The sequence below is a fragment of the Oncorhynchus gorbuscha genome, linkage group LG02 (genome assembly GCF_021184085.1).
Source record: "Oncorhynchus gorbuscha isolate QuinsamMale2020 ecotype Even-year linkage group LG02, OgorEven_v1.0, whole genome shotgun sequence".
Lineage (NCBI taxonomy): Eukaryota > Metazoa > Chordata > Actinopteri > Salmoniformes > Salmonidae > Oncorhynchus > Oncorhynchus gorbuscha.
In genome coordinates this window covers 49,170,227-49,273,976 of record NC_060174.1, presented here as the reverse complement: position 1 = coordinate 49,273,976, position 103,750 = coordinate 49,170,227, and the positions used below count along the sequence as shown (strand labels likewise).

The 103,750-nt window shown below is 43.7% G+C and overlaps 3 protein-coding genes across 4 annotated transcripts; all 3 read right to left on the bottom strand.

Annotated features, from left to right (window-relative positions):
* Nucleotides 1-209: 209 nt before the first annotated feature.
* On the bottom strand, nt 210-14,913 carry LOC123993049 (S-adenosylmethionine sensor upstream of mTORC1-like). Its single transcript, XM_046294806.1, has 5 exons — nt 14,646-14,913; nt 4,518-4,659; nt 4,188-4,319; nt 3,873-3,987; nt 210-3,498 (listed from the first exon to the last, which is right to left on the bottom strand). The coding sequence occupies exons 1-5, from the start codon at nt 14,803-14,805 to the stop codon at nt 2,866-2,868; spliced, it is 1,182 nt and encodes a 393-aa protein (XP_046150762.1). The 5' UTR covers nt 14,806-14,913; the 3' UTR covers nt 210-2,865.
* Nucleotides 14,914-17,667: 2,754 nt separating this feature from the next.
* On the bottom strand, nt 17,668-55,857 carry LOC124003690 (laminin subunit beta-1-like). The gene is made up of 33 exons (XM_046312213.1): nt 55,661-55,857; nt 54,992-55,170; nt 50,242-50,383; nt 47,952-48,025; nt 47,066-47,254; nt 46,214-46,277; nt 45,821-46,029; nt 44,625-44,745; nt 44,246-44,434; nt 43,141-43,317; nt 42,907-43,019; nt 42,461-42,540; nt 41,623-41,758; nt 41,355-41,513; nt 41,127-41,254; nt 40,698-40,818; nt 40,319-40,520; nt 34,022-34,165; nt 33,680-33,911; nt 33,277-33,443; nt 30,885-31,109; nt 30,549-30,766; nt 30,368-30,464; nt 22,127-22,496; nt 21,824-22,008; nt 21,472-21,713; nt 21,016-21,219; nt 20,772-20,916; nt 20,354-20,561; nt 20,068-20,209; nt 19,705-19,881; nt 19,428-19,587; nt 17,668-18,832 (listed from the first exon to the last, which is right to left on the bottom strand). Exons 1-33 carry the CDS (start codon nt 55,692-55,694, stop codon nt 18,693-18,695), a joined length of 5,373 nt encoding a protein of 1,790 aa, XP_046168169.1. The 5' UTR covers nt 55,695-55,857; the 3' UTR covers nt 17,668-18,692.
* A 3,302-nt stretch (nt 55,858-59,159) lies between these two features.
* On the bottom strand, nt 59,160-81,374 carry lamb4 (laminin, beta 4). Of its 2 annotated transcripts, none has more exons than XM_046312192.1 (35): nt 81,272-81,374; nt 79,113-79,164; nt 78,028-78,185; nt 76,361-76,496; nt 75,937-76,010; nt 75,621-75,809; nt 75,296-75,359; nt 74,952-75,166; nt 74,683-74,803; nt 74,341-74,529; nt 73,954-74,109; nt 73,739-73,851; nt 73,497-73,576; nt 70,848-71,004; nt 70,576-70,707; nt 70,307-70,492; nt 70,038-70,150; nt 69,792-69,912; nt 69,516-69,687; nt 69,178-69,321; nt 68,248-68,479; nt 67,905-68,062; nt 67,574-67,801; nt 67,240-67,457; nt 63,539-63,635; nt 63,023-63,392; nt 62,760-62,920; nt 62,414-62,616; nt 62,066-62,269; nt 61,826-61,970; nt 61,512-61,719; nt 61,279-61,414; nt 60,958-61,128; nt 60,686-60,839; nt 59,160-60,538 (listed from the first exon to the last, which is right to left on the bottom strand). In XM_046312192.1, exons 2-35 carry the CDS (start codon nt 79,135-79,137, stop codon nt 60,399-60,401), a joined length of 5,370 nt encoding a protein of 1,789 aa, XP_046168148.1. In that variant the 5' UTR covers nt 79,138-79,164; nt 81,272-81,374; the 3' UTR covers nt 59,160-60,398. The 2 variants fall into 2 exon arrangements, with proteins under 2 accessions (XP_046168148.1, XP_046168156.1); XM_046312200.1 differs by having other exon boundaries at nt 79,113-79,161; nt 81,272-81,354.
* Nucleotides 81,375-103,750: the final 22,376 nt, after the last annotated feature.

Here is a 103,750-nt window from a genome sequence, read left to right as displayed (position 1 = left end):
GCAACAACTTGACATGTAGCACATCTAGACCTACTGTAAAATTCTCATCAACTGAAAATTCAAACTACAATAGAAGTGAAACCTACTACACTTTGCTACATTTATGCTCTAATAAATATGACCAATACAACAACTCAAGTTCACCTCAGTCCTATTAAAAAAATATAAAAAAACAGAATGGAGTACACAATAAAATCAGACATGGAAGCTGCATTAACATTCATTTATAAAATAGAATAACAACCATGCACACATTGTCCTGCAATTGTCAAAATCCTTAATACTGAAAATGAAGCTGTTTAAGTAATGGAATCAAACTCTTGGAAGACAGATACAAGGATGAGTGTGTCACTAATTGCTTACTGGTACAATTCACAACCCTCAAGCAAATGACTTGTAATGAGAAATGTCTGTATTTTCTGTTAAAGATAAATAGTTTAAAGTACATCAAACATGAACTGACCAGAAAGTTATCTAGTTACAACGGATGTATAGCAAGTTGAAAGCAATATGTAATATTATCAATGACAAATTACATCCTTTAAACAAAAACACATTGTTCTTAGGGTAAAACATTGAGCCAATTATACTTTTAAGTGGTAGCTGGTAGCTCATTTGTACAGTTGCACATAACACAATTATTTGGCAAAGAAAACCCATTGTATACAGCCAAGTGAAAAGTATGAGTTCTCTAACATATGGGCATGAGAACCAGGACTGCAAAAACATTACCGGGGATAAGTAAGGCACCTTTAGGATTTCAGGTAAACTGATGTGAGAACATTAGGGTACAGGGACATCATACTGGTTATATTCATAGGGGTACGTCCCAAATGGCACCCTATTCCCTACATAGTGGACTCATTTTGACCAAGGGAATAGGGTGCCATTTTTGGGAAGCAGCCTATACCCCCCATGACAGGAATCACATGACTTATGGCAGCTGAGAGACTAGTCTACTATTTATGAAGTACAGTGCCACACACAAGTATATTACAACAAACACTCATGCACACTCAACCTACATATTTCCACACACACATACACAAAAAAATGAAAATATCATTACAAATATATAACAAAATGAGTATTTGTGTGCTAGTGTCATTGAGAACAACACAGAAACCTTCCCCATAAGGATACAGTACAGGATACACCTGGCTATTGCTAAAATGCACTTTGATGAGATCAGAGATTGCATGACTAAAGATGAGACCGTGTGGTATTAGTGCAAAACCTCATTGAGGCAAATCTTTTGGAGTTCATAAGACCATTTTGACAACTGTTTGGAGTTAATACATTTCTTTAAGCAGAGTACACACTAAGTACTTTCATGTTGTGGATGAAAATACATATAAAAGGGATAGTCAAATTAACTTACTGATGCAATGAATGACTCAGTATTTGTTGATACTATGCTTATTCTGCCAACCTATGAATGAAAAAGTAAAGACAAAAAAAAAAAAAAACATTTTCAATTCAACAATTCTTCCTACGGCCAACGTTGCTCTCCTCAGATATGAAGTACTTTAAAGGAAATTAGGTAAAACTGATAGCTAAAGCTGGTGTCTTAGTCAATATATGTGTTTCACTTCAGTGGACATAGTGTGGTCAGTATAATTTCTCTAGTTACCAGTACCTATAGAGAAGCCAACAGTTACCTATAAAGAAGCCAAGGCATCACTAGAGACCTATTATTAATCAGATAATGAAGCCTAAATATTGTTCCAAAAGTTTTTTTTTTTTTTTTTTTTTTTTACAAATAAGGTTGTATTGAACATTGAAGATAAGCTAACATCTGTGCATATGTACATAGCAGTTTCTTCACACCAGCAGAGAAAATAGAGCAACACTCGTACCATGGTATACTATGAAAAACCCCCAACAGTTTCACATTAGGAAAAGTTGTATTTTGTAGTATATATTTTTTTTTTTACCTTTAAATAGACAACGTAACTACATACGCCTACCTTAAGGTACTGAAAATGCTACAAATATCACTTTAATTGTTATGAATCAGTGAAAAAGATGCTGAAATAAAATGGCGTTGCCACACATCGTGTTGGACAAAACCAGTGTTCAAAAGTGAACAAAATCACATAGTTTGAGTACAACACTTTGTTTTTTGGAAAACTAAATGCACGCCAAGAATTAGAGAAAGCCGTGCCTGATTTACAGAAACAAGCTTATCCCTCTTTCCATCTCAATCTTTCCACTAACCAAACCTGACAAACCTTTGTGGTATCGGTCTCTTTAAGAGGGATTTAAAGTCAGCGGCTTGCTGGCACTGAAGCACATTCACCGTTTAACTACTAAAACAAAGCCTTTGAAAGGTTGATTGTCTTCTGTTAGTAGAGCGTGACAGATCACAAAGATGGGATGAAATGCAAGGGGTAGGTTAACTACATCTATCCTCAGGGCATTCAGCTACCATGTCTTCATAAAAAAAAAAAACTCATTTATTGTGTGTGTGTGCAGTTGTGTTGAGAGACTAACCATGTAAGATATCGAATAATAAACAACTCACTTCTGTAAACTTATTTTTCTTCCAATCTGTGCAAACTGCATTGTTTAGTTAAGGGAAAGAAGAGTGTGAGAAGAATGCAGCAGGTTCATTTGGCAGCGCAGCAGTTGGGGACAGAGACAGCCGGTCTCAAATTGCTCCCCATCCCTCCCACTTGCCCCTCCCATGTTGCATGTCTGAAGGCTCAGGTTAGGTATAAGCAGTGCAGTGTCAAAGCTACAACAATATTGCTTTCCTCCTTACAGATCTGCAAACATTGAAAGGTTAGGGCCAATGGGAGCCTTAGGGATTGAATAAGGACTTTGAGAGAGAGTAGCTAGTAGGGGTTTAGCTAGTCTAGCTCAGCTCTGCAGCAATATGGGGTCCTCCAGCTCGTGTAGGAAGGGCAAGGAACTGCTCTGACTCTCTCCTGAATCCGAGTCGTAGGGCGTGTCCGGCAGCTCCGTGAAGCCCCACGCCAGCTGGTCGTCCTCGAAGACGGAGTGCGCCTGAACCAGCACGTCGGTGTAGTCCTCCTCCTCGTGGGATTGGAAGTCCTGAGGGATGTAGAGCATCTCGGGGTAGTTACGGCTAACCAGGTCGCTGGTGGTGGTCAGGGACACCTTGCGGAAGGCGATGAGGTGCATGTGGGAGAACTTAATGTACTTGCAGCGCCTGAAGCCCAGTGACTCCACCGCCACGCGCCAGCTGCGCATCATGAGGGCGTGGCGGTTCTGGTGGGAGGAGTCGGGGGTGATGATGAGCAGCAGGCCGTGCAGTTCCAGCAGCTCGTGGGCCTTCTTGCAGCAGATCCAGCGCTGGTAAGGCGAGGGGAAGTAGGAGAGGAGCAGGGAGAAGACCACCACGTTGAAGAGCTGGGCGGGCAGTGCGTCGATGGGGCTACATAGCTGTCTCAGGAAGGCTTCCACTGCGTCACCAGCCAGCTGCAGGGGCTGCTGAAGCTGGAGGTTAAGGAAGTCACACTTGTATACACTCTGGGGTAGGGGGGGAGAGAGCAGAAACAGATACTTTAGAGTAGCTCCCAAAAGATTATCATCAAGTTGCAGTATTTTAGACCCACATTTAAAACCCACCGTTCTTATTCCATTTGGTTACCCAAATCACTCTATGCTAATATTCTGCCAGTTCCTTCACAGCAGGTCAGGTTTCATTGCAGTCAAGCATCGAAACACTCACTGCCAAGGCGGCATTGTTTTGTGGTCTGATATTCACTCAATGAACTAACTACCCGTCGAGAAAACCCCTGACATTCTGTCGTGGCCGTAGAGGAGTGAGTAAGACAGTAAGAGTCAGGATTTTTATAAAGCCGGGACCGAGGGAGTGACCACTGCCTGTAAATCGTTCATACCTCGACCGCAGGCACTATGTCAATACCGACTGTGAGGAACTCGTCAAACTTCAGGAAGGGGTTAAAACAGCTGCCAACGTCCAGCAGCCGCATTTTACCAAGCTGGGAGATGGACCTGAAAGTAGAGAAATCAGAGGCATTAAAGAGTTAGACTCAACACTGACACACAGGGCGTGTGCTTAATGAGAGCAGTGGCTAATAGAAGTCAATATGAATATTGAATGTCAATTATGAACATACAACAGAGCATGCTGAAGTTGGGGGAAAATAATCCTGAAAATCATCAGGGTCAGCAGGGTTGTAACAGTGCAGTACCTGGGGATGAAGGAGCTATAAGGCTGGGTGCTCAGAGTTGCAGCTGAGGTGGCTGTGGCAAGCCTGGCACTCTTCTCATCCTTCTCCAACATTCTTTTCATTCCACCATCCAGGAAATACTCCTGACAAACACTGGAAAAACAGTCCCAAAACATCATACATCATGGTATTGATGGCTCACCGCTAAAACGACACAGATGCTCAGAAATTCAACGAGCAGAAGTTAGGATTCACCCCACAGCGTTGACATCGAAAAGCCTTGATCGCACCTAACATAGTGCATTGGAGTTCTGAGCTAGTACAGCGCTGACAGAGGGTTATTTGTTTTACCTGCGACACCACTCGATGCGGCCCTCTCCCTCACAGGTCTTGGCCCAGTGGTTGTCGGCCAGGTTCTTCATGGCCAGGGCATATTCACTCAGAGTCTGCTCATCCTCACAGTGCTCTCGCCAGATCTTCTCAAAATCCCCCACTGTGGAAAGAATGAGATACATTTTTTTTTAAAGGCAGGAAGAAGGTACAAACAGAGGAAATAAACCAAACACACCTACCTCACAATATACAGTATGACATAGCAAAACAAATAAGCACAAGAGATTTGTTTCCCCATTTCATCACATTCAAATTCATAAGAATTGAAATTGAAAGTCCTGTCAGTTTTGTTTCTAAAAATGGCATGCAAGCATAGTACATACAGTACCAGTCAAAAGTTTGGATACACCTAGTCATTCAAGGTTATCTTTACTATGTTTTACATTGCAGAATCATAGTGAAGACATCAAAACTATGAAATAACACATATGGAATCATGTAGTAACCAAAAAAGGGTTAAACAAATCAAAATATATACGTTAGATTCTTCAAAGTAGCCACCCGTTGCCAGCTTTGCACACTTCACATTATCTCAACAGTCATGAAGGAGTTCCCACATATTCTGAGCACTTGTTGGCTGCTTTTCCTTCACTCTGTGGTCCAACTCATCCCAAACCATCTCAACTTGGATTGAGATCGAGTGATTATGGATGCAAGATCATCTGATGCAGCACTCCACTCTCCTTGGTCAAATAGCCCTTAAAGAACCTGGAGGTGTGTTGGGTCATTGTCCCACAAAGCGCAAACCAGATGGGATGGTGTATCGCTGCAGAATGCTGTGGCTGGTTAAGTGTGCCTTGAATTCTAAATCAATCACAAACAGTGTTACCAGCAAAGCACCCCAACACACCACCTCCTCAATAGTTCACGGTGGGAACCACACGTTAAGATCATCCGTTCACCTACTCTGAGTCTCATAAAAACATGGCAGTTGGAACAAAAAATCTCACATTTGGACTCAGATGAAAGGACATATTTACACCAGTCTAATGTCCATTGCTCATGTTTCTTGGCTCAAGCAAGTCTCAACTTCTCATTGGTGTCCTTTAGTAGTGGTTTCTTTGCAAAAATTCAACCATAAAGGCCTGATTAACGCAGTTTCCTCTGAACAGTTGATGTGTTTGTTAGTTGAACTCTGAAGGATTTATTTGGGCTGTAATTAGAGGCTGGTAACTCCTGATTCGCTTGGCGTCCTCTGAACAGTTGTTGATGTATCTGTTACTTGAACTTATTTGGGCTCTAATTTCTGAGGCCCGTAACTCAAATGAACTTATCCTCTGCAGCAGAGGTATCTCTGGGTCTTCCTTACCTGTGGAGGTCCTCATGAGAGCCAGTTTCATCATAGCGCTTGGTGGTTCTTGCGATTGACTGACCTTAATGATGGATTGTCATTTCCCTTTGCTTATTTGTGCTGTTCTTGCCATAATATGGACTTGGTATTTTACAAAATAGGGCTATCTTCTGTATACCAACTGTAACTTCTCACAACACAGCTGATTGGCTCAAACGCATTAAGGAAAGAAATTCTCAAATTAACTTTTAACAAGACACACCTGTTAATTTAAACGCATTCCAGGTGACTACCTCATGAAGCTGGTTGAGAGAATGCCAAGTGTGCAAAGCTGTCATCAACGCAAAGGGTGGCTACTTTGAAAAATCTTAAATATAAAATAGATTGATTTGTTAAACTCATTTTTAGCTACTACATGTGTTATTTCATAGTTTTAATGTATTCAATATTATCCTACAATGTAGAAAATTGAAAAAAATAAAGAAAAACCCTGGAATGAGTAGGTGTCCAAACTTTTGACTGGTATTGTACATTGTGTAGACAATAAGAAAACATTAAGATGTACCTACTTGTAAAGTTTATATATTTTTTTACATGAATTCAAGAGGAATCACTATCATTCAGCCCCACACAGGCTAACACAACATTGCTTCAACATTTTCTAAAAACAGTTTCTCTTGTCATCCTTCCGGCATTATAGAGGTATAGCTGAAAACCAGACTTTCAACAGAAGTCTTCACATCTGTTCCTAATATATATATATATATCTTCACAAATTCCCTTCACCAGGTCTTCACAGGCATACAGCAGAATGTGTTTAGCTTGTGTGAGCAAACATCCTGATAAAGAAATCCCATGACTACAAGAGGAAAGAAAGCGATATCAGATTGGCAGAAATAAAAACCACAAGACGACCGGTTGGAATAAACAGCAGTGCCCTAGTACAAAGCATGACTACTGTGTTACCAATGCCAAGCAGACCAGATCATGCTTTACTTATTAACTAATCATGGCGTCAGCTGACAGGACAACTGCCCAGTGTCTTGTCTTTCAAGACCAGTTGCTAGGCCAGTCAGTCCTTCTGCTGGTAGAGTGGAAAATACCGGTTGTATGCCGTTTTTAAACTTGTGTGATGAGTGCAACACAGTGAGAAATAGACCTAGGCTATTCATAGATGTCACTATTTTTCACCAGGCCGGTATCTAGCCAAACCGATGCTAAATAAACCAAATGAAAACATCGAGTGGCTATTAGACCTATATTCTGTCCAGGTTGACAACCACATCCCACTATTTGCAGCCGAGCTACACACATAACGCAGAGCTCCATTACGGTTAGACTAAAACTGAAAATGTGGCCCTGGACATTCTTCCAGTAAGATTAGCCAATGTTACGATCCAAAATAGCTGAAGTTGACACGAGAGACTTGCCTCATGATAAACAATCTGTTAAGAATAGGATTACTGGCAGATTCCTCAATTGGTTATCTCAACAACCCTACATCTGAATGCAAGACTAATTCCTGCAAAGGCCAATAAACTGAATTGAACCAGAAATGCATATCATGTTTTTACACAATTTTAAGGCCTATAGGCTACACTTATCTTTCCTCCCCAATTATATAGGCCTATGTGTAAAACAGCCGAAGTAATAGAACAACTACTCTGGTGTAGAAAAAAAATTAACAGAAAAGGGAAATCCAAGAAAATATATTTTTAATGATCTGCTGTCGGGATGAAATGGAAGAGGTATGCATGTACAGTACCAGTCAGAAGTTCGGACATACTTACTCATTATTTTTACTATTTTCTACATTGTAGAAAAGTGAAGACGTCAAAACTATGAAATAACACATATGGAATCATGAAGTAACCAAAAATGTGTGGAACAAATCAAAATATATTTTCTATTCGAAATTCTTCAAAGTAGCCACCCTGAGCCTTGATGACATCTTTCCACACTCTTGGCGCTCTCTCAACCAGCTTCATGAGGTAGCCACCTGGCATGCATTTCAGTTCATTTGTAGAATTTCTTTCCTTAATGCATTTGTGCCAATCAGTTGGGTTGTGACATGGTTGGGGTAGTATACAGAAGATTATTTGGTAAAATTCCAAGTCCATATTATGGCAAGAGCAGCTAAAATAAGCAAAGAGAAATGACAGTCCATCATTACTTTAAGACATGAAGGTCAGTCAATCCGGAATAGTTCAAGAACTTTGAAGGTTTCTTCAAGTGCAGTCGCAAAAACCATCAAGCGCTATGATGAAACTGGCTCTCATGCGGACCACCACAGGAAAGGAAGACCCAGAGATACCTCTGCTGCAGAGGATAAGTTCAGTTGAGTTACGGGCCTCTGAAATTAGAGCCCAAATAAGTTCAAGTAACAGATACATCAACAACTGTTCAGAGGACACCAAGTGAATCAGGCCTTCGTGGTAAAATTGCTGCAAAGAAACCACTACTAAAGGACACCAATAAGAAGAGACTTTCTTGGGCCAAGAAACACGAGGAATGGACAATAGACTGGGGGAAATCTGTCCTTTCATCTGATGAGTCCAAATGTGAGATTTTTGGTTCCAACCGCTGTGTCTTTGTGAGACGCCAAGTAGGTGTGTGGTTCTCACCGTGAAGCATGGAGGGGGAGGTGTAATGGTGCTTTGCTGGTGACACTGTGATTGGTTTAGAATTCAAGGCACACTTAACCAGCATGACTACCACAGCATTCTGCAGCAATACACCCTCCCATCTTGTTTGCACTTAGTGGGACTATCATTTGCTTTTCAACAGGACAATGACTCAACACACCTCCAGGTTCTGGAAGGGCTATTTGACTAAGAAGGAGAGTGATGGAGTGCCTGCAATGGATTACCTGGCCTCCACAATCACCCGACCTCAACCCAATTGAGATGGTTTGGGATGAGTTGGACCGCAGAGTGAAGGAGAAGCAGCCAACAAGTGCTCAGCATGTGGGAACTCCTTCAAGACTTTGGAAAAACATTCCAGGTGAAGCTGGCTGAGAGAATGTGAAGAGTGTGCAAAGCTGTCAAAAGCAAAGGGTGGCTACTTTGAAGAATCTAAAATATATTTGGATTTGTTTAACCCTTTTTTGGTTACTACATGATTGCATACGTGTTATTTCATAGTTTTGATGTCGTCAATATTATTCTACAATGTAGAAAAGAAAAACTCTTGAATGAGTAGGTGTCCAAACTTTTGGACTGGTACTATATATATGCATGTATGTATGGCCTATAAATATATGTGTGTGTGTGTGGAGAGAAAACAGGTGCACATGTTTACTGGCTGAAAATTGTCAGAACTGCATGTGCTTTATTTCGGTCTTGCTCTGACTGTGTCAGGGTCGATCATAAGTGAAATGTATGTATCCCTTCATGGGTAGTGTGATGTGTATGGCAGATATTCATTTGCAGTCATTTGCAGCTGTCAAAATGTATCTTCCTTTTTGCGAGAACATAACAAGGACTACATGAAATACGGAGCGCACAAAACATTAAGAATACATTTCTAATATTGAGTTGCACCCGCCACACAGAGCATTAATGTCTTTTTTTTTCTTCATTAATTTTTTTTATTTTTTAAAGGTCACATTGGTCAAATTGTCAAGAAAGACTACTAAAGTGTGACTTTGTCCTTGTGTTTCTTGGCTAGTTATATTATTTTGTTCACATGCTAGGTTGTTTTTCAATGTTAGTTTAAAGCTACAATATGATCAGACCAAATTCACAGAAATGTGTGTTAGAGATCTGTCACTCATGGAAAGTAAGTCTAAGAAGCAGTAGATTTGTTCTACGTGCTATTTCTATGCTTCCCATTAAGTTCCGTTTTTGCTTCTTTTACCTTCAGTTTTGTACAACAGCTTCAAAAAGCTGAATAGACAAAATGTTTGATTATGGAAAATATATTTTATGACACTGTAGATGGTACAATGATGTTCTATACTATAATTGCTTGTTTTGTCACAAAGTGAAATTAGGCTATTATAATTTTTGCAACCAGGAAATTAGAGTGATTTCTGCATTGTGCATCTAAGTTTGCTGCAACGGTCTGCTGCTTGGAAGACATTGCAGTGTGAGATTTTTTTCACAGACAAGCGAGTGCCCAAGTTACCATGGTAACGGCCAGTCCCTTAAAACGGCAGCTGAACATTTGTCTCACCTAATGATTGCAATTGAATCATAAATAAAATAAATGCATGAACTTTGTCAATTCTAATCATTAAAACATTCAAATACTTTAAATGTTCTCCTAGATTCATTTGTGTGCTTCTACATTTCTATTTAGGAGCACATTATGTACTCCTTGTAAAAAATGTCAGCGTAGAGCACTGAACTAAAAAAATAAATGTCCTCCCACTGTCAGCTGTGTTCATTTTCAGCAAACTTAACGTGTGTAAATATTTGTATGAACATAACAAGATTCAACAGCTGAGAAATGAACTGAACAAGTTCCACAGGCATGTGACTAACAGAAATTTAATAATGTGCCCCTGAACAAAGGGGGGGGGGGTCAAAATCATAAGTAACAGTATCTGGTGTGGCCCCTAGCTGCATTAAGTACTGCAGGGCATCTCCTCCTCGTTGACTGCACCAGATTTGCCAGTTCTTGCTGTGAGATGTTACCCCTCCCTTCCAACAAGGCACCTGCAAGTTCCTGGACATTTCTGGGGGGGGAAATTGGCCCTAGCCCTCACTCTCCGATCCAACAGGTCCCAGACGAGCTCAATGGGATTGAGATCCGGGCTCTTTGCTGGCCATGGCAGAACACTGACATTCCCTTCTTGCAGGAAATCGCACACAGAACGAGCTGTATGGCTGGTGGCATTGTCATGCTGAAAGGTCATGTCAGGATGAGCCTGCAGGAAGGTTAACACGAGGGAAGAGGATGTTTTCCCTGTAACGCACACCGTTGAGATGGCGCTTGTTGTCATTGCAGGCAGTCCGATGATGCTGTGACACACCGCCCCAGGCCTTGACGGACCCTACACCTTCAAAATCGAATCCCGCTCCAGTGTACAGGCCTCGGTGTAAAGCTCATCCCTCCGACGACAAACGTGAATCCGACAATCACCCCCGGGGAGACAAAACCGTAACTCGTCAGTTCAGTGACGGTGGGTCTGGTCCAGTGACGGTGGGTTTGTGCCCATAGGCAATGTTGTCGGTGATGTCAGGTGAGGACCTGCCTTACAACAAGCATACAAGCCCTCAGTCCAGCCTCTCTCAGCCTATTGCGGACTGTCTAAGCACTGATGGAGGGATTGTGCGTTCCTGGTGTAACTCGGGCAGTTGTTGTTGCCATCCTGTACCTGTCCCGCAGGTGTGATGTTCGGATGTACCGATCCTGTGCAAGTGTTGTTACACGTGGTCTGCCACTGCGAGGACGATCAGCTGTCCGTCCCGTCTTAGGCGTCCACAGTGGCATGTTGGCGTCCACAGTGGCATGTTGGCGTCCACAGTGGCATGTTGGCGTCCACAGTGGCATGTTGATTAATTGTTTATGGTTCATTGAACAAGCATGGGAAAGTGTTTAACCCCTTTTACAATGAAGATCTGTGAAGTTATTTGGATTTTTTCGAATTATCTTTGAAAGACAGGGTCCTGAAAAAGGGAGGTTTCTTTTAATGCTGAGTTTATAATTATAAATAAGCAATATGACTCAGCCTTTTGTGGCAGGGTAGCCACTTTGTTGATTCTTGATGTTCAGTAGTAAAACTGTTCTTATTCTATCTATTTGAACATAAATTGGTTAAAGATTAAGGTTACAGAAATTAAATTTAAGCAATACACCCCATTACTTGTTACTAGTAATACATTTCTTGTTTTAGAAAAACAGAAAGCATGCTCATTCAGCGCGTGCATGATGTAATTACACCAAATATTTTCACTGGTAAAAAAAAAAATCTGAGTGGTGGGTAGATTTATAAAATATAAAAAGTGACCTCCCCACAGTGGCTTGTGGACCAAAAAGGAAAAATCTCCCACCCTGGTCATGGAAAGAGCAGGTGTCCTTAATGTTTTGTATACTCAGTGTTTTATTTATATCACCTTTATTTAACCAGGTAGGTAAGTTGAGAACAAGTTCTCATTTACAATTGCGACCTGGCCAAAGCAGTTCGACACATACAACAACACAGAGTTACGCATGGGGTAAAAACAAACATACAGTCAATAATAGAGTAGAAAACTAAGTCTATATACAATGTGAGCAAGTGAGGTGAGATAAGGCAGGTATAGTTAAAAAAAAGGCCATGATGGCAAAGTAAATACAATATAGCAAGTAAAACACTGGAATGGTTGATTTGCAGTGGAAGAATGTGCAAAGTGGAGATAGAAATAATGGGGTGCAAAGGAGCAAAATAAACAAATAAATACAGTAGGGAACGAGGTAGTTTGTTTGGGCTAAATTATAGATGGGCTATGTACAGGTGCAGTAATCTGTGAGCTGCTCTGACAGCTGGTGCTTAAAGCTAGAGAGGGAGATGCGTTTCCAGTTTCAGAGATTTTTGTAGTTCGTTCCAGTCATTGGCAGCAGAGAACTGGAAGGAGAGGCGTATATAGTCTAGTAGCAGAGTGAACAGTCTATGACTTGTATGGCTGGAGTCTTTGGCAATTTTTCGGGTCTTCCTCTGATACAGAGATCCTGAATGGCAGGGAGCTCAGCCCCAGTGACGTACCGGGCTGTCTGCACCACCTTCTGTAGCACGTTGTGGTCAAGGACGGTGCATTTGCCATACCAAGCGGTGATGCAGGCAGTCAAGATGCTCTCAATGGTGCAGCTGTACAACTTTTTGAGGATCTGAGAGCCCATGCCAAATCCTTTCGGCCTCCTGAGGGGGAAGAATTGCTGCCGTGCCCTCTTCACGACTTGGTGTGTGTGGACCATGTTAAGTTCTTAGGGATGTGGATGCCAAGGAACTTGAAGCTCTCAACCCGCTCCACAATAGCCCCGGTGATGTGGATGGGAGCATGCGCTCCCCTCTTTTTCCCTATAGGCCACAATCAGCTCCTTGATCTTTCTGACGTTGAGGGAGACGTTGTTGTACAGGCACCACACTGTCAAATCTCTGACCTCCTCCCTGTTGGCTGACTCATTGCAGCAGTCGGTGATCAGGCCTACCACCGTCATGTCGTCAGCAAATTTAGTGATTGTGTTGGAGTAGTGCATGGCAACGTCGTCGTGGGTCAACAGGGAGTACAGGAGGGGACTACGCATACACTCTTTAGGGGGCCCAGTGTTAAGCGTCAGTGTGGCAGGTGTTGTTGCATACCCTTAGATTCAAGCACAAAGACCAGGGAGGTTTTCAATGACTCACAAAGGTCACCTATTGGTAGATGGGTTAAAAATTACATAGATATTGAATATCATGGAGCATGGTGAAGATATCTCCTGCATCAAAGTTAAGAAGAATACCTGTATCCTTGTTGTGACTAGATGTACTGATACACCTTCTTTGCGAGACATTGGAAAACCTCCCTAGTCTTTGTGGTTGAATCTGTTTGGAACTCATTGCTCGACTGAGGGACCTTACAATTATCTGTATGTGTTGGGTACAGAGATTAGGTAGTCATACCATGAGGCCAATTACCAAGAGGAAAACCTGTTTCAATATGCCTTCCACCAGAGACTGGGAGATAAATTCACCTTTCAGCAGGACAATAACAAAACACATGGACAAATCTACACTGGAGTTGCTTACGAAGAAGACAGTGAATGTACCTGATTGACCACGTTTCAGTTGACTTAAATCTACTTGAAAATCTATAGTAAGACCTGAAAATGGTTGTCTAGCAATGATCAACAACCAATTTGACAGAGCTTGAAGAATTTAGAAAATAATAATGTACAAATGTTGCACAATCCAGGTGTGGAAAGCTCTTAGAGCCTTACCCAGAGAAACTCACAGCTGTAATCACAGCCAAAGGTGTTTCTACAAAGTATTGACTCAGGGGTATGAATACTTACGTCAAATAGATATTTCAGTATTTCATGTTCAATATATGTGCTAAAATTTCTAAAAACATGTTTTCATTTTGTCATTATGGGGTAATGTGTGTAGATGGATGAGAACAAAATATATTAATACATTTAAATTCAGGCTGTAACACAAACAAGAAACAAACTGTGGAATAAGTCAAGGGGTATGAATACTTTCTGATGGCACAGTTTCCGGTGTGTGACAATAAAACATATTTTCATATTTTTCTGTTCTGAAACTGAAAAAAACGAGGTGACACAAAAGCCATACAATCCAGGCTCACCTGTCTGACAGTGCCCATGAGCCAGTATGTTACGATCGAACAACCTTCCCAAATGACTATGACTGTAGGTAAGAGGAGGCTATTATGAATGTTGTTGCCAAATCATACAATAATATCCAAACAAGCCTAGTTGACGTTAGTAAATGCACACTGCAGCTTGAAATATTCCCAGGCGGCCCTGATCTAACGTTACATTAGTCTAGTTTGGTCATAAATAAAGTGAAATGTAGCCACACCAAGCTAGCCACCTAGCTACTATTGTATGACAATGTTTTTCTATACAGTACAGTCGAGCCTGACATGTTGCCCGTCACTTGCAGTATATGCGAGGCACCCCAATTAATAAATAATGCTAGCAAGCTAGCTAATGTTACTTAGCTACGTTAGCGTTCTACTTGGGGCCTTATTTTCGCCAAATTTAATGGCCCGTTTGCTGAGACAGACCGGACCCCTGATTTTTTTTTTTAGCGGGTTAAATTAAATGACGTTAGTTAGATAGAGCTAGCGACGCGTAACTACCTTCTCTGTATTTTCTTCGCAGTTTTCTATGGACATTCTTGACGACTCCGGACAGCTTTTCCTGCTCCTTCTTGCACCTCGTTTCTTTCGGAATAAGAACACAGACCGGCTCCAGTTCGGTTTCTGTATCTCCTGTCTCAGCAATGTTCACCGGGTCCATATTACTGCGCCGCTTCTCCTTCCTCACCAGAGCAAGGTTTTTATTTTTACAGACTAGCTACAACTCTTCACATTCTAGGTTAACTACCGGTGCCAGCCAGGACCACAAGCGAACAACGTGCGTGCTGATTGGTTCCCCTGGACACACATGCTGCAGTGCTGACAGCTATATGACCAATCACAGAGCTGAAAACAGAAACACCTTCTGCGTTCAGTTGCATGCGTTATTTGCTGTTTAAATCGAAATAATAGCTCCACTGAGAGGTGGCAGCTTTATAATGTAGCCTATTTCTATCTAAAATGTGTGTGCAAATGAGGATGTATGGGTACAGGTTGCTCTGGTTTTAAAATATGTCCACATTAGCTACTGTATGGAGGCCTTTCTCCTGTATGATGTTCCTGGCACAATAATTAGTCAAATAAATTCCATCCTTTCTGCTTTAGGTTTGACGTTCCTAAATGAAGTCCCTTGGAGCCTCTCTGGCAGCCCCTGTAGAGGCCATGCCTTTAGATTACAAGCCTTGTAACACACGGGGTTTGTAGCGTAGTTTGTGGCTACATACTGCCACCTTATGGTAGGTAATATTGAGACAGATTCCTCAGACCTTTCAGAGTCCAACATTGGACGACATGTTAGAAAACTTTTTAGAAAAATAAATAAAACAACTTTTTTTATGTTAAAAGTTTGCTCAAACACGGATCTCAATTCAGCAGCTCTGGATGTACCATGTGCGCATAGTATTAGCATAGGCCTGTGGCTCATAAAATCCCATGATGGATTAGAGTGAATTTGACATTCGATTTATAAGATCTTGCTCTAGTCAGTTTCAGAAAAGATAGTAATGACCTCACACAAAAGGCATACAACCCATACCTGTCTGCCTCAGCCCAGTCAAAACTGTTCGCTGCTCTGGCTCCCCAATGGTGGAACAAACTCCCTCACGACGCCAGGACAGCGGAGTCAATCACCACCTTCCGGAGACACCTGAAACCCCACCTCTTTAAGGAATACCTAGGATAGGATAAAGTAATCCTTCTCACCCCCCCCCCCTTAAAATATTTAGATGCACTATTGTAAAGTGGCTGTGCCACTGGATGTCATAAGGTGAATGCACCATTTTGTAAGTCGCTCTGGATAAGAGCGTCTGCTAAATGACTTAAATGTAAATGTTAAATGTATAATATAGGCTTAGGAGAAAGTGGGGTAAGTTGAGCAATTTCTTACATTCAGCATCACTCCGTCAAGGGAAATAGAGTATTCTTTCTAACAAAGATATCTACATACTGTATATTTCAGGATGTTGTGTATCCCTGGAATTTATCAGAATTCATGTAAACATTACCGTTTTGAAAACCTAGCTTGTCCTAAAAAACTTCTCTTGGTACAATTTACGGGGTAAATTGAGCTGCGGGACAGGGTAAGGTGACGCTGGTCTACAAAATTCTGTACTGAATCAAATATTACCACTATTCACTGGACGTTGACTCAACCAGTTTTTGCCCAGTGGGTAACATTTTAAAACAGTGTCTATCTTTATTTCCCAAACATATTTGAACACAAACATAATCGCTTTTTTGTCTTTTAAAAGTTGTAAGCATATTTTGACAAAGGCTTAACACCTAACAAACACGTTGTACTTTTTGAAACACTTTTAATTCATTTGACTTGGAGGAAAATCAGTTATTCTGCCCTAACTTGCTTACCACTTTTTCCATGTTGGCTTCTACCTTCACACACTCCATGACATGATGACCTCTTCCTAAATATTTGGTCAAATTATAAATGTTGTGTATGGTTTCCTAGAAACAAGGGTGGCGCTCAACTTACCCCTTCTGCTCAACTTACCCCACTCTCCACCCCACTCATGTGTGATTGAATAATCCATTAATGATTTAAGTAAAATGCTATCACCAATTCATGTATTCAGCAATTCAAACCTCAGACCTGATTTCTCCCAGGAATGACAGGATGGATGCATTTCCTTGAAAATATAGGCCTTCCATAGATTTAGGGCAGTCTAATAATAATAATGCATTATATTTAAAGTACCTTTCAAAAAGAAGCAAGATCACTATACAACAAAAGACAAGAGATAAAAACAAAACTGTGAGTACTGTGAAAGCTAAATGTCTCTTGTGTTCCAGATCTAGGCATTGGATCTAATGCTTAGTGTACACAGGATGTCCACTCTGCATGTGGCTGCCTCCCAGGGTCACTCTGAGGGCCTCAGAGGGCCTCTAGTGGAGAACACAGGCGCCAGCTGCTCCCTCTCACACACACACAGCTCCGTCTTAGCCGAACAGGTACTCTACAGTTAAGTAGAGAGGCACATAAATAGCACATATGTCAAAAATAACTCAGTACTTGTCGAGACACCCCAAAATATATCGCTTTTCAGTAGATTGAAGAGATATAACAAATATTTGATGGGATTTCTATGGGTAGTTTTTTAATTAAAAATCCATTTAGTTGTGGTCTAGATTTTAGTCTAGATAAAACTTTGAAAGTAACCAATTGGCTCATACAATGTTGCAATCAAATGTACGAGATAATCCAATACAAAAGTTTGTAGGAATAAAATCATTGCAGTCTCATGGTAAAAAGTTAGGTCAAACCTTTACAGTCACGCTTTTAGCCCTCTAAACTTTGGTTTAAGGAATACCTAGGATAGGATAAAGTAATCCTTCTCACCCCCCCCCCCCTTAAAATATTTAGATGCACTATTGTAAAGTGGTTGTTCCACTGGATGTCATAAGGTGAATGCACCAATTTGTAAGTCGCTCTGGATAAGAGCGTCTGCTAAATGACTTAAATGTAAATGTAAATGTGGTTTACATGCTTAAGAACAATTATTAAGTTCAATTATGTTTAAACTGGAGGGGCATTTATTTGGAAACATTTCAGAACAATGCACATGTTCCTTTTTATTTGAAATTGTTAGGATGTTTTTCGTATTCAGTAAGCACTGAGAAATTTGCCTAAAAGCTGTGATTCTAAACAATAACAATCTCACATATGCTAGTACTACTACCACACAAGGCAGTTGTAACGTCTGTGGGTGGTTCATGTCTCTTTGTATAGGCAATGATGGCTGCTGTAACTTGGCTGGCAAACTCATTGGCAGGATTCAAATTTTAACTTATCCTTTCTCCTTGTTTCCTACAATTAGAAACATGTTTCTACTTTTTCATCCCCTGCTTTTTCCACACAAATGCCAGTTGTTTTACTTTCACACAGTACAAAAGTAAACCAACATTTTCCATTTTAAATGATGAAACCAGGGAGTGTGACTGAGTGTCCAGTCTAAAGGGGCAAGTGTCAGTAATATATAGATTCTCCAGTACTTTTGTATACTTTATCCTGTAGTTCTGAAAGTAGTGCCCATGAGCCAAAGGTGGACACTGAAGATTGTGTACTACCTCACATATGTGCAGATATGTGCACCACGTCATTGCTTGCTCTCTCTGCTCTGTTGTGGGTGCAACATGTGCATCTTGCTAGCTGTCAATCATACCCCCTAAAATAAAAAACAAAATAAAACAAAAGAGCTGTCAATCATATGGCGAGGTGCTGAAGCTCATTGGTTGAACTCAAATGACTAGGGGGCTGGCCCAAGTGGGAGAACATTTTGGGAAAATGGTGCTGCACAGCTTTCAAACTAGGGATTTCATGGCTAGTTGAGGTAAGACAGTAATTCTGCTCAGAGATTATGCACGTATGAACTACACATTGACACATTCAGCCCAAAGCGGGAGGTTTAAAAAATACTAAGTAGTCGCTAAAGTTCAGGAGCATGTCTTTAAATGGCTTCTGGTTTCAAATTCCCATATCCTTGATTGCCATTAATTTTGACTTGGGGGACCAAAACCCCGGACTGGGGGTTGTGTTTAAAACAGACAGGTGCTGTAGACAGTGACTTTGTGACTGATCTCCTGCAGAAGCTCTTTGATGGACTTCTCCAGATCCACCAACTGGTTGGCCTTGTCTTCCAAAGTCTTCTGGTTGTCCTCATACGACTTCTCTAAATCTAAGTGGGAACCAAAAAAGGAGAGTCATGCTACCGTCAATCAAGAAACAAGATGTGTAGTATCCCTCCACACACCGGTTTTATAATCAGAACAAGTGGAATTTCACACAGGGAATAGGCACACCTGAGAAGAGAATGTTAGAGGGGACTGCATAATTTTATGTTCAACTCTGCATTGGAAAAAGTGAGTCAACAGGATATGGAGAGCTCATAGGTATTATAAAGTGGTCATGTTTATATTGTATATCCACTAAGCAGGCACCATTGGCTCCCGAGTGGCGCAGTGGTCTAAAGCACTGCATCTCAGTGCTGGTTCGTTTCCAGGCTGTATCACAACCAGCCGCGATTGGGAGTCCCATAGGGCTAATTAAGAATAAATAAGAATGTAAATAAGAATTTGTTCTTAACCGACTAGCCTTGTTAAATAAAGGTTTAAAAGTGTAGTGTTTGTGATAATGCCTCAACGTGTTGTGAGGACATGTCATGATTGGACCCCAAGGGTGTGTGTTTTAGGTTGTGATTGTACATACATTACATGCAAGGCCCTCTCCAAGCTGTTCTTGATGTGTGTGTGTATAGGAGTATGCATATGTACCTTTCAGCAGCTGCAGCTTGTCGCTGGCCTGTAGCAGGAGGTCTTTGGCTTCCTGCTGTAGAAGCTCCGCCCTCTTCTTGGCGTTGGCCACGCCCCCGGCCTTCTGTGTGATCAGGTCCTCCACGGTGCTGTACTTATCCTTCAGCTCCGAGTCCAGATCCTGTACACACACACACACACACAAGGTCGGCAATTTATTTTAAGAAGGACGAGGCCTGAAAATGAACCACAAACTCTCACATTTGTCCCAATATAACACGGAGTGGATCACACACACCTTTTTGACCTGCTCAGCCACTTTGTTGATGCTCTCTGCGTCTTTTTCAGTTTGTTCAGAGCTGAGTGAGGTGTTCAGTGTCTTCTCTCTGAGCAGCGTGACGTCCCGCTCTAACCGCAGCAGCCTCTGGGTGGCGTTGTTCAGCTTGTACTCCGAGTCCACTGTCTCCGACTCCACCTGTTCCAAGATGTACAGACAGGAACAGGGTTAATTTCTGCGTCTTTACCGTATTAGCTGTCAAGCAAGGTACTTTCAAATATTTGAACTGCGCTTTATTTAGTTTCCCCAGTAGAATGGAACCAATGGATTAGTCCCAAAAGTTCAAACTCACTGTGTGCAGTAAAATAGAAGATGTTGACTCACTGAGGTCAGGAGGTCATTGGTGCCTTTGATGTCCGTGGTGGCCTGTTTGATGGCCTTGGCCGCTGCGCTCTGGGCACGCTCAGCCTCCTCTAGAACCTGCTTCACCATCTCTGCTGTGTCCCTCACGTTTGTCGCCTCTTTACTGTGGGATACACACACAGAGGGGGAAAATAAGAAGCACACCAAGCATAACAGTGTGTGTATGTGTGGAGTACCTGGCTTTGCACACTTGCCTCATCTTCTGCGCTCTGTTCAAGGATGATCTAGAGGTGTATGTGTGTGTTACCTGACTCTGCGTGCCTGCTCCAGTAGGCTCTCGGCTCTCTGGATGTCGTCGGAGCTCTGGTTAAGGATGGTCTCCACGTGGGCTAGGTCTCCTACTCTCTCCCTGATCTCGTCTGTCAGGGTTTGGAGCTGGGCTGGTGTGGTGGGCATCTGCATGGCCAGCACCTCGTTGGCCACTGCCTCAATGCTCTCCAGGTCCGCTGCATCCTCTAGGGGGCACCACAGGAGAGACAAGGTTTACGATGGGGGGACTAAGCTCATGAGACATTTATAAGTTACATTCTTCTAGAATCAATGGGTGAAATTAAAGTAAAACATTGAATTGAAGCTGCAGATTGTATCGTTAAACAACGGGGTAGTAAACATATGTAGGAGTTAAAGTACTCCTAAGTGGAAGTTGATTGGAGGAGTACACATACCCGTGAGGAAGTCTCTGATTTGTCGGATGAGGCTGCGCAGCTCCTCGTTGCTCTGGTCCACACGCTGCTTGGTACCGTTGGTCTTCAGCAACACGTTCTGGGCACTCATCTTAGCCTCATCCGCCTTCACCTTGGCCTCCGACACCTGATCACACACATGCAGGTTAGGAACCAGAGGAGACGTAGTGGGGGGTATTTCTCGTCTAAAGAGAGTTGGTTCATTTGAATTTAAAGACAGTCTCACCATTTTGGCGAGCTTGTCCACTTCCTCCATGGCCGTGAGGATCTCCTGGTCAAAGTCCTTGGCCTTCTGCCAGGCGTTATTGGCCAGGGTGACCAGACCGCCGCACCCTTCGCCACCGCACCTCCTGTTCCCCTCGAAGTCCACACAGCTCAACCCTCCGCACGGAGAGTCCACACACGACGCATCAGCTGGGCTGCCACACGTCTGCAGAGAGAGGACCAGTAGAGTGAGAAGAGTTCAACTTGGATGCAAGATCGTGGTTATCTTTTAAGCAAACGTAACATTCTTCCTGACCCACATAAAGAAAGCTTTGATTTAATGTCTTCTTTTTGGTGGTTTTATCTCGCAAACTTGGATTAGATTGAGTCCCATCTGTGTCAAACTCAGTCACACCTCTGTTATGTCAACATCCGCAAGCCAGTGTCAGGCCTCAGATATGGCCTTGCTTGGACTTACCTTCACATTGAGTTCTGAGAGGTCCAGTGTCTCCAGTTGTCCTGCCAGGTCATCCAGTCTCTTGGCGTGTTCTTCCTGCCTCCTGTGGAACTCCTCCCTGGTGTCGTTCATCTTGTCCTCTGTTGCTTGCCGTAAAATGGCAGAGCTCTCCACAGGGTTACCTGGGCCACTAGTGGAGGCGTTGGCGCGAGCATCTGCAGCCAGAGACTGCTGGTAGTACTTGGTGACACTGTCTGTCGCTCCTGTCATTACAAAAACAATGTTGAATGTCACAAAGTTGACAAATAGAAGTATAATGGAGATTGACATTGTATATCTCTTCTATATCACAATCCTCAACATGTACCCTTACCCCGAATGTCAGTGTTCTTGATGAACTCCACTTGGTCCAGCAGATCCTTGACGGTGCGATCCAGTTTCTGGGTGTCCTCTTTGAGTGAGTCCAGTTTGGTGTTGGTGCTGTTGTCATCAGATGATACCTGGGCCAGCGCCTCCTCAGTGAGGTTCAGCTTGTTGCTCATCTTTTCCATTAGATCTCTTAAGAACATAAATATATCACAAAGAAAGAATACAGTACATAATTGGTTTTGATGCGGCTACAACATTTTCTGCCATTCATGAATATTGTCATTGTACCCATTTTGACCCCACTTACGTGGCCTGCTCCAGTAGCTGCTGTATCTCTGACAGTGGCTGTGTAGCCGGGTTCTGGGCCAGGATAGTTCTTATGGCCCCGGCGCTCTGCTCCATGTTATCTATGGTGTGTTTATAGGGTCCGGTGATGCCGCTGGCCTTGATGGTGTTCACCTTGTTGACCAGCCTGTGGGTCTGATTGGTCAGCTGACCCACGACCAGGTCCCAGTCGGCGAAGCACTGGTGGCAGCGTTCGCAGTAGGGGAAGGTGCCAGAGTAGCCACGGGTGCAGACGTCACAGCGGGGACCAGACACGCCCTCCACGCACACGCAGCGACCGTTGGCCTTGTGGCACTGCTGCTCGGCGATGCCTCGCGGGTCGCAGTCACATGCTGCAAGGCAACAGGAAACCAGTTACTACAATTTTTAATGCATGACTCAACTCACAAAACATCACTTTTTCTACATTAGCATTTTGTTCCATCCTGATCCTGATCAGTCAGTCACCCTCCAAAGGTCCTGAATGGGAGGGAGACATTTCAAACAGCTTGGTGACATCCCATAACAAGGAGACAGCAGCCTACACAGTGGTCTTACAAAGCCAGGGAAGTGCTTCTTAGCAGCCCTCCTCTCTCTCGCTACCTCTTCGAAGGACGCATCTGCCTCGTCAGGTCAACTCATGAACATATTTAGTCTATTGGGATCCTCTTAATCTAATTTTAAAGTGTGCCACTCGGGAAAGGAAGGGAGCTCCTGTCGCTTTATGGGATTGAACCTTTATGGGTTTATATTCACATGTTACTGCTATGTTTGGTGGTGTTCAGCATGGTTAGCACCCTGTTGTAAGCACCTCTGAAATGTGGACTAGCTCTCCTAACTTTTACCATTAGAATTCAAATTGTAATATCCCTGTTATTTAATGGTAGAAACTAATACGCCTTGCCATATCTTCCATTTTGAAATCTACTGGTAAGCCTATGTCTTTCTGGGTGAGTTAAGAGTAGCCAGGTGATGTTTTGACTTTTCCATTTTTGGAATTTCACCTAGTTTAGATGTAGTCTACTTAAGTTCTGGGGTGCCAAAAATCAATGAACCAACTACATTACCCTGGTGACTTTAAGCTTACTACAAGCTTTACGCAGATGCAAGATTTGGAGTGTTTGCAATGTCGTTTTTCGTCACAAAAAGGGGCGGCTCCTTGTAATTCGCTCCAGCTGTCGACGTGATTTTTTACTACCTGAAAATTGAGACACGCAGTTTCATTCCTTCCGCAGCCGTCGAGGCATTGTTGTCGCTTGGTTCCTTGATCTGGGCCAAGTTTCCCGATAGCGATGGAACTTACATGCTTACATGTCCTGTCCCCAAATTAATATAGTTGGTTCAGAGTTCATTTTGATATTTCAGCCTGCATTTCCTGATCGTGTATGGTGTGGGTGAACAAAATCAACATGCAACACGTGTGCGAGCGGTCTGGTTAGGCTTACAAGTGTTTTAACGATGCATCTTTCCTATAACGGCAGAAGATGAAACATTAATTTCCCAAAACAACACGGAACGTTCGCTAAGTGCGTCGTTGAGGCATGTGTTGATACTGATAGGACTGCTCTCAAATCAGCGTTCTCCTTTCCTACCTTACCTTAACATTAGGAATTGCTGGCCTTTTAGGCAGAGTTGCAAAGAAAAAGCCATATCTCAGACTGGCCAATAAAAAGAAAAGATTAAGATGGGCAAAAGAACACAGACACTGCACATAGGAAGATTGGAAAAATGTGTTATGGACAGACAAATGTAAGTTTGTGTTCGGATCACAAAGAAGAACATTTGTGAGACGCAGAAACAAATGAAGATGCTGGAAGAGATATGGCTTTATCTTTGCAACTCTGCCTAGAAGGCCAGCATCCTGGAGTCACCTCTTCACTGTTGACGTTGAGACTGGTGTTTTGCGGGTACTATTTAATGAACCTGCCAGTTGAGGACTTGTGAGGTGAGGTGTCTGTTTCTCAAACTAGACACTCTAATGTACTTGTCCTCTTCCTCAGTTGTGCACCGGGGCCTCCCACTCCTCTTTCTATTCTGGTTAGAGACAGTTTGAGCTGTTCTGTGAAGGGAGTAGTACAAAGGGTTGTATGAGATCTTCAGTTACTTGGCAATTTCTTGCATGGAATAGCCTTCATTTCTCAGAACAATAATAGGCCGATGAGTTTCAGAAGAAAATAATTTGTTTCTGGCCATTTTGAGCCTGTAATCAAACCCACAAATGCTGATGCTCCAGGTACTCAACTAGTCTAAAGAAGGCCAGTTTTATTGCTTCTTTAATCAGGAGAACAGTTTTCAGCTGTGCTAACATAATTGCAAAAGCGTTTTCAATGATCAATTAGCCTTATAAATTGATACATTTCGATTAGCTAGCAACATGCCATTGGAACACAGGAGTGATGGTTGCTGATAATGGGCCTCTGTATGCCTATCTAGATATTCCATTAAAAAAAATCAGCCGTTTCCAGCTGCAATAGTCATTTACAATATTAACAATGTCTAAACTGTATTTCTGATCAATTTGATGTGATTTTAATGAACAAAAAAGTAGATTTTCTTTCAAAAACAAAGAGATTTCTAAGTAACCCCAAACTTTTGAACTGTAGTGTATATTCACTGTATATTCACTGTCTTTGTCATTGGGTCAGTGCCACTTTTGTTAGTTTTTGGACAATAATTTCCTCCTCCAGGATGCCACCTTTCCAACAAGTCAGTTCGTCAAATTTACATTTACATTTACATTTAAGTCATTTAGCAGACGCTCTTATCCAGAGCGACTTACAAATTGGTGCATTCACCTTATGACATCCAGTGGAACAACCACTTTACAATAGTGCATCTAAATATTTTAAGGGGGGTGAGAAGGATTACTTTATCCTATCCTAGGTATTCCTTAAAGAGGTGGGGTTTCAGGTGTCTCCGGAAGGTGGTGATTGACTCCGCTGTCCTGGCGTCGTGAGGGAGTTTGTTCCACCATTGGGGAGCCAGAGCAGCGAACAGTTTTGACTGAGCTGAGCGGGAACTGTACTTCCTCAGTGGTAGGGAGGCGAGCAGGCCAGAGGTGGATGAACGCAGTGCCCTTATTTGGGTGTAGGGCCTGATCAGAGCCTGGAGGTACTGAGGTGCCGTTCCCCTCACAGCTCCGTAGGCAAGCACCATGGTCTTGTAGCGGATGCGAGCTGCAACTGGAAGCCAGTGGAGAGAGCGGAGGAGCGGGGTGACGTGAGAGAACTTGGGAAGGTTGAACAATTTCTGCCCTGCTAAAGCTGCCCCGGTCAACTGTAAGTGCTATTATTAAGAAGTGGAAACGTCTAGAAGCAACAGCGGCCCAGCCGCGAAGTGGTGGGCCACAGAACGGAACCGCCGAGTACTGAAGCGTGTAGGTTTGTAGAAACCATCAGTCCTCGTTTGCAAAACTGCCTCTGGAACCAACGTCAGCACAATAACTTTTTTTTGTTGGGAGCTTCATAAAATGGGTTTCCATGGCAGCCACATACAAGCCTAAGATCGCAATGCCAAGTGTTGGCTGTAGTGGTGTAAAGCTTGCCGCCATTGGACTCTGGAGCAGTGGAAACTCGTTCTCTGGAGTGATAAATCACGCTTCACCATCAGGCAGTCGGACGGACAAATCTGGGTTTGGCAGATGCCAGTAGAACGCTACCTGCCCAAATGCATCGTGCCAACTCTAAAGGAGGGAGAATAATGGTCTGGGCATGTTTTTCATGGTTCGGACTAGGCCCCTTAGTTCCAGTGAAGGGAAATCTTAACGCTATAGCATCCAATGACATTCTAGACGATTCTGTGCTTCCAACTTTGTGGCAACAGTTTGGGGAAGGTCCTTTCCTGTTTCAGCATGACAATGCCCCCATGCACAAAGCGAGGTCCGTACAGAAATGGTTGTGTCGAAATCGGTGTGGAAGAACTTGATTGCCCCGCACAGAGCCCTGACCTCAACCCCATCAAACACCTTTAGGATGAATTGGAACGCAGACTGCGAGCTAGGCCTAAATGCCCAACATCAGTGCTCAACCTCACTAATGCTCTTGTGGCTGAATGGAAGCAATGTTTCAAAATCTAGTGGAAAGCCTTCCTAGAAGAGCGTAGGCTGTTAAAACAGCAAAGGGGTGACCAACTCCATATGAATGCCAATAATTTTGGAATGAGATGTTCGACGAGCAAGTGTCCTCATACTTTGTCATGAAGTGTATGTATTTAGCTAGGCTAAAGCCTGCTGCCTGCTAGCTTCTACTAGCAAGGGAAGGCTACTCTTCCTTATTTTCACAAAATTAAAACACAAAAATGTAAGAAATAATCCCATCCCCTCTCTTGTGAATGGGATCTCACCAAAAGGTGTCCGCTACTCCAAAAATCCCATTCCGCCCATGTGCACACACGTAGACCAACAGAGTGACGCTTGTCGTAACCTTTAGGCGGGGATGGCTGAGTGAATAGGGAGGATAGAGAGAGGGTGGAGGAGGAATGGAGAAAGAGGGAGATGTTTGCCCACTTCAAAGCCTCAGTGTGGAGCATGTGGAGAACAAAAGGGCCACCCTACAGACTCTGCAAACAACACTAAATGGACAACGTGACATTCGGGGGTCTCTATTTACATTTTTTTTATGGGTCTAATAACAAAGACGTAATTTAACGGTAAAAATGAATGACCTTTGAATGTGGCATGAACATGAACACAACCAGTCACGATGCTTTCCCCTGACTCTCAAACAAATCACATAAAGTAGGCTACCTGTGCATGTTTGTCCACTCCAACATAATCCAAACACTGCAATCCATGAACACTCATTTGATGAACGGAAATAAACCTTTGTTTACAAAACACCCCAAAAAAGTGCCTAATGACATTCGGCGATTGCCATTGATTAGGCCTACGTTAATTGATGCGTCTTGCTGACAAAAAATGTACCTTTTTTGTAGCCTGAAAAGCCAGGACACCTGAAATGGGTCTGAAACTGTCCGGGGTAAAATGAGATTGTCATCCTAACACATACAGTCAATTTACTAGACTAGACTACAATGTGTAGGCCTATTAGTATGAACTTCAAATAGGCCTCCCGGTAGAAAAATAGGTGGGTAAACTCTGATTGCCGTTCGTTGAATGCTTTGAGTCTTCACAGATTGTGACATAAAACACAACATTTATTTTGTGACATTAATTACATATATGACAGTTATTTGTAATTATTAAGCATTTAACAATTGAATTATGCAGCAGGTAGCCTAGTGGTTAGAGCATTTGGGCTAGTAACCAAAGGTTGCTGGATCAAATCCCCGAGCTGACAAGGTAAAAATCTGTCGTTCTGCTCCTGAACAAGGCAGTTAAACTACTGTTTCCCGGTAGGCCGTCATTGTAAATAAGAATTCGTTCTTAACTGACTTGCCTAGTTAAATAAAGTGTAAATGTAAAAATAAAATACATAAAAAATGTTTTACTTCTTCGCGATCTTGAAAAATGCACTGTAAGTATAACTATACCTACGTAAAATGTCATTATGTTTTGCCAGTTGTCATGGGTACATAAATCCAAAGTCATGTAGGCCTATGCCACTGCAAAATCAAATGCTTATAAGTGAGAGTCAACTATAGGCCTACTGTCATTCATGTTGGATAGATTGGATGCACACTGGTGTCTAGCTTTAGGCTACTTGTCTAGTGACATTGGCGACCATCATCAGCTGATCCATGAAAGAAAACAAATATTGCTAGAATAAAATACAGCTGAATAAATGGTCTACTTCTTTTTAGCCAGGGACGGCACAGAGAACACCAACACCCGAGCGAGCGCACATGAAAAACAAAGCAATGAGCGCTCGAAACAGCTGACTGACAACAGCAAGCAATGGAAAATCAGCAGATAAATCGAATGCATTGGAATAAAGGCATTAGTTGTTGTTTTTTTTTATCAAGGACGTGTCTCAAATAAATGACGAAAATGAGCAAGTGCAAAATTAAAATCTAAGCGTTTAAAGGAGCTCAGCTGAGGCTGAAATTTAGCACTACTGAGTGGACAGCAACATGAGCAGGGAGACGGTTTGTGCAGACACATAGAACTAAATGGTTTAAACCGCGAGAGAGTGGTCAGGTTGTTAGTTTGATTTGGAAGCTTTTATTTTCATATTTACCACTGTAAAACATATTTACCACTGCATTTTAAACAAATGGTTAATTTAGCAGTACTTAGAGACCCCCCCCTCAAAAAAAAAGTTATGTTGCATTTAGCGTAACTAATGACTCATTCAGGGGAGACAAATGCTACTAATGCTAATGCCAAGTAGCTAATCGGCTGTACCTGCTCCAAAACGCCTGTAGCTTGTTCTCCATCTTTTTAACCAGTGAGCCAACATGTTTTCAGCACTTTTGTTTCCATGACGGATCAAAACCGGTTTACTCGTGCTCTCTCGTCTCTGCAGCAGACACATAGTGAGCCATACGCAGTATCGAATCGCAATACATAGAATCGTGAGAATCGCAATATATATCGTATCGGCACCTAAGTATCGTGATAATATGGCGAGGTCCATGGCAATTCCCAACTAAGTTTTCTGAGAAAATCCTTCACCTCACTTTTCAATGAACAATTTCAAGAATATAGCCGGATCTATGTTGAAATACCTAAACGTGCCTCTTTTCTTTAGTTTCTACACAGCATGTTGTACGTTACAGCACAGATAAGATGATTGTGTGCAGGCAAGGGAGGGCATTTCCAGCATTTTTTGCGACATGGATCCCCCATATGGCTTCTATTCCTCTGCCTAGGCCTAGGGGTGGAGGGGGGCAGAGATGGTTGTAAACTACACCTTCAATGGTCTACAGTTGGAGCAGTCTTTCATCATGGGCCAACACACACACACACACACACACTGTTTGGGACAAGGCTTTGATGTACAAGGCGCAGTGGACATGGCTCCTACGGAAGTGTATGTAGATTTTGCAGGAAGCAAACTGCTTTCAAATCAGTGCAAAAGCCACACAAATGGCGGGATGGACAACTGTGCAATGTCACACTCAACATTTATAACATACTAACGAACTGCACTATTTGAAGCTAGTTTTATGTCATGTTTAGCTGTTGGGCTCCAGATTGGAGGGGAGGATCAATATGAGGTGGTCTGACATTGATGTTGTTTACCAGAATCACTCAGTTGCACTCTGCCCAGCTGCTGGGGATTGCTGCGGAGAGTAGGTCAAAGGGGGGTGAGTGTAACTGGTGTGAAATGATTAGCTAGTTAGCGGTGTGCGCTAGTAGCATTTCAATCGTTGACGTCACACGCTCTGAGACCTTGAAGTATTTGTTTCCCTTTCTCTGTAAGGACCGCAGCTTTTGTGGAGAGATGGGTAACGGTGCTTCGTGGGGGGCAGTTGTTGATGTGTTAATAGGGTCCCTGTTTGATCCCAGGTTGGGGCAATGAGAGGGACTGAACCGACACTGTTACACAGCCTGCCGAGAAGTTCATTGTTTAAGTCCTATGTTAAAGCCATCAAAGTCATCTCTACACATTTTAGTTCGATCACTTTTGGTTTGATTGTCACTTTCTAATTTCATTGTCGACAATGTATACAAAAGTTTGAAGTAGATTCAACTACCACAGTAGACACTTCATACAGTGACTGCACATTTCGACTCAAGGGACTAACCTACATCAGAAGCCAATTCATGTGTCCTTCAGTAGATAATTCAGCAGGCTGCTCTGCTCCATTGATTTCTACTCTGTGACAGAGTCCTTTGTTTTCAGCAGCAGTCACTGTGTTGGACAGCCGTCCCTCCAACAGGACACCCCATCAGAACAAAGGTGCATTGTGGGGCACCGGCGGGATATTGGGAGGCTTAGACAGACCCCCCCCCCCCCCCTGCCTGTTTGTCATAGAAACACAGCCGTCAGGTGAGAGAGCACATCTGGCCTTAATATTGGCTCCCACAGTAAGGTGAGGAAGCAATGAGTTTCTCCACCATAGCTGAAACTCCTACACATTCCCATGATACGAAGCTAGTGGAATGTGGCTGCTTGTGATACCGTAGTCATTAACACTAAAGGCCTCCTTTGCGTGTGTTGCAATTTAAAATTGTCGGGTTGGAGCTTTCTCACACACAAATGCACATAGACATGCACACACGCACACACATAGACCTCAGTGTGTGTCAAGATGTAAATTTAGTGTGGTGTCAGCACGAATAACTGCAATGCTTCTGATTGAGATGTGCCTCACTCACCGTTGCATTTCACTTCAGGTTCTCCCCAGAACAGCTCTCTGCACTCCCGACACGTTTTACCCCCAAAGCCAGGCTTACAGGAGCATTGGCCACTCAGCTGTGGACAAAATACATGCATAAATACTAGAAATGTGACCTTTAGGACATAACAAAAGATGGGTGTGGTCGTGTGAGAACCCACCTCATTGCAGGAAGTCCCAAATGAGTGGTTGGGGTCACAGTCGCAGGCGTCGCAGCCCGTCTCGCTGGCCATGTTCCAGGTGTCGGGGGCACACTGGTCACAGTGCTGACCCACCACATTCGGTAGACACTGGCACTGCCCACTGCCCAGATCACAGTGGCAGTCACCCATCGCCGGGCACGTGGCTGGATTGGTGCCCAGGTGGTTACAAACACACTCTGAGGGAGAGAAGAGATGTTGCTAGCAGGTTAGCAATTGGACAATGACAACGACTTCACCTCACATTGATACGACAAACACATAACAAAGAAATGCAAGTGAACTTTTTTTACTCACTTCTGCAGTTTTGCGTGAGGGCATCTCCATAGTAACCCAGCTTGCAGCCGTGGCAGCCCTGACCCTCGGTGTGATAGAGACATTTGAGACATTCACCCGTTCTGACATTACAGGACTCCTGATCCAGCATGTCAATGTTGTTGTTGCACTGGCAGGGTTGGCACTGCCCACCGTTCTCATGGGGGTTTCCATAGTAACCTGGGGCACACTCCTCACATCTGGCACCTGTAGGGGAGAGGGAACAAGAGGAAAAGGGCGAAGGGGGAAAAAAGTGCTTAATAACCCCTTCACCGAAATGATTGTGTCATCACTCACCTCTAAAACAACAATCTATCCACACTATCAGAAATAATGACTGCATATATGTTTACTTCCACAATTATATACTGTATGCCAGGGTTGTGTTCAATTCAGAATTTTGGAATTGACTCCCATTCAACTCATGAGCTGCTTCTACACCTGCATTGCTTGCTGTTTGGGGTTTTAGGCTGGGTTTCTGTACAGCACTTTGAGATATCAGCTGATGTACGAAGGGCTTTATAGATAAATTTGATTTGATTTTGATTTGATGAGCTGAAATTCTAATTGAATTGGTCACACCCCACAGGATGTAGAATTTGAGTTAGCGTGACAGGAAGTATAATTGAATTCAGTGCAATTCAAAGAAATTACAGTCAGTCATAGAACGTGTTTCATTTAATTTGACATGTCACACTTCCAGATACCAAAAAATATATAACTTTTCTCTGGAAATAATGTTCAAATACTCTTTTAACCTTTGTGCTTAGAATAGCCAATTTTACTTCCATCGACCATTTAATTTGTTTTGCTTTATTTTGAAGGCTTTACAGTCAACTTGAGGGTTAAACTAATGCACTCTTGAAAATGTAGTATTTTCCCTACAATGAAGCAGCAGGGTAGCCTAGTGGTTAGAGCATTGGACTAATAACCGAAAGGTTGCAAGTTCAAATCCCCGAGCTGACAAGGTACAAAATCTGTCGTTCTGCCCTTGAACAGGCAGTTAACCCACTGTTCCTAGGCCGTCTTTGAAAATAAGAATTTGTTCTTAACTGACTTGCGTAGTAAAATAAAGGTCAAATAAAATAAATAAATAAATATGTGATTCATGAAATATAATAACTTAGAATATTCACATATAGGTTTTGTTTTCCTTGATCATTAATTTTAAGTTTGTCCGGAAAATCAAATGTATATGCAATTGTATATGTATGTACAGTACCTGTCAAAAGTTTGGATACACCTACTCATTCCAGGGTTTTTCTACATTGTAGAATAATAGTGAAGACATCAAAACTATTAAATAACACATGGAATCATGTAGTAACCAAAAAAAGCGTTAAACAAATCAACATATATTTATATTTGAGATTCTTCAAAGTGGCCACCCTTTCTTTGCCTTGACGACAGCTTTGCACACTCTTGGCACAACACATCAGCAATGCACAACAGTCAGTAAGCAGTTACACCGGCGGCCCCGGTGGAAATAAATGAGTAATACCAAAAGATTACCTTGACTTGGAAGAGTTCCAGTGTTGTGTTGGAAAGTCATAGCCAGCTAGCTAACATAGCATCCCTCTGTTTGAGCAGGGTGTTTCAGTAGGCTAAACTAGCTAGCTGCATTTGCTAGCTAAGTAAGTGAAACTGGAAAAAAAAGTATCTTTCTCTCTCTATTTCTCTCTTGCTGCTCCTTCATTTTGAAGGAAATGTATTTGTTAAAAATTGTTCAACTATTGTCTTTCTCTCTCAACTACTTACCACATTGTATACACTGCAGTCCTAGCTAACTGTAGCTTGTGCTTTCAGTACTAGATTCACTCTCTGATCCTTTGATTGGGTGGGACAACAAGCCACAGTTCATGTTGCAAGAGCTCTGATAGGCTGGAGGACGTTACTGTGTAAGTCTATGGAAGGGGAGAGAACCATGAGCCTCCTAGGTTTGTACTGAATTCAATGTACCCAGAGGAGGACGGAAACTAGCCATCCTCCAGCTACACCATGGTGCTACCCTAAAGGGTGCTATTGAGGCTACTGTAGACCTTCTTTGCATAATAGTGTGTTTTAATCAAGTTATTTGGTGATATGATTTATCTATCTAAAAAGGATAACTTTTTACATGTTTTACAATTTAAATTATTAGGAAATTCATTGAGGAGGATGGTCCTCCCTTCCTCCTCTGAGGAGCCTCCACTGACATCATGGAAAGTTACCCCAAGCTTCAACATGAATGCATACTAATCTTCTGCTTCCTAGGGAACAAGTCTGAACATAGGAAGCAGGGAACAAGTATAATAAGTAATCCTGCCATGCTTCGCTAGTTTCCTACTGTAGGTGCGCTATAAATCTTGGCAGGTGGTTGTTATTGGCTGCCTACCTCTGTACCCGGGGCTGCAGACACAGAACACCTGGTAAGGGGAGTCCAGACCGAGGTAACATTCACCGGCAAACTGTCGCCCGCTTCCGGGCCCATCCGGACACATACAGAGCCGACAATGGTCCCCTGAACCCAGGACGGGGTCGCCGTAGTAACCATCCAGACACCTGTAGGGAAAAGGCAAAAGGTGGTATCTATCACTCTATCATTCACATACATGTCTTTATTATAGACAACAACAAAACAAATCAAAGTTGTCAAGTGGCTTTATGCTACGGGGAGATTTAGGCAACCGGCTGCCTTCTAAGGACCAATTCTAATGCCTACCCATCCAGCCATACACCAATGAGCCACCTTAACCATTGACGCCTGACTCCTCAACCCACATTGACCCCTGGCTGACCTCTCGCAGTTGTGTCCAGTGGTCTGTTCTCGGCAGCCCAGGCATTTTCCGGAGTAGGGGTCGCACTGCTCTGTGTGACCGTTGCAGGTGCAGAGGCGACAGTTGGGGAAGCCCCAGTGACCCGGCAGACAGCGGTCACACTGACGGCTGTATGCCCCGGGGATACACACACACTGGCCTGTAGCCTCGTGGCAGAACGCATCCTCCGAGCCCTGGGGATTGCAATCACAGGCTGGGGGGGGGGGGGGGGGGAGGAGGGCAAAGGAAGTGATAAGTACCAGATTCAGTGCCTGTAATGATGCATTACTGACAGGGAAGCCTTTTCACTTCAGTCAAACGTACGTCTGCAGCCACTGGGTCCAAAAAGGAAGGTGGCAGGGGCACACTTGTCACAGTTCCTGCCTACCACGTTGGGGCGACACTGGCACTGCCCACCGCTGGCGGCACACACCGTGCTGAGGGCGCCCTGCGGGTCACACTGGCATGCTGGAAAAACAGAGGCCGGAGGAAACGTTAAAGACAAAGTGAGGGAATGAGCTTAAAAGTGAGTTGAACACACGATCTGGAATTATCTGTTCAAATGGGTGCAATAGTTGCTGCTGGATACACAAGTAAGGTATTTCAAACAGTTTTGAATATGGTATAGGTACTGACTGTACATAAAACCCTGGTTAACCATTTGTCTCAATATATATTTGCCTCAGTATATATTGCCTTTGACATACTGACAAAGGTTTGTTTCATTAAGGGCAACTGAGGAATTTCCTCAACAACACCTTCTTTATCTATCAGACTGACAGGCTCACAAAGGGACCATATCCTTCTCAACAGACGTGTGGAAAGACAGAAAGGGGTACCAGACATTCCATAGAGGACAGTGAGTCCATGAGTGGATTAGAGAGACGAATGAACTGGTATTCACTAGGTCGTGTCAGGGGAGGGGGATTTTAGGCAGGCATGGGAATATGTGTGTGTGTGTGTGTGTGTGTGTGTGTGTGTGTGTGTGTGTGTGTGTGTGTGTGTGTGTGTGTGTGCACGCGCGCAAGCTTAAGTACATGAAACCGTAGAGTGTGAGTTTTGTGTCCCTATATGAACTAAACATCCCCGAAGGTTCTTCCTGGATAGCGGGTAATGATATGCTCTGAGCCAGACTCTGCCAAAGCCTGGACTCCTTCAACATTATCCTCTGAAGTCTCTATGCTGTCCTCATAAATCAAAACACGCCTGGGACTTCTGAAACACATCTAAACCACTGTGGCTTTAAAGCTCAAATTTAAACAATAACAAAGTAGTCACCCTGTCTATGTTTGGTAAAACGCAGAGAGATGGGCCTGGTGAAATGTAACCACTTTAAAAATATATATTAACAGTGCTATGGATGCAAAGACTGACCGTCCATGATGTAAAACGTATAGTCGTAACCATGTTTTGAGGCTATAACCTACTGGGCACAGATGTCATTTCAATGTCTAGCTTTGATTTACCTTTGGTTGAGTTTGTCAACTAATGTGAATTCAGTGTGAAATCAACAAACATCATTGGATTAAAGTTAAAAGTTTGTTGAGAAAAAGACTAAATGTCCTTGCATTGATGACTTTTCGCAAATCCAATCAGTTTTTCATATTGATACAACATCATCACATTGTATTCTTTTGTTGAAATGATGTGGAAACAATGTTGATTCAACCATTTTTTTCCCCCAGTGGGACATTGCTTATTTTACATGCACATGACAAACATTGGAGTAAAACAAGCTTCTATTTTGGCTTCTGATGGGGTACGACAGTTGAACTAAGCTCATGAGGCATTTAGAAGTTCTATCCTTCCAGAATCAATGGGTATATATATCATTAATGTACGTCCAAACGTGGCTGTAGCAACTAAGGATTCCAACTTTAGTAAGGGGACACCACAGCAACGTGAGGACCTTCAGATCTAAGGGAGGTGAACTGATCTGTGGGCTAGATTATTGCACACAGACCTTGAAGACTGGTTTAGACGTTCTGAACTTTATCATCTACTAAGACTGGGGTAAGACTTAAACGGGACCTACGAAACCACATTGGCTTTGTGAAGACTTGCAGCAATGTGCAGAAACTACATCTGTGCAGGAGACCTCAAACAACCTCCAAATGGGACCTCAAACAACCTCCACGTGGGACCTCAAACAACCTCCACGTGGGACCTCAAACAACCTCCTCATGGGACCTCAAACAACCTCCTCATGGGACCTCAAACAACCTCCTCATGGGACCTCAAACAACCTCCACGTAGGATCTCAAACAACCTCCACGTGGGACCTCAAACAACATCCACGTGGGACCTCAAACAACCTCCACGTGGGATCTCAAACAACCTCCACGTGGGACCTCAAACAACATCCACGTGGGATCTCAAACAACCTCTATGTGGGACCTCAAACAACCTCCACGTGGGACCTCAAACAAAATCCACGTGGGACCTCAAACAACCTCCACGTGGGACCTCAAACAACCTCCACGTGGGACCTCAAACAAAATCCACGTGGGACCTCAAACAAAATCCACGTGGGACCTCAAACAACCTCCACGTGGGACCTCAAACAACCTCCACGTGGGACCTCAAACAAAATCCACGTGGGACCTCAAACAACCTCCACGTGGGACCTCAAACAAAATCCACGTGGGACCTCAAACAACCTCCACGTGGGACCTCAAACAACCTCCACGTGGGACATATATATATATATATATGCCATTTAGCAGACGCTTTTATCCAAAGCGACTTACAGTCATGTGTGCATACATTCTACGTATGGGTGGTCCCGGGAATCGAACCCACTACCCTGGCGTTACAAGCGCCATGCTCAACTGAGCTACAGAAGGACCTCAAACAACTTCCACGTGGGACCTCAAACAACATCCACATGGCAATTGAGACAAGATAATGTTACTTCCACAGCTGGGAGAATTTTAAATAATATTGGCAGCATTCCTAGAGACAACGAATACAAAGCCAATCAAAGAATATCACACTTATTTCAATCCTAACAATTACTTTTCTTCACCTAGACATCTAACTACAGTATTATGTTGCAAAGTAGGTACCGCCATATACAGTATAGCTTTGTTATAAACGTCTTTACTTTTTGCCGACCATGAGTGAGAAGAGTTCACCTCGAAGATAGAGTATTTGGTTCTATTATATATTTGATATTATGCTATACACTTCTACTCTAAATCAGACCACCTGTGTGAAAACGTTGATACGATAGCAGGAAACCTGCATATGCTATAGCCTGTCAGTTCTCACTCTGTCTGACAGGGAAGGAGATTCACTGCTGCGGCGGGCTGAGAATGTTCCTCTACGGGCATTTCAGGATCCGAGAGGGTCTATAATCAAGCTACAGGTCCATACATGAGGAGATTATAGAGAGATAGAGACGCAGTGTAACTGTTGATGAGTGGCATGGGCCGGAAACCGGAGATGACTGCACTCTGCCAGAGACACCGGAGGGGATAGAGTACAGAAGGACAGAGGATTGACAGGAAATGAAATAAAGGGATAGGAAAAGAAAGGAATGGAAACTGCTGCTGTATTAGCGAAGAGACCGAGGCTTTTAGTGTAGACAGTCAGTCTATGAGGAGATTGACTGATGATGATTGCCAGACAGAGGTGGCAGGTCAACGTTGGAATTCAATTCAGGCGTTCCAAAACAATGTCCACCACATGCAAACTTTAGGACAAAAAACTAGAGTTGAATATTTTCCAGGTATTTTACAAATGTTCCATCATGAGAATAAATCACTTTTCTACCGGTTCAACTGCTATTTCCCGCCAAAACCGGAAGTGTCTTTTTTTAAGGCATATTAAGAATATACAGTGCCTTCGGAGAGTATTCAGACCCCTTGACCTTTTCCACAAAAAACAGAAATATCACATTTACATAAGTATTCAGACCCTTTACTCAGTAATTTGTTGAGGCACCATTGGCAGCGATTACAGCATCGAGTCTTCTTGGGTATGACGCTACAAGCTTGTATTTGGGGAGTTTCTCGCAGCTATTTTCAGGTCTCTCCAGAGATGTTCAATTGGGTTCAAGTCCGGGCTCTGGCTGGGCCACTCAAGGACATTCAGAGACTCCAATCAAGTTGTAGAAACATCTCAAGGATAATCAATGGAAACAGGACGAACCTGAGCTCAATTTCGAGTCTCAGAGCAAATCAGTTTTTTTATATTTTTAATACATTTGCAAAAATGTCTAAAAACTTGGTTTTGCTTTGACATTATTGGGTATTGTGTGTAGATTGATGAGGAAAATATTTGTATTTAATCCATTTTAGATTAAGACTAATGTAAGAAAATGTGGAAAAAGTCAAGGGGTCTGAATACTTTCTGAATGCACCACATACAGTGCCTTGCGAAAGTATTCGGCCCCCTTGAACTTTGCAACCTTTTGCCACATTTCAGGCTTCAAACGTAAAGATATAAAACTGTATTTTTTTGTGAAGAATCAACAACAAGTGGGACACAATCATGAAGTGGAACGACATTTATTGGATATTTCAAACCTTTTGAACAAATCAAAAACTGAAAAATTGGGTGTGCAAAATTATTCAGCCCCCTTAAGTTAATACTTTGTAGCGCCACCTATTGCTGCGATTACAGCTGTAAGTCGCTTGGGGTATGTCTCTATCAGTTTTGCACATCGAGAGACTGAAATTTTTTCCCATTCCTACTTGCAAAACAGCTCGAGCTCAGTGAGGTTGGATGGAGAGCATTTGTGAACAGCAGTTTTCAGTTCTTTCCACAGATTCTCGATTGGATTCAGGTCTGGACTTTGACTTGGCCATTCTAACACCTGGATATGTTTATTTTTGAACCATTCCATTGTAGATTTTGCTTTATGTCTTGGATCATTGTCTTGTTGGAAGACAAATCTCCGTCCCAGTCTCAGGTCTTTTGCAGACTCCATCAGGTTTTCTTCCAGAATGGTCCTGTATTTGGCTCCATACATCTTCCCATCAATTTTAACCATCTTCCCTGTCCCAGCTGAAGAAAAGCAGGCCCAAACCATGATGCTGCCACCACCATGTTTGATAGTGGGGATGGTGTGTTCAGGGTGATGAGCTGTGTTGCTTTTACGCCAAACATAACGTTTTGCATTGTTTCCAAAAAGTTCAATTTTGGTTTCATCTGACCAGAGCACCTTCTTCCACATGTTTGGTGTGTCTCCCAGGTGGCTTGTGGCAAACTTTAAACAACACTTTTTATGGATATCTTTAAGAAATGGCTTTCTTCTTGCCACTCTTCCATAAAGGCCATATTTGTGCAATATACGACTGATTGTTGTCCTATGGACAGAGTCTCCCACCTCAGCTGTAGATCTCTGCAGTTCATCCAGAGTGATCATGGGCCTCTTGGCTGCATCTCTGATCAGTCTTCTCCTTGTATGAGCTGAAAGTTTAGAGGGACGGCCAGGTCTTGGTAGATTTGCAGTGGTCTGATACTCCTTCCATTTCAATATTATCGCTTGCACAGTGCTCCTTTGGATGTTTAAAGCTTGGGAAATATTTTTGTATCCAAATCCGGCTTTAAACTTCTTCACAACAGTATCTCGGACCTGCCTGGTGTGTTCCTTGTTCTTCATGATGCTCTCTGCGCTTTTAACGGACCTCTGAGACTATCACAGTGCAGGTGCATTTATACGGAGACTTGATTACACACAGGTGCATTGTATTTATCATCATTAGTCATTTAGGTCAACATTGGATCATTCAGAGATCCTCACTGAACTTCTGGAGAGAGTTTGCTGCACTGAAAGTAAAGGGGCTGAATAATTTTTCAGTTTTTGATTTGTTAAAAAAGTTTGAAATATCCAATAAATGTCATTCCACTTCATGATTGTGTCCCACTTGCTGTTGATTCTTCACAAAAAAATACAGTTTTATATCTTTATGTTTGAAGCCTGAAATGTGGCAAAAGGTCGCAAAGTTCAAGGGGGCCGAATACTTTCGCAAGGCACTGTATACCTATATCAATCTTGAACAGGATTATATATTTTGGTTGCAATTTAAATGAAATTGAGAGACTGTGAGAGAGTGCTCGCGCATGCACTGATTTAAAGCAACCATTTTTGAGTGGTCGGCTGTTTTAAAACTCTGCAGCAGCAATTAAAAACATTTTTTTACAAATAACATTACAATTACATTTTTTTTTAAAAATAAGGTGACCCCCAAAATCCAGATGGAGATGTGTAAACTGGCAAGCATTCAGTCTTTCTATTACTGTAGCGTAGGTTACGCTGCAGCAAGTGTAGGGCCTACCTGTCACAAGAAACAAAGTTACCATGATGAGATGAATAGGTCTACGAGCCTAGTGAACCGCGCTCCATACTGAGATGGGCTGTGTTTCCCCACACCGAGTGTTGACGACTGATCATGCAGAGAGCGGAGAGAGGGCCGTAGACACATTCATTATAATTGACCGGTTTCTCGCAGTTATTTATCCCGTTGAAAAAGGGAGTGGTTTTGGGTGGTGAATCTCGGTAACCGGGTTCCCGTCATTCAACCCTAACAAAGACCTTTAGTTAAGAAACAAATACATGAGCATACCAGTATGTTGAAGAATACTTCAGTGTTGGGAGTGCGGTCCCCATACCTTTAGCTCCCCGGTGCAGCAGAGCAGATACGCTGAAGATGAAGTTGCGGCAGATGTCTGTGGACGGGGTCTTCACTACGCTCTGGCTGTTCTCCAGACAGCGGTAACGCTGGAACGTGTCCCAGGCACTGTTGGTGGCCACGTCACCTCCCACAGAACCAGTGAAGATCTCCAGGTTCTTACAGTGGGGCATCAGCACAATCTACAAACGAGGAAGAGAGATACAGAAGATGGAATGAGATTTAGCATGGAGTCAGTAAAGGCTCAATCCTAATATGAAATCCGAGTAGCTGACATTTCAGCGTAAATCTACAATTGACATTGATGGGTATTTTAAGGAAAAGTCAGAGTTGTGTGTGTGTGGGGGGGGGGGACTAACCGAGTCGATAAGTGTATATGGGGACTGGACGTCACTGAGTGCAGAGTAGAGGGGCAGGCTCAGACGAACAGTGTAGTTCATCCCTGCCTCGAAACACACTGGTCTGGGGAGCACCATGTATCTGAGGAGACAAGAAAAAGACGGATTTCAGAAAATAAAACACACTTTTTCAAACACTCCTATGACACACAGTGTGCTCCAGGGGAACCTCCAAGGTGCATACACAGAGTATACCTAGTACACACACAGAGGCCATCACTCACTCCCACATGCACAGTCACTCTCACAAGCATTTTCGCTACACTCGCAATACCATCTGCTAACCATGTGTATGTGACCAATACCATTTGATTTGATTTGACCAGTCACCCACCAGTCCCACCTCCCACCAACACATACACACAGACAGAGGAGGACGTGTGTGTTTACCGTGATCCGGGATGAAGGGATATCATCTGGTTGTCGTCATCGGGCATGGTGTTGGCACAGCGACTGTCTGCTGAAATCAAACTGGGCCGCATCACTGTCATCAACACCTCCTCCCACTGGTCTGGTAACTACGCCAACACAACAGGTACATAGACATAAACAGGTAAACAAGGGTAGGGACATGACCCCATGAAGGTGGAGGGAAATGTGATATGTGCTGAGGCTGACCTGAGGCTCGTAGCGGATGAGGATGTCATACTCCATGGAGTGGGGGATGTTGTCAATGGAGAACTCCAGGTAGGCCCCCTCGGGAACGTTGACAAAACCTATCCCTGTCCAGGTGGGGCTACGGTCCTGCGGGCGAGGTCTCTGCACTACTGTCAAACCCTGGAGGAAGAAGAGAGGAGGGAAAAATAGAGGGTGGAGAAAGACAAAAGGTGAGTAGGCGTAGTGAACATGAATCAACCATGATCACGTGATGAGGTAGGTAACTCACAGGTCCAAACTTGGCGTCCTCGGCCTCGTAGGTGTAGTGGTCCAGGGCAATGAAATAGAAGCCTGACTCCACCTGGTCACAGCGCCGGCCAAACATGTGTTCTCTACACGCACACTGGCCAGTCTCCTGAGAACAGCTGGAGTCAGAGAGAGAGAGGACCGAGTTTAAAAGTTGCAACATCAAGGTATTTTAAGACTTTTGTGGCTGTATCAAAAGCAGTGGTGGAAAAAGTATACAATTGTCATACTTGAGTAAAAGTAAAGATACCTTAATAGAAAATGACTCAAGTAAAAGTGAAAGTCACCCAGTAAAATACTACTTGAGTAAAAGTCTAAAAGTATTTGGTTTTCAATACACTTAAGTATCAAAAGTACATTTAATTGTTAAAATATACTTAAGTATCAAAAGTAAGCAAATCAGACGGCACCATTTTCTATAGTTTTTTTTAACGGATAGTCAGGGGCACATTCCAACACTCAGTCCACCAAGCAGTAGGGATGACAAGGGATGTTCTCTTGATAAGTGTGTGTAGTGGACCATTTTCTGTCCTGCTAAGCATTCAAAATGTAAATAGTACTTTTGTGTGTCAGGGAAAATGTATGGAGTAAAAAGTACACTATTTTCATTAGAAATGTAGTGAAGTAAAAGTTTTCCAAAATATAAGTAGTAAAGTAAAGCACAGATAACCCAAAAAACGACTTAAGTAGTACTCTAAAGTATTTTTACATAAGTACTTTACACCACTGATCAAAAGAAGAAAGTATGAAGAATTTGTAAAGTAAATTGGGTAACACAGGCATTTAGATAAGAGAATTTGAGATGTGAACTTTGAACTCACTCGTTATTGAGGGCTCCACCCAGGTCACAGTCACATGGTCTGCAGCCATCCATATCATTGCTGAGCCCCCAGTGCTGAGGCTGTAGGATACACACACACACACACACACACTGTTAAAAACACTCCTTTAATGACACGTTGTTAACGACCTCCCACTATGTTTCACTGCAAAAGCTGTTTCCAAGCTGTGGATGGATGTACCAGTCTCTTTACAAGATTTACAGCCCTGGTGACGACTAAACCAAGCCACCAAAAAACACTTACAGAACGTATGTAGCAGATGTGTAACTAGCTGGCTAGTGAAGCGCTAGTGGCCATTGGTAATCGTAAGTCAACTGACTCTCACATAGTGTCATGGCTAACTTTCTGGTCTCTCAGTTTGCACAGTTGACTTTGAGTACAAAGTGTCGTGTACAAAGTAAGTAAATCATAATAGGGTTCCTCACCATACATTGGTCACAGTCTCTCCCTGTGACCAGGCTTTTGCAGAAACAATCTCCTGAGTCTGTATGACACGGACTCCCTCCAGGAACTGTCCCCAGGGTATTACAGGTGCAGGCTGGGAAAAACCACAAAGAGTAGTTATTCCAATAAAATGCTGAAATACACAGCTTGAAAAAGCCTATGCAAGGACTTGGAAAAACCCCAAGACGTGTGCGTGAATGTGTGTGTGCCTTTACCCAGGCAGCCCAGAGGGTGGTCACCCAGGCCATAGTGGGCCTGCTGGCACTGGTCACAGCGCTCTCCCTCCACATTGGGTTTGCAGCGACACTGGCCAGTGATCAGTCCAGATGACACATCAGTCATCCTGTCACAGACCCCGCCGTTCAGGGAGCCCACCGGATCACAGTTACATGCTACGGAGAGATGGGAATCATCAGGAACATTTGAGTTAGGAATTATTATGTAAAATGGGGTATTGTGCATGGAACTAGTGGAGTAGAAATGCTGCAATGGTGACTAATGGGCCGAAAAAAAAAAATGGTCAAGGTCAATATGAATGTGAGGTATTTGATATTTTCCTCTTGATGAAGGGAATATACTGTAACTTCTGAAGGTTATTTGAACATCTGCATCAATGATTTGTGTGCTTAACTGTAGCTATCTACGGGGCTAACAAAATGACCAAACTTAAAACAAAAGGGTAGGAAAAAAGTCTTACAAAGGAATAATGGAAGTTCTCTCACACACCACACTTACACCAGGACTCCAAACACTGGAGACAAATGTGAAAACCCTAACAAGCCCATTATTCACACATCAACGCAGACTGCGATGAGGTTCTCCCTAGATGCTAGGCTGAGGCCAGTTATGCATCTCCAGTGGCCTACCCAGAGAGCCATGAAAGGGTGGGAGGTGACACATGAGAGGGGTCTCTTCTACACCATACAGTGGTTTGGAATTAAAAGACCACACTGCTTTGGCTGACATAGCCTCAAAGCCCAGTTGTTCTCGCTCAGATCCAGGTCACAGAGGCAGGATCAAAGATCCAGATCGCAGATCCAGGCGGGAGGAAGGGAAAATGTGAAACATCTATATTTTCTAAAGAGAGACAGACAGAGTCACGGACGAGATGAGGGGGAGTGGGGCGGGGGTGGAGCAAAGTGGCGGAGAAGCGTACAAGGATGGAGGCAGAGGTGAAGAAACAGAGGTTCAAGAGGTGGAGGAGTAACGGGGGAGAATGTAACAAGGATGGCTGGAGGTATAAGAGGTAAAGGCTGGGTTTGGATGGTGGGGTGTGGAGGGGAGCCGTAGAGGGGGGTTGGAGTTGGAGGATCGACCTACGTTCACAGATGCTGGGGTCGCGGATGTCCCTCTCTGGGTGCTGGTAGTAGAAAGGCTTGCACTGTTCACAGTTGTGACCCACGGTGTTGTGCTGGCACTCGTCACACACACCGCCGCTCACATTACCCGTAGAGACGTAAACTGCCATGTCGAAGTGACACGAGCCTGAGTGCTGGTTACAGTTACACTCTGCAGAGAGAGACGAAGGCAAGCAGACAACGTTGATTCACAGTGTTCATAGAAAAGCTAGTTGGACGGTTGTTAACTGACTGAGCAGACACTGCAGCCTGTCGTCACAAGCGATCAATTATAAGGGGACCACAAGCTATAATATTTCCCTCTAGTAAAAAAATATATATGTTAGGGTAAAGTGGCATACTTTTACAGGCATTGGTGTTGCGTCCCTTGGCTGGTCTCCAGGGCAGCTCGTGGTAGAAGTCCTGACACTTCTCACAGTTTAGCCCCATGGTGTTGTGGTTGCACATACAGTGGCCATGCACCTTAGGAATATCATTCAGAAATGGAGGCGAACAACTGAATTAGACATTTACTAAGCACTTAAAAGCAGTGAATATGCCATTACTTCATATCCTATCCATGTGCATAAACTACGAACACAAACGATCTATTGACATCGACCGTAAAATGATTTCACAGGCCATATTCAGGGTTTAATAGTATAGTTCAGGGACCTATCAACTACTGTGCAGAGACCCAGGCCTCTGGTGGAATAGTGGTATTTGAAACAGCTTCCCTTGGCCATTATGGTCCATTGCAGCTGAGATATCAGTGCAAAAGCAAGGGGAAACTACAGACAAAAGGAACAGTTGCTCAAGATATAGTTTTTCCTCCAGCTCTATCCGCGTATTCCCCTTCCAGATGGCAGCAGGACATGTTTACAGTGTTGGCTAGCTCTCATCTGGTCTGCAGACAAAGGACAATACTTTGACAGACAGACTGACTCGGATTCGGTTAAAATGAGCAAACTAACAATTAAATAATAAAACCTTCAAGATAATAGCAGATACGTGCCAAGTTTGGTGTCGCTATAACAGCCACTATCCCACTCTTATGGCAGGGTTACGTAGCTTTTATGTTAGGCCTCCTCAGGCAAGGTGTTACTGTATCTAGTTTTGTTTTTAAGACATTTTAATGTGAGGGAATCCATTTGAAAAACACTGCAAAATGACTGAGAGGAAGAGGAGAGTGAATAGGGATCATTTCCTCTTTCCTGGTGAATAGACTGTATAATAAAAGTGACCAAAAGGCAGAGTAGCCTTTCTGCAGACAGACAGACAGACAGGCCGTAGCAGAGACTAAACAGGAACTGCATTGTTTGCCTTTTTCTCTCCAGAGCATACACACACAGACAAACACGTACACACACAAGACACATGCTGTCCGCAAACACACAAACAGTCTCCCAAGCGCACGCAGATGTCGATCCACACGCTCTCACCAACACAAACACAATTGTTCTTAAACGGTAACACACACACACAAAGTGCACAAACGTCCACACATAAGGAGACCTGATGAAAACTAACTACAACAACCTTATCAGGGAGAACTCACCATGCCCTCCACTCCATCCCCAGCCCCAGCCCCGTCGACGGGGGCGCACTCGGAGGCGTGTCCGTAGCAGAAGCAGTTACCCCGGACCACCATGTCGTAGACGGCGTAGTAGTACTTCTCCTTGATCTCCATGCGGGAGTCCAGCAGGTTGTCTCCCAGGGTGTGCAGCTTGGTGAACTTCACCCTCAGGTTGGTGATCTTCAACATGTCTGAATCGTTCGAGAGACATGTGTTAGCCGTTAGCTTGTAGATTGTTAGCCCTGAGGTCATTATGCGTAATAATTGTGTTTTGCAGTTCTAGTTGGCTAACAGGCAACACATAGCTCTTATTTTCCCAAGGATCAAAAGAACAGATATAAACCATTAAGTACACGTGTCGTCACTGGAACTTACTTTGGATTCTGGGGCTGTAGGGGTCTTCAATACGGAAAGCTGGATCCAAAACTCGGAAGATGACCTACAGAGACAGTCACTGCGATTACACTCGACTTTCATTGTGTTGTGTATGTGATTGGTTATTACTTAGCTACAACAAATGACTTGACATACACTGAGTGTGCAAAACATTAGGGACTCCTTCCTATTATTGAGTTGCGCCCCACCCTCCTCAGAACAGCCTCAATGCGCCGGGGCATGGGCCTCACAAGGTGTCGAAAGTGTTCCACAGGGATGCTGGCCCATGTTGACTCCAATGCTTCCCGCCGCTGTGTCAAGTCGGTTGGATGTCCTTTGGTTGGTGGACCATTCTTGATACACGCGGGAAAATGTTGAGCGTGAAAAATCCAGAAGCGTTGCAGTTCTTGACACAAACCGGTGCGCCTGGCACCTACTACCATACCCCCTTTCAAAGGCACTTTTATAATCCTTCTTTAACCTGTCTCTTCAACCGTCATCCACACTGATTGAAGTGGATCTAACATGTAACGTCAATAACATTTACATTTGAGTGATTCAGCAGATGCTCTTATCCAGGGCAACTTACAGGAGCAATTAGGGTTAAGTGCCTTGCTCAAGGACACAGACAGATTTCTCACCTAGTCGGCTCAGGGACTCGAACTAGCGACGTTTCAGTTACTGGCCCAAAGCTCTTAACCGCTAGGCTACCTGCCACTTTCACCTGGAGTCACCGGGTCAGTCTATGTCAATGAAAGAGCAGGTGTTCTTAATGTTTTGTAAACTCAGTGTATAAACCTATCATTGATAGAATTTAGACTCTCTCAAAACTCAGTAATGCTGAACACACACCTCTCCCTCTGTCGACGGCTCTATGTCGGAGTAATGCGAATCGCAGATGATGTCATCCACTTTCTGCATGGGCCCCGGGGATATGGCAGGGTATGCCGCCGCGCAGTCGTATGCAAAGTAGCGGTACACCTGCCAGTTCTTCCCAAAGTCAGCCGAGCGCTCGATCACCATAGCAGCAGGCCGGAAGGTCTGTCGTGGAGAAGAAACCATACTTATGCACTTTGATGATATACCTTCACACTGAGGTTACGACCAGCAATTTGACCAGGAGTACATCTGGAAAATGGCAAACTTTTTCTAAACTAACATAATTCGCTGTAATCAAAGATGACGCGCCATGAGAGAATACAGGTGTGAACTATCTAATAAAACGATATACGACAATACCATAATTACAATGAAAGTTGAGTCATACTATGTGGACATGTTGATGTTGAAAGATCTGTGAACAACAGGGGACATATTCTGGCATTTTACTTTATTTTTTTTCTTATGAGAAGCTGCTAGCCATTGGGAATGTCTGTTACAGTACATTCATCCATAACTGGAACTTTTGTATTTGTCACACAGGATTGATGACACAGTTGAGTTCAATATTGGCTGTATTTCAAAAGTGCTTTCACACAGCATAAATAGGCTGCGATTGTGAGTAATGTTATACAGGCTAGATCTGTGTGGAGCGAACAATCCCGGACGGGAGGGAGGTCTGTTCCACATTCCTCGGGCTCACACACAGCTGGGGGATATGTGTGTGTGTGTGGGGGGGAGACCTCCCAGACCAAGGCTTGTGCTAATCTCCTGAGTAGACAGGCCGGCCAGCATCCCCTTACATATTACCCATGCTCCCCCACAGCGAGCCCTCTGACCCAGCATCTCCATTGGTTACCTTGAAGGTCATGATGAGGTGGGTGAAATGAAACTCCGCCTCCAAGTTCAGCTGGATGGTCACTTTCTCAAGGCCTGCGGAGAAAAAGAGGAAGAGGTGGGAAAAGAGACAGAGAGGAAAAGGAGAGAGGGACATTTAAAAAAAAAAGAGGTGGCCAAAAATGGAAAAGGGGAGGGAGAGAAAGAGGGGCCAGGAAAGAGAAAGGGTCAAAAGGCAAGTGAAGGATAGAATTACAAAAAGTTATGAAGTCAGAGAGGGTGAAACGGATGGAGAGAGGAAGGAGAAAGAAAAACCAAAAAATGAGTTTACAGGGTTCCACTTGAGCCAAGCATAACACAATCTGGAATGCTTAACACTACACGGCACTTATCCACTCTTCCCAGTGCTTCCTCTGGACCGGAACACTTGCATTAACTCTTCGACTCTCTCCCTCCATAGTCTAATCATGGTTGGTTCCATTCTATGATATCAATCTCACGGCTGCCCTTCTGATTCCTGACATCCATCTTCTTTGCCACAAAATGACGCGGTGGGTTTTCAGCATAAACCACTGGGCAGTTAAACAGCAAATAACAACACAGCCGTTCCAAATGTCCCCATTTCTTTGGTAAAACTAATGTCAAGCGGCTACGTTTAATGAGTAGCAACAAGAGCAACAACAAGCCACCACGTATTCCAACAGACTATAAGTCATGTTTGCATTACAACAACATAAGGCAACTAAGAAGTAATAATACGCTTTCTAGCAACGATTGTTGAGTGTCAGTTTTACAGAGGGTTTGGGGGAAACCTTTTCTGTGCTTATGTACGTAAGAGGTTGTGTTTTGGTCTGGGTCATACATTGCCAGTGTCGGAGCGGATCTAGTACGGTAATGTCTGGATTATGAATGAAAATTCCCTGCCTCTTTTCCAACCCCCATCGGTGGAGTTGGCCGCTATTCCTCCACCAAAACCTCCCCAAACTCCTATCAGATTTCTGGATCCAATATCCTTGCAGCACTACTTTGGGAGTTAACTCTTTCAAGGCAAGGTGTACTTGGGATATCAAAAAAAAATTTTTTTTTTTAAAAGGTCCAATGCAGCTGTTTTTATTTCAATATCAAATCATTTCTGGGTCACAATTACCTTCCTGTGATTGTTTTCAATTCAATTTTTCAAAAAGTAACAAAAAAGCTTCTTTTTTTAGCAAAAAGCAATTTCTCAAGCAAGAATTTTGTAAGAACTGTAGTCATCTGAGTGATTATTATTGGTCTATTAACTGATATCGCCTGGTATTATCATAATTCTCTAAATGTCACTCTATTATTTCAACCTCATAGCCGTGGAAATATCTGTCAAATATAGGGAAATGACCTTTTTGAACGCACTGACCATTTAAAGTTGTGGATGATTTCAATGCTGGTGGCCTCTGAGTAATCATTAAAGGCCAAGTGCTCAGAGAAGAGGCAGGCGAGCCGAGAACGGAGAGGAGAAATAACGCAAGGAAATCAAGACAGCAGCGGCAGCAGTACACATACCTCATCCGAAGGGCTTTGACTTCTCAAACACGGCAGAAAGCTAACATTATATGATGCATTGCATCATAGCATTGCAGTTCTGTTTAAGCTATTTTATGCCTAATGTGTTGCACTAATGTATTTTCTGTGAAGGAAAACCATACTTGCATGCCCCGGATCACTCTATTGAAGCAAATAAAAACACGGTTGACCTTCAATATAAAACACGACCCCTGTCAGCTGGACTCACCTGCTCCTGCCTTCTCCCATTGTGCAATTTACAAACAAACACGTGACTCGTTCAACTGTTCTGGGGAAATACGGTGAGCTTCATAATGTCAAATAATGTGACAGGTGAACTGATCAACGCGATCTGCATGATCTCCTAACGTACTGCACAAGTTGACAGCAGGTACTTATTCAAATAGGTAGCCACAAATATTGAAATGTATTGACAAACTGCAACAACAAAAAAATAGTTGAAGCTGTAATGTATATACGGTATACCGCCCAAGCCTAGTAAGAAGTGAGAACTTCCTTACGAGCATCCATTACACGGTGTACACAGTGTGTCATCCCAACGGCCACCTAGCTAATCATTCCCAAAGGGTTCATCCTGTTATTCCAAAGTTTATGACAGGTCAGCCATTACTGCTTTCTCTTTGAAGTCTTCCCTCACATTGATTAAAGCTAAGGGATTGGAGGGTGAAAATATGCCAAGAGGCGGGAGTGAGAGAGTCACCATTAATTTAACCCCTCTGCCTGCTAGCACCCCCACCCCCACGAGAACTCACCATTCTCTGACTGCCACCAGGTTTTCAAGCGGTTGGGGGCGAATGTGGTCACGACGTTCTCCACCCGGTGGCCGGTGGTGGTGTTCACCACGCTTTTGACGTAGACGTTGGTGGAGTCACACAAAAAGCATTTCTTCTCATCCTGAAGAGACCGTGGGGGTTGGGAGAAAGAGAGAGAGATGAGACTGCCAGTGATGCCAAGTGGATTTCTCCCACTCGGGGACAGATAACAAACAAAGCCCATTCATACAGAAGTGAATGAAAATGAGTTATTTTATCAAGAGTAGATACGGATGCTGAAATGAGTGATTGCGCCAAATAGGCCCTTAACAACTTTAAAAATAGGAGCCTATCTTGCCCTGGCCTCATCAGCGAATGCTTATCTGAGGCTGCTGACAATGTACGCTTCATTTGGCCACCAGATGTTCAGAAGACACACAGTGTGTGTGGTGGTTGTGTGTGTGAGTGTGTGTGTGCTTGCGAATGTATACACACACTTTTAAGGGTACAAATTCAGCACCATCTAGACATCCTTCTAACGTCTTTTTACCACTTCACTTGAGAAGAAACAACTTTACAATAATCCAAAGCATCTATACATCAGGACCATGAAACATTGAGCCCACAGGCACACGCTAGAATTTAAATTCCACTACATATAGATAGATGTGTTTGATAAGACATGGCACCTCCACCTTCACTAGGATCCTGTTGGATCACAATCTGGTTTCTCTCACACACATTATAAAAAATTGTATTGGATTAGATTTCAATCTTAAAATGTTAGCATGCTCAGGACATAGCATACTTTAAACAGATGCACATCATGAAAGTATTCTCAAGAAGTACATTGGATATAGGAGGATATAATACAGACCGATGCGGGTTTCAATCTACACAGCTGATAAAATAGGATGATTTCTCAAACAAGGTATGGTCTGTCTTTTTTATGTAAGGGAGAACAAAAGCACAGCCACTTTCAAGTTGTTGAAGACATTCCAAAACTCTTTTGTTGGTCGGAACCTCAATAATGCTGCTGGAGTGATTGTGTGACTGAGGCAGGAAGTGGTCTAGACAACTCAGAGGGTTGTGCGACTCCCTAACATCTCTCCCACTCCTACGCTCACATTGAGAAAGCAGGAGTTTAAAGAAAACATATCTGGAAGGAAGTATTGAAAATAAAAGCACAAGGATTATTTTGAATATACACCATTGATATATTCCACCCCCAACAGACAAGGGATTGACTGTAAACCTTAAGGTGATTATTATAACATCTGAATGCCAAATTGACCACGGCAAGAGCGTTTCCATTTTTAAAATGAATTTATTATCCATATCTCTTAATAAGTAAATAGATTTACTGTATTGAAGTCATTCCAAAGGGTAGGTTTAAAAACTTCTTCGGGATTGGTGTCCCTTCCGAGGGACGGTTAAGATAACGTAGGGTAATGCGATTAGCATGAGGTTGTAGGTAACAAGAACATTTCCCAGGACATAGACATATCTGATATATATATAGCTTAAATTATTGTTAATACAACTGCACTGTCCAATTTACAGTAGCTAGTACAGTGAAATAATACCATGATATTGTTTGAGGAGAGTGCACAGTTTGAACATGAAAAGTTATTAATAAACAAATTATGCACATTTGGGCAGTCTTGATACAACATTTTGAACAGAAATGCAATGGTTCATTGGATCAGTCTAAACATTGCACATACACTAAATTGCACCTGAACTGTAATAATAGACTATGGCCTTTCTCTTGTATTTCAAAGAAGATGGTACAAAAAAAATACAAACGAACGGCTAACGAACGGTTTGTTTTTTCTTTGTATTATCTTTTACCAGATCTAATGTGTTATATTCTCCTACATTCCTTTCACATTTCCACAAACCTCAAAGTATTTCATTTCAAATGGTACCAAGAATATGCAAATCCTTGCTTCAGGGACTGAGTTACAGGCAGTTAGACTTTGGTATGTAATTTTAAGTGAAAATTAAAAAAAGTGGCGGATCCTTTAAGAGAGTAAATGAAATGTAACCATGCTTTATAATACTTTATAAGTGACATATCATCTGTTTAGGCCTATATAGCATTTGCAAAGTGTTCAACAGCTATTGTTTCAATTCAAAAATAGACAATACATATAGGCCTATTTCAATTGAACCTTTATTTAAGCAGGCAAGTCCGTTAAGAACAAATTCTTATTTACAATGATGGCCTACCGGGGAACGGAGAGTTAACTGCCTTGTTCAGGGGCAGAAGGACAGATTTTTACCTCGTCAGCTCAGGGATTAGATCCAGCAACCTTTCAGTTACTAGCCCAACGCTCTAACCACTAGGCTGCCTCCCCTGGTTTTCAAGCTTTGGTTGATTTAAAATGTAATCTTCAAGTTAATAATTAATATGTTGGATTCATGTCTCCATCGCAACCAAAAATGTAAGTTAAATAATATGACTAAATCAAATCCAACGTTATTTAAAAGTGCATTTAAGGTTTGATTTGGTCCTATTCATTTAACATATCAATAATACATTTGTAAACAAACTGGAAATTGAATTGTGTTTGGTTGTCAACGCAACCAAATATAAACATTTGAAGAACATGTAGGATTTATTCTGCTTGAGTAGTTCTATCTGAGCCACTGTGCCAGTTTGGCTTTAATACCAGTATGTCTACAAATGAATAACTGATATGTTGGATTCATGTATTCATCTCAACCAAAAATATAAGTTATTAAATATAAGGCAGAGGCTCAGATTTAACTATTCAAGCATTAGATTCCTCTCCTTTAAATGTTGATATTTGGTTGCATTTTCAACCACATGCAATTCAATATTACTTTTGTAATACAGTAAATAGCCTAAAGTTAAGGCTCTCTTACAAACTAATGTAACAGTATTTATTCAACCTAAAAAATAAGTAACACATCCATGGCCACATTTTTCACGTTTTATGCACAGCAATGTGTACACGGCGGTAGGCCTGTTCTAAAAATGCATACAACACATGGGAGCGGTTCCCTGCACCGAGATGGAAATATCTGTTCGAAATGTAGAAAGAAGAACGATCTAAAGATGCCTTTGGCTGCTAGACAATGAAAGACAGTTCATTTTAAAACCAATAGGTATATAGTGGCATATAGTGTTTCTATGGTGGGATCTAGGCTACTTTCAAGCAAGGTAAGAAATGCCTCATAATATGAACTAAAATGTCCAGGTTTCGAACAATCAAAGAGCAGGAAAAACATAGAGACGCTAATGATAGGCCTAACCGCCTTCTGGTAGATGGAAAGGCTTTGCCAAAAATCTTCTCAATTAAATGTTAACTAGCTACAAAGTAGCCTACAAAGTAACCTGGCAGAATTATATAATGATTATTTGCATCAATCCAGTGGCCATTTGTTTAGCAAACTCCATCTCTTGCACTACAGAAACGCTAACCAAACAACAGTACTAGGTGCCTGCACACTTGAATTAAAGGTTATCTACACCGTTCCCCCTAGACCTCAAAAGTGGTCCCCTGATGTGGATTAGGAATGGTAGTGGACTTAGAACATCCTATTTGTTGTTTTTCTGTTAAAAAGTGCGACTGAGAGCGAAGAGCTAATACAATAAAATTACATCTGAAACCGGTGAATTTGACTCAGTTGACAGCAACATTTGTTATTTTAAATAGTAGGCCACTGTTTCTCATTAAAAACATTCCACATGGCCTTCCCGGGAAATGTTGGCAAGATTACCCACTTCTCCAGGCACCACTGCTTATGAGTATACCCACTTCTCCAGGCACCACTGCTTATGAGTATACCCACTTCTCCAGGCACCACTGCTTATACCCACTTCTCCAGGCACCACTGTATACCCACTTCTCCAGGCACCACTGCTTATGAGTAGGCACCACTGCTTATACCCACTTCTCCAGGCACCACTGCTTATGAGTATACCCACTTCTCCAGGCACCACTGCTTATGAGTATACCCACTTCTCCAGGCACCACTGCTTATGAGTATACCCACTTCTCCACCCACTTCTCCAGGCACCACTGCTTATGATACCCACTTCTCCAGGCACCACTGCTTACCCACTTCTCCAGGCACCACTGCTTATGAGTATACCCACTTATCCAGGCACCACTGCTTATGAGTATACCCACTTATCCAGGCACCACTGCTTATGAGTATACCCACTTCTCCAGGCACCACTGCTTATGAGTATACCCACTTCTCCAGGCACCACTGCTTATGAGTATACCCACTTCTCCAGGCACCACTACACCACTGCTTATCTCCCTCCCTACTACAGGCTTGAATGAGAGACTCCAACTGCTGCCTGAGTGGACACCACAAATCAGAGAGTTTACTTATGGTGAATATGGTAGCTACTAGCCAGGCTAACTTTACATAACGCGCTGGTGCTACTGTAACAATAACGGAGCCTTTTGATAACAGCACCACCGTGAGTCTTACTGTATTAGGTTTTAACTGTTGCCAACTTGTCATAACAATATAAGTATGATTAAAAGCCCAGAGTTAATTACTTTTATAGGCACCACTGGAGTATACCCACTTGCTTATGAGCCCCACTTCTCCAGGCACCACTGCTTATGTATACCCACTTCTCCAGGCACCACTGCTTATGAGTATACCCACTTCTCCAGGCACCACTGCTTATGAGTATACTATAATAACATATTGGACCTAGTTCAAATGCGTTCTTTATTGTGTCAGACACATTTACCTGTAAATGACTGACGATACAAAACCGCTCCGGCTGGTGGAGGCCACATGTGGAGTTGGTGGAGAGTTGGTGTGCTCTGCCAATGAGAAGGTCTCCGGTAGCCGGGTAGCAGCTCCCCTCCGTGCATACATCGCTGAACTCGGGTATGCCTACCTGGGCAAGGACGCACGACCCTGCGGCTATGCAAAGAGGAGGCAGATTTGAACAATGGAATTTATTCAGGCAGGGTTGTTTGAGTGTTATTTTATTATCAAATATCTATAATGAAAGTATAGGAATAGGCTACATTAGCCCACTCTCTTAAAGTGCTCAGAATGGTGTCCCTATGCTAGGTCTACATAATAAAACAGTTTTTGTCGTTGAAAACACAAGCCTATGAGCCTTTTCTTTAGCCTATATTAATGTCACATGCGCTAAGTTCTTTAAATGTCTCGTGCGGAGTTGAAAACAAGAACAAGATGGTTCACAGTAAAATAAAAAAGCCAAACCACTCCACAATAACATTTATTCAAATTATGACGCGTTTACTATTCAAACCTTATAAGAACTACAGTCCTTATAGGAACATACAGTATTTTATGAATTACTTGCAACGTTATTATGCTCTTTCAGTTGACTCAATGTTGGCCATGCGTTCTTAAGAAAACATTTTAAAATAATTTAACTTACATAGCATCATGGTCGCAATTTGAAATATAAACATTTTTGTTGATATTTCCACCTCTTCTGTTGCGGGTCCTCTCAGTGGGACTGTGTGTGGTTCCTTATAGTATAGTTTTGCGCCTCACCTTTTTCTTGTCGCCACTGAACAAACCGAGTTTTTTTCTTCCCCTCTCCTCAAGCATGCGCACAGCAACTAGCCCTCCCCCAATTCAATCATTCCAGTTCAGTCAATAAAGTAAAAAACACCAAGCTCCAAGTGCTCATCATCTTGTAAGATATGTTTATCTCAAATGTGGCGGATTATTTGGAGCAGAAAGGATCATGCTGACAGCATCTCACTCTGCACACATTGAGAGAGCTTTCAAAACACACACACACACACACACACACACACACACACACACACACACACACACACACACACACACACACACACACACACACACACACACACACACACACACACACACACACACACACACACACACACACACACACACACACACACACACACACACACACACGAACCCCCATCTATACCTACTCATCTAGAACAAAGGACATTTCTCCACCAAGGCAGGAAGCTACCCTATAATATAATAATAATATATACATTTACATTTAAGTCATTTAGCAGACGCTCTTATCCAGAGCAACTTACAAATTGGTGCATTCACCTTATGACATCCAGTGGAACAGCCACTTTACAATAGTGCATCTATATATTTTAAGGGGGGGGGGGGGTGAGAAGGATTACTTTATCCTATCCTAGGTATTCCTTAAAGAGGTGGGGTTTCAGGTGTCTCCGGAAGGTGGTGATTGACTCCGCTGTCCTGGCGTCGTGAGGGAGTTTGTTCCACCATTGGGGAGCCAGAGCAGCGAACAGTTTTGACTGGGCTGAGCGGGAACTGTACTTCCTCAGTGGTAGGGAGGCGAGCAGGCCAGAGGTGGATGAACGCAGTGCCCTTATTTGGGTGTAGGGCCTGATCAGAGCCTGGAGGTACTGAGGTGCCGTTCCCCTCACAGCTCCGTAGGCAAGCACCATGGTCTTGTAGCGGATGCGAGCTTCAACTGGAAGCCAGTGGAGAGAGCGGAGGAGCGGGGTGACGTGAGAGAACTTGGGAAGGTTGAACACTAGACGGGCTGCGGCGTTCTGGATGAGTTGTAGGGTTTAATGGCACAGGCAGGGAGCCCAGCCAACAGCGAGTTGCAGTAATCCAGACGGGAGATGACAAGTGCCTGGATTAGGACCTGCGCCGCTTCCTGTGTGAGGCAGGGTCGTACTCTGCGGATGTTGTAGAGCATGAACCTACAGGAACGGGCCACCGCCTTGATGTTAGTTGAGAACGACAGGGTGTTGTCCAGGATCACGCCAAGGTTATTAACGCTCTGGGAGGAGGACACAATGGAGTTGTCAACCGTGATGGCGAGATCATGGAACGGGCAGTCCTTCCCCGGGAGGAAGAGCAGCTCCGTCTTGCCGAAGTTCAGCTTGAGGTGGTGATCCGTCATCCACACTGATATGTCTGCCAGACATGCAGAGATGCGATTCGCCACCTGGTCATCAGAAGGGGAAAGGAGAAGATTAATTGTGTGTCGTCTGCATAGCAATGATAGGAGAGACCATGTGAGGTTATGACAGAGCCAAGTGACTTGGTGTATAGCGAGAATAGGAGAGGGCCTAGAACAGAGCCCTGGGGGACACCAGTGGTGAGAGCGCGTGGTGAGGAGACAGATTCTCGCCACGCCACCTGGTAGGAGCGACCTGTCAGGTAGGACGCAATCCAAGCGTGGGCCGCGCCGGAGATGCCCAACTCGGAGAGGGTGGAGAGGAGGATCTGATGGTTCACAGTATCGAAGGCAGCCGATAGGTCTAGAAGGATGAGAGCAGAGGAGAGAGAGTTAGCTTTAGCGGTGCGGAGCGCCTCCGTGATACAGAGAAGAGCAGTCTCAGTTGAATGACTAGTCTTGAAACCTGACTGATTTGGATCAAGAAGGTCATTCTGAGAGAGATAGCGGGAGAGCTGACCAAGGACGGCACGTTCAAGAGTTTTGGAGAGAAAAGAAAGAAGGGATACTGGTCTGTAGTTGTTGACATCGGAGGGATCGATGATGTATACTATATATATGCCATTTAGCAGACGCTTTTATCCAAAGCGACTTCAGGGGGTACATCTAGGTACTGAAGCCATGCTACTAATTTACTATACTGGAGGGAAATAAGGCAAAGAGTGCCTTGAACAGTGAGTTTCCCCTCCACCAAGCGGAACTCAAAAGTATGTGCCACCACCACAACCACATGTACCACCACCACATGTACCACCACCACAACTACATGTACCACCACCACCACATGTGCCACCACCACAACCACATGTACCACCACCACCACATGTACCATCACCACAACCACATGTACCACCACCACATGTACCACCACCACATGTGCCACCACCACATGTACCACCACAACATGTCCCACCCTGTTATTGGAGCTGTCCATTGAATCTCAAATTGTAACTTTTTCCCTTGTAACTTTCCTGTATGGTTGTTGGTAATGACAGGCTAGCACCAAAGACTGAACTATCACCTACGGTGAATAACCTACCACCATAATTATAGAACACGGTATGTTGCTGCAAAAGCTCAGAGGGCTGGAGAAGAAACAGGCCAGATGTCCTAATTCAATTACCTGCGAGAAGACAGAGGGGGACTGTGGGAACAGATTCAATAAGATTTTTGAGTCAAAGAAACTAGACCATGTTCACATCCACTAGGCACATTAAAGAAAGAAAGAACTGATTGACCGCATCACATGGCTTTGAAAACATACTTGTGGTATTCATGAACCATTCCTTGTTTTACTGCTGAAAATAACAAAGATGTATGATACCTGAAGGGACATGCGACTAGTCTTGCAACACAGAAAAGGGGTCTCATGTGCAAAAAATAAATGTAGGCCTTCGTTAAATGACACTAATACAGTGAACGCAATCTCTCATTCTGAAATAATTCCTAATAATCCATGGTAAGAAATACCACTGACGGGCTAAACTTAGCACAATCTGTCCATTCAAGAACAGACAAACGCAACTAAAAAGCCTCAAAAGGTTTAGAAGGTTTTCAAATAACCACCGCCCTCCTCTGTAATTAGTTGCATCACACAAACCAGTGGCAACCTTCAATCAGGCAGCGCAATCAGTGGTCTGTGAATTCCTCCCGTCTAAAAACACAACCAGGGGGCAGGGAGGGGATTCGGACCCCAGTCTGTGACACATTCCCAGGGGTGAGTGGACTGACTGTGTCCTGGGAGGAATGGGATGGAACTCACCACTCACTAGGATTTGAGCAAAGAAGAGCCCTAGCGATTGTTCGTACACATTCCGTCCATGTCCACGCGTTTACTTTGATGAAAAGCCATATCATTTCTACCTGTGAGGTACCCGGTTTTTATTTCATACCAACATTCTGCAACTTCATTTGACTTTTGGGAGAAACGTATAATTCCATGATACTATGTAAATACTGTAGCCTGGCTCGAGATCTGTTTATGCTTTCTTAGCCAACTCCTCTCTGTCGTGTTGTTTGTCTGACAGTCTAAAGCATATACAGATCTAGAACCTGGCAATAAAGGCTGCTAACTCAGGTCAATTGTATAGAGCACAGAGTCTTACTGAAGCAAAACAAGCATGGCAGTCAGCCATTAACAGCTGGATGGAAATGACATTAGTAGTAAGTGGTGTGTTCTCCTCACCACAAAGCATGGTCAATGAGCTGGAAAGAGGTAGAGAGAGAAAGAGAGGTAGAGAGAGAAATAGGTAGAGGGAGTAAAAGAGAGGTAGAGAGAGTAAAACCGAGAGGGGGGGGGTCTTAAAGTGGATGTGGGGGCTTAATGCAACTGACATCTGGGATTTTACACGTCAATTACAAAATTGACAATGTTCATTTAATGCCCCGCTATGCAAAAGGCAAAGAGAGAGTGAACATTCCGGGTCAGAGTAGTGACAAATGGACGCATTCCAAACCCAGCTGGGACCCATTCCAAACCTGAGAGTGTGTTAAATCTCATCACATCCTAAGCCAGGCTGGGGGCAACATTGTTTCAGGCCAATAACAAGCTCAAAAAAGACCTGTCAAATCTTACAAAGAGGTCTACTTCCACCAAAGACCAGGGTACAAACTGGAAAATGATTGGAAAGAATGTAGATGCAGAGTAGAGGTAGAATGTAGAGGTAGAATAACCTGAAAAAGGTCAGCAAGAAAGCTTTCCTCCTTTTTTCACATTAGACCATGTAAGCAGAAGGGTAGGTCAGGTTGGCTAAAATAATAATGCATATTACAAGATAAAGTCAAGAACGAGCACACAAGAGCCTTCTCTCTCAACTGTCAGTTTCATGATCACCAAACGCCTCCCTGTGGAGCATTAGGAGAACTACACTCTCAAATTCAGCCGCAAAACTCAAGAGCTTTTTATTTTATTTTATTTAACCTTTATTTAAACTAGGCAAGTCAGTTAAGAACAAGTTCTTATTTACAATGACGGCCTATCCCGGGAAAACCCGGACGACGCTGGGCCAATTGTGTGCCGCCCTATGGGACTCCCAATCATGGCCGGATGTGATGCAGCCTGGATTTGAACCAGGTACTGTAGTGACACCTCTTGCACTGAGATGCAGGGCCTTTTGTGGCGCAGCGGTACAGATGTCTGTGACCCTGAATCATCTCTTGATCCACCTTGGGGGTGTTAGGAGGTACAGTTAATGTAACCATCCACACGCGCAGCAATCTCCTTTTGGAGGGCTTCTACCATCTCCAGCAACATGGCAACCTCCTTGGCCTTGTCCCCTTTGTTTCTGATGAAGTCTTGGATCTTTTTCTCCAAGTCTGAAGCAACAAAGAGAAAATGAAGGCCATGATTAGTCAATTCTTTGAAACAGGTGTGTTACTGCTGGTGTGGAACAAAAGCCGGCACACCTCGTGGCTCTCCGGGATAGGAGTTGGATGGCTCTGTTTTAAAGTCCTGAGACTTACCGTCAATTTGTTGAATTTTTTCTTGGACGTCTTTTGCAACTTTCTCTGCCTCCACAGTAATGTTCTTCAGGCGTTCGTTGGCCGCTTCATTATTGGTCTGGTTTGTGTTTCCCGTCTTTAGCCTATCAAACAGCGCAGTCACCTTGTCAAGCCCCTGGCAAATAAGTCAGAGGAAAACAAAAACCCATACCTATTTAACATTATACTCACACTATCACAACATCGCACCAAAGTGGTAAGTGAGTAATGGTTATCAAGTGGAGACAACGTACCTTCTCTGCGTCAGCAGTGGCACCTATGGCTGCATCTGCATCAGCTTTGGCCTGCTCCACCTGCTCTCTGTTCATCTCGGTCTTGCTCTTCAGAACCTCAATCTCCTCCAGCATCTCTGGAGTTCTAGTAGAGTTCAAGTTAGTCTCTATGTTGTTCAGTGTCTTCTCAATCTGGGGGCCATGACAAATAGATCATGTTATGAGAAAGAGTCTGATGGATGTTTAGACTAATACTCACCAGCGGGAATGGGTAGAGGGACAGAGACAGAGAGAGAGAGAGCGAGAGCGAGAGAGAGTCGGAAGGTGTTAAGAGAGAATGACCTCTTTCATCATCTTGTCCGCCACGCCATTGCTTTCCTTAGCCTTCTCCAGGTCTTGCTCGACCTTGTCCTGTGTATTCTCAGTGTCCGTCATGGTTTTCTTGATATCCGTAACATCAATACCCCTGGTTCTGTCCCTAATGAATTGACAACCGTGGTACAAATATGGTCATTTAGCCTGCAGGTTTGTACAATGTGACAGTTACGCATATAAAAAACATGGTACTGGCTAACCTGATAGCCTGAGCTTTCTCCAGCAGGTCCTGGGCTGTCTTGGCTTGGTCCTTCAGTTTTTTTAGATCCTCCTTGAAATCAATGAAGTTGGTCAGCACGCCCCGGATGTTCTGGATCATGGAGCGGATGTCGTCCGGAGAGCCCGGCAGCTGGATGGCCAGAACAACCTTGACCAAATTCTCTATGTCTTCTGGCGCCACCATCTCATCTGTTAGCAGAGAAGTTGGCCACACAAGTCAAGTCAACAAATCACATTTTTAAGGGATCTTTACATGGAAAGTTCAAGCTTATATCCAGCCAACAATCACACTGACCTGTGAGGTAGTCTTTGACCCTATTGATGAGGTCCTTGGTGTCATTCTTCTCCCTCTTAAACTTCTCCTTGCTGTCAGTGATCTTCTTCTGTAGCTCCTTTGCCTGCTCATGAGTGCCTTGGGTCATCTGTTTGGCCTCATTGATCTGAACAGGAGAGATTGAGACTTGTGTCATATACTATTGTGTATTAAATATATATTTTTCCATTTTAAAGCAGAAATAAGTATTTGGGAACATGCCTTGATCTTGGAGTCCTTTAGTTTTTGGAGCAGGTCGATAAGGTCATTCTCTACTTGCTCAGCTGTTTTTGTGGCATTGTGGCTCACAGGGAAGCTGCCCTTGCACGTAGGACCCCCACATTCTCTCTGTCCCAGGAAGTCTCGACACAGCGCACCCCCACACTCTGATTTGGAGCATTCCTCATCGCCTGGGCCTCCACAGATCTAGGAGGAGCCAAAGAGTGTAACATGGTTGATATCCTGACTACCAAAATGGTGCTGGCAACAAGTGAAACAGACTGCCATTCACGCTAACGCATCACTCGATTGATGCCATGCAGTGCAAGCACTACAATAAGGGACACTCACGTTTTTGTTGAGTTTGGCCACACTCAGAGCCTTGACCTTCTTCTCCAGCCCCTCCATGTCTCCCAAGATGCTGCAGCTGGACAGATGGTCTTTGATTTCCTGCCGTGTGTCCATGGAGTTCTCCAGGGCCCTCTCGGCCTCCTTCACCTTCTTCTCATCAGCCATGAAGTCTGCATGCTGCTTCCGGATCTTCTCCAGGGCCTCTGGATCAGCATCAAAATAAAAGTCCACACGAATCAGAAACCCTTTACATTTGATCACATTACATTATATAGAGTTGCTCTCTACACACAGTGAAGTTACAGTGAATTCCATTTGATTTTGTAAACAATATGGCCCTATGTACCCTGCATTTCTTTTAGATCTAGTGTTGGAGCCTCGCCGATTTTGTTCCTTAAGTTATCCAACAGCATCTTGAACTCGTGGTGGATGTTGTCGATCTCAGTGTTCAGAAGAGATGATGAGTCCACGATGATGGCGTTGGGGTCTATGGAGTCTTTGAGCTTCCTGTGAGGAAGAGAAATGTGTATAGCTCCAAGATTACTGCTAAACGTACCGTGTAAATCAGTTCACCTCATGGCTCAATATTCAGAAATGCTGTTTACATACGAGATTATGACACACAGCTTCTCCACGTCTTTCACCCGAGGTAGCGATCTCCCTGTCAGGTTCCCCAGATAGTCCAGCTTGGAGTGCATCTCTAGCATTCGTTCCAACTGACGACTGTGTCCAGGCTCCAGCTGTTCGCCGTGGGGAGGGATGAAGGTGCGCATCCTCTGGGCGGCACGTTGGACGTCGGTGACGTTGTCCGCCCACAGGACGGCACAGGGGTGGCACGGGAGGCAGGCGGGGAAGACTTGGTCATACCCAGGGGCACACTCATCACAGAAGATGCCCATCACACCAATGCGGCACAGACACTCACCCGTCAATGGGTTGCAGGCGGGGCGGTCGGTACCCTCCATGTTACAATCGCAGGCTACGCAGACGTGATAAGGAGGGAAGGGACAGGTGGCAATCATTATTCTTTTACTGTGAAACACTATTGTCTCTCTTTGTGGTGCTAGAATCTAAAAGATCCAATACTTAGCCATTTGTCAATAATCACTTTCGGCCACAACTTACAAACACACTGCAGGTCAGGGTTCCCAAAGTGATTTTCCCCACACTCATCACACTGTCTTCCTCCAAACTCAGTACGACACTGGCAATGACCAGTCACCTAAAGAGTCAAATATGAAGACTTATATAGTTCGGACAAACACATATCTCATTGTACCATGCTTTGACATAGAATAGTATAGAACACTGTCAGGTCCATAATTATTGGCAACCCTGATAAAGATGAGCAAAGAAGACTGTATAAAATCAATAACACAAATTCTGAGCTATATTGTATGCTACATTTTATTATTGTTATTTTATTGTACACTAATACAATTGCTCAGAGAAAGGGATTTTGTTTAAAGGGGAGGTGCAGTCAAAAACGTGATTCCTCTGTGTTTTATAGACTCTGAGCATACAAAATAATAGTAACACTCGTAGTATCAAGTTGCACCCCCCTGCCTTTTGTCCTCAGAACAGCCTTAATTTGTTGGGGTATGGACTCTTCAAGGTGTCAAAATATTCCAAAGGGATGCTGGCCCATGTTGACTCCCATGCTTCCCACAGTTGTGTCAAGTTGCCTGGATGATCTTTGGGTGCTGGACCATTCTTGTTACACGTGGGAAACTTGAACATGAAAAACCCAGTGGCGTTGCAGTTCTTGACACAAACCGGTGCGCCTGGCATCTACTACCATACCCCGTTCAAAGGCACTTAAATATTTTGTCTTGCCCATTCACCCACTGAATGGCCCACATAAACAATCCATGTCTCAATCGTCTCAAGGCTTAAAAAACCTTCTTTATCCTGTCTACTCCTTTTCATCTAAAATGATTTAAGTGGATTTAACAAGTGGCATCAATAAGGGATCATAGCTTTCACCTGGATGTTCCTAATGTTTTGTACACTCAGTGTATATTTAAGCAATAAGGCACGAGGTGGTGTGGTATATGGCCAATATACCACGGCTAAGGGATGTTCTTTGGCACGACGCAAAGCTGAGTGCCTGGATACAGCCCTTAGAAGTGGTATATTGGCCATATACCACAAACCCTAGAGGAGGAGCCTAACGGGAAGGATGTGTTACCTGAAAACTAGCTGTTTTTGGCAGAGAGGAGGGGGAAATCTCTGTTGTTGGTCTATTAACTTATAACACCTGGTGAAGAAAATGAAACCCAGCCAAACAAACTGAAATTGCAGGCGGTCTTTTCAAACAGCACATACACTAAAAGTGCATTATCATCATTTTTACAATGTTATTCCAACCTCAGCGTGGAAATATACACTGAGTGTAAACAACAGGAACAATGAATGTTCAACAGGAACTGACCAGTTGAATCCAGGTATGATCCCATTATTAATGCCACTTCAAATCAGTGCAGATGAATGGAGGGAGACAGGTTAAAGAAGGATTTTTAAGCCTTGAGACAATTGAGAAATGGATTGTGTGTGTGTGTGCCATTTAGGCCAGACAAAATATTTAAATGTCTTTGAACGGGTTTATGGTAGTAGGTATCAACAGTCACTCAACAGTTTCCCATGTGTTTCAAGAATGGTCCACCATCCAAAGGACATCCAGCCAACTTGACACAACCTTGTAGAGTCCTTGACCCAATGAACTGAGGCTGTTCTGAGGGCAAAAGGTGGTGCAACTCAATATTAGGAAGGTGTTCGTAATGTTTTGTACACTGTATATAAAACACAGGAAAATCGTATTTTTGACCTCCCCTTTAAACAAAATCTTTCTTCGGGCAATTGTATTAGTAAACTATAAAATATAATTTTCCCAAACAATGTGGAGCATACAATATAGCTCAGTATCTGCACTATTATTTTATGCAGTCTTTTTTGCTCATCTTTAACTTCTTATGGCTGCAGGGGCACTATTGAGAAGCTTGGATGAGAGGTGCCCAGAGTAAACGGCCTGCTCCTCAGTCTCAGTCGCTAATATATGCATATTATTATTAGTATTGGATAGAGAATACTCTGAAGTTTCTAAAACTGTTTGAATGATGTCTGTGAATATAACAGAACTCATATGACAGGCAAAAACCTGAGAAGAAATCCAAACAGGAAGTGAGAAATTTGAGGTTGGTATATTTTCAACCCATTGCCTATTGAAATCACATTGGGATATGAATGAAGATTCACTTCCTAGGGCTTCCACTAGATGTAAGCTGTCTATAGAAACAAGGCTTCTACTGTGTTGTGGGACTGAATAAGTGGGGAATGAGTCAGCTTACTCGCAGAGAGCCATTTCCTGGTCACACGCATAGCACATGATATCTTCCTGCGCTCCGTTCCTCCTCAAGACACAAAGCAATTCTCCGGTTGGAACTTTATTAAAGATTTATGATAAAAACATCCTAATGATTGATTCTGTACTTAGTTTGAAATGTTTCTTCGACCTGTAATATAACTTTTTGAAGTTTTTGTCCGAAGAAATGGTTGACCAGAATCAGCGATTGGATAGATGTACCAAACGAACTAACAAAAGCAGCTAATTGGACATGAATAACTGACATTATCGAACAAATCAAGCATTTATTGTGGACTTGGGATTCCTGGGAGTGCATTCTGATGAAGATCATCAAAGGTAAGGGAATATTTATCATGTAATTTCTGGTTTATGTTGACTCCAAAATGGCGGCTAATTGTATTATATTTCTGAGCGTCGTCTCAGATTATTGCATGGTTTGCTTTTTCCGTAAAGTTTTTAAAAAATCTGACACCGCGGTTGCATTAAGGAGAGGTATATCTATAATTCCATGTGTATAACTTGTATTATCATCTACATTTATGATGAGTATTTCTGTTGAATCGATGTGGCTATGCAAAATCACTGGACGTTTTTGGTACTAGTGAATGTAACGCGCCAATGTAAACTCAGATTTTTGGATATAAATATGAACTTTATCAAACAAAACATACATGTATTGTGTAACATGAAGTCCTATGAGTGTCATCTGATGAAGATCATCAAAGGTTAGTGATTAAATTCATCTCTATTTGTGCTTTTTTTGAGTCCTCTCTTTGGCTGGAAAAATGGCTGTTTTATTCTGTGGCTTGGTGGTGACCTAACATAATCGTTTATGGTGCTTTCGCTGAAAGCATATTTGAAATCGGACTCTGGTGGGATTAACAACAAGATTACCATTAAAATGGTATAAGATACATGTCTGTTTGAGGAATTTTAATTATGAGATTTCTGCTGTTTTGAATTTGGCGCCCTGCACTTTCATTGTTGTCATATCATCCCGTTAACGGGATTGCAGCCCAAAGAGGTTTTTAACAAGGTTGCCAATCATTTTTGACCTGACTTTATACAGTTGAAGTCGGAAGTTTACATACACTTTAGCCAAATACATTTAAACTCAGTTTTTCACAATTGCTGACATTTAATCAGAGTAAAAATTCCCTGTCTTAGATCAGTTAGGATCACCACTTTATTTTAAGAATGTGAAATGTCAGAAGTTTACATACACTCAATTAGTATTTGGTAGCATTGAATTTTCCAAGCTGTTTAAAGGCACAGTCAATTTAGTGTATGTAAACTTCTGACCCACTGGAATTGTGAAATTATAAGTGAAATAATCTGTCTGTAAACAATTGTTGGAAAAATGACTTGTGTCATGCACTAAACTTCCCGACTTGAACCGCATCTTTATTTATCCATTATCCAAGTATGTAAAATGAAGTGCTAGGGAGTATAGAGGCCATGCCTTGTCACAGTGGTTATTGAAGGAGTTAGCAGGGTCACATTTGCACGGTTGGCACCCGGACTCTCCCTGAATGTTCCAGAAGCCGGTGGCACACTCGTCACACAGCGTGCCCACCGCGCCCGTCCGACACGGGCACTGACCCGTCAGCGGGTCACAGAAACACGGGCTGCCCAGAGGGCACTGGGTCACATCCGTTCCCTGCCGGTCACAGGAGCACTCTGGGGAACACGCAAACAAAAATAAAGACTGTAAAACACACATAAATAGCCACATATCCTATCCAAACAGCCATGAGATTTGATGACGATTTTGATACTGTGTGTCCCTGCTATACCTTTGCAGTCCTGGGCCAGTGCGTCTCCATAGTAGCCAGGCTTACAGCTCTGACAGCGGGGTCCCTGGGTGTTGTGGAGGCAACGCAAACACTCGCCCGTCACACTGTCACACGCGTCACTGTCAGCAGGGTCGATGTTGTTGTTACAGAGACACTCTTCGCAGCCGCCGCCGCCCGGCGCGGTCAGGTCGCCGTAGAAACCAGCGGAGCAGGCATCGCAGCGGAGACCTGAATGGAATGTGGGCGGGAGGTCAGTATTGAGCAGTCAAACTAGCCAGTAGCTTTCATCAAATGTTGAAAAGAGTGCACATGCAGAAACACACAAACACACCTGTGTGTCCAGCCAGGCAGTCACAAGTTAGGCTACCAGACTCTGGGTCCTTGTTGCAGGTGCTGGCAAAGAACCGTCCACTGGACTGAGTGTCAGGACACAGACAAGGCTTACAGGGCTCCCTGGAGACTGGGTCACCAAAGTAACCCTCCACACATCTGGAGCAACCAAACACACAACATTCATTGTTCAGTCTGATTGACACTGTGTGCACTGCACACTGGCAGATATGTGACTGTAGAAAGAATGATAATCAGAGAAGTCGGCACACGTAGATATGGAACTAGGCTATAGATATGGGTTGATTCTAGGGAAATTAATAAACGAATGAAAGAGACTTCACCTCTCACAATTGTATCCGGTGGAGTGCTCCCTGCAGTCCAGGCAGGCTCCAGTGTCCTGGTCACACAGTTCAGCCAGGCCGTTGCACTTACAGGGCCGACACAGTGGGAAGCCGTAGTACCCAGACAGGCAACGATCACAGCGTCGCCCGCCCACCTCCATACGACACGGACACTGACCTCTGACCTGGTCACATAGCTCCGCCACTGCACCGCGACTGTCACACTCACAGGCTGGAGGAGGGGAGGTGGGAAGGAGAGAGAGAGAATATCTTCTCTTATTCAGGAAAAGGTTTGGTCACAATCAAAACACAACAAAGACCTTACGGCATCTTTCAAACACACACACACACACACACACACACACACACACACACACACACACACACACACACACACACACACACACACACACACACACACACACACACACACACACACACACACACACACACACACACACACACACACACACATGGCCTCTATACTCGATAGCACTCCATTTTACATAGGGGAAAAAAATTAAGATGCGGTTGAAGTCGGGAAGACTGAAATAATGTCAGTCTCTCGATGTGCAAAACTGATAGAGACATACCCCAAGCGACTTACAGCTGTAATCGCAGCAAAAGGTGGCACTACAAAGTATTAACTTAAGGGGGCTGAATAATTTTGCACGCCCAATTTTTCAGTTTTTGATTTGTTAAAAAAGTTTGAAATATCCAATAAATGTCGTTCCACTTTATGATTGTGTCCCACTTGTTGTTGATTCTTCACAAAAAAATACAGTTTTATATCTTTATGTTTGAAGCCTGAAATGTGGCAAAAGGTCGCAAAGTTCAAGGGGGCCGAATACTTTCGCAAGGCACTGTATATATATTATGGTATGTAACCATAGAATGTAACCATAGGAAGCCGTTGTCATGGTGACATACGTGCACAGCCGTTGGGTCCGAAGCCGAAGTTCAGGGGGGCGCAGGAGTCACAGCAGCGGCCAACCACGTTGGCCTTGCACTCACAGAGCCCTCCGAATTTACTGCAGTAGGGGCCATGAGAACCCTGGATGTTACACCTGCAAACTGGAGACACAGGTAATGGCATTACCCATACACACTTTGGCTTTTTTTCAAAGTCTCTTACTTTCGCTCAGGGCTCAGAGCTCAGAGCTAGCTGAAAACAAGTGCTGATTTCTGTTGCCAGAATGAGTATATACCCACAGTGTACACTGTGATAGCGTGGAGATGTTGCTTAGTGTAGGCCAGGCTTTACTCACGCATGGCACCGTTGTGTATGCGAGCCGACAGGCTTCCAATGAGGCCATAACACACATCAGGCAGGGTCTCCTGCTCAGCAGCCAACTCAAAACAGCGGAATCTTCTGAACGAGTCCAGCTCACTCTGTGAACAGAAGTCCTGCACAGACTCCATCTTAGGGATCAGACCCATCTAGAAACAGGAAGTTGATGGGTTTAACCAGGGTACCTCAGAAGACTACATCTCCCATGACAAATGATATTCTGATAGAAATGATAAGGCGATGGTATTCTCACTGAGTCGACGAGGGTATGTGAGCTGGACTGAGGGTTAGAGTTGGGCTGCTTCCTAAAAGTGATGTCCACATAATATCTTCTTCCCGCGTTCAGACACACAGGCGTATCCAAAATGGCAACCCTGGGGACAAACACACAATCATAATGTTGTCAGACTTAGGGGTAAATACTGCACAATTCACCTCGGGTGTGACCTCAGGTTGATATTGGTGATATACTATGTTAATGAGTGCAGTTGTCTTTTACCTGGCAGCCCCAGATATGGTGAGGGTTTTCTCCCCTTTCGGGCTAGTGGGACAACCTCCGTCACCAGCCAATAATGGAACAATGCTCACAGAGGCCATCCAGTCATCTGGCGACTTCAGAGACCAAAGTAAGCACAGTGTCCAACTTTGAGGGCACAATAAATACAAGCTCAAACTCACACAGAAATGATTTCACACGAACACACATCAACACTTACAGCGTGTTTCCATGGTTTCAGATTAGTTTTTAGTTGCTATCGTTGCCCTCACCTCTGGTTCATAGCGGATGACTAGATGGTAGTCGATGGACGCTGGGAGGTTGTCCACAGTGAACCTAAGCCCAGCACCATCCAGGACCCGCACGAATCCTGGGCCGGTCCAAGTGATTGGTACATCTGGTGTCCTCTCCCGGGGCACAATCTGGAGGGCTGAGCCTGGGTCCAGGGGAATGGACCTCTGATGGAAAGAAACCCAGTGTTAGTTACTAATTAGTACTACGCCAGTACTGTGTAAGTAAGGTATTGAGCCATTGCTAGTACCTGTCCCTGTCTTCTCCTCCTGGCTTGTCTTTTGCTTCTCCTGGTCAGGACCAAGCGGCCATTTTGATATTTGATGTCATAGCCCTGCTGTCTGTAGTATTCCTCACACACAGGCATGTCGGTGGGTTTCAACTGGGGGAGGAACACACAGACATAAACTTAGTGTTTTTGAATTGCTGCCAAAATCCAATATCAAAAGTTTGACACTGAAGCTTTCCATCCACAGCCATTTTCCACAATGCTGGAGGTCAAATGTCATACTCAGGCCTCACCAGAGGGGAGGAGCTTTTTCCCTCCAGTGGGGCAGCGTTCTCTGCCTCGTACAGGTAGTAGTCTAGAGCAGCCAGGAAATGTCCCGGGGCAGGATCACCACAGCTCCGGCCCACCATGTTTGGCAGGCACTGACACTGGCCGTCCAATGAAGAGCACCTGTGGACATAACAGACAGGGAGATACAGCCAATCAGGTTGGACAAGGGAGCAAGACAGAACATGCTTAGCCTTGGGTGTATTCTGTTTCAGAGGTGAAACGTTCAGAATGTTTACATAGAAATGTATTGAGTAGGACAGATGGGATTGATGAGGAGTCTTTTACCTCACTGAAAAGAAAACCAGGTGCTACGTCAGTTATGTGAAGTAAAGGTCTAGTGTGGCCTAGGTATTCTAGTGGTCTAGGCAGCTGCTTCCAGTGCACATGTACTGCTGCTGGGTTCAAATCTGTCCCACTGCTATTTCGGCACACTCTTCTCCATCTTTCAGCTCTGTCCAAGACTTAAAAATATATACACTACCATTCAAAAGTTTGGGGTCACTTATAAATGTCCTTGTCTTTGAAGGCCAGCATCCCGGAGTTGCCTCTTCACCGTTGACATTGAGACTGGTGTTTTGCGGGTACTATTTAATGAAACTGCCAGTTGAGGACTTGTGAAGGATCTGTTTCTCAAACTAGACACTAATGTACTTGTCCTCTTGCTCAGTTGTGCACCAGGGCCTCCCACTCCTCTTTCTATTCTGGTTAGAGACAGTTTGCGCTGTTCTGTGAAGGCAGTAGTACACAGTTGTACGAGATCTTCAGTTTCTCAGAACAAGAATAGACTGAATAGTTTCAGAAGAAAGTTATTTGTTTCTGGCCATTTTGAGCCTGTAATCGAACCCACAAATGCTGACACTCCAGATACTCAACTAGTCTTAAGAAAGCCAGTTTTATTGCTTCTATAATCAGAACAACAGTTTTCAGCTCTGCTAACATAATTGCAAAAGGGTTTTCTAATGATCAATTAGCCTTTTAAAATGATATACTTGGATTAGCTAACAATGTGCCATTGGAACACAGGAGTGATGGTTGCTGATAATGGGTCTCTGTACACCTACAGTGGGGCAAAAAAGTATTTAGTCAGCCACCGATTGTGCATGTTCTCCCACTTAAAAAGATGAGAGAGGCCTGTAATTTTCATCATAGGTACACTTCAACTATGACAGACGAAATGAGAATCCAGAAAATCACATTGTAGGATTTTTAATGAATTTATTTGCAAATTATGGTAGAAAATAAGTATTTGGTCACCTACAAACAAGCAAGATTTCTGGCTCTCACAGACCTGTAACTTCTTCTTTAAGAGGCTCCTCTGTCCTCCACTCGTTACCTGTATTACACACAGGGGGTGAATGACCTGCAGAGAGCTGGGACCAAAGTAACAAAGCCTACCATCAGTAACACACTACGCCGCCAGGGACTCAAATCCTGCAGTGCCAGACGTGTCCCCCTGCTAAAGCCAGTACATGTCCAGGCCCGTCTGAAGTTTGCTAGAGAGCATTTGGATGATCCAGAAGAAGATTGGGAGAATGTCATATGGTCAGATGAAACCAAAAAAGAACTTTTTGGTAAAAACTCAACTCGTCGTGTTTGGAGGACAAAGAATGCTGAGTTGCATCCAAAGAACACCATACCTACGGTGAAGCATGGGGGTGGAAACATCGTGCTTTGGGGCTGTTTTTCTGCAAAAGGACCAGGATGACTGATCCGTGTAAAGGAAAGAATGAATGGGGCCATGTATCGTGAGATTTTGAGTGAAAACCTCCTTCCATCAGCAAGGGCATTGAAGATGAAACGTGGCTGGGTCTTTCAGCATGACAATGATCCCAAACACACCGCCCGGGCAACGAAGGCATTTCAAGGTCCTGGAGTGGCCTAGCCAGTCTCCAGATCTCAACCCCATATAAAATCTTTGGAGGGAGTTGAAAGTCTGTGTTGCCCAGCAACAGCCCCAAAACATCACTGCTCTAGAGGAGATCTGCATGGAGGAATGGGCCAAAATACCAGCAACAGTGTGTGAAAACCTTGTGAAGACTTACAGAAAACGTTTGACCTCAGTCATTGCCAACAAAGGGTATATAGCAAAGTATTGAGATAAACTTTTGTTATTGACCAAATACTTATTTTCCACCATAATTTGCAAATAAATTCATTAAAATTAATTTAAAATCCTACATTGTGATTTTCTGGATTTTTTCCCCTCATTTTGTCTGTCATAGTTGAAGTGTACCTATGATGAAAATTACAGGCCTCTGTCATCTCTTTAAGTGGGAGAACTTGCACAATTGGTGGCTGACTAAATACTCTTTTGCCCCAATGTATGTAGATATTCCATTAAAAATCAGCCGTTTTCCATCTACAATAGTCATTTACAACATTAACAATGTCTACGCTGTATTTCTGATACATTTTATTTTATTTTAATGGACAAAAAATGTGCTTTTCTTTCAAGACCCCAAACTTTTGAACCGTAGTGTATATATATATACTGTCTAGATTTCTATGAAATATGACCTATAATGAATTAAAATATGAGTGAAATTGTGAGATTTTCACTGGACAGCCACTTTAAGAAGTCATTATGTACTGTACAATGATGTTTTACATACGTGCTGCTGTAGGCTCCTCCATGGTCACAGTCACAAGGTGAGCAGGTGTGTACAGTGTTCCCCAGACCCCAGTAACCTGGCTAGAGAGAGAGAGCGAGACAGCAAGAGCGAGATAGAGTGAGAGAGATCAATCAGGTCGTTGGTGGCAGTAAGTTTATGGTGAGAGCTAAATCAAAATAAATGTGGCAGAAAGAAGCAACTCCATCGCTACAACACTGGTTGTCATGGACACATGATCCTACCAGACATTGGTCACACAAGGGTCCCATGGCGAGGCGTTGACATACACACTGGCCTGTCACCTGGTCACATGGGTAGGGGGTCAGGACACTACCCAGGGAGTTACACCTGCATCCTAAACACAGAGGACCAATCAGAGAGAGGGGATGAACCACAGGGAGGCCAGCATAGATATAGAATGAGTCAAGCAGATCTGGCTCTTGGTAAAGATTCTTACTCTGGCAGCCAGTGGGGTCCTCCTGGCTGAACCCGTAGAAGCCAAATTTACAGCGATCACACCTGTCCCCCGCCACGTTCTCCTTACACACGCAGCGGCCCGACACGGGGTCACACAGGCCGTTATCCAGGGACCCCGTCAGGTCACAGTCACATGCTGGAGCAGAGGGAGCCAATGAGATCCACCGTTAGAACAGGATGGAGAGAGATTGAATGACGTCATCATTGCACAGCTTCATGTAGGATGACATCAATGCAGGCGTCTATTGACTGCACTTCATGGGAGTAGTACAAGACTTACAGGGACAACTTCATATAAATCATTGGCAGATTATTTGCCAAGACCAAAAGCCCAATCTAGATCTAAACCTGCTAGAAGCTGACTTACAGATACAGCCCCGAGGGTCTTCCATGGAGAGCTGGGGGTCCTGATAGAGATAGGGTCGGCAGCGTTCACACTGGGGACCCATGCGGTCGTGTCGGCAGCCGTCACACACCCCCCCGCTGACCCCCCCACTGGCCTGGTACTGGTCTATGTCGAAGTGACACGTCTCCGAATGACCGTGACAGTTACACCCTAAGTGAAGAAACAAACACCAATGTAATACTTATACGATGTAATACACTCCCAATTATACTATTTTCCACATAAGCATTTCGGGTTTGAATTCCAGTCAATTCATGCATAAACACCAGTCAAATAGCAAATAGCCCATTAAAAGTGCATTACTTCTGCAGACATGTGGGTCAGATTGGCCGGCCGGCCTCCAGGGGACATCGTTGTAAAAGTCCTGGCATCTCTCACAGTTCGTGCCCACAGTGTTGTGTTGGCATACACAGCGCCCGTGAATCTAAGAGAGCAAGATCAGAGATATACGGCGGTAAACAATACTCGAAGAAACCAAAAGAAAAAGGAGAAGAAGAAAACCTGTTCGGGATTCAATGTGGCCATTATGGATACAGTACAACTGCTACATTCCCTTTCTGCGCCATTCTCACCACGCCAGGCTCATTTAAGACGTCACCCCGGGTGCCATCCACGGGCATACACATGCTGGCATGGCCATTACAGAAGCAGCTGCCGCGCACCACCATTTCGTACAGGGCATAGTAGTACTTCTCCTGAGGGTTCCTCTTCTTCCGCCCCAGTAGGGTGTCACCCAGGGTGAACAGATGGGTGAAGTTGACCCGCAGGTTGGTCAAGGTGATCTGCTCTGAAGGGGAGAACATTTCAAATGGGTGAAAGTGTGTGGGTTTTTTTTTATTTTTAAAATATATGTATAATTCTACATTGTTCCACTGATGGTAATAATGCAATGAAAAGTATGGGAGCTGTGTCTAACCTTGAATATGGGGAGCATATGGGTTCTCTATGTCAAAGCTTGGATCTAGAGCCTTCAACACCACCTGCAATGGAATCACAGATATGTGCCATAAGTTTGGTTATTGCGTTTTACGTGTGTGTGTGTGTGTGTGTGTGTGTGTGTGTGTGTGTGTGTGTGTGTGTGTGTGTGTGTGTGTGTGTGTGTGTGTGTGTGTGTGTGTGTGTGTGTGTGTGTGTGTGTGTGTGTGTGTGTGTGTGTGTGTGTGTGTGTGTGTGTAAGCCACTCTAGATAATTGTCTGCTAAAGGACCAAAATGTGAACGCGTGTGTGTTTGTGTATCTCACCTCTCCGTCAGTAGATGGCTCTGAGGCGGAGTATCTGCTGTCGCAGACGACGTCATCGGTGCTGTCAGCCGGCCCCTGTGAGACCCCAGGGAAGTGGGAGGCACAGTCCTCAGCAAAGTAACGGAACACCTTCCAACTGTACCCGTAGTCTTTGGACCTCTCCACCAGCATGGCGGCAGGACGGAAACTCTTCAAGGTCAACAAAAGGAAATATTAGCACAACGCAGGAAGTGGCAGTGCAGACAGAGCAAAAATGGTTAAGAACACTGTGTTATGGTTTGGCTGTGAGAGGTCTTAGACAAGGGGTGTTAGATACCTTGAAAGTGAGGACAAGATGGCTGAACTGGAACAGAGTCTCCAGATCCAGCCGGATACTGACTTGATGAACCCCTATGGATGGACAGTGGTATCAGTGAATGTTGTAAGAATACATTTACTGGTGTCAAGGACAAGGTCTTTTGTATCAGTTGTAGTCCAAAAGTCCCTAAAAAGGGATTTCCCATAGCTGTCATCATATAGTAAGCTCTAGCCGAGCCATTCTTAAGGTGTTGGAGCATTCTTGCTCACCTCTTGATATGATCCGACTTGGTTTAAATACATGCGTCAAATACGTTCGAGTGATGCAGTTCGCCCTGTCGGTACTCAGGCTAAAGCTCACCTCAAATACTTTCACTTAAGTAACATTATGTTTTTGACCCAGGCCTGGCTATCATACAAACAACATCTGGAGCGAGACCCACCGTTCTCAGACTGCCACCACTTCATCTTGCGCTCAGGGCCAAAGGTGGTGATGACGTTCTCAATCTGGTGGCTGTTTTGGTTGTTGTAGAGGTTGTAGGGCTGCCTGGAGTCACATTTGAAACACTTCTGCTCATCCTGAGAGAGACAAAAAGGGACATTTTCCATTTTGTTACTCAAAATAAAAGAGTGGTTTTACACATCTAATTGGTTTGTCATGGCAACAACTCCAATAACTGAGTGAGCGATTAAGTTGCAGTTTTTGTTCTACAATTAGTTCTTAACTGCCCCCCCCCCCAAAAAAAAGGAGGCAGTATTTTACAAACAAACGTAACTTATAAAGCCATAAGACCACAAATCATACAAAAGTGTATGGAACTTCCTTGCGATGGTAGGCGTGTGAGGACAAGGATTCACAAACACTGGAATAATCCCATTAAATCAACTCAGTCAGACAAGGTATGAACCAGAGGGCACCTTAAGAATCTACTGTTGTTCACAACTGTCAATCGGTAGTTAGAGAACAACATTTGTCATGCATCTGTTCTGACTAACTAATAAGAAATTGAATCAAATAAAAGAACCAAAATGAACTAGAAAATGACATGCAAAAGAGGAACACACCCCACAAACCTATCACCCTGTCAAGGGAGAACAGGGGGAAGAGCTGCGAGAGAGAAAAGGATAAGTAGAAGGAGAGACAGAAAGTGAGAGAGAAAGGCAGAGTGAAAAAGACAGAAAATTGAAGGGGAAGCAAGAGGACTATACACGCAATCATCATAGCGAGAGCAGAAAAATTAGTCCCAGAGCATGTTCAGGGAAAAGACATGTAATGACCTATAAATGTAGCAGATCAAGACACGTCTGCAGTATGAGGCATTTTAAGGGCGAGCCACAGAGCTGTCAATCAAACGGAGAGAGTTGTTCTAAAACAACACTTTATATACTATTCTAACCTTCAACGTCTGGCTTAAAGCCTGTTGAAATTCTGTAGATAATACTGACCAGGTTTGGGTATGTTACTTTCGAAATGTAATCAGTTACAGTTACTAGTTACCACGTTTTTTCAAAATCTGATAGTTACTTTTGGATTATTTTTTCCCTTAAGAGGCAATAGAAGACAAAAAGGATCCATCAAACGCATTTGGTTTGTCATCATAGCGGTCGCTGACTTGTGGTCAGACACACTCAGGTGAAATAAACTTACACTTGCAAACGTTTTCAATGCTGAGCTACATTTCATAGAGAAAACTAAGGCGTCAATGTATTTATTTTTTCTCGCAAACATCCTTTTTGAATTTAAAAGTAATCAAATAAGTAATCATCTAGTTTTGTAAAGTATCTGTAATCTGATTACCGTATTTTCTGCTGGTAAATTCACTGATGAACGTTACAGTTTTTTGTAATCAGGTTACATGTAATCAGTTACTCCTCAACCCTGGTACTGGCAAGCCCGATGTCTTTTTGAGTGGGATCACAGCTATAGTACCTGCACGCGTTTGTCAATCTGTCTGTCTGCGTTTGTGGGACATCTCTGTTAGGACATTACTACTGTGTACAGAAAGACAGGTAAACATACGCAGACAACACTGCCTTCAACACCACGTCTCTAATTTGTATTTAGGAACGGCGCACCACAGAGCCCCCCTATCAAGGTTTAAGTCCTGACCTCCAGGTATCCGAGGATGCAGTAGTTCTGGGGCCCGTTCCGTCCACAGGTGGAGGAGGCGGAGAGCTGGGCAGCGCGGCCCACCATCAGGTCCCCCAGCTGGGGGTGGCAAGAGTTGACATCACAGTCTTCCTGGAGGAGGGCCCCAGGTACCAGCACTGGAACAGAGAAACTGAACTGTCAGAGGCATCAAGAAAGTAAAAATGTTTGAATCCTTTTCTTTTGCTTTAATCTGTTTCGTGTTTGTTTATAGATGATAGATTAACACTAAATGTAAGACAGGATCCCAAATAAAAAAGTATGATGTCAAGGCTGCACTATAATAGCTAGATTATGGAAGATAATATTATGAGCATTGTGCTATTTGTTTTGGAAGGGTTTAAGCCCTATGCTCACAAATGAACAGCATAGTGAACGAGACAAAAGGATAGACGATTTGACTATAATTACAGTATGTGTAAGCTGTCCATATGTAAACATTACAGGTCATTATTAAAGACTTGTGTGCTGTTGATTATATCCAGACACTGTGATCATACACAAGCCAGATGTTGTTCTTCTTTTCATTTTCTAAGTAAACATTTTAAGTCAATTACAAATTGTTTTAAAGACATGCAGTCTTCGATGGGGCCTTTACAAAAATACATATTTTATTCAACAGAAATAAAAACTACTTTAAAAAAAACTAAAATAATACAACTTCATAAGACGACCAAAGTCACTTTTTATAACACTCAACATTTCTACTTGACAATAGTAAAGTTGTCCATACATGACTGAAATGATATCCACCATTTTGAATATTAGGGAAAATATGCAAATAAAAATGTCTCCCGCTAGACAAAGCAAGTGCCAGCAAGTGGAAATATTCTCCATCGGTGTGCAGCAAGTGATCACACGCTTGTGGAAAAGAGGACTCATGGACTATAATGGCAAAGAGATTCTTCCTGCCAAAAAACAAGACAATTGAATCCTGCCCCTGTTGAAACAAATAGCTCTGAGGATCTGTTTTTTCCCTTTTCTGCTACATGTGATTTGCCTGTCATCAATTCAAATAGTGCCAAAGGAAGGTGCATTCGACTTACACACGAGCAGGAACAGAGAAACCATCCTGCAGGTCGTTGGCTGCCAGACCTACTGAGTGGTAGAAAACAACCCAGAGTGTGAAAACACAATATATTTCCTAGATATTACTGCACTGTTGGAGCTAGAAACATAAGCATTTCCAATAAACGTTGATTTGACTTTGAAGACAGAGTCACCATGTTCAGTTCACTTGGACCCAGATTAAGCCTTTTCCCTGACAAAGAAGCAACACTCAATAGAGATGCTCTAATGGAGGTGCTATTTAGTCCAAGAATGAACAAGGGTCCAGTGAACCAGGACAAAGTGGTTATCAATGTCAAGGAGAAGGGAGGGAGAGGGTCTGTCAAAATGTAATTAGTCAGGTCTTGGTCATAGGTCAGACATTGAACAACACATGAACTGCTGAAATGAACAGAGACTTAGAGTCTTAGAGTCTTAGAGACTTAGAGTGGAGAGTTCATGTTCTGGACCTTTCTACCAGTACAAGTAGGTGAGGGTATTCACGTTATCACAGATAAATCAAGGTTTCACCAATATGCTGATAAATAGGTCCAGACATGCTGGGCAGGCCATTATTTTGGCTATCATGGCTATGCCCATATAGGATGACAACACCCCCATCCACAGGACACGAGTGGTCACTGAATGGTTTGATGAGCACGAACATTATGTAAATCACATGCCATGGCCATTTCTGTCTCCAGATCTCAACTCAATTGAACACCTACAGTATGAGAGACACTAAATGATGGAATTACTCGTGGAAGAATGGTGTCACATCCCTCCAATAGAGTCCCAGACACTTGTATCTACGCCAAGGTGCATTGAAGCTGTTCTGGCTCGTGGTGGTCCAACGCCCTATTAAGACACTATGTCGGTGTTTCCTTTATTTTGGCAGTTACCTGTATATTGTAACAGCAAGATAATCCTGCAGCAACAGGATTTGAACGTTTAGTCCAAAGGGTTACTTGATCGGTGGTTAGGCTATTAGCTGGACAAAAGTAGGCTACATGAAAAGTGCAATGCTGTTTAACACATGAAACTGTGTGTTAGTGTGGGTTTTCAGTGAATTTATGTAAATCATCTGCATTTGCTGCAGCGCAGGAAAATTCTCAACACCAGAAGAGTGATCCTAAACCACCACATGTTTAGGCAATGTATTGTAAACACAACGTGGCTGCAACAGTCAAGTTTACACATACCACAGAAGCCATTTGCTTCATCAGGAAATATTCCGATCATTCTGGTGATGTGATATTAGCTGGGCTGCAAATGCCTGTTGGTGGTGTGACTGATTTGACCGTCTCCCTAATTGTATGGGCTACTTTTCTCACATCGTGGGTCGTATAGCCAATTCACAATGGGAGACTTTCAATGCATGGCAGCAAAATAATACGCCCCAGGGGACTACATTGGAATGTACAATGCCGTATATCACTGTTCCCTGCAAAAGTGAACCCTCAAGGGAGGAATGAACCTCAATGGGAATGTATGGGCCTCAAGAGATAGCCTAAGAGTAAATCCGTATACTATGCTTCGACTTGCATCGTGGAACCAATCCATACAGTAACTCAAATCTCAGGTGAAAAACAGTCGCTAGAATTTAACGTAAAGCCAGCTAACCAACATAATGGAGCTGACATTGCCTGAATGCACATCAAAACAGTCATTTAACATCACATATAAAGATTGTTGGCAATAACGTAGGTTTTAATGGACAGTATACTGTAGAACAAAGTATGTACAAATTTCCTCGGGCATTTTGTTATCGCTAATTGCATGAAAACAGAATATGGTTTTCCATATGATCTTCTCCAACAGCGTGAATCGAATGAATGTCCCACAAAAGCCCTCACAGAGGCAGTGAAACGTGACGTCTTATCTCAAATACATCACACCAAATGACTGCCAACAACTCAGGAGAAAATAGTATGAAACCTAGATTTGAGATCTATGGGATACCTATATTTGATAAGTGATCTACTGCACCAGATTTGCCTCAAGCCAATTTCCCAATAGAGTATCTGATAAAAAAGAGGGACGATTCAAGAACAAAACGCATGTCCCATTCAAAGCTTATTGCAGATCAGTATCATAAGATCGGTGCAACGTTACAGTAGCTTTCTCATATCATAACGCAGACAGTAGTAGTACTTACAGTATGAGCAGTCTTCCCTGTACGCTTCCAGAATCAGCGCTTACCTGCTCCAGACCCTGACTGTGATTAGAGCGGTAATGACATGGAGTCTCAGCATGTAAGAGCACACCTGAGCACCATACAGAGAGAAAGAGAGAGAGAGAGAGGGGAAGAGAGAGAGAGAGAGAGAGAGAGAGAGAGAGAGAGAGAGAGAGAGAGAGAGAGAGAGAGAGAGAGCAGGCCAAACGAAGCCCCAGGGGGTGCAAGTGAAGGAGAAGAAGGATTAGGTTTCATTCAAAGCTGACACATCCCTCTCTGAGTTATAGCTGAGGTACAGTACATCAAGGGGGAGGGATTTACCTGGACAAAGACATGGAACACAGAGTGCACACAGAGTTACTGAGGTATGCTCACCTTCCCTGGATGTAGTACAGTATGAGTTACTGAGGTATGCTCACCTTCCCTGGATGTAGTACAGCATGAGTTACTGAGGTATGCTCACCTTCCCTGGATGTAGTACAGTATGAGTTACTGAGGTATGCTCACCTTCCCTGGATGTAGTACAGCATGAGTTACTGAGGTATGCTCACCTTCCCTGGATGTAGTACAGCATGAGTTACTGAGGTATGCTCACCTTTCCTGGTTGTAGTACAGCATGAGTTACTGAGGTATGCTCACCTTCCCTGGCTGTAGTACTAGTACATTCTAGTTTCTTTACTTTTATGTTGGTGTGGTTCCCAATCAGAGGCAGCTGTCTATCGTTGTCTCTGATTGGGGATCATATATAAGTTGTCCTTTTTCGTTTGGGTTTTGTGGGTAGTTATTTTCTGTTTAGTGTCTACACTTGACAGGACTGTTTCGGTTTTCACTCTTTGTTATTTTGTTCGAGTGTTTTGAGTAATACATTTATCATGAACACTTACCACGCTGCGCTTTCTGGCGAGAGACGTGACAGAACTACCCACCACAAAAAGACCAAGCAGCGTGGTCAGGAGGAATGGACGTGGGAGGACATTTTGAATGGGAAAGGATCCTGGACGTGGGAGGAGATCCTGGCTGGGAGGGATCGCCTCCCATGGGAGCAGACGGAGGCAGCAATTTTACAAGGGGTGGGGCAGCACACGGGGAGATTGGCGGAGACAGGGTTTAGACCTGAGCCAACTCCCCGTGCTTACCGTGGGGAGCGTGTGACTGGTCGGGCACCGTGTTATGCGGTGATGTGCACCATGTCTCCAGTGCGGAGTCACAGCCCGGTGCGCTATATTCCAGCTCCTCGCATTGGCCAGGCTAGAGTAACCATCCAGCCAGGACGGGTTGTGCCAGCTCTATGCTTGAGACCTCCAGTGCGCCTCCATGGCCCAGTGTATCCGGTGCCTGCTCCACGCACCAGGCTTCCAGTGAATCTCTCCAGTCCGGTGAGACCTGTTCCGGTTCCACGTACCAAACCTCCAGTATGTCTCCCCAGCCTGGTAAGCCCTGTGGCAGCTCCACGCACCAGGCTTCCATCTCATCTCCTCAGTGATGATCCATGGTCAGAAGCCTCCAGTGATGATCCATGGCACGGAGCCTCCAGTGATGATCCATGGTCCGAAGCCTCCAGTGATGATCCATGGCACAAAGCCTGTAGTGATGATCCATGGCATGAAGCCTCAGTGAAAATCCATGGCATGAAGCCTCCAATGATAATCTATAGCCCGGAGCCTCCAGTGAAGATCCATGGCACGAAGCCTCCAAAAAAATCATATTTGGAAGCTTTCGAAATAACATGCCTGGTACAATATTAAAATCATAAAAGGAAAAGGGAATACTGCCACCTGCTGGACAACATCAAAAAGTTTTTGTTCTTGGTCCATGGCCCGGAGCCTCCAGTGATGATCCATGGCACGAAGCCTCCAGTGATAATCCATGGCTCCAGTGATGATCCATGGCCCGGAGCCTGTAGTGATGATCCATGGCACGAAGCCTCCAGTGAAAATCCATGGCATGAAGCCTCCAGTGATGATCCATGGCACGAAGCCTCCAGTGAAAATCCATGGCCCGGAGCCTCCAGTGATGATCCATGGCACGAAGCCTGTAATGATGATCCATGGCACGAAGCCTCCAGTGAAAATCCATGGCACGAAGCCTCCAATGATAATCCATGGCCCGGAGCCTCCAATGATAATCCATGGCACAAAGCCTCCAAAAAATCTTATTTGGAAGCTTTCGAAATACCATGCCTGGTACAATATTCAAATCATAAAAGAAAAAATTAATACTGCCACCTGCTGGACAACGTCAAAATGTTTTTTTCTTGATCCATGGCCCGAAGCTTCCAGTGATGATCCATGGCCCGGAGCCTCCAGTGATGATCCCTGGCCCGGAGCCTCCAGTGATGATCCATGGCACGAAGCCTGTAGTGATGATCCATGGCACGAAGCCTGTAGTGATGATCCATGGCACGAAGCCTCCAGTGAAAATCCATGACACGAAGCCTCCAGTGATGATCCATGGCACAAAGCCTCCAGTGAATCCAAGCCTCCAGTGATGATCCATGGCACGAAGCCTGTAGTGATGATCCATGGCACGAAGCCTCCAGTGAAAATCCATGACACGAAGCCTCCAGTGATGATCCATGGCACAAAGCCTCCAGTGATGATCCATGGCCCGGGGCCTCCAGTGATGATCCATGGCACGAAGCCTGTAGTGATGATCCATGGCATGAAGCCTCCAGTGAAAATCCATGGCATGAAGCCTCCAATGATAATCTATGGCCCGGAGCCTCCAGTGAAGATCCATGGCACGAAGCCTCCAAAAAAATCATATTTGGAAGCTTTCGAAATAACATGCCTGGTACAATATTCAAATCATAAAAGGAAAAAGGAATACTGCCACCTGCTGGACAACATCAAAAAGTGTTTGTTCTTGGTCCATGGCACGAAGCCTGCAGTGATAATCCATGGCACAAAGCCTCCAGTGATGATCCATGGCCCGGAGCCTCCAGTGATGATCCATGGCCCGGAGCCTCCAGTGATGATCCATGGCCCGGAGCCTCTAGTGATGATCCATGGCACGAAGCCTGTAATGATGATCCATGGCACGAAGCCTCCAGTGAAAATCCATGGCACGAAGCCTCCAATGATAATCCATGGCCCGGAGCCTCCAATGATAATCCATGGCACGAAGCCTCCAGAAAATCTTATTTGGAAGCTTTCGAAATACCATGCCTGGTACAATATTCAAATCATAAAAGAAAAAATTAATACTGCCACCTGCTGGACAACGTCAAAATGTTTTTGTCTTGATCCATGGCCCGAAGCTTCCAGTGATGATCCATGGCCCGAAGCTTCCAGTGATGATCCATGGCACGAAGCCTCCAGTGATGATCCATGGTCCGAAGCCTCCAGTGATGATCCATGGCACGAAGCCTCCAGTGAAAATCCATGGCACGAAGCCTCCAGTGAAAATCCATGGCACGAAGCCTCCAATGATAATCCATGGCCCAGAGCCTTCCAATGATAATCCATGGCACGAAGCCTCCAAAAAATCATATTTGGAAGCTTTCGAAATAACATGCCTGGTACAATATTCAAATCATAAAAGGAAAAGGGAATACTGCCACCTGCTGGACAACATCAAAATGTTTTTTTCTTGATCCATGGCCCGAAGCTTCCAGTGATGATCCATGGCACTAAGCCTCCAGTGATGATCCATGTCAAGAAGCCTCTAGTGATGATCCATGGCCCAGAGCCTGTAGTGATGATCCATGGCACAAATCCTCCAGTGATAATCCATGGCCGGGAGCCTCCAGTGATGATCCATGGCACTAAGCCTCCAGTGATGATCCATGGCAAGAGCCTGCAGTGATGATCCATGGCAAGAGCCTTCAGCGACGGTCCCCAGTCCGGAGCCTCTGGCAATGATCGGTGGTCTGGTTTCTCCGGCGATGATCTGCGGCCCGGTTCCTCCAGTGAAGGTCCAAGGACCTAGTTTCTTTATTTCTATGTTGGTGTGGTTCCCAATCAGAGGCAGCTGTCTATCGTTGTCTCTGATTGGGGATCATATATAAATTGTCCTTTTTCATTTGGGTTTTGTGGGTAGTTATTTTCTGTTTAGTGTCTGCACCTGACAGGACTGTTTCGGGTTTCACTCTTTGTTATTTTGTTCGAAAGGTTAGAGTAATACATTTATAATGAACTCTTACCACGCTGCGCTTTGGTCCATGCCTTCTGACTAGAGACGTGACAATACCATTTTTTTCACGGATCAACTGCAGTACCGCAGACCACAGGTTGGAAACAATTGCAGTAAAGCATATATTTTAATTGTAAAAATGTGCCTGTATAGTTTTCTAAAAAGTTTTCTTGAATGTACGTATCAAGGTATAGAATAAAGGTGGTTAATTTTGAGCACATCACTTTACATTTCAAATCACTCATTCTTCACTGAAAGTTTGACCTACAGTACAGGACACAATACAGTGCACAGTACAGTACTACAGGTATCCCCATTAACAAGTTTCAAACGGACAAAAACTGTAATGCCGTATTGTAATTGTAATGCAAGTTCAATGACAAATATGTTACCATTGCACCATGTCTTTTCCCCCCTACTTTAAAACGCTTTCAGATTCTTTATGCAATGAAAAGCGCTATAAAAGCCTCATAAATTAAATGACCACTTTTATCTTATGTATCATTAGACTAGTTTGGCACAGAGCACAATGTATAACAGTATATTACAAAAAAAGGCGACCTACAATAACATTCTGTGGAAAGTTCAGTTTGTGGTGAAACACAGTATATCACTGAGAGGTAAGGTTTCTCTGCGGTGTGCAGTCGGATGTGTGTTCTTAAATGTCTCGGCTGAAAGAAACTCGTCACAGTAAGTGCATGTGTGCCGTCTCTCCCCCTTGTGAAATAGCAGGAGCATTCTGAGACCCTGAGGGTGACGGTATCCCTTCCTCACATTCAGGGTATTTACGTGGTTTCTCTGCTGTGTGAATGAGCAGTCTTTGCGATGTTGAACGCTTCAGCACACTCCTTACAAGAGAATGACCTCTCTCCTGTGCCTTTTAACATATTAACCTTCAAGGAGCCACTGTGTCAATGTTCGACCGCACTCTTTGCAAGAAAAGGATGTCTCCCCTGTGTGAGCGTGGCGGTGTACAGTCAAATCTCCGACCTGTTTGAAGTTTTTTTTTTTACCACACTGAAGTGTTCGACTTAACATGAACTTGTTTATGACTGGCCAGCTAAGTGAGGCTAAGAATTTTTTTCCACCCTCCTCACAGAGGCGTGACTTTTCTGGTTTGGGCTTGTGTGTGTGTGTGTGTACCGGTGCCTCTGAAGACCCTGCAGAAAAAGTTCTTCCCACACTCTTCACAAGAACGGGGTTTGATACCAGCACGGTTTGACTGACGCTCTTGCAATATGGACAGTCATGTGCCTTTTTAAGAAAGAGGTCTACACAATGCATCACCGGGGGAAAACTACCTGCCCTCCAGGACAACAACACCACCCGATGTCACAGGAAGGCCAAAAAGATCATCAAGGACAATAACCACCCGAGCCACTGCCTGTTCACACCGCTGTCATCCAGAAGGCGAGGACAGTACAGGTGCATCAAAGCTGGGACCGAGAGATTGAGAAACAGCTTCTATCTCAAGGCCATCAGACTGTTAAACAGCCATCACTAACTCAGAGAGGCTGTTGCCTACATTAAAACCCAATCAGTGGACACTTTAATAAATGGATCACTCGTCACTTTAAACAATGCCATTTTAAATAATGCCACTTTAATATTGTTTACATATCTTACATTACTCATATCACATGTATATACTGTATTTTATACCATCTACTGCACATTGCTGCTGTGGTGTTCTTTCATCAAGCTCTCTTGATAGATGGAGGGAGGTGCAGTCTAATTTCCTGTCTGGTGAAAAAAGACAAAACTATTTGTGAATAGAAGAAAATAGAATAGAATAAGGTATGGCCACCCACTGGGCACACCACGTCATTTCAATGTGGATAATTGGGTCATATTTGGTTGAGACGTTGATCAGTGAGATTACAACCTATATTCACCCACTCAAAAAGACATCCAAAGGATGGTAGAATTTCCAATGTGTTATCACATAGGGACTGCTATTTGTATGTGGGTTACATGGAGAAACAGTCTATTTTCAATCCTCTCAAAAATGTTTTCTTGCCTCACATCATTATTTGGAAACGGTATATTGATGATATGTTTGTTCTATGGAGGGGTGATGCAAAACAGCTCCAGGCGTTCCATGCTTTTCTTAACTCCTGTTCTGAGCATCTGAGATTTACTATGCAATCTGATACACGTCTAATCAGTTTTCTTGATCTTCTGATCTTGTGTGAAGATAATGTTCTATCCACTGATCTTTATAGGAAACCTACTGATCGTAACAGTTTGTTGAGGGCTGATAGTTGTCACCCACTTCCTTTAAAAAAATAGTTTGCCCTACAGCCAATTCTGTCGAATCAAAAGAATTTGCAAAAAACAGTCCGATTTCGACAGAAATATGGCTGAGACGCAAAGAAAGTTCAAGGAGAGTGGCTACAAGAATGATCAGATTAATATTGCCATTGAGAAAATTCAAAACAAAACGAGACATTACCTTTTTCAAGGTCAGTCTCGCAAAAAGAAGCATTCTTGTGTTCTAACTACCCGCTTTTCAAAGTGCTCGGAACAAATTAAGGGAATTGTTCACAAACATTGGCACATCCTAAAATCCTGTGTTTTCGGACCTTCCCTTGGTCGTATTCTCGCGGGGCAGAAATCTCAAGAGACCAATTGGTAAACTCTGATTTACCACCCCAAGATATTCCTGAACGTCTATTTGCGCCCCTACTTTATGGAAATTACAAATGTAATGGCTGTGCTCAATGCAATGGCACTTATAAATGTAGCTCCTTCAAACACCCACAAACAGGGAAATCGATCCCAATAAAAGGTGTTATAACGTGCTCCACTAAGGCAGTTATTTATCTTATAACTTGTCCTTGTGGTAAAAATGATGTAGGCAAAACAAAGCGCGAATTAAAAGTATGTATCTCAGAGCATCGTAGCACCATTAGGTGTAAAAACTTTACTTATCCAGTTGCGGGCCACTTCTTGGAGGCAGGCCACTCGATTTAGTCTCTGCGTTATATTGGCATCGAACATCGAACATGTCACCCTCCCTAGGAGAGTGGGTGACCTTGATAATTTATTGTTAAAACGAGAGGCTGCCTGGACCTTTAATTTAAAGACCCTTGCGCCCTTCGGTCTCAAAGTAGACTTTGATCTGAAGCCATTCTTGTGATTATTGTGACTTTGCCATTGTAATTGTTTGTAAGCTTGTATAGTCAAATTAATCTATGATCGTATGCTATCTATTTGTTTGTATGCTGTTCTTTGTATGACATTTTAATGTTTGATTATTAACCAATGACATTAGGCCACTCCTGGCCATGATTACAGACACCTGTGTCTTTTGACACTATATAAACGAGTCATCCCGCAGTGTTTGTGATTATACCCTGATGAAGACAGTTTGGCTGTCGAAACGTTGGTATTACATTTTTGCATCTGAGCTCCAAGAGTGTACGGCTTTCTTTTATTTTCAAGTTTCTACGCCGCTAGCCAGCACCTCCTCTTAATAGGTGTGCGTTTCTTTTTCTTCTAGATCACTATGCTTTCAACCATCTAAAAGCACAACCAAATTCCAATGGAAAAACAATGTCTGGTTTTTGGTTCAGTTGTCACCCAAATGTCTATCACTGTGCTTTCAACCATTTAAAAACACAGCACAGCTCAAATGGGAATTCAATGTCAGGTATTTATATATATATATATATACAGTACATCAAAAGTGAGTACACCCCTCACATTTTTGGAGATATTTGAGTATATCTTTTCACGTGACAACACTGAAGAAATTACACTTTGCTACAATGTAAAGTAGTGAGTGTACAGCTTGTATAACAGTGTAAATTTGCTGTCCCCTCAAAATAACTCAACACACAGCCATTAATGTCTAAACCGCTGGCAACAAAAGTGAGTACACACCTAAGTGGTGGTGGGAGTACTAAATTTACATTTACATTTAAGTCATTTAGCAGACGCTCTTATCCAGAGCGACTTACAAATTGGTGCATTCACCTTATGACATCCAGTGGAACAACCACTTTACAATAGTGCATCTAAATATTTTAAGGGGGAGGGGGTGAGAAGGATTACTTTATCCTATCCTAGGTATTCCTTAAAGAGGTGGGGTTTCAGGTGTCTCCGGAAGGTGGTGATTGACTCCGCTGTCCTGGCGTCGTGAGGGAGTTTGTTCCACCATTGGGGAGCCAGAGCAGCGAACAGTTTTGACTGAGCTGAGCGGGAACTGTACTTCCTCAGTGGTAGGGAGGCGAGCAGGCCAGAGGTGGATGAACGCAGTGCCCTTATTTGGGTGTAGGGCCTGATCAGAGCCTGGAGGTACTGAGGTGCCGTTCCCCTCACAGCTCCGTAGGCAAGCACCATGGTCTTGTAGCGGATGCGAGCTTCAACTGGAAGCCAGTGGAGAGAGCGGAGGAGCGGGGTGACGTGAGAGAACTTGGGAAGGTTGAACACTAGACGGGCTGCGGCGTTCTGGATGAGTTGTAGGGGTTTAATGGCACAGGCAGGGAGCCCAGCCAACAGCGAGTTGCAGTAATCCAGACGGGAGATGACAAGTGCCTGGATTAGGACCTGCGCCGCTTCCTGTGTGAGGCAGGGTCGTACTCTGCGGATGTTGTAGAGCATGAACCTACAGGAACGGGCCACCGCCTTGATGTTAGTTGAGAACGACAGTTTGTTGTCCAGGATCACGCCAAGGTTCTTAGCGCTCTGGGAGGAGGACACAATGGAGTTGTCAACCGTGATGGCGAGATCATGGAACGGGCAGTCCTTCCCCGGGAGGAAGAGCAGCTCCGTCTTGCCGAAGTTCAGCTTGAGGTGGTGATCCGTCATCCACACTGATATGTCTGCCAGACATGCAGAGATGCGATTCGCCACCTGGTCATCAGAAGGGGGAAAGGAGAAGATTAATTGTGTGTCGTCTGCATAGCAATGATAGGAGAGACCATGTGAGGTTATGACAGAGCCAAGTGACTTGGTGTATAGCGAGAATAGGAGAGGGCCTAGAACAGAGCCCTGGGGGACACCAGTGGTGAGAGCGCGTGGTGAGGAGACAGATTCTCGCCACGCCACCTGGTAGGAGCGACCTGTCAGGTAGGACGCAATCCAAGCGTGGGCCGCGCCGGAGATGCCCAACTCGGAGAGGGTGGAGAGGAGGATCTGATGGTTCACAGTATCGAAGGCAGCCGATAGGTCTAGAAGGATGAGAGCAGAGGAGAGAGAGTTAGCTTTAGCGGTGCGGAGCGCCTCCGTGATACAGAGAAGAGCAGTCTCAGTTGAATGACTAGTCTTGAAACCTGACTGATTTGGATCAAGAAGGTCATTCTGAGAGAGATAGCGGGAGAGCTGACCAAGGACGGCACGTTCAAGAGTTTTGGAGAGAAAAGAAAGAAGGGATACTGGTCTGTAGTTGTTGACATCGGAGGGATCGAGTGTAGGTTTTTTCAGAAGGGGTGCAACTCTCGCTCTCTTGAAGACGGAAGGGACGTAGCCAGCGGTCAGGGATAAGTTGATGAGCGAGGTGAGGTAAGGGAGAAGGTCTCCGGAAATGGTCTGGAGAAGAGAGGAGGGGATAGGGTCGAGCGGGCAGGTTGTTGGGCGGCCGGCCGTCACAAGACGCGAGATTTCATCTGGAGAGAGAGGGGAGAAAGAGGTCAGAGCACAGGGTAGGGCAGTGTGAGCAGAACCAGCGGTGTTGTTTGACTTAGCAAACGAGGATCGGATGTCGTCGATCTTCTTTTCAAAATGGTTGACGAAGTCATCTGCAGAGAGGGAGGAGGGGGGAGGGGGGGAGGATTCAGGAGGGAGGAGAATGTGGCAAAGAGCTTCCTAGGGTTAGAGGCAGATGCTTGGAATTTAGAGTGGTAGAAAGTGGCTTTAGCAGCAGAGACAGAGGAGGAAAATGTAGAGAGGAGGGAGTGAAAGGATGCCAGGTCCGCAGGGGAGGCGAGTTTTCCTCCATTTCCGCTCGGCCTTCCGGAGCCCTGTTCTGTGAGCTCGCATTGAGTCGTCAAGCCACGGAGCGGGAGGGGAGGACCGAGCCGGCCTGGAAGATAGGGGACATAGAGAGTCAAAGGATGCAGAAAGGGAGGAGAGGAGGGTTGAGGAGGCAGAATCAGGAGATAGGTTGGAGAAGGTTTGAGCAGAGGGAAGAGATGATAGGATGGAAGAGGAGAGAGTAGCGGGGGAGAGAGAGCGAAGGTTGGGACGGCGCGATACCATCCGAGTAGGGGCAGTGTGGGAAGTGTTGGATGAGAGCGAGAGGGAAAAGGATACAAGGTAGTGGTCGGAGACTTGGAGGGGAGTTGCAATGAGGTTAGTGGAAGAACAGCATCTAGTAAAGATGAGGTCGAGCGTATTGCCTGCCTTGTGAGTAGGGGGGAAGGTGAGAGGGTGAGGTCAAAAGAGGAGAGGAGTGGAAAGGAGGCAGAGAGGAATGAGTCAAAGGTAGACGTGGGGAGGTTAAAGTCACCCAGAACTGTGAGAGGTGAGCCGTCCTCAGGAAAGGAGCTTATCAAGGCATCAAGCTCATTGATGAACTCTCCGAGGGGACCTGGAGGGCGATAAATGATAAGGATGTTAAGCTTGAAAGGGCTGGTAACTGTGACAGCATGAAATTCAAAGGAGGCGATAGACAGATGGGTAAGGGGAGAAAGAGAGAATGACCACATGGGAGAGATAAGGATCCCTATGCCACCACCCCGCTGACCAGAAGCTCTCGGGGTGTGCGAGAACACGTGGGCGGACGAAGAGAGAGCAGTAGGAGTAGCAGTGTTATCTGTGGTGATCCATGTTTCTGTCAGTGCCAAGAAGTCGAGGGACTGGAGGGAGGCATAGGCTGAGATGAACTCTGCCTTGTTGGCTGCAGATCGGCAGTTCCAGAGGCTACCGGAGACCTGGAACTCCACGTGGGTCGTGCGCGCTGGGACCACCAGATTAGGGTGGCAGCGGCCACGCGGTGTGGAGCGTTTGTATGGTCTGTGCAGAGAGGAGAGAACAGGGATAGACAGACACATAGTTGACAGGCTACAGAAGAGGCTACGCTAATGCAAAGGAGATTGGAATGACAAGTGGACTACACGTCTCGAATGTTCAGAAAGTTAAGCTTACGTAGCAAGAATCTTATTGACTAAAATTATTAAAAATGATACAGTACTGCTGAAGTAGGCTAGCTGGCAGTGGCTGCGTTGTTGACTTTGTAGGCTAGCTGACAGTGGCTGCGTTGTTGACACTACACTAATCAAGTCGTTCCGTTGAGTGTAGTAGTTTCTACAGTGCTGCTATTCGGGGCTAGCTGGCTAGCTAGCACTGTTGATTACGTTATGTTGCGTTAAAAGAACGACAATAGCTGGCTAGCTAACCTAGAAAATCGCTCTAGACTACACAATTATCTTTGATACACAGACGGCTATGTAGCTAGCTATGTAGCTAGCTACGATCAAACAAATCAAACCGTTGTGCTGTAATGAAATGAAATGAAAAATGTGATACTACCTGTGGAGCGAAGCGAAATGCGACCGGGTTGTTGAGTGCGGAAGTTCTATTCAGTAGACGTTGGCTAGCTGTTGGCTAGCTAGCAGTGTCTCCTACGTTAAGGACGACAAATAGCTGGCTAGCTAACCTCGGTAAATTAAGATAATCACTCTAAGACTACACGCTCTAAACTACACAATTATCTTGGATACGAAGACAGCAAAGACAACTATGTAGCTAGCTAACACTACACTAATCAAGTCGTTCAGTTGAGTGTAATAGTTTCTACAGTGCTGCTATTCGGTAGACGGTGGACGTTTGCTAGCTGGCTAGCTGCTGGGCAGATAGCAGTGTAGACTACGTTAGGACGACGAAATACGAAGTTGCAATAGAAGTGCTGACTGTTTCACTTTGTTGTCCTCTTTCTTTTCCTTTTTCTTCTGTCCTTCTTTTGTCCTTATTTTGTCTTCCTTTCTTCTGTTAACTAGATATTTTTTGTTGTTATTCTTTGTAAGCTAGCTAGCTTCTTCCAGGAGAGTCCCTAGCAACTGCTTAAATGAGGAGTGGCAATAATTATGAAACCTTGATTTTGGTTAAATTGATTTTGTATTGAATAATTGTATGATTTTGGTGGGTTCCATTGAAACATGAATAAAGTACAGTATTTCTCACATGTTGGCATTTTGATTTTATCTCTATAATTATTTTGTTTATATTTTTTTAAGTATTGTTTGTGCATTGCCAGTCAGGGGTCCCAGGAATTTTGGATTCCACTGTATATGTGTGTGTGAGTTATTTACAGTGTGAAAAGTACTTAATAGATTAAAAACATGACCTGTCGCACACACAGAAAAATAGTTTGTGTCGAGGTGCTGACTAACGGGAAATAAACGATAAACTATCAAAATAAAGAAAGTCGCAAACTCCGTATATAAGCTCTCAGTAATTTATTGGGTATTTGCCAACGTTTCGGCATCACTGTGCCTTCTTCAGGGAAAGTTTCTGAAATCATCCTATGGAAGAGATACATAGATGATGTCTTTGTTCTCTGGGAAGGAAGTCAGCAGGAACTAATTGAATTCCAAACTCTACTAAACGAGAGCTCTGAATACCTCAAAATCACCATGCAGACTGATGAGAGAAAAATAAACTACCTGGACTTGTGGATCATCAAAAAGAATGACATTACACACAGACTTATACACAAAGCCCACAAACTGCAATACCTTGCTATGTGTGAATAGTATGCATCCTCTTCCCCTCAAGAATGGTCAACCATACAGTCAGTTATGCAGGATTAAACAAATCTGTGGCCACCAGACAGATTTTGACAGCAATGCTAAAAGAAAATGACAGATACATTCAAAATTAGAGGCTACAAGGACAAAACTCTTGATGAGGCAATGATGAAAACATCTCAAAACTGAATATTGACTTGATCTCAGACCCTTCTTTTATAATCAATTCTTTCTTTTATGAACAAGTCTTATAAATTGATATAATCTTTCTACAGCTTACTAGTGTACACCTTATGTTCCCCCTGTTGAAGATGCTCATTATAGATTAAGGTTGAACCAAAAGATTACATGTAACAAATATGAAATGAAATACAAAACAATTAAATATGTGGAATTGAATTAAACAATAATGTATGTGGATACTAATATGATGTACTATATTCAATTATGTTTCTATATGATAACAATAGCCTAATATATTTAATATGCAGACGGTATTTTTAACAGTTTCACTAATTCATAACTTAATCATTATGACACACTTTCTTTATTTTGTAAAAATACTTTAAAGTACTATATCTGTGCTTTACTATTTATGTTTTTGACATATTTAACTTTTACTTAACAACAATTCTAAAGAATATGATGTACTTTTTACTCCATACATTTTCCCTGACACCCAAAAGTACTCAATACATTTTGAATGATTAGCAGGACAGAAAAGGGTCCAATTCCCACACTTATCAAGAGAACATCCCTAGTTATCCCTACTGCCTCTGATCTGGCGGACTCACTAATCACTAAACACAAATGCTTTGTTTTTAAATGTTGTCTGAGTGTGACCCTGGCTATCTGGTTTGCTTAATTGAAGGAATTTTAGATTCATACTTGTACTTTTGATACTTAAGTATATTTTAGCAACTACATTTACTTTTGATACTTAAGTATATTTAAAACCAAATGCTTTTAGACTTTTACTCAAGTATTTTATTGGCTGACTTTCACTTTTACCGTCATTTTCTACTAGGGTAACTTTACTTTTACTCAAGTATGACAATTGAGTACTTTTCCACCACTGGTAATTTACATTTTAGTCAACTCTGGCGACTAAACCACAGTACTTCATCAAATAGCAGAACCAAATGACCTGGTTTGAAGTTGAGATGACATGGTGCAAGTGATCAGTGCCGTTCGAGATTCTACATTGACTACAGCAATTGTGAATATCTCCACAGATCTCCACAACCTATAGTATGCATGCTATCTTGAACATGCACATTTTATATGATTAACTTGACATATGAATGAATACATGTATAGTTACAGTAACCTCAAAATGTGGCCATGGATCTGGTACTTATTTTAATGTTGAATAAATACTGTTACATTAGTTTGTAAGAGAGCCTTAACTTTAGGCTATTTACTGTATTACAAAAGTAATATTGAATTGTGTTTAGTTGACAATGCAACCAAGTATCAACATTTTAAAGGATATATTTACTGCTTGGATAGTTCAATCTAAGACACTGGCTTAATTCCATTCCTTAACTTTTATTTTTGGTTGAACTGGAGACGTGAAGCCAACAAAAATGTATGAATTTGTTTTGTCGACAAATTAACAGGCTATTTATTTTATTTCAAAAGTGATATTGAAATGTGTTTGGTCGACAACATCAATAAAGGCATCATGGCATTTCACTTCCCTCATTGGCTGACAGCGCTAAAACCGGATGGGACCAAAATATTGTGGGTTTAGAGCTTGACTCAAAACGAATGCACGACAGGAAAACACACACAACTGCTACTATTATAGTATAGAAGTCAAAATACCTGTAGCTCTGTTCCTACTTGGACATAATCAAAAACATTGACACCACAGTGATTCTCATTTTAAGAGGATGCTCTAATAAATAGATAATTGCGATTTTCAGATTTATTTGAGTACTGTGAATGTATTTGTCGTGCATATATGCTTATAAATTGAATATGAAACTAAAATCGTGAATGTTTTTCAAAGGTGTCTGTGTGAACGTTCCACACAGATGTTCAATGAGCGATCGAGTTCCACGTAACTCACTAGGCCTACTCTCATTTTAATACATTCAAAACCACTACTGGTATGAAAACAAAAGCCAATAAACTGAATAATTACTGTCAAACGATCAGACCTATGCCACTCCTGTCCACCCCATGCACCCAACCCCCGCAAAGAGGGCCTCAACATGGAAGCCACACATACGCCCAGGTAGTGAGCGGGCAAACAGTCCCAACCCCCACTCTCACACTCGCCCAAGCCAATGGCATGTACCAGATGCTCAGCAGGCTCTGCTCACACTTACTGGCCTGAGGCCAAACCACGACCAACAACATTGGACACTCTATGGAACAAAAAGCATTCACTATATCATCCTGGAATATCCCAGGCCTGAGGTCATCTGCCTTTGGCCTGAAGAGCAGAAACCCGGACTTCACCAAAGAAATCGGTAACACAGACAGTGTCATCCTGCAAGAAACCTGGTATAGAGGAGACAGACCCACTGGTTGCCCTCTAGGTTACAGAGAGCTGGTAGTCCCATCCACCAAACTACCAGGTGTGAAACAGGGAAGGGACTCAGGGGGTATGCTAATTTGGTATAGAGCAGACCTAACTCACTCCATTAAATTAATCAAAACAGGAACATTCTACATTTGGCTAGAAATTCAAAAGGAAATTATACTAACAGAGAAAAATGTCCTCCTGTGTGCTACCTATATCCCCCCACTAGAATCCCCATATTTTAATGAAGACAGCTTCTCCATCCTGGAGGGCGAAATCAATAATTCCCAGGCCCAGGGACATGTACTAGTCTGTGGCGACCTAAATGCCAGAACCGGACAAGAACCTGACACCCTCAGCACACAGGGGGACAAACATCTGCCTGGAGGTGACAGCATCCCCTCCCACATATGCCCCCCTAGGCACAACTATGACAACATAACCAACAAAAACGGGTCACAACTCCTGCAGCTCTGTCGCACGCTGGGTATGTACATAGTCAACGGTAGGCTTCGAGGGGACTCCTATGGTAGGTACACCTATAGCTCATCTCTTGGCAGTAGTACTGTAGACTACTTTATCACTGACCTCAACCCAGAATCTCTCAGAGCGTTCACAGTCAGCCCACTGACACCCCTATCAGACCACAGCAAAATCACAGTCTACTTAAACAGAGCAATACTCAATCATGAGGCATCAAAGCCAAAGGAACTGAGTAACATTAAGAAATGCTATAGATGGAAGGAATGCAGTTTGGAAACCTACCAAAAAACAATTAGGCAACAACAAATTCAATCCCTTTTAGACAATTTCCTGGGTAAAACGTTCCACTGTAATAGTGAAGGTGTAAACCTGGCAGTAGAAAATCTTAACAGTATATTTGACCTCTCAAATCTAAAAATCTCAAATAGAAAACCGAAGAAAATTAACAATAATGACAAATGGTTTGATGAAGAATGCAAAAATCTAAGAAAGAAATTGAGAAACCTGTCCAACCAAAAACATAGACCCGGAAAACCTGAGTCTACGCCTTCACTATGGTGAATCACTAAAACAATACAGAAATACACTACGGAAAAAGAAGGAACAGCATGTCAGAAATCAGCTCAATGCAATTGAAGAATCCATAGACTCTAACCACTTCTGGGAAAATTGGAAAACACTAAACAAACAACAACACGAACAATTATCTATCCAAAATGGAGATGTATGGGTAAACCACTTCTCCAATCTTTTTGGTTCTATAACAAAGAACAAAGAGCAAAAACATATACATGATCAAATACAGATCTTAGAATCAACTATTAAAGACTACCAGAACCCACTGGATTCTCCAATTACATTGAATGAGTTACAGGACAAAATAAAAACCCTTCAACCCAAAAAGGCCTGTGGTGTCGATGGTATCCTCAATGAAATGATCAAATATACAACAAATTCCAATTGGCTATACTAAAACTCTTTAACATCATACTTAGCTCTGGCATCTTCCCCAATATTTGGAACCAAGGACTGATCACCCCAATCCACAAAAGTGGAGACAAATTTGACCCCAATAACTACCGTGGAATGTGTCAACAGTAACCTTGGGAAAATCCTCTGCATTATTATTAACAGCAGACTCGTACATTTCCTCAATGAAAACAATGTACTGAGCAAATGTCAAATTGGCTTTTTACCAAATTACCGTACAACAGACCATGTATTCACCCTGCACACCCTAATTGACAACCAAACAAACCAAAACAAAGGCAAAGTCTTCTCATGCTTTGTTGATTTCAAAAAAGCCTTCGACTCAATCTGGCATGAGGGTCTGCTATACAAACTGATGGAAAGTGGTGTTGGGGGTAAAACATACGACATTATAAAATCCATGTACACAAACAACAAGTGTGCGGTTAAAATTGGCAAAAAACACACACATTTCTTCACACAGGGTCGTGGGGTTAGACAGGGATGCAGCTTAAGCCCCACCCTCTTCAACATATATATCAACGAATTGGCGCGGGCACTAGAAGTCTGTAGCACCCGGCCTCCCCCTGCTAGAATCCGAAGTCAAATGTCTGCTGTTTGCTGATGATCTGGTGCTTCTGTCACCAACCAAGGAGGGCCTACAGCAGCACCTAGATCTTATGCACAGATTCTGTCAGACCTGGGCCCTGACAGTAAATCTCAGTAAGACCAAAATAATGGTGTTCCAAAAAAGGTCCAGTCACCAGGACCACAAATACAAATTCCATCTAGACACTGTTGCCCTAGAGCACACAAAAAACTATACATACCTTGGCCTAAACATCAGCGCCACAGGTAACTTCCACAAAGCTGTGAACGATCTGAGAGACAAGGCAAGAAGGGCATTCTATGCCATCAAAAGAAACATAAATTTCAACATACCAATTAGGATTTGGCTAAAATACTTGAATCAGTCATAGAGCCCATTGCCCTTTGTGGTTGTGAGGCCTGGGGTCCGCTCACCAACCAAGACTTCACAAAATGGGACAAACACCAAATTGAGACTCTGCACGCAGAATTCTGCAAAAATATCCTCCGTGTACAACGTAAAACACCAAATAATGCATGCAGAGCAGAATTAGGCCGATACCCACTAATTATCAAAATCCAGAAAAGAGCCGTTAAATTCTACAACCACCTAAAAGGAAGCGATTCACAAACCTTCCATAACAAAGCCATCACCTACAGAGAGATGAACCTGGAGAAGAGTCCCCTAAGCAAGCTGGTCCTGGGGCTCTGTTCACAAACACACCCTACAGAGCCCCAGGACAACAGCACAATTAGACCCAACCAAATCATGAGAAAACAAAAAGATAATTACTTAACATATTGGAAAGAATTAACAAAAAAACAGAACAAACTAGAATGCTATTTGGCCCTACACAGAGAGTACACAGCGGCAGAATACCTGACCACTGTGACTGACCCAAAATTAAGGAAAGCTTTGACTATGTACAGACTCAGTGAGCATAGCCTTGCTATTGAGAAAGGCCGCCGTAGGCAGACATGGCTCTCAAGAGAAGACAGGCTATGTGCTCACTGCCCACAAAATGAGGTGGAAACTGAGCTGCACTTCCTAACCTCCTGCCCAATGTATGACCATATTAGAGAGACATATTTCCCCCAGATTAAACAGATCCACAAAGAATTTGAAAACAAATCCAATTTTGAAAAACTCCCATATCTTTTGGGTGAAATTCCACAGTGTGCCATCACAGCAGCAATATTTGTGACCTGTTGCCACGGGGAAAGGGCAACCAGTGAAGAACAAACACCATTGTAAATACAACCCATATTTATGCTTATTAATTTTATCTTGTGTCCTTTAACTATTTGTACATTGTATATATATATATATAATATGACATTTATAATGTCTTTACTGTTTTTAAACTTCTGTATGTGTAATGTTTACTGTTAATTTTAGTTGTTTTTCACTTTATATATTCACTTTGTATGTTGTCTACCTCACTTGCTTTGGCAATGTTAACACATGTTTCCCATGCCAATAAAGAATTGAATTGACAGGTCATTGACGCTCGTCCTGAACTAAGGTAGGACCTATAATTTAATGAAATAATCTCAAATACACTACTTTTATCTTATGAGAACATTATTTGATCAATAACTGTCAGAAAAACTGTTATGTTTTGTGATTAGTGACAAAAAAAAGTGTTTTTTTTATTTTTAAACTAGGTCTTGTGTTTCTGTTTTCTAGAATATATTGTTGAAACTGTATAGTCAAATCCTACGTGTGCAAATGTTCTGGAAGTCCAAATTGAAGGTAGGCCTTAGTCTGAGAATCTTTCATTTTTATGAATTTATGAACATTTTGGCAGGAATTGGAATGTCCTTTGAAAGTGGAAAAAGACTACAACTTTGATCAAATTCTATTGTAATATATGTAATTTATTCTATATTATTTTTCTCAAACATGCTTTTTGTTGTTGTTTCCTCCTCCACTGTGACTCTCACAGCCATGAAAGACAGAGGGAAGTCCAGGACTAGGACACAAGAGACCAGTCAGAACAGTTCTGAGAACAGCCTAACAGACCTCCTCAGTGTCCGGTGTGCCAGTGATATTGTCCTACAGCCAATGCCACCAGGGAGAAAGAATAGCCGATCCCACTTCCACAACATGGATGTGACTAAAGAGAGGGCTGACATGGGAAGGCTTCCAATGGCCACTCCACCCTTCAGGCTCCCAATGCTCACTGTGACCTCTCTCACAGTCCAAAGGAACAAAAACACCCTCAAGGTGCCTCGTCTGCAGCTGGAGGGACAGATGGGTAGCAAGCGTCTGGGTCCGGTTAAAACCAAAACCGGAGGGAGCACGACAGAGGGAAGTCCAGGACTAGGACACAAGAGACCAGTCAGAACAGTTCTGAGAACAGCCTAACAGACCTCCTCAGTGTCCGGTGTGCCAGTGATATTGTCCTACAGCCAATGCCACCAGGGAGAAAGAATAGCCGATCCCACTTCCACAACATGGATGTGACTAAAGAGAGGGCTGACATGGGAAGGCTTCCAATGGCCACTCCACCCTTCAGGCTCCCAATGCTCACTGTGACCTCTCTCACAGTCCAAAGGAACAAAAACACCCTCAAGGTGCCTCGTCTGCAGCTGGAGGGACAGATGGGTAGCAAGCGTCTGGGTCCGGTTAAAACCAAAACCGGAGGGAGCACATTTACCTCCAGCCACGAGAAGGAGCCAGAGGTTAAATCCAGCAGACCACAGACACCAGGAAGCATCCCTAGGAGGCCCAATGTATGCTCCACTGCAGCCAAGGCAGTAGCTCCTTTATCTGGGACTACATGCAGCCAGTCTGAGGTCAGGATCCAGGCCAATCCTCTCCAGAGGTCTAACATCCAGGACCAAAGGCCCCTCTCTCCTCCTGCTCAGGCCAGACGGTTTCTGTCCGACGGCAGCCTCTTGCAGCCGCCATGTTCTCCTGTGGATGTCCTCCAGCCGGAGGTCCAGGCCAGCAGAAGCCTGGATCGACCCAAGACCGGGATAGCTAGGATAACAAGACATACTGATGGCAGCACTCTGAGGTTCCCTAATCAGACCTTAGAGCTTATAAACTCCATGGGTAGGAGGGAGAGCACCAATTATTTCCCTGTGCTGCCAACCATTGCAGTGTCAGCCTCACCTGCCCAGATGGCCATCCCATTGCCTAACCCAATGGTCAGCAATGTGCTTGATCTTCTGGTGCCTACTCCATCTGCTTCTCCGGTTCCTTCCAGCCGAGTGCCTGCCCCACCTGCCTCCCCAGTGCCAGCCCGGCCTGCCAACGTCAGATCACGGCGTGTGTCGAAGAGGATCCAGCTCTTACAGATCCGGTCTGCTATGCTGGACCAGCAGCTACCGGAACAACTGGGTGACAAACAAATCATATTACCCTCTGAGCCCCTGTCCTTCAGTAGCACTGAGAGGATGTTCCTCTGTGGTCCACCTTTAGTCTGCCACCCAGCTAACGTAGGAGGAGATGATGGCTGTCACCACCTGCCCAGACCTACGCCCAGCCACACAGGTCACACCGACCATTCCGCTTTAATTACCAGTAGGAGAGCCGGGCGAGAAGTTCCCCTCTGAAATCCTCTTGACCCCCTTGGTCCCACTGGCAGAACAGCCTCCTATCAAGCGGGAGCACATGCCCGCCTCCCGTGCCAAGGCCGAGCGGGAGAATAGCCAACGAGGGCGCAGGAAGAGAGTGAAGCCCATTCACTGGGACGTTAACTTTAAGTCTGGGCCTTTCTTCCCAGTGTGTCTCTCCATCACTGCCCTCGATCTTGGAGGTGGATGAAGAATCTCTTTCTGAAGAGATGGAGCAAAGCCAGTTGTAAGGGGTCGAACACACACACCCACATCTTCATTTTTTATTAACTTTATTTAAATAGGCAAGTTAGTTAAGAACAAATTATTATTTACAATGACGGCCTACCCCGAACAAACCCTAACCCGGATGACACAGGCCCTTAGTCCGCTGTGCCAATCGGGAGCCCTATTGAGACCTCATGGCCTCCCATGGACCAGAGAGGATCAACCAGCATCATCCCAGCGTCTGCCCTAGTACCTCCACTGCCCTTTCAACCCCAAACCACAAATGGCAGGTGACAGAAATTATCCAGCACCCACCGATCCAGGCTGTTGTGCATGAGCAGCAGCAGCTACTGTCGGAAGTACTGTTGGAACAGACTTTTCCTATGAGACCCAACAGGAGTCACAAGCTGTCAAAGTACTTTCATTCCTGGGGTGTGGAGCTTCTCAAACAGTGTTCTCTTCCTGAAGATGGACTGCTTCAACCCCTTAGGAGTATCCAGAGTATCTAGTATGCTGGTGTGATGATAGAATATGTCCCTCAGTATCAACTAGAGATTAATATTATTTCACTTGTTATTCTAGTTAGGCAAATGTTAATTTATCATCCCCATGTTCCAAAGAATTCTGTTTCTATAAAGTTTTATTGCAGTTGAAAATAATCTGTGGTGTGTGTTGTTGGTTTCATGTGAGCTATGAAGTATACCCTTTAAGTAGAATGTTTATTTCTTCATTGGACTTGTTGATTTGTTGACCAAGGAGAAGAGGTAAGTGCTGACCGGACTAATATAAGTGAACGTCCAATTCAAATGTGTATTAATCAGAAGGAGGCACATCTGACTCACACCTTAGTGCCATAATTGTTCACATTTTCAAAGTATATTCTCAGGTGGAACTATTTGTACTACAGCATTGGAAATGAGGATCTATCCAAACACAGTGTTTATGAAATGCGAGAATGCTGAACAACATTTTCTGACCAATAGGCTTGTTTGTCATATTTGGCCAAAGTTCTCTTTGCTTGAGTCAATAAGCCCTGTCTCAACTTGCACATGTAAGGGAAGCAGACAGCTGCAGATGAAATATAACTGCTGGGTTCTGCAGTAACCAGGTCTCTCTTGCCAAAATAACCCACTTTTGCAAGAAAGACCTGGATAGTGCCACATAACACAACGCTTATATAATTATTCATTTTATACAAATAAAAAGACCCCTTTATCTGGAAGAGATGTAGTTTTGCCTTACATTTGTGAAATGTGAAGGACA

Bases quoted from the DNA above. Each gene is read 5' to 3' on its own strand.
- LOC123993049 (XM_046294806.1), bottom strand. From the start codon at position 14,805: ATGGACCCGGTGAACATTGCTGAGACAGGAGATACAGAAACCGAACTG. The intron at 3,988-4,187 runs GTACTGCACTGT...CTCTACTTTCAG, and splicing joins TATAGCTCCTTCATCCCCAG to GTCCATCTCCCAGCTTGGTA. The intron at 3,499-3,872 runs GTATGAACGATT...CCCCTACCCCAG, and splicing joins ACATAGTGCCTGCGGTCGAG to AGTGTATACAAGTGTGACTT.
- LOC124003690 (XM_046312213.1), bottom strand. From the start codon at position 55,694: ATGTTTATATTTCAAATTGCGACCATGATGCTAT. The intron at 34,166-40,318 runs GTATGGGGACCG...CTGTTTTTCCAG, and splicing joins GCTGCACCGGGGAGCTAAAG to CATGCCAGTGTGACCCGCAG. The intron at 19,882-20,067 runs GTGAGTCAACAT...ATCTTGGAACAG, and splicing joins CCAATGACCTCCTGACCTCA to GTGGAGTCGGAGACAGTGGA.
- lamb4 (XM_046312192.1), bottom strand. From the start codon at position 79,137: ATGGTTTCTCTGTTCCTGCTCGTGT. The intron at 74,530-74,682 runs GTAATGCACTTT...TTCTTCACTTAG, and splicing joins TGACCCACATGTCTGCAGAA to GGTGTAACTGTCACGGTCAT. The intron at 60,840-60,957 runs GTACGTTGTCTC...CTTATTTGCCAG, and splicing joins CCACTGCTGACGCAGAGAAG to GGGCTTGACAAGGTGACTGC.